We start from the raw sequence: 127312 nt of genomic DNA, 5'->3' as shown, positions 1-127312 counted from the left end.
CAGCAGCCATGGCGAAGAATCCTAAGTGAGGTAAATGTCACCAGAGACTTTGACTTAGGAGGGTTAGTTTTTGGCCAAAGCCCACATCTTCAGTGGGTCCCTTCAGTCTTCCTCTAACCTGCCTGCCCTCCGCTGCCATGAATGGCATTCCTTTTGCTCTCTGCTTTGCCTTACTCCCTTCTGCTTGTGTCTTTCAAAATTGGGTGCAGGCCACTGTCATTCTACAGTTCCCCTGCTCTCCTTCCAATTGGCTTGGAAGGAAAGATGGAGTAGTATGTTGCAATAGCAGTGTGTGCTGATTAGCTACCACAAATGAGAAATGAAAAGCATTCCATTCACCTATTCCTCCCATCCAGTGGACTTTTGTAGATGGGTCCCATGTTGCAAACTGAGGCTTGAGGTGAGTGCTGTCACCCGACAAGCTGAAGGTTGCAGGTCTGTACTCATTAACAGCTCTCCAAAACTTCAGGCAGGGGTCTTTCCCAGCCCTGCTCCAGAAGTACAACAGATATTGCATTTCAGGTCTTTGACATGCAAAGCTTGGGCTCTACCCTGAGCTATAGATCCTTACCTCAGCACATGGATAGAACTAGTTGCCTTAGTCGCACCACTGGTCTATCTTGCCCTCTATTCTCTCCTCTGACTGGAAGCAGCTTTCCAAAGATGAGATGAATATGCTAGAATCGTTGCCATGTGGGGCCTCATCTTGGTGTTTCTTTTTCATGGCACGTACAGTATGTCTGAAACCATCAAGAGCTGAGTCATCACTCCCCAGCCACAGCATAAACTTGGCACTGTGTCAAAAATGCCTAGGAGTTTTTCATTGCCCCATTCTGGCAGGAGACAATGTATACACACACAAAACAGAGTTTTGTTTTCTCTTGGAATGGTTTAGGCCACATGGGACCAAGCTGAAGACAAAGGCTGAGTGTGTAAATCTAGAGGAGTAGGCCAACTTGGAGTATGTATTTTCATTAACATTGTTAACAAGCACATGTACCCACCAATATTTTTAAAGGGGTAGATTTCTGGGCAGGATGGATAAAATTTGATTAAAATACAGTAAATCTATTGATCTGTTTTTATATTGACTTTAGTGCTGTTCCAGTTTATTAATTACAACATGATTCAAGGCACAGCTCCTTGGAAATAAGTTCCACTGAAATCAATTGTAGCAAGTTCTAAATATAAAGACCTCTAGGGTGCTCAAAGTCCTCCTCCTTAGATGTTCTTGACCTCTGATGCAGGGATGTAAAACACTCCCCAAGAGGACAGACATTTGATGCTGGAGTAATCAGACCCACCATCACTCTTGTTGAAAATTCAAACCAGCTGAATGACTTTAATAAGTATTCAGATCACATTCCTGAAGAGACACTTAAAACATTTGCCTTGGATCTGCTTTTAGATGAGAAAGCAGAGCAGGGCCCTTTTTTGCATGTTCCTGCTTTCACTCTTTTTCCAAGTTGCTATATGCTCCTAGTTGCTAGTTGCTCCATTAACATTTTTACATCAGACCTTGGGTTGTGCCAAGGAAGAGGGGGCTGTGCTGGTCTCTGCATGGTCTCCACTGGCTGTACAAACATGCAGAGTGGGAACTGATGCAATTCAGGATGATTTTGTTTTAGAGCAAGGGTGAACTGGTTTTACTCTTGTGGTTTTATTTGATTTCTTTTCTGGAACAGAATTTTCATGGTCCTCATCAATAATATGTTCCAAATTTACAAAGCAGAAGTGCATACCTACAACCTCTGAATTGTTAAGGCATTAACTAATTGTGTTAATACTCATCCTGAGTTTGCACTTGTGCTTAAGAATGTAAGACATTGCTTGCTGGATTAGACCAAGGGTGATCAAATCCAGCATTAATTGATAAAATCCCAGCAACCAGGAAGGGCCACATGAAAATTGGTCAGTGGTCCATTAGTGAACCACAATTAGCTTGCCCCTTTTTTATAAGCTTCTTGGGCTGGACATATCTATTTCCTTAAAAAGCTATATGCAGATGATTTTAAAGAACTCAATTTTCCAAAACAGAATGAGCTATATTCTTACTTATTCAAGCATTTGTTCTAAAAAATTTCTTCCCAGTAATTAATTTCTAACCTCAGCAATGAACTTTGCACATGTTCAAAGAAGCACTGTTACTTTGATTGTTGCTGAACTGACGGCCCAATCCTGAAAGTGCATTATGCCACCAGAACAAGTATACCAGTAGTGTAACATGCTTTCCATCTGTTGCGAAAGACATCACGCTGGAGCATACGTGCTGTCTGCTGCTGGAAACGGCCAGCAGTTGACTCCGCATGGCAGTAGACCAAACACCCACTGCCCCAGGTAGGATTATGCAAGGGGAAGGAGGAGGGGAATGGAGCAGGAGAGTGAGTGGAACAGGAAGACAACAGGAGCAGAGAGGAGGGCAGATCGGGCCTGGGAAGGGAGCAGATTTGATGGCAGCAGAACCCACCAAATTCTAACCCCCTTCCCAGACCCGATCCACCTTCATGGATCCATGTGGACTTGTGCCAGCGATATCGCTGGTGTAGGTCCTACTGGGCTGGCAGGGACTTTCCCCAAGGAGGGCCAGACATCCCCTGCAGGATGAAGTGGATGCCACATTGGCACCACTGCATCGCCACTTGGGGAGTTTGGTAGGATTGGGCTGTGCGTCTGGATGACTACTGGCTCAAATTAAGCCCCAAGTCAGATGTGGTATCACTTCAGGAGTCAGCCACCAGATCACCCATCAAAGGACCCACCCAGCTGGACCACCTTCTGAAGCCCCCAAACTGGTGGCAGTGGCAGCACCATCAGGGGGGCAGGCAAGCCCAGTACTTCCCCAAGGCCCTGTGCAACTGGAGCTGGCATGGGACCTAATTCTATCCAACTTTCCAATGCCAGTGCAGCTGCAATGCAGCCCCGAGAAAAGGAAACAAAATTACGCTTACTCTGAGGAGGCCTCTGTAACTGTCCTTCTACTGCAGGGTACAATGCATGCCTTGTGCATGACTATGCCTTAGAGCAGCTAGTCATGGAGCCCACCAGAGGACAGGTGACTCTGGATTTAATATTGTGCGGTACTCAGGACCTGGTTAGAGATGTAAATGTTACTGAGCTGTTGGGGAACAGTGATTATGCTGTGATCCGTTTCGACATGCACGTCGCGGGCAAATCTCTCACAAAAACCCTTGACTTCCAACAAGCGGACTTCCCTCAAATGAGGAGGCTGGTTAGAAGGAGGTTGAAAGGGAAGGTAAAAAAGAGTCCAATCTCTCCAGAGTGCATGGAGGCTGCTTAAAACAACTGTAATAGAGGCCCAGCGGAAGTGTATACCACAAAGGAAGAAGGGCTCCACTAAGTCCAGGAGGGTGCCCGCATGGCTAACCAGTCAAGTTAGAGAGGCCGAAAGGGCAAGGAAGCTTCCTTCCGTAAATGGAAGTCTTGCCCTAATGAAGAGAATAAAAAGGAACATAAACTGTGGCAAAAGATATGTATGAAGGTGATATGGGAGGCCAAGCGAGACTATGAGGAACGCATGGCCAGCAACATTAAGGGGAATAATAAAAGCTTATTCGAATATGTTAGAAGCAGGAAACCCGCCAGAGAAGCGGTTGGCCCTCTAGATGGTGAGGGAGGGAAAGGGGAGATAAAAGGAGACTTAGAGATGGCAGAGAAATGAGTTATTTGCATCTGTCTTCACGGCAGAAGACTCAGGCAAATACTGCTGCCCGAATGGCCCCTCCTGAGCAAAGAATTAAGTCAGATAGAGGTTGAAAGAGAAGATGTTTCAGACCTCATTAATAAATTAAAGATCAATAAGCCATTGGGCCCTGATGGCATCCACCCTAGAGTTATTAAGGAATTAAAGAATGAAGTTGCTGAGCTCTTGACTAAAATATGCAACTTGTCCCTCAAAACAGCCACAGTGCCAGAGGATTGGAGGATAGCAAATGTCATACTAATCTTTAAAAAGGGAAAGAGGGGGGACCCGGGAAACTATAGGCCGGTCAAGCTAACATCTATACCGGGTAAGATGGTGGAATGCCTCATCAAAGATAGAATCTCAAAACACATAGACGAACAGGCCTTGCTGAGGGAGAATCAGTGTGGCTTCTGTAAGGGTAAGCCTTGCCTCACAAACCTTTTAGAATTCTTTGAAAAGGTCAACAGGCATTTGGATGCGGGAGAACCTGTGGACATTATATATCTGGACTTTCAGAAGGCATTCGACACGGTCCCTCACCAAAGGCTACTGAAAAAAACTCCACAGTCAGGGAATTAGAGGGGAGGTCCTCTCCTGGATTGAGACCTGGTTGAAGACCAAGAAACAGGGAGTGGGTGTCAATGGGCAATTTTCACAATGGAGAGAGGTGAAAAGCGGTGTGTCCCAAAGATCTGTCCTGTGACCGGTGCTTTTCAACCTCTTCATAAATGACATGGAGACAGGGGTGAGCAGTGAGGTGGCAAAGTTTGCAGACAACACCAAACTTTTCCAAGTGATGAAGACCAGACGTGATTGTGAGGCGCTCCAGAAGGATCTCTCCAGAATGGGCAGCAAAATGGCAGATGCATTTCAATGTAAGTAAGTGTAAAGTCATGCACATTGGGGCAAAAAATCAAAACTTCACATATAGGCTAATGGGTTCTGAGCTGTCTGTGACAGATCAGGAGAGAGATCTTGGGGTGGTGGTGGACAGGTCGATGAAAGTGTCGACCCAATGTGCGGCGGCAGTGAAGAAGGCCAATTCTATGCTTGGGATCATTAGGAAGGGTATTGAGAACAAAACGGCTAGTATTATAATGCCGTTGTACAAATCTATGGTAAGGCCACATCTGGAGTATTGTGTCCAGTTCTGGTCGCCGCATCTTAAAAAAGACATAGTGGAAATGGAAAAGGTGCAAAAGAGAGCGACTAAGATGATTACTGGGCTGGGGCACCTTCCTTATGAGAAAAGGCTATGGCATTTGGGCCTCTTCAGCCTAGAAAAGAGATGCCTGAGGGGGGACATGATTGAGACATACAAAATTATGCATGGGAAGGATAAAGTGGATAGAGAGATGCTCTTTACACTCTCACATAACACCAGAACCAGGGGACATCCACTAAAATTGAGTGTTGGGAGGGTTAGGACAGACAAAAGAAAATATTTCTTTACTCAGCGTGTGGTCGGTCTGTGGAACTCCTTGCCGCAGGATGTGGTGACGGCATCTGGCCTGGATGCCTTTAAAAGGGGATTGGACAAGTTTCTGGAGGAAAAATCCATTACGGGTTACAAGCCATGATGTGTATGTGCAACCTCCTGATTTTAGAAATGGGCTATGTCAGAATACCAATGCAAGGGCACCAGGTTGCAGGTCTCTTGTTATCTGGTGTGCTCCCTGGGGCATTTGGTGGGCCGCTGTGAGATACAGGAAGCTGGACCAGATGGGCCTATGGCCTGATCCAGTGGGGCTGTTCTTATGTTCTTATGGCTGCACCAGAGCTGGAAAATTGGATAGGATTTGGCCAATGGTCCCTTATTTAAGGCCATCTTTTAAATCAGACAGATTAGGAAGCCAGATCAGAAAAGGGAAAACATTGGTTTGTAGGGCTGGTTTAGCCTAAGCTAGTCAGGATTGTCAGACAACAATCTGACAATCAAAGAAAAAATGAAGAAAGGAGAGCAGCTCCTCAAGTGCACTATGCCTTCAGTTGGGAGATACTGAACAGCTCTCTCTTTCTTGGGATTCTTTACAGTTCTTTGTCCTAAGAAGGCAGCTAAAAGCTGTTTCAATGCCAAGTACAATGGCACAATGCAGAAACTGCTGAAAAAATGAACCGGCTAAACCTGCTCATCTAAGTTAAATAATCACTGAACGTTTCATCACTTTGAACGTCAGCACCAGCACAGCAAGGTTAATTTATAGCTAGGGTGGCAAATATATTAAAATGGGGAAAAATTAAAATGGGATTGGGGAAAAATAAGGTGAAAGAGGTCTCCAGTCATTTAGTACATTGCAAAGTGCAGCAAGATTGGCCAGATCGGGCACTGGTTGAGGGCCATCAGAGGGTCCACTTGACCAGGTTGGCTTCTATATTCTCTGTATGGGTTGCAGCAGTAGCACCCAGTGCACCAACAGGGTATGGGCAGGAAGTAGTACTGGGGGGCGTAGTGGAGGGCTTTGCCCAGGGGCTCTATAAACTTGATACCAACATTAAAGTGCATTAAACGGCAAGAGTAATCAAAACACTATCTTCCCAAAGTGATCTGGTACAAGCAACCAGTGCACCAAAGGTTCAACAGAATGAAAATAAAACTGCATCATTTATGGTTCAGCATGTTGAAAACCCAACACCATTCATGGGGGCGGGGGGAATAATCAAGCATATGCTCAGAAAGAAAGAATTCTTTTTAATTAATAGAGCAATCCAAACACACTCTTCAGCCTGCATAAATCCCTTATGTTGGCTGGGAGTGTCACAAGAGTGCTGTAAGGCACTTTTGCGACGACTCAGGAGCAGGCTGCGCAAGGACGTGTGCTGGCCTGCTTCTGCCAGATCCAGATCAGCACAAGTTAAATTCATTCTGGCCTGCAGAGGTTAGTGCAGGGGGTTGAGGAGGGCGTGAGGAGGATGGAATGAGTGTGTTTTGGGGAGGGAGGACAATGGGTGGCGAGTGGGACGGTGGGCAGACCAGGCCCAGGAGGAGGGTGGGATCGGCTTCTGGCACTTAGGCTGGACCCTAACGCCTTTCCCAGGCGGCTTGGCCTAACCCCCCTCCCAAGCAGCCTGATTTTGCTGGTGCAGATCCAAGTAGCACCACTGAGGTGGCTGGGGCATTACATTCATACTTATATGAATGAATGAAGGTCTAGCAATAGCTCAAGACCCATAAAAGACATTGTGCAAAGCTGCTGTTGCTGCTTCACAGACGTGAAACAGCAAGTTGAGGAGGGAGCCCTCGGCCTGCAGCTCATGCAAGAAGTCAAACAGTTGGCCCTCATGCTGAGAGTAGTTGATTTGGACCAGTGTGGGCTCCAGCAAGTCTCTGGAGGGCCAGAGGCTCATTGGAGACTGGAGGTTCCCCCTGGGCCTGATTTGGGGTCCCCAAGGGCAGCAAATGGTCCCCAGGCCAGGGTGGGCACCCTGGGGTAAGGGGACAGAAGTTCTCTTACTTGGAGTTGCACTCCTTTCACCTTCAAACCTGTGCTAGATACACTGCAGGTCAGCCAGCTTGCCTGTTCCAGCACAGGTGAGGACTGGGCTGTAAGTTGGTTAGTGATTCTCTAGTCACAGATAGCATGTTGCTATTGGCTACTAGTGATATGCTTTCTCTTGCTAACTGCAGAGCAAGTTGGCAATGGGAATTGCTTGGTGGAGAGAAAATGGCCTGGAATGTTTTATTTACAGACTATCTCATCTTGGGACATGGGACTACACTAAATGGTCCATTGCTCAGCTAATTGATGGGAAAATGGACTCATTATTAACCTCAACACATGAATGATCATATTCCATTATGATGGACTGTTTTGAAGAGAAGTGTTTAGGCAAGCAGAACTGAGTCTCAACTCATTGGAGATAGAGCTCCTGCCCAAACGATCACACCACTGGCATCTGTTTGTTTTCATAATGTAATTGTGAATTGCAAACACAGAGCAGCATGGTGAACTTCCGTGTCCTTAATGTGGATTGACCCAACAAAAACAGAGATTAAATGGGATCAGCTAATCCTACATACTATCCCCTAGCCAAAAAGGAGGGGAAGAGATTAAGTGGAGAAAAAAACACCGAAAAATAAAATCACACAAAAAGCTGAGGAACAACTCTGCAGATTGAGAACAGCTAAGTCCTGCTCACAATGGACTTGTTGAATGACTGGCAGGAACTTAAAGAATGAAAGTGATCAACAAGGGAGGCAACGAGAAAAATTTCACTTTGTAATATGCTAGAGAGAGAGAGAGAACAGCCCAAACCCAAATGTATTTATTCAGAAGCAAGCCCTACTGCATTCAATGAGATATAGGACCCAATCCTATCGAACTTTCCAGCCCTGATGCAGCTGCAGTGCAGCCCCAAGGTAAGGGAACATTCCCTTACTGTGAGGAGGCCTCTGTGACTGTGCCACCACCACAGGATGCAGCACATGCCCCATTGGCATGGTTGCATCAGTGGTGGAAAGTTGGATAGGATTGGGCCCTTACTCCCCAGTAAGCATGATTAAGATTTCAATTCAAGGAATAACAGGATAAAAAGGGATGGCAGCTTGATCCTATAGAAGACATAGGACTTGAAAAATCCAGCTCAAGGGCCACTGAAGACCTGCTCCACTGGAATTTACGTCTGTGTAAAGTAGTCAGAACCAGCCAATATATTCTGTTTTGGGTTGTTGTTGCTGGCAACCTTCAGTCTCGAGAGACTATGGTATCGCGCTCTGAAAGGTGGTTTTGGAACAGCGTCTAGTGTGGCTGAAAAGGCCAATTCGGGATTGACAATCCCTTCCACAATGGGAGCAAGTGCAATCTGTCCCTAAAAGAGACATAATGGGCACAGCATAGGTCTGCATGTGGTTCTGCAGTGTCTAGTTTGGACAATACTGTAATTATTGCCCAACTTACCAAACACAACGGGCATGAATGAGTTGAGGGACTCTCACACACACACAGAAGTGCTTTGACCACAGTGGAAGGAAAGGATTGGCTAGGATGTACCATGAAATTGTGAATACCCATGTCCATTACCCAACCACTCCTCTGCACGCACTGCTAAACCACCTTCTTACTTAGGTTTAGCAGTGCATTTAGGGGGCAGTTTGGATATCTCTCCCACACAATTAAGGAAAGTGACCTGAACTCACCTGCAGGGGGCACTCCTGTGGAGGGATAGCAGGATGTGTATGCATTGTAAAGTATATATGTGCTATCTGCCTGTTATCGCATGGGGCTGATCAGGGAACAGAAAGATTAATCTGAACCAGCCCCATAAATGGAGGGCTGAGGGAATTTAAAAAAAAAAAAAAATTGTGTGTGTGTTATTTTTAAAAGTAGTTTTTAAAAAGTGGGTTATTTTTAAAGATTTCAAAGACATGTCACAGGCCTAAGATATTTTTAATGTATTTCTGTGGGTCATGAAGGTTGTCTCTAATACACTGAGCAGAGTCATTTTTTTTGATAGCCTATATTTGGTGGACTGTGCAATGGATCTCATAACCATGGATCTCATAACCATGTTGGGGGGCTAAGGAAAGTTTTTCCCTCCCCTGGGCTTTTTGGAATAGGGTCTGTAGGTTTTGCAGGTGGTGGTGGTGGAGAAGGATTTTCACAGTACTCAGGCAGGGCATAGCAATTCTGTGCTGTAAGTGCTACCATGTGCTGTCAAAGGGCCCATTCTGTATACTTTGTGAGATGGTTTTATGCAGATTCCTTGGCATGTGTTCTGCTGTAGGTCTCCATATATTTACTTACACAGCACAACCTATCCCTGTCTGCTCTCCCCCCCCCCCATTTGATTATTATAAACATGTGATTTTATTGGCTTTTCAATTGTTTTTCTTTTAGCTTGGATTCTGTTTTGAGCCACTTTGGCTCAACATTTTGCTAATTTTTTTATTATGCCTTATGACTTTGTTGATTGTTTTGAACTTGCTAGCCACCTTGGGTTGCTACAGCAAGAAAATAAGCAAGGTGGGATTGAAAATATTTAAAATAAACAAACATTTGGGACATGTGCACAAAGTGGCATCAAAATATATATACCTCTATGCACATTCCCTCAAAAGTAAGTCCCACTGAGTTCAATGGGACTAAGAGGCCAAGCCTATGCATGTCTACTCAGAAGTAAGTTGTATTATAGTCAATGGGGCTTACTCCCAGGTCAAAGTGGATAGGATTGCAGCCTTACTTCCAAGTTAAGCATAGTCAGGGTCATCCAAATGGGTTCTTCCAATTGACTCAGTATCACCATTGGGAGCTGTGAGTTTCTTTTTCGCCACAAAGTGCAGGTGCATGAGTACAAATTTAGATTGATTTGCCACTTTTTGCTGCATGGCCTCAAAGTGGTGTACAATAGCTGGAAAATAAAATTCAGTTAAAATACTGTCAAAACATACCAAGGACATGCAGTGAGTGGGGAGGCAGGTGAGGCAGAGCCTCCCTGCCGGATTCCTTCGAAAAGCACCACTGCCATGTGAGGCGCCCAAGCACCTACAACCCACGCATAGTTTGGTTGTGGCAGCAATGCTTTTTGAAGGACTCCAGCTGGAAGGCTCTGCCTCACCTGCCTCCCCACCCACTGCATGTCCTGAAACATATTCACACTAAATAGGAAGTATGAAAATTGCATTGTGTGTTGCTCTTACGTGTGCAAACCTAAAGATTGGGAGCTGATATAGACCAATAAATAAGTGACAAAACACAGATTGCTGTAAAAGTTTCAGTCAGGCGTTTTCACTTCTGCCTTCCTCAGCAAACTTATAGCTCCATATTGTTGAGGAAAGAGGAAGTTAAAAGGTCTGACTAAAAAAAGCTTTAAAATGATTTCTGTTTTGTCATTTGCTTGTTTACTGAATAATAAAATTATTATTTTATAAATAAAATAAAATAAATTCACATTTTGTGCTGACAGGTTCCTTCTGGGGCTCAGGGTTTATTTGTCTGCAGTACCATTTCGTGCTTTTTATAACTGAAGCACATATACTTAATTTGTATACGTTATCCTTATCCTTAGTCATTCTTAGAGGAACTAATAAGAAGTTGACCAAGAGTGTAGTTTATTATATCTAAATTATCCTGCAGAGACATTGTAAGTGGCTGTTATCTATTTCTTAGAGTGCAATCCTAATGGACTTTCCAGCACCGAGATAAAGGCAATGCAGCTTTTTGCAACATTTTGTCATGTTTTTGTTATGCTTTGCCATGTTTTTGCCATGTTCTTGTTATGTTTTTGCGATATTTTGCCATGTTTTTGTTATGCTTTGCCATGTTTTTGTCATGATTTGTTATGCTTTGCCATGTTATGTTATTTGCCAGCTACTGTTGGTTTAGCGAGTCACCTCTTGTGCCAACGAAGGCTTGTATTGTACTGTATTGACCGCTTAAGACTCGTGCCTGCGTGGAGGGCTGTTTTCTCCTCAGGAGACCCTGACGCCCTCCGCCAGACTGCCCTCAACGCGCTTTGCGCACGCGCAGCGTTCTTCAGGCGAGGCTTCTCAGCCCTTTCACTCCTGTCAAGGGAGGCTGACGGTTCCTCGGGCCCCGCTCGCTGCGCCAACGACAGACGCTCTCCTCCCCCGTTTCGACCCCGCCCTGAGCCCACCAGCTCCGCAGAGGTGCCAAACTGCACGCACACTCCTCCCCGCCTCCGCTCCTCAGCTAATCAGGAGAGCGCTCTGCCCTGGCAGGACGGGGGAGGGGAGGAAAAGACATTGTTTACCTCAGAGAACCAAGAGCCAAGAAGACCAAGTGGCGGAGGGGAGGAGGCGGAGCCTCGGATGCTATGGGAACGGCCTCGAGCCGTTATAGGCAGATGGGCGTGGCTTCATCCCATATGCCAAAAAGGACTCGCGCTCACAGGCCCGCATCAGAAAGAGGGCGTGGCCTTCCCCCTTATGAGCGCAGAATGGGTGTGGCCGTGCCAATCTATGCAAAGGAGGGGCGTGGCCTCCTCTCCGCGTTCCCTATAAAAGCGGCGGCCCTGCGCTCCGGGCCGCCATTTTGTGGAGCTGAAGGGAGAAGAAGGAGCGTTGCTGTGAGGAGAACGAGGAGGGGGCTGGGAGGGGGCGAAGACCCGGTCGGGGATTCGGTGACCAGGGGGCGGCCCGGATGGTGAAATCCTCCCTGCAGCGGATCCTCAATAGTCACTGCTTCGCCCGAGAGAAGGAAGGGAATAAAAAGACACACGTCGCCGCCGCCGCCATGCCCGCCCTGCCCGCCAGCGCCGCTTTGAGGAGGTGAGAGGAGCGACAGCGACAGCGGGGCGCTCCCTGAGAGGCCTTGTCCGGGGCCTGGTCGCGCGGCCTCGCCCCGCGAGCCCCGCCCCGCGCATAGGAGGCGGGGCCCCAAGAGCCACACCCGCCCCTCCCTCAGAAGCATGTGTGTGGGGGCTGCTGCTTCTGCGCTCCCCTCCTTGGCCTTTCCCTGGCGCTGGTCCAGGTCCTGCTTCAGCCACTGCTGCCCGACGGTGCATATACGCAACAGCGACCCCACACCTGTAGTCTGGGCAGGAATGGGTTAAAGTACTGCCTGTGGGGGAGGGGAGACAGAGGCACGTGTAAGGGATGCGTGTGGGCATTAATTATAGTGTGCAGGTATGTAAGTATGCGTAAAATCCAGCATCATACATGTTTACACGTGACACAGAACCTGAATCCCCCACATGGGAACTCATATTATTTTTTTATCTCAGGCATTTTTTCTTCTCTTTGTCAGCTCTCAAAACTGGGTGCTCACACCCCAAGTTTATATATTTGGAGGAGAATGGGAGGGGGGTTGAGATTCCCCTGTTCATTAGGAGGCAGTCTGAGTTGCCTCTTCTCACACTTCCTCCAGTCAAGCACCAGTTATGCACATTAAAGAAAATATTTCTTTACTCAGCGTGTAGTTAGTCTGTGCAACTCCTTGCCACAGGATGTGGTGACGGCATCTGACCTGGATGTCTTTAAAAAGGGATTGGACAAGTTTCTGGAGGAAAAGTTGGAGGAAAACAAGCCACGTTGGGTATGAGCAGCCTCCTGATTTTAGAGGTGGACTACCTCAGAATGCCACATGCAGGGCAGGGCACCAGGACTCAGGTTGTGTCTTGTGTGCTCTCTGAAGCATTTGGTGAGCCACTGTGAGATAAAGGAAGCCAGACTAGATGGGCCTATGGCCTGATTCAGAGAGGTTGTTCTTATTTTCTCATGTTATACTACTGTAAGGCTGTGTACCCACCTTCTAGGAGAGAACAGGCTGAGAAGGATGATAACAGAGAGTCTCTTCTCTCCTGTCTTGTTTGAAAAGGAAAATTCAAAGAAATCCATTAGGCACCACGAAAAAATGAGACTTTTTGTCATGCTTGTGTGACATCTGAGTAGAAGATCAGAGTATTACTATTTTACTAGTGAATCCCTTTCCCACTTGGAGTGTGACATGAGTATGGTAGGTACCCACCACAGCAGCTGGGAAAGAATAAGGTCTGTCTTGCGTGTGGGTGGACAGGTGAGGGAAAGAAAAAAGACCATCTCTGAGTTGGAAAATAAATCTCTTATCTTTCCATGGCTCCCCCCCCCCCAAAGGAAATGAGTGCATCAATCACCCAGGAAGGAATGGCATTTTGCTCAGTGTTGGGTGGGGGAAGAGAAGAACTCATTGTACAGGATTGCCTTTCTACCCTTAAGCTCAGTAACTTACTTTTATTCATTTATTTTTGCATTTGTATATTGGAGAGAGAGACAACACATTTATTCATGATGGAATATTGGCTGCTTGTTTATGTCCTATCCCCAAATCTGAGCATTTGTGTGTTGGGCTCCTAGGAAAAAATGAGGCCCTGTGTAGTATTGAGAGAGGCAATTCATTATGTCTGACTTGTCTTGAAATCCAAAAAAAAAATTGTTCTCCCTTTGATGGGAGATGTATGAATGGGGGCAGTGGTGGTAGTTGCTAGTCATCCTCTGAGAAGAGTGAGAATATGTTCATTATATCAGGATGACACTGGTAGCTATGCACTGTCTTTCTTATGTAACCTCCCTTCCACATTCTGAACATTTCATCTGATGGGTTCTTAAACATTGGATAAAAGCATTTATATTGGTTGAGCATGCCAACGCTTAATGCCCTTCCAATTACATTAAGCAATGTTTTATCTGACATTATTTAGATAAAGAATAAGACGCAGCTTAACATAATGTGAAGGGTATTAAACAATGTCTCACTCGTGTTTGCACGCTAAATTTCTACAAATAATTTCACATTAAATTTCACACCAAATTGTTCAGTGTCCTGCCTACAGGATAAAATTTGCACCCTTCTAAAACATTGGGCACATCCCCAAGACAGTATGAAACTGTTCAATATGTGGTCTTTGTTATTTTACAATATGTATTCTGCCTTTAATTAAATCCTAGCTGGCTAGCTAGACTATGTTGTCTAAACATAGAAGCTTGACAGAAAAGACCAGGCTGTGCACCTCCCTTTTCATCAGGTGGAGTCATGCAAGAAACTGCATTGGCCATGTAGGCTCTTACTGCATGCAGAGGGCAGAATTGGGGGGGGGGGCGGCGGCTGTATTTGGAGGAAAAATACTACCTACCTCCATTTGGCAGGTTTAAAGCTCTGACTTGCCCATCTTTCCTTTCTTCCCACACTTGACCTGCTAGGCAGATAAGAAAAATGTGTTGGGTGGGGTTGAGTTGTAGCTGTCCATCTTGGTGAGGGATAGAGCTTGTTGACAGTGGGGAAGGGGAAGGAGAGCATCTCCTTGACTGCCCTAAACTTCCTCCTCTTCCACTGAAATGATCTGTTGGGGAACTCCAGCCTTGCTAAACAAGATCATCACTCAGCAAACTGGGGCCTACTTCCCCTTTTCCGAAGCTGGAGCCTTACCTTTTACTGCTGATGTGTGCATGTATGCTCTGCCTTTATAGGTATATTGTAGTCAAGTGTTGCTCGTGGATGGGCTAGATTCTTGAAGGAAGATCTGCCAAGGATTGTGACATAGAAGCTGGAAACTCTTGATGTAGACATTATTTAAGAGATCCTAAGCTGGTGTCCCTGCGTATAGTATTTGTTTCCATTTATATATTCCCATGGATATACATCGTGTATGTGTGTGTGTGCATATATATGTATATACACATATATATGTACATATGTGTATGTACGTATATATACATATATACACACTATATATAAATTCCGTACAGTTTTGGTCTCGTGTATATGGGAAGGCCAATCTAACCTGGTTCTTCTTTGCCTCGGCATTCTTTATAAGCTTAGCTTTTTGCCACCTTACACAACATTCTTCACAAACACAGGGCTGAACTTGCATTTTATCTACAAGAATCTTTTGGCCTTTGTAGCACTGTATCTCCTTCAGTAAGGCCTAGGCAAGGAAATAACAATCCAGTCCTAAGCTTCCTGGCGCCCAGAGGAACAGCACTGCCAGAATGGCAACCACTTTATCCCATGGGTGTGGAGAAGCCACTGGAGGTCTCCTCAGGCAGTGTTTGTCCACTTCCCCCTAGTAAAGGTGTAGGCCACGCAATGGGGCTTCTAAGTCTACGCTGGCTATTTTGGCTGCACAGATTTGAGAACCTCCATGTTGGGCTTTTCAGCCTGACGTGGGGGATAGGATATGGCTCAGGAGGCCTCCATCAGTCCCACCCTCTCCAGGGCTGGTTCCCTCTCAGAAGATGCCCCCTGCCCCAAAAGCCCATTGCTTGGTGGTCTCCCTCACCTGCAGGCTACTGTGCAGTGTCCTCCATGCTTGGGTCCAGCACTCCCTCCTCCCACTGTGCTGTAAACATGCTTTACGGCATGTTTACAACATCTAGCGCCAGTGGTATGGCTCTTTAGGATTGGGCCCTAAGTCTCTGAAACAAAGCTAGTCCCATTCCTTGCCTAAACCTGTCTGAAAGTGTTGAAAAGAGGCCTGATTTTGTGTTGGAGCAGTGCTTCTTGTTAACATGTCAGTTTTTGCATAGTGATAAGGGATGCCAGGCTGTTTTCCCTTCCCTAAACATGGTTCTCTGGAACAGTGCATGAGGGAGTCAGTTTGATGTAGTAGTAAGTATCCAAGTAGGTTTTGGGGGGACCTGAGTTTAAATATGCTCAGCCAAGAACTCAGTGGGTGGCTTTGGCCAATCATAATTTCTCAAACTAACCCATCTCAGAGATTGAGTTTAAGGATAAATCATGAGTGGTGTGTATTCCACATCAGGTTGCCTTTTTCAGATCCATGTATAACCTCTCTTCTGACAACTTTCCAAGCTCTTATGGAAAGTAAACCAAGGGCCTCACAGAATGAGAACTATCAAGTATGATCCTCTTCTAGTAGCCTAACCTGGATTGTCCAACTCCGTTTGTGCTGTATCTTAGTCACATATCAGAGTAGGTGAGTGGACTGGATCAGGTTACTTCACCTGGGGTTAGTTTGAACTTGATACCCTGCAGACCTGGATTGTACCTTTTGAGCTAGGTTTTGGTAAGAGTAGAGAGGAGGATTGCTCTTGCAGTGGATAGTGAAATCCCAACTTTTCTTGACAAGGTGATGGATGAGGTCTAAATTCTCTAAGATTCACTATTACAGAGATGTTGGCCATCCTATACCTACTTCTGTGTATAAAAATGAATGAGGTGATTGATTCAGCTAAGCACATGGCATTGATGTGACACCTTAGTGAAATGACACCACATGCCTTGTGACAGGATTCATTTCATAGCTGCTGAAATTCTGTCATACTTGCATGGTGGTCTTCTCTCCATCAAATCCCAGGACTGCGTGTGAAGTGTACAAAGCAAGAACACCTATACAATTCCTCTTCAGCAGTTGAGGTCTACTCTGTGCCAAGTGAGTCTGAGATTGAATTCCTGCTCAGCAATGTAAGATGTGCCTTCCTGAATCAGTGCAAGGGCCTTATAATTCAGCATCCTTGGCAAGAGTTCTGTCAAAAAGTGGTCCACCAGGAATTGGTCCCCTGTCACTCAGTGGATTGAGAGCCTTCTTTTGTCCATCTTTTCTGATTTGCCCCTTACTGATAAACATTATTCTTAAATATGCAATTCAGGGTGTATTAACATATTCAGGGTATACTTAACAGGGCATGTAACTAGTGCAGACGGCATAGATAAGTGTTGAAGGTTGTATATGTGCCTCACACTACACAGTTGCTCATCAAGAGGAAAACATTAAGTCAATCTTAAATGCTTGGCTACTTAAAAAAACTCTGTACAGAAGAGCCCCACATCCCAAAAATTAACGCAACCTGTGTAGAGCTTTGTAAATCTTAAGGAGGTGTGAATAGCATTGGGGCAAGTTTACTCTTTACAGTGTTCAGAAAAAGTATTCAGGTGTGGTGGAGAAAAGCCCCCTAAAAACATTAAAAACACACAGAGACCAGTGAAACTGCAATCCAGTGTTCACGCACCTTGGTGCCTTATGAGCTTTGGAGAATAATATTGTGTTAGTAATATGCAGCAGGAAGAAATAAATCAGGTAGTTACACAATCATTCCGGGAATGCTAGGCTTGTTGATGCAGGGAGTTGAGGGATTAGTGTGCGTTGCTATTCAAAATGGTGGATGCTTTTTTTGCCTGTTTATACCATTTTGAAAATGGCTGCTGGCAGGATGGTTGTGAAAATTTCCCTGAGGGAGACCTTGGTCTGCTGCATCTGCTGAGGTGACGCAACCAGAGTGAGCCTGCAGGGTGAAGGATGGTGCAGAGGAAGGGAGGGGCTAAATGGGGCAGCCATCGTTGATGTTAAGGAGAATGCTTTCTTTCAGTTTTGCTGGCTTACTGTTGACATAAAACTGCTTCTGTGTACAGTATATGTGAATGCTGGTGTTTGTTTCAAGCGGGTGGAATTGTTGAAATGGGGTAATTGATGGTTAAGTTCACAGGAGCTATGGTATCTTAAATACGACATCTGTAAAGTCCTGTTCTTAAATATTAATGCATAATGTGTAAAATCAATATTCTCCAATCTTAATATTGGTTGCAACAGGTCTGCAAAAGTCTAAGCAATAGAGTATTCTGAACTGTGGAAAGGCATATCTTACCCCTGCTAGTAGCAATAGTGATGGCTTCCAGGACAAATACAGATACACTGTTGCGGGCGTGCACATACATGTGCTGGCTGGCTAGTGTGGTGATAGGGTGTATAATTTCCTGCCTAAAAAGAAGCTAGTTTCCTTCTGTTATCCTTGGTCTCCCCCCCCCCCCGCACTTTGAATAAACCACAAACCCCCTACTGGATCCTGGGTCCTGCTAGTACTGCACTGCAAAACAATGTTTTGTAGGTGATTTTGCTCAACAGGTGGGCTTGTCAGTTATGTGGTGGTTAGTCTTAATGTATGGGAGGGTGACACGCTTTTGATTTTTTGTTTTGTTTTGCTGTTCCAGGTATAAGATTTGATCTGACATTACCAGTCTATAAGATACAAATGTATTAATGTGCCATATAAAACAATCTGTATTTCCCTACATTTACCTGTGGTACAATACACTTGTAGTCCCTTTTTTTCCTCCTCCTTGGGTTGCAATGCTATGTATCTGGGAGTAAGCTCTGTTAAACACAGGATAAATTACTTCTGAGAAATCATTTATGGAATTGCACTGTTGGTCTGCTTCAGAAGATTCTATGTGAGAACGTGTTGCCTGCCTTTTTGTGGTATTGGTCCCACTAATGCTTTTCTTTTTCTCAGTTCCAGGATGTCCTTCAGTTGCTGTAGTAACCTGGGTCCGGGGCCTCGGTGGTGCTCCTGATGCCCCTCACCCACCCCTGAAGATCCCAGGTGGGCGAGGGAATAGTCAGAGGGATCACAATCTTTCAGCTAATTTATTTTATTCTGTAAGTATGTATGGTCACAAAATGGGTTATTAATGCAGGCTGGGGTTAGGCTGTAGGAGGAGAAAACTTCAGAGCTTCAGGTAACATCTGTTAATCTGGAGAGCATATAAATTTGGGAGCTACAAGTCCCAAATTTAGGGCCACATCTTAAATTAGGCCCAAATTTAGGGCCACATCTTAAATTAGCCCATCTTAATTTAGGGCTATATAGCTTGGAAAAATCATTTTTTGCTTTGCCAATAGGAAAAGTGAAATCATGAAATAATTAAAAATATTTAATATTTTTTTAAAAACTACATTCTTAGACCAATGAGTGCTTGTAATTTACTATAGCATGTGGTAGCACCCCCAATTGTGGAATTCACTCCCCTTGGAATTGAGAACAGCTCCCTCTCTGGAGACTTTTTGGCAAGTCCTTAAGACCTATCTATTTAGGATGGTGTTCAGTAGCTGACATGAAGGGCTGGTATGCTGTAACTGTTATGTGATATGATTTGCTTTCTGTTTTAATTGTTTTGTTTTAGTGTTATTTTTAATATTGGAAGCTTCCTTGATTGTCCTCTTTGGAGAAAGGAGAGAGATAAATTCTTTAAAGAAAGAAATGTAGCTGTCAGTGGAGCAAAATATGAAGCTGAGTGTTTGCTTTTGCTTTCTTAGGATAATCGGCTGAATGTAACAGAAGAAGTAACATCATCAAACAACAGGGCAAGAATCCTGAATGTCCAGTCCAGGCTAACGGAGGCCAAACACATTAGTTGGAGAACTGTGTTGAACAACAACAATCTGTACATTGAAATTCCCAATGGGGCCCTGCCTGAGGGAAGCAAAGACAGGTAGGCCAAAAGTGGTTAATGTGTCTTGATTACTATCTTAGTAGAGAGAACATCAGCAAGATTATAGTTCCTGCTGGATCCCGTGCTTGATTGTCCTGGGTGATTTTCTCTTTTTGTATCACTGTCTTGTTTGAAACCACTCTAAGGTGGATTCTTAACTATACTCTAGGTGTGATCTCATTGAGTAGGCGAGGCACTCAAGTTTTACCTAAAGACAGCAGTGGCAGATGGATTGGGTCTAAGGATATTTCACAGGATATCCTGCATCAGCAGGGGATAGGCAGCAGGACTGAGACTGACAACTTTAGAATAGATAAAATTTCACATAATACAATTTGAAGAAGCCTTCTACAAGCAGAAAAGATGACCACTAGATGACTTTCAAAGGGGGTTATACAAATTAAGGGTCTCATTGCCTTCTAACCATGACAGTTGCGTGGAACTCTTTGTTCAGTGGTGCCTGACTATAGGAAACTGAGAGTCAGTGTCTTATTCTGAGTCTTATTGACACTGACAGTAGCAATTCTCCAGGGTTTGATAGGAATTTTTCTCTGCTGTACTTGGAGGTGCCAGCAATTAACTTGAGACCTTCTGCATATTAAGTAGGTGTTCTGCCACTGAGCAGCAGCTCACTGAATACCTGTTATAAGTCACAAATAGTGTTGGGATTCATGCACATGCAGGATTCTTCTATGACCAGTTCAAGCCTAGAAGAATATTAAAGCACAAGTGGTGGTGATAATTTAAAGAGCACAACTTCCTTTCTGCTCAACTTGCAGTATTCCTGGGAGCTGCAGTTAGAGCTGTAACTTTTTTTTTTTTTACATTTCTTCCACCCCAATCCAAATTTCAGCTACTAAAGTGTTTCTGGGGTGGGGCAGGGATGCTCACTTGCTTCTGATTTTCAGTTTTGCAGTTCTTCTGGAATTTGCTGAAGAACAACTTCAAGTTGACCACGTCTTCATTTGCTTCCACAAGAACAGAGATGACAGAGGTGAGCAAGGCTGTACAAACTCTTGGTTTGGGCAGTGTACAAAGAGTGGCTCCCCTATAGAGATGTTTCGGGGGGGGGGTGAGCTGTATGCCTAATTGTTGGCACTGTGTCCTACATCTCAAGGAACTCTCACTAAACTTTTTTTTCCTCTCGGCAGCTGCGCTGCTCCGTACCTTCAGCTTCTTGGGCTTTGAGATTGTGAGACCAGGGCATCCCCTTGTCCCCAAGAGACCCGATGCTTGCTTTATGGCCTACACGTTTGAACGAGACTCTTCAGAAGAAGACTAGAAGTGCAGTGTTTGCATTGTAGAGCTTTCTTGTTTTCTGTCAAAGATGAATCTGTAGAAATTTTATCAACATCCTTAGGAAAACATGCATAAATGATGTGTTCTTTGTACGAATTATTTTGACAGGCTGCTCTGGTGGTGGTGGGAGATGTTGAAAATTTCCGACATTTTGTCATCTTTCTCTCCCCCACCCCGATTCGTCCGCATGTTGTGATTGTGCGAAAATAAATGCTCACTCTAAATTAGCAGTATATTTCTTGGAAGTTTAATATTGTGTGTTTGTGATACTGAAGTATTTGCTTTAATTCTAAATAAAAGTTTATATTTTACTTTATTGCTCGTTTGGATGTTTAACATGGTGGCTGTGCTTCAACAGAAAGGATTAACCTGTGCTGTAGAGATTGTTCATGCAGTCAATGTTCTTGAAGATTCCTTATTCCATAATGAATAGAGCCTTTAATCTCACCTTGCTCATGGGATTAGGGGCTCCAAGGATGACTCAGCAGAGAGCAGTCTCTGCCATGTGCACTCCTATATCTGGTTCAGGTCCAATTTAGATACGTATAGAACTGCTCACAGCTGTAATGGGGGAGTATCTGACATCAAAAGGAAGTTTAAGGGTAAAATGCAGAATCTGCCCCAGCTCCCAGACTACTCAGCAGAGTTCCAGTAGTGATGACTTCTGGGAGGTCAGGCTTTCAGCTGCCTTCACATCTAGTGACTCTCCATGAATGAAGGAGCCAGTCAAGTCCTTGCATGTCTGTATTGCAGACTATGATAGCTTCAAGACAGACTGATCTTAAAAATCAGTATGGGATTTTTGAGATACATTACAGGTAAAGATCTGGATTGTTCTAACCCATTGTTTCCGAAACAGTGGGTCACGGCCTGATTGTTGGTGGGTATTGAAGTTGAAACTGTAACACAGTGAGAGCTGACAAGAAGGTATTGAGCCCTATGAAAAGTGAAAGTGAACTGCATGTGTGTTTACTCATTACTGCATGTGTGTTTACTCATTAGTAGGGAAACATCACTCAGTCTACTTTGAAGGGCAGGCTGAGAGGAACCCAACACCACCAGAATGGTCCCAATCCAATGAATGTAGGCCAAAAAACACTTGAGAGAAGGAAGTCCCCCCCTCCCAGCTAACAAGGAAAAATGTATTGAGCCCTTTGGAAAGTGAAACAGCTGCATGTTTTTGTTTACTCATGAACAGGCAAATGTGCCTTGGCTCTTCTTGAAGGCCAGGCAAAGGGGAACAAGACTTATAAGAACAGTCCTGATCTGATGAATGTGGAGTTCAGCAAATGCTCCAGAAGCCAATCCCCACTACCAACCACAGTAAAACTTCAGCAATTTGTGAAGTGAAACTTTTTTAAGGGCGAAATCCTAACCCAGCACTGGCATAGTGTTGCCAATGGGTCGTGTGCAGCATCTTGCAGTTGGGTGTCACTCACAGAGGCCTCCTCAAAGTAAGGGAAGGTTTGTTCCCTCACCTCAGAGCTGCATTGCCCTTATGTCAGTGCTGGAAAGGACTGACAAGGGGTTAGGATTGCACCCTTAGTCTCATAAAGCTAGGTGGGTCCTGATAGTTCATTTAAAAAAATTGATCCCAATGCTAAAAAGTTCAGGAACCACAGTCCTAACCCATTTGTGTGGTATTCAAAATTGAGGTGCCTAGTTGTCTGTGGCACCTTAAACATGGGAGGAGGTCCATCATGGGGGTGATGCAGTGGCCTGCACTAGGTGATGCAAACCCTAGTAATGCCACTGGACTGAGGCTAAAGTAAGGGTGCACCAAAGTTTACTGAAATAGCTCAAGAACCAAATAGAGGAGGTTTCAATTGGTATTTGGGACATGCTATTTTTGCACACACAATCTGAAACTATATGGGGGGGGGAGTCTACCACTAACAGGCACACACAATTGTTCAATGAGCGATTTAATTATTTGACTTGCCTGTAAACTGCTTTGTGAACATTTCTTCTAAAAAGTGGTATAGATAATAATTGGGACTGGTGCTTGGCATGTGTTAGCAGTGAAGGAAGCAGGTTTTTCTTATGTTGGCTTAGGCTCTTGAAATGTTAGGGTGTGTTCCTCAAAAGATAATTTATCAATGTGATTCTCTTATTGACAGTCAGTTTATTTTGCTTTTGTCTCCATGATGTTGTCGTTCAACTTCTCTCAACTTTTGCATATTCCCAATCCAGAGCTGTCCCTAGAACAGCAATTCCCAAACTCCTCTGAGGGAGCTGGGACTGCTGTGAGTTGTTGTGGGGGTGTGGCCCCACTGGCATTGCAGTGATTGTGGTGCTGTGGGGACCCAAGGGCAGTTTACCATAACTGGGGCCATCCTGAAGCCTTGCAGCCCCCTCTGTGACCTTATGTGCGGCTGCACTGAGGTTCAGTCTGCTGTAGGAGCTAGCTTCTGCTTTGCACAATCGCAAAACGGAAGTGAGGTCAGATAGCAGATTGGAGTTTGTTGCAGCCATGTAGAGGGTTGCGGTGAGCCTCCAGGAGACAAGAATGCCCCCATGTTTGGCAAACTGCTCCTAGATCCCTGCGACACTACAATTGCTATAAGTCAGTGAATATATTCTGTTGAGAGGGTGGTGTGGATGACCTCTTCTCCCCTTGCAATTAGGCAGTGGTATCCAGTACAATAGGAGGAAGATGGAATATGTATAATCAAAACACTCAGCAAAGGGGGACAAACTGGAAAAGGGTAGTCCGAACCTGAACACTGTCTCTCAAGACCATTCTTGAGATGTTGTGTCCTTGGAGTAAACAGTGTGCCTTTGAGATGCAGGAAAGATATGGGGAGGAGCCAAAAAGCATCTACAACTGGGCATGTTTCATCTAAGTAAAAGGTGATTTCTACAAAAACACCCTCTCTGTTGCCTGTGATCCAACCCTTCCCTCCTCCAATACTTAACTCCCCACTGTAACCAAAGCTGGTTCTTACACATGCAGAGTAGAACAAGATACTGAATTGGTATAAGCTGCTACTGTTGGCAGGGAGACTGCTTGGATTGCTTCCCAGAAATTAAAAACTAGCACATCAGAGAGAGAGAGAGATCTGGGTTTGAATGGTCTTCCTTGATGGAAGCTTCTGTTTCTGCTTCCAAAGCTAAACCATGAGCAGGTGTTCCTACCTTGGAAGCAATACCACTTTTTAAACTTTTACAGCCTCATTCTGTTCAATGAGTTGCTTAGCCCAAAGTTTTGAGTGCACGTCACTCTACTCCACTTCTTCCTCCTTGTTTTCCTTTGTCAATTTAGGTTGGAGGCTACTTGTGAGCATGGACCTGCATTTTTCTTTCAAAACTTTATAATGTGCCATTTTTACAGATAGTGTGCTAATACAGGAAGGGACAACCAAACTTGTATAAGTGGGTATTTTAAGGTGACAATATGTGGGAATGATGGCTTCCAGCACCAAGTAGGTAAACGTGGGCTAGTATTGCCTCCCAGTTTGTTTTGTGCTGGTTGGCTGTAATTTTTTGACCTTTGATTTCATTACCCACAGTCTAAAAGGGTATGAACTTAAAAATCTACAAAGGAAGACTTTCCAGACCGTTATTGCTGGAGTTTCATGTATCCATTTTGAAACACTTGTGTTTTAAAATTTCATCTTTTAATTCCTTCCCATGCACACACACAAATGCATTGCAACATGTTCAAGGAACATCCAGATAGTGGAGAACTGCCTTTGGCATGCACCAATGATCCTCTGCTTTAAAATATTTTCCTATTGCAGCCCTCAGGGTTGCCAGATAACAATCAGAGCTGCTCTCCAGTGAATAAAATACCATGAGCTATGGTTAACTTTGTGCTCCCCTGCATTTCTCTTTGTGATCTGACAAATTGCAAGCAGCAGGGGGAGAGAAGCAGGCTGTTGGCCAAACCTTTTTCTGCTCAAAAATGACTGTTGAAAAGATTGTCCTTGCACAGCCTTTCCTGCAAGTCTTGTAAACAAAGTTCTTGTGTCTTGCACAAGCATGCTCAGTTATGGGGGGCAATGCATAGGTCTTCATTGACCCTGTGCTTTTGCTCCATTGAGGCTGCTGACTGGTTTCCTTCATATCTTCTGGACATAATTCCCAGGAAAAAGACCTTCTTGACCATGGAGGCGGCCTTTCCACCATCCAGAGGGATCTGTGGAAAAGGACAATTATGTAGTGCTTGCAACATCTGTGGCCCTTTACAAACTACAAGATAGCAGGCCTTTGCCCTGAGAAGAGTACAGTCTAAAATATTTGTCATGGGCAACAGTAAAATAAGGGAAGGTTAGATAGTTGGAGCACACCCAAAGCATTGCAAATGCTTTCCCCAATTTATACCTCTCCCTTTAAGCTTCATTTGGCCTCATTTACATGATGATTGAAGGCTGTGCTTCTAACCCAGCCTACAAAGCTTTTTGCAGCCCAACCATCACACAAAAATGCTCTCAAATAATATAACAGAACTAGCTCTACAGCCTTCTTACCTTGCATCAAGATGTCTATCACATCACCCACATTGAAGCTGAGCTCATCCACATCTTGCCCAATATACTGGTACAGAGCACGGCAGCGTGGTCCTGAGGACTTTGGCTGTGGCTTGGGCCTTCCCACAGCTGGAAGTGGTCGCTGGCTGATGCTTCTCTTCCTTTGTGCCCTACCATGTCAAAGACAAAGGGGGGGGGGTTGTCAGTGTGATGTCTGAGAAATATTGATTCAAATTATGCAAAAGAGCAATCAAGTATTCTGGAAACATTTTACACAATCCTCAAAGCTGCATGTATGCTGTGGTTTTGCCCACCTACAAAAAAAGTAGAATGTGACAGTAAGTGCAATATGTCCCTTCTTGGAAATTAGTGTTCTAGCCTTTATGCTAGCAAAAAATCAAGGTTCTAGCCTTTGTGATAGCAAAGATATCCTTGAATCTAGAAAGGGTTTGGATCATGCCAACTGGAATCACAAAAGTCAGAGGCAGGTAATAAAATTTCCATCAGTTGGGGCAGGGCAGGGAGGTCCTCACTCTACCACAGAACTCCATGCTTCTTCCCAGGAAACCAGATTAATTTAAGCAAACTTGCCCACATGGGTGAATAATGTTTTCATTTTCAATATTTATATCCTGCGTGTTAGTTAAACATAGCAAAACAGTTTACAAAAGATAACCAATACAAAACAAATTTTAATATTAGCCAGTAAAAGACTGAGGAAACATCAGAACGAAGTTGATTCTGCATCTTATTAAATGCTTTTTGAAACAAGAAAGCCTTTGGTTAAAAACAGAAATTGAGGGAGCTACTCTAATCTCCAGATGTGGCCAAAAGGATCTTTTCCCCTCTGTTGGCAAGTGGTGTCTCAAAAGAGGAAGGAATCCCTAGTTCCCTGAAATGTCACTTTTTGTTGCGAAAAATAATCACAAAAATTTGGCAACATGGAGCCCTGATCATCCTTAGTTTCTTTGTGTGAAACAGCCTCCCACAAATCTTACAATCTTTCCAAAGACTCTCATACCCTGCCATCCCCTGGTCGGGGACATTGAGGAACTCCAGGTTGTGATCCGATGGTGTCCTTGCCCTCGCCCGGCGGCTCATGTTTTGTCTGGGGAGAGCAGTAGCTGGTGGTCCTTGCCCAGGTCTTCGGGGGACAGAGTATGCCTCCTGAGATCTACTATTCTGAGGAAACTGTGGAGCCCCATTCCTGTAGGGTCCTGAAGGCGCTTCCCCTAAAAGGAAGCATTATAAAAACCTTACAAATAAGTCCACCACATTTTAGACTCTTGCTCTGCACACATATGATTATGTTACTGCCTGGTTGCCTGGAGTAGATTCCTGACTTGCCAGGCACATGAAACATATAAGCCTTCCTTACAGCAATACTCAGAAGACAAACAGCTCAATATCACAGTTCATCTTTGTTTTGTTCTCAGCCCTTCCCTACTCCAAAGAAAGATTAAGGAATTTATGTCCTAAGATTTATGTAACAACAACCATGAAATAGTTCAATTTTCTTTTGGCAGAAGTTGTTGGAGTTTTGCTGTTGACTTTTTACAAAGAGGTTTCTGCTCTATTCTCTTATCCTTTCATTTAAATCTAAGCTCCCTTTTGTAAAAAGAAAGCAAGGTTCTAGACCCTATGGGAACAAAGGTATGCTGCAAAATGTGTAGGCAGTGCCTGCTGAAATCTTCCAGCAACAGACATGGAATTATCCTCATCAACAACCCTGCAAGGTGGGTTAGATTAAGAGATCAGGACAAGGATAAGATTGCCCAGTGATCAAGTGTGGATTTGATCTCAAGGCTTCCTGAACTGTGTTGGACACACTCTGCAACATCACACTTAGAATGTAGCAACACACTTTTTCATTCATTCTTTGCACAGGTCTCTACTCCTTTAATTTGCTCACTAGAACATTATAGGAGCTCTGTTGGATCAGGTTAATGGTCCATCTTTTCCAGCATCCTGTATCCCAGATGCTTTTAAAAAGCCCCCCAATAAGGTGTAACTGTAACAGTGCCGTCTTGTTTGTAGACTGTCTCTGCACATGGAGAATTCATATAGCCATCATAAATCACAGCTGTTGATAAGAGAGAGGTCTCTTACATGAATTAAATCCCTTTTAAAGTCATCTAAGTCAGAGGTCACCATAACGTGATAGTGAACACCATGAGTTAATTATGCATTGTGTGAAGAAGGATTCTGGTTGCCCTCAATCTTTGGTCAGTCAGGTTTATTGGGTGCCTCTGAGTTCTAGCATCGTTGGAGAGGGAGGAAAACAAGAAACTCTATCCATGTTCTCCACACCATGCATACTTTTTATAAACTTCAATCATGCCCACCTTTACCTCTCTTTTTTTCCTAAACTCAAAAGCTCAAAATTTTTTGCCTTTCCTTGTAGGGAACTTGCTCCAACTGATAATTTTGGTTGCCCTTAAAATGCATCAGGTTTAAAAATGAAGAAGAGATCCACAGTTCAGGATAAAATTAGAGGCAGTCCCCGAGTCTTGACAAGACTGATGCCATAGAATTTTCCCCAGAATCCTTTGCAGTTGGCTGGAGTTTTCTGATCAACCTGGACATACTGAAACAAAGGGTCCAGCTAAAACACCCTTTAGTCTTTCCTTGTAGGAAAGGTGCTCCAACCCCCCACATCATTTGTGCTACCCTCCTTTGCACCCTTTTAAACTCTTTCCCTCTCCAGTTTGCACTGATCCTCTCAAACCTGTGGCTACCCTCCTACCTCTTGGAATTGGTGGGGCACTTCTTGTAGGAGCTGGTTGCCTGCGGTAGCCTTTATTCTGCTGGATCTCTTTCCTGGTGGGCTCTGTGGACAGAGAAGAAACCATGATGGTTGGGATGGGGAAAGACAAGCATCATTATGTGGGGTCTGGACACTTTACACTGGAAACCACTCCCAAACTTACAGGGGTACATTTAAAAGCACCCATTGGTGCATTTGGGGCAAAGCCGAGGTTTATGAGAATCTAACCTGTTTTATTTTTCAGTTTTTAGTGCATTTTTCAGTTTTTGGTGCATCTCTCCCCCCCCCCCCCCAGTTTTCGTGCACTGGGTCTTCTGATCAGCCTCTAGACCTTGTTAGGCCTATTCAATGGAGCAGGGGAGACTAGGGGAGAGTTCATAGCTCAGTTGTTGAACTGCCTGCAGAAGATCCCAGGTTCAGTCCCCATCACCTCCTGAAAGGAGCTCAGATAGCAGAACTGAGGAAGGTCCTGGAGATTTGCTGCCAGAGTAGACAATGCTGGGCTCCATAGATAATGGCTTGACTTCATATAATGCAGTTGAGTATGTCTGTGTTGAGCACAGGCTTTGTAGAAGGTGTCATGTTCAATATCAGGTACAGGGTTAGCAAAGAGTTATCATCTGGCATCCTGGTTAGGCGTTGACAGTTGGAGTAGACAAATACGGTAAATAGGTCAATGGTCTAATGCAGGACATGACAGACTTATAGGGGATGGCTCGTAGCTTAATGCACCCACATTGCCTGCTGAAGCTCCCAGCTTCAATCCCCACCACATCACCAGAAAGGCTCCCTGGAAAGCTACTGTCCAAGTCTCTTGGCCCAGAATGATGCAAAATATTAACATCTGCAGGATAAATGGGATTGTGCCAGGTTTGTTTGCATGGCATCATGCACACAGGCTGCAGAATTTAGCCTTTCTGTGGTCTGGGATTTGTACAACATTGGGACACAAAACCCTCTTAGGTTTTTAGGTCACATGGCACAGTATATGGTAACCCTCACTCCAAATAGTGCTTGCTCTGGCCCTACAGCTTTCAATACCTCCAGTGGGGCAATGGGTGGTGCTGGTGGCTGCTCCTTTTATGCTCCCCATTGGCAAATGGAAAGAATCTATGGTGGCTGACTGGGTTCAGGGAGTCGGCTTGGTCAGGTGAGTCTCTGATGGGTGTGGGCCCTTGACTGGTGCTTGACCTGGCTGACTCCTGACGTCACCTCCATTCATGCTCTCTTTTCCTCTGGCCTTCCCAACCAGGTACCGAAACGTCCAAAGCTTACTTGAGTTTTTGGGTAGGCCGCTCCCAATGCTGATGGAAAGTGTCTTCCCTCCTGCTTTCAGGATAGCTACATTGCCTTGCCCACTTAGAAAAGTCACTGTCCGGGTGCCTCCTCCACCCCAGCCTTCCTTCTTCACACGGAATTGTAGTCTGAAACAATGGAGGAGGAAGACATTTAAGTTCTGGGTGTAGAAAAGGCTACAAGTTCAGAACTAGTTCAACAGATACCAGTAAAAAACATGAATGTGCTTACAAGGAAAGGGGAAAGAGGAAGGTGGTAGCTGGGAATGGTGCTTAGATCTGCAGTTCAGTGGAGGAGAAGCACCATCTTTCTACAATGGTTATTTGTGATCTAGTTTTTCTAGAGGCCCTTTCCTCTGTGTGTGGGTATGTGGTTTTGGGTGTTGTGGAGGATACTGGATGGAAACTGGAGGCCGCACATGGAGGGGTTTACAGGAAGTAGGAGGGCTAATTTATGTTATGGTTTCAATTATTTCTTGTATACCATGTGGGAGATGCATAAAATAGGGTACAAATTAAGAAAAAAGCAGAAAGGATGGATGTGTGTGTGTGTGTGTGTGTGTGTGTGTGAGAGAGAGAGAGAGAGAGAGAGAGAGATTGGGCATTTATATATTAGGAAAAAGGATAACAAAAAGGGATATATTCAAAATTTGTAAAATTATGCATGGTTTGCTTGTTTGTCTCTCTCTCATAATACCAGTATTTGGTGTCATCCAATGAAATTGTTTCGACACAACACATAATTCATTTATGGAATCTGCTGTCAGAAGTCATGATGGAGACCACTACCTTAGATGGATTTAAAAGGGGACTGAAGACAATTCATGGAAGAGAGGCCAGCAGCTATCACATAAAAGCTTCATGGAACCTCTAGGTTCAGTGGCAATCTGTCTGAATACTAGTTGCTTAGGATTGGCATCAGGGGAGGACCTGCTGTCTTCAGGCCCTGCTCGCAGGCATCCTGGAAGTATCTGACTGGCCACTGTGAGAAACAGGATGCTTAACTGGATGGCTCTTCATACAGTCCTAGGATGTCAGTACTTCCCAAACAGATTGGATCTGTGTGACTGTTGTACCCCCTTAACAGGGACGGTGGCTTCTAATATGGCTTTAAGGAATAGACTTGGGCCTTATAGACGGGCCTTATGGCTGTCAAGGAAAACAGACTGGCAATCACAAGGTCCAGAGAGGGAATTGGGGGTTGAGATTGCCCCTGCTCATCACATGCATCATGCAGTCACTCCTCTGGGGTGCCACAGGAGGTGCCCAACTGTGGCTTCTGGTAAACCATCATTCTCCACTTACGTGTCATTGAAATTGAGATGGAGTTTGTTCCGGGTCAGCTCTTCATAGCGCTTGCAGAGTAGGCTGATGAGTTCTGTCTTGAATATGGACTCTAGGAAGGTGTCTGCCTCTGCTTCGTGGAGAATGAAGAAGTCATCCTGTCTTGTGCTGTGGTGCCCAGAGGGGTGTGCAGACCCAGAAAATCAGAGAACCAGACAAGGGATGACATAAGCGCAAGGAAAGACGAGAACATATATGGGAGGGCCATTGCGTGCAGAAGATCCCAGGTTTAATTCCCAGTGTCTCCAAAGATCTCAAGGAGCCCAGCTGGGAAAAGACTGAAACCGTTGTCAGAGTGGACAATAGTAAGCTAGATGGGGCAATGGTCTGATTCAGTACAAGGCAGCTTTGTACATTTAGGAGGAGAAACAGGCAGAGTAATAGGGGTTCCCCACAATTCCTGGGATTACAGCATATCTTTTGAACTCAGCAGCCTAAGAATCTCAGGACTCATATAAGACCCTTGTTAATTGGGCAAAGAGGCAACTTTTAAAGTGGTGCTCCTCTTTTATTTAGCAAGGGAAGAGCAACTGACCCTCTTCACCCCAGCATGAAGTCTTTTCCAGTGGCTGTTGTTGGTGTCTCTTTGTAGACTGTGAGCCCTTTGGGGACAGGGAACCATTGATTGATTTATCTTACTATGTAAACCGCTTTAAGAACTACTCTGGTTGAAAATAATAATAATAATAATTCTCAGTGATGTGCTTGGAATGAGATGGTTTCAGGCTGAAGCTCCTGTTAAAGAATCTCAGGTAGCAGTGTTGGGAAAGAACAACTCTCTTTGCTTGAGACCCAGGGCAGCTGTACCCAATCAGAGTGAACTATGCTGGGTTAGATGGACCAATGGCCTGCCTGGCTGCGTATAACGCAGCTTTGTGTGCTCCACTACTCGATCTAGGAGAACAGGTACAGCACATAGATCTGGCAAAGATGATGGAGCCCAGGAATAAATTTGGCAAAACTGAATCAGATTGAAGACAACTGAGAAATATAGAAATGGGCCTCACCTAAGGGAAACCCTGTTGACAGCCTGGACCTCTACTTTCTTCTTCAGCACTTCCCGGATCTGGCCCTTCTCTGGTCCTTTTTTCACCTTCTCGCGGCCAATCAGGTAGAAGTATTTGGGGGTTAAGATGAAGTCACGCTTGATAGGCTGAAGAAGAGATGAGAATGTTTTTGAGAAACAATGGGAGGGGGGGGTGGCCAATAGCACTGCAACATCTAGAGCAGAGGAGTCAAACTCATTTCATACAGAGGGCCAAATAGCATTCATGATGCCTGCTGAGGGCCGGAGGTGATGTCATCAGGCATCAGAAGTTATGTTGTTAAACAGATCATAACCAAAAATAAGAACCTTTTCTCAGTTAGGAAATCATTGGCTTCAAATGACAGAAGAGGAATTACGCAAATCTTGATTATATTTCAAGAGATAGGAGAGCAAAATTTTCATGTGGGCTGCCCTTTCAGCAGTAACATCTCAGCACTGATCAGCAGCTGAGAGCCTGAGGGCTGGATAAAAAGCAACTGCGGGCCACATCCAGCCCCTGGGCCATATGTTTGACTCCCCTGATCTAGAGGGTCCCAGTGTGCCTCCCTTGAGATTTTAGCTTGTCTATCAATAGAGTATTTTGGATTTTGGATACATTTTTCTATACCTTGGTATGTTTTCTTAGTTCTTTATAATAATAAAATACTGTATTATTGAACAAGAATACAAAATTATCAATTACTACATGGGAGAGAAAGTGGAAGAGATTTGGTCATGTCCCAGGGAGCAGCTCTGGGATATGCTCTAGCTATCATTTCCAGGATTTACCTTAAACCGTCGGTCATATTTAGTGACAGAATCGGCAAAATCAATACGTTCTCTTTTGGTTAGAAATTGGCGCAGCTCTGGCTTGTCTTCCATGCCCAGATAATCGCCCACAAAATTCCGGTTGATGCTATTTCGCCGTCGTTCTTTGAAGTTGAGCAGGATGTGGGATGCTACACATGGAAGGGAGAAAAGTGCTTCCAGTATGAGAACGGACTAAGGTCCAAGCTGTGTTAATTCCACAAAAGCACCGGACTAGATGCTGGGCACAAAATTCACCATCTTAGGGGAGAAAAAATCTTTTGACATTCAGTAAACAAAAAATATAGAGTTGCTGACCCATATGATTCCAGCGCTTGTTTCTGATCAGCTTGGAAGTAGGAGGGCAAGGTAATCTCAGGAAGCAGAAAGTTTCCATTTAAAAAAGGAAAACACTCCAAAAGAATGGACCCTCCATTCACTGCTATTTCTTCCATTCATTTTGGATCCCATTTGCTGTGATTTATTTCATTCACTTTGGGGCATGTTTCCTTTGGAGCAAATGGAAATGGATACAAACGGGGACCATTTGTATGCATTTCCATTTGTTCTGGAAAAAATGCAGATACCTGGGGGAGCGAAATATTAGTGTCATGCTTTGCTCCTTATCCCTTCCCAAGAGCAAAAACAGAAATAGGGAAAAATAAATTTGAATTTAGCAAATACAAATACTGTTAGCACAGCCAGGAGGTGCATATTATACACTAAGGGCACAATCCTAACCAGGTCTACTCAGAAGTAAGTCCTATTTTGTTCAATGGGGCTTACTCTCAGGAAAGTGCGGTTAGTATTGCAGTCTAAGGGAGCAATCCTAACTTTTGTGTAGGCTGGCACAAGTCCCTTGCGCTGGCCCAGGAGGGTCACAAACATGCCATAAAGCATGTTTGCGCCTCCTTTGGAGTCGACTGGACTGGTGCAGGGATGTGTGCTGGCCCACAGAAGTTGCATCCAGCCTCTGTGACGACTTGGGGAGGGAGGGTTGTGTCAGCCAAGCTTGGCCAATGCAGGAGTCTGGGGAGGGCAGGGAGAAGGTGGGAGGGAGGCGCTCCGGGATGGGTGGAGGGTGGTCCGGGAGGGGCGGGCAGGGAGCAGGAGGCAGGGCTTTGACCCTGCTGTTTTGCAGGATCCCAACCCTGTTCCCCAAGCAGCATGGAGCGGCTTGAAGCTGCTCCATTCTCCTTGGACCCAAGGAGACCCATTGGGGTCGTGGCGGCTTACCTGAGGGTAAGAGGAAGAGTTTCCCCCTGCCTGGTTGAACCACTTCTGTCCCCAATCTTGCGCTGGAAACAGTGCAGACCTCCTGGCCTGCCTGTTCCAGCACAAGATAGGATTGCACTTTCAATATCTGAAATTTGGGACAAAGAGATGCTGAATTCTGCAAACCAAAAAAATATTTCAAAATTAACCTAATTTGCCTATATGTGCACAACTCCTAACCATTGGGAGGGCCAAGGAGTTATTCAGAGCACAAAAGTTGAACCATCTGACCACAGCTCACCCCACTTCTGGGATTTCACTGAGCTGGATTCCCATGTGTGCTTTTGTTTTTAAATGAAACGTGTGCTAAAAATCATGTTCTTTTGTTTTAAAATGAAAGCTGGGATTCACTAGAGGGGATCCTCTGCATCTAGTAAACCTTAGGTTTGTTTGGTGCAGCCTGTCACATTACATAGCCAACCAGTTCTCTGGAGCCCTTATTCAATATCCAAAACTTTGTTTTATAAGGCCAGGAAACAGATGAAACGGATGCAGGCTCACTGTTTTCTCACCTTCTGTAGAAAGTCTCTCTAGCCTACCTAGAACACTGGTGGACTCCTTACCTTCTTCTCTCATCTGTTCATATTTCCGAATAGCGATGTGTCGGCGCCAGGCTTTCTGGATGATCCGGGCATATCCGTCAAACTTCCGTTCCCGCATCTCCTCCAGAAGGAAGAGCTGGCAGGGACAAAAGGGATGAAATGAAAGTAGGAAAGGAGACCTCAGTGAATGGTTTGGAAAGAAAAGAAAGTTGGGTCTTTTTAAAGTCATGAATCTTTTCCTGTAAAGTATAAATAAGACAAAGAAAAACCACAAAAGTGCCACAAAATATAACTACAAATTAAAAGAATTACTAGGTTGTACATTGATCCTATGCATTGATTACATCACTGGAATGCGTATTCCTGTGGTTTAATATGCTTTCTGGTTTTTACAAGCGTACCAACATCAGAGAGCACAACCTGGCTACTTCGGGAAGTGGCAAGTGGCTTGCTCTGCTTGGTGATGGATCAGGGATGCCTGCCGCTGCAGGTAAAACCATGCAGGAGTTGGGGGTGGTAGGGGACAGAATGGGGTGGGGTGGGTGGAATGGGGAGTCAATAAGGATAGGGAGGAGGGTAGATTGGGTCCGGGAAGCGGGTAGTTCAACGGCAGCATCATCTGCCAAATTCTCACCCCCTTCCTGGGCTCAATCCACCTGAATGAATCCACATGGACTTGAGCCAGCAGTATTGCTGGCTTAGGTTCATGTAGATCCAGTGGGGTACCATGGGCTGTATTGGAATCGTGGAAGATATTGCAAGGAGATAGGATGTGGTGTCTGCAGTGGCCCTTTGCTCTGGTGAATCTGGGAGACATGGACTTAAAGCCTGGGCTTTCAGCAGTGGGTGTGCTGCACAGCTGCAGCCACTAGAGGCAAAGTGGTCTTCAGGGATATAAGCAGCACCTGCAGTAAGGAGAGTTTGTAGGTTGAAGTTGGAGACAGGGGAGACTTGCCAGCTTATTGGACTGACTTTCTGGCTTACTGACCTACTGACTAACAGATTGGCTCATGGACCTGTGAACAAACTGCCTAACTGTTTAATGAACCTGTGGATTGATTGACTGGCGGTTGACCAATGGGCTGATGGGCATACAATGAACCAGTAGACTGACTCATGGACTAGCTAACGGACTACCCAATGAACGGAATGCATGGCAAACTAGCTAAACAGAGACTGCCAGGTGGTGGAGGTGGTGCTACTGCACCTGGAATTGCTGCTGGTTTAGGAAGGCGGGACCCTGCAGACCCACAGGCAAGCTACCTTTTTTACTGGTGCTGGGGTACAGTGGTAGTTTTTGCATACTGCTAGAGCTAGCTGTGGTTAAGCTGGGGAACTAAGCTTTAAAGTGGGCATAAGTTCTCTAGGCCAAGTTTAGAACAGGAATTTGGCAAGACATGGGCTTCCAGAGTAAGGGGATAAATGTTAAGAGTAAGGGGATAAACAAGGGGATAAATGTTACCCATGAGGAGGCCTCTGGAGGTTGAAACACCCCTGCAGGATACAGCGGATGCCATGTTGGCGCTGCTGCATCACTGCACAGGGAGTTAGGTGGGATTAGGATGCTAGTGAGTGTGGCCAGTGGAGTTAATCAGTGACACGACCTTGTTTGACCAGGGGGTGAAACCTCGCTTCTTTTTCTGAATCTTTTGGGGTGGAGCCTGGTAGATGTTGTTGAAATGGTGTGGAGCCCAGTGGATCATACTGTGACAGCCTAGAAAAATACTAGAAAAAAGATTGTACTTGAAAAAATATCCTCCTTCAATCTACCTAGCTTCTTCAATTAAATGGCAAACCTGAGGCAAAAATCATGATGTAGAACTCTGGTCCCTGTCCGAGTTAAGTACATTTGGCTTACCGATTCAGGGTTTTTGACGAAAATTTTTGTGCGTCCCATCTGATATTGGTCTGTGTCCATGTTTACGGACCTCAGCAAGTGTTGGACCCCTTGACGTTCATCTGCACGCCATCTTGGCCATGTTTCTGGGGTCAGGATAGCATACCTGAGGGCAGAGGCACACACTCAAGAAGCCCCAGGGTGAAGTTGAAATTTGGAGAATCACCAAGGCATAAGAGGGAAGTTTAAAAAAACAAACAAACCAGAGGTGAATAAGACTCAAAACATAACCCTTTTCACGCAAGTGTCCCCTCAGTTTTAATCCATGAAGAAAAGTATCTCTGCAGCCCCATTAAAACATACCACTTTTGAAGAGAGGATTATATGCCATGGGGGCATATGCCTTTTACCTTTGTAGGAATTTTTGGAAAAGTCTGCGATAGGCAAAGCCAGCTCGACGGACTCGGATGTTTTCCTTCAATCCCAGATACTCTACTTGATGCTTCACCCTGTCAGAAGCACACAATGCAGCAGAAACACTGAGCACTGATTTACACAACAAGCTCACATCACTTTCATATCATACTTGCTCACCCCAAAGGATCCTGGGTTTGGTGGGGTCTCTCAAGATTCACAGAGACATCTCATTTTCTCTTCCCTGCCCTCCCAGAACAACACAAATGATTCATTTTTCTGCGCTGAATTACTGATGCGAAGGAGCACATGTGCATGTCACTGAAATGCTGCACTAAAAGAATCCTGATGCAACCATTCCTGTGGTTGAGATGGCTTTTGGGGGAGGGACAGTGTTTTATCCCTACACATATGCACATCAGTAAAGCTGAGGAAAGAAAAAAGCTGCCAAGACCCCGAAGCAACTGAAAGTGGCAATGCATTTGCACCTTCGCTCCAGTTCTGGAATGAGTTTGAGAAATCCTCCAAATCTGGAATTTTGGAGGTGTGGAACATGGGGCAGAGCAACTCAAAGAGACGAAAAAGGAATGGAATGAGATAAATCCAATTATTACTACCAGGTATACTATCTATTCAGAGATCCCTTTTTTTCCAGAACTTACCTGCTCTCCTCCCAGTCACGAGGTCTCTTGGTCTCATTGGGCTTAATGCAGCGGATGTAGTGGGGTGTACACTTCATCAGCGTATTCACGAGATCATTGGCTTGCCTCTGTTTGGGAAGACCCAAGAATCTCTACATTACTCAATATTCTAATCAAATTCCACATGCCAGTAGCTTCTAGGCTGTCATGGCACTCAAAGATGCATTAGTGAAACCCTTTCAAAAAATTCAGACCAATGATCTTTCACATAGTGTATCGGGGGTTCCTCAGAAGCTTCCTGAGAGTTCCTCAATGTGAAAATGAGTAATGGTGGACAAGCTTCCCTGAAAGACTGCTTCATGACTGCCATCACTGGCCTTCTCTTGCAATATACCTCCAAGAAAAGCATTGGGAGCCTCACAATTCATCCTCTCAATTCACAGGGGTCAAGGTGCAGTCAGTTGTAATCTACGTTCAAATTAGCTCTTCAGTGCTGTAATACTTAATCTGTATTTCCCTTAGCAATGTCCTAGCTTTCAGAGCAGGTTGGAAATAAATTCAATCTGATCCAACAGGGACTCACCTTGATTTTGGATCCGGCAGTGGTGGGCCGTCCTTTTTTGTCTGCATCAAGTTTTTCTGGGAATAGTGCTCGGATGAAGGCACTGAAAAGCAGAGAGGAGAGCGCTGGCTTGTTGAGAAACATCCAGGCTGAGAAACATCCCCTCCCTAAGAGAGGGCTCTTATCTGGAGCTCCAGAAAAGAATATAAGACAAAACCTGCTGGATCAGATCAAATGTCCATCTAGTCCAGCAACCCGTTTCCAACAGTAGCCAATCAGATGCTTCTAATGAAGCCACAAGAGAGGCATGATATTAACAGCCTTCCTTTATTGATTGCCTTTGGCACCTGGTATTCCGAGGTAGACTGCCTGATTACATGGAGGTTCCAATTAACTATGACTCTTAGCCACTCATGAAACCACCCCCAACTCTGCCCTGACCTATTGTCCCAGTTCTCCCCTAACCTGCCAGATGATGCTCCCACAATGTGTGCCTTAACTTTACCCTTTAACCCTGACTGGGGGGGCATGGGGAGATGACTCACAATTCACTACTTTGCATCAGCTCTATGAGGTCGGTGAAGAGGACGTCCCGATTCCTTTCACAAAAGCCACTCACATCATAGGATACCTGAACATAAGAGGGATCAACAGTTAGCATGTTATTGGCCCGTATTTTGTTTGGTAACCAGCTCTTGTGACTGCAAAGGCATGAAACCACAGATTGTTGGAGGAGGAGGAGCCAATAGTGGATGAACAGACATGTCTCCAGGGGCTCCTGAGATACAGTCTGTTTCCCCCCCCAAAAACTGCAGAGGATCTGAAGATCTTTATCAGGAGAGATATATCCACGATGCAGGTACCAGAGATTTTGAAAGCCTGACCAGGGTGACTTTCTTCTCGGAAACCTAATCATCAGTGACAGTATTGGGGGAGGTGCAGTGTCTGCAATCAAACTGCTGGCTCCGTGCAAAGATACCATATGGAAGAAAAAGCATGAAGCGTAAAGTTTAAGTTGGAAATTTAAGATATGTGTTAATATTGTCCCCGGCTTTGATTGACTGATTTGGCTAAAAGCCCTGGATACACTGAAGGCGTTAATGAGAGACTGTTTAAGGATATTGAAAGTGCTCTTTATCTTTGTAGTGAAATAAATCAGTTGTAGATTATAATTATAAATATAATTTGGTGTGTGGACTGAAATCCAGAATTACTTGTGGATTTTTATTAGACTTTATTGAATTTTTATTAGACTTGAAAGAGTTTTGTCTCCTTGAGACTGTTTCTTTCGTTTTGTTTTTCTCCATTAATCACACTGTTTTCTGTAAGAAAAATTCAAAAAATGCCTGACTGAAAAAACATGTGGTAGAAGTAAGGAGAATAATATGCTGTGAACATCTTGGGGATTAGAGAGAAATTGCAAGATGGAGCCTGTTCCAGATATTTGGACTCAAATGATCCTCAAAAATTTGGAAAAATTGCTCACAATGAGAAGGCAGCAGTTGAGTTGGTCCTTACAGATTCAAACCAGTTTAAAGACTCTCTCTCAACAGATAGATGTGTGCAAGGAGCAATTGGAAGATGTGAAGAAAACAGAAGATAAACAGAAGGAGAAAGCGGAAAAGATGATGGTGAGGGATGAAATCATCATCCGAAGAGTGGATACAGAAATTAGAAGAGTGGAAAACCAACAGGATCTAGAGGGGGTGCTGATGGAGATGGAAACAGAGAAGATGGACAGAGTAACATGGGTGCACAAAATACAAAATTTGTTGGAACAACAAGAAGAAAACATATCCCAGTGAATTGGAAGAATGAACATATCTTATACAAGAAAGTGTGGGCTTATTGGATTCTGTTATGGAGATAAATATTAAAGATATTTAATGGGAAAAATGGAAAGAAAGAAAGAAAAAGAAACCTGAGGGTTAACCTGAGGGTTAAAGAAAATTGGAGGATTTTATTTAGTTAATAACTGGTTTAAATTTACTTAAAAAATAAATATATACAAAATTGATATATATGAATTAGAATGAATTAGAAAAAATAGCTGGAAATGTTAGTTTGTGGATGAATTGTTTTATAGGTGGCTATTATGTTAAAGAAAAAAATTAATCAGATTGGAGAATTAGATTGGAGAATGGTAAAGAACATATTAGATTGTTGTTTTTATTATAATTTGGAAATTAGATTATTATTATTTGACATTAATGAGTAGTTGAACTAGTTGAGATGATAAAAAGTGAATATTTAGAAAAGATATTATAGGGAATTAGGAAAAATCTATTATATTTGATATAAGAAATATACTATAAATGAGTAGAAGAGTTAGAAGTAGATGGAAGAATTGCTTTATATGTTGTTATACTTTGGTAATTAGATTATTTTGTTTTAATAGTAATGAGTAATTGAAGCAAGTTTATGTTTGATAGAAAGTGAAAATTTAGAAAATATAGTACAGGGCAGGAAAAATTTAGTATATATTATATAAATAAATGGATAAACTAATGAGAGGCAGAAGTAGATGAGTAGTAAATTAGGAGATATAGTATGATTAATGAGTAATGGTATATGGTATTTAGCACTCCTAAATGTATATGTTCATATATCTGTGTGTGTTAATTAAAAATAAATAAAAAAACAAAAAACCACAGATTGTTGCTGGTCCAAGCCCTGAATTGTTCCAGCTGCCCCAACCTGCTGGAATCTGCCCTGGTTCCACCACTGAACTGCCAGAATCTGTTCCTCTTGGTCTTTGTTCACTCCATTAGTAAATGGAGTAAAAGGAACAGTTTGTCCCAATCTGCTAGATCCTGCTCTGACTCTATCCCAGCTTGCCAGGTAGTGGCCTGGTTTGATCTGGCCTCCCAGATTCTTTCCTGGCTATGGCCTAGGCTGCTGGAGTTGGTCCTGATTCTGTCCCACCTTTTCAGAACCTGTCTCAGCCTATCCATGATTGTCCTTGCTCTAACTTCACTGTTTGACCCTGGTTAAGGGTTCTGTATTTTTCAATCAAAAGTTGGAAACCCAGTTGAAAAGCAGGCAATGGAGGAAGAGAAAGGGAAGGCAAATAAGATGCTCTATGTCACCAGAGACCTTGCCAGCATAATGGTGAATGACAAATCCTGAACTGGAGCCATTGAAATGCTCGTGAGTTCCCACTGCCGACTGGAGTTTCTGTAGCAATGTCTGGTCTGCTCCATCCCCCTTTGCGTAGACCGTGGCACAGACATCGTCCAAGACACTCATGATTCCAGGAGGATTCTGGAATTCAGAAGGAAAGACAAGAGGGGAGAGTAAAAATGTGGTGCAACAATTTTGACAGCTGGATTCTATGGACATGAAACCATATCCATGTGGAGAAGTCCTGGCTCCCTTGAGGAACTTGTAAAACTTCTACCACAGTTTTTACTAGATTGAATCCACAAAGCCTAGATTAAACTCAACACAGATGAAACCATAGTCGAATCCCTAGACTAGGATTAAACATTAGAATAATGCCTAAATTTGGACTAAATTTTAGATTACACAGACTATAGACTGGATTATATCTAGAGTAAACTCACTATGTACTAATCACCAACTATTCATTAGATTAGGATTAATGTGTACTGCTGAAATCTCATTTGGAATTTGGCCTATGCTCTTCAAACCTTTAGAAAGTTTTCAAGTAACCTCCTACATATTGGTATATTTGGTCTCCCAAGGTCCTATGCTGAACTTCTGTGGACCTTTGACCCTTTGGTCAGAATACACTCTTGTTGTCTGGATGTAATTACTCTGGAATAACTAACACCTCCCAACCGCCTGCACAATTATAGAGGTTTCCCCCAATGCTATCTTCAGTCTTGCTCTTACCAGTTTATTTTCGATGAGATCACACACCACCTTGTTGTTGAAATATTGAATGGGGGTCCATTTAATACCTTCTTGTACATACTCTTCCTAAGGCCAAAGACAAAAAGATGAAATTGACAATGTTTTTATGCTTGAAAAACAACAATAAACAGAGAGGATGAAGAACAGCTGATCACACTGTCCATAGTAGCTACACAGAGCCAGTATAAATACAACGCATCTACATATGAAGCTACTGGACATTGAGTCAGATCCTTAGCTCGCCTAGCCCACTATTGTCTACTCTGACTGGCAGCAGCTCTCTAAGATCTCAGACAGAGAGGCTTTCCTACTCCTGCTACATGAGAACCTTCTCACTCAAGACTGAACTTGAGGCTTTCTGCCTGAAAACAGGTGCCCTTCCATTCAGCTACGGGCCATCTTCTGAGCATATGCGAAGTCACCTTATAGTCTGAGCACTGGTTAATTCTACCTACTCTGAATGTCAGCAGGTCTCCAGGGATCTTTCCCAGCTTTTCAGCCCAATCTTACCTAATTCCATATGTGGCGATGCAGTGGCACCAATGTGGTGTCCACTGGAATTTTGGCCTCCTCGCTGCCCTGTTGCCTCCCCATTCCACCAACCCCTTCTCCATTCCACCCCTCCCCTCCTCCCTTCTGCCCCCTGCATGGTCCAATCTGGGGTGAGGGGCATCTGGTGTTCATCACCATATAAGGCTGGCCACTTGCTGTTTCCAGCAGTGGCCAGGCCATGTGCTCCAGCATGTTACATCTGCGACTGCTGGAAAGTGTACTATGCTGGCAGAATACTCTTTCTTGCAATATAACTGACTCATATGATTGGGCCCTTTGCTACCCAAAGTGGCACTGAAAATTTTTTAAAGTGACAATGTCAGGAATTGAAGCTAGCACCTTCAGTGTAGAAGCATATGTTTCTCTAATGAGCTAAGAGCATCATTCAAGCAGCCAGAGTCCACTCAGCACATGGAATCACTTTTATTGCAGTAAAATGACTGACTGTGCTGCTTTTGAGCACTGAGGAAAATTCAAATGCAATCCCAGAACTCAATCCTGAATGCAAACATTTGACATTATAGCCATGGGCTCACCTGCTCTGCTTTGAGGGTCAACTCAATGAAGATCTGCTGAAGCTTTTCATTCACAAAGTTAATGCAGAATTGTTCAAAGCCATTTCTCTACAGGTTGGAGAAAGAGAAGTAATGGAGATGTGTGTGTGTTTTTTTAGATCAATTCTCAAACTTCAGTGCTCAGAGTGGACAGGGATGGATTTGATTTGAGTCGCCCAGTGCCACAGAAGAGAATGGAGCCCTTTATGGGCAAGGTCACAGTCCTGGGATTTGGGATCAGAGTTTCCAGTCAGCCAGAGGGGGTGACTAAAATCAGTGAATTCCAACATCTGACTGACCAACCAAGCAAAAGCAAAAACCAGCCTACCTGAAATATTTCAAAGCCATAAATATCCAGCACACCAACACTGTACTCTTCATGTGGCTTTTGCATGGCCCTGTTGATCGACTGGTGGTGAAGGAGAAGAGATTGTTTAACAACAAGGAGCAACAAGGTTTATTTTCAAGTGCCACATGATTACAGAGTCAGCGTTCAAAAAGTCATAAGGTTGGAAGTGACAAATAGTCTATTGCAGTGGTTCCCAAACTGTGAGCCATGGCTCCCAGGGAGCCATGGAAACTAGTCAGGGGAGCTGTGGAAATCCTTGTGAAAAACCTGCAACCCTATACAATGTGTAGGATTGTAGTCCTAATGGGGAGCTGCAGCCAATAGCCCTGTAGGTCAAGTGAGCCACCAGTTGAAAAAGTTTGGAAACCACTGGGCTATTGTGTTGTCCAACATTATCATAACAGTCTCATGCTCTATTCCCACAGAGGGCATCCCAAAAACCATAGAATGGAAGTGATCAATAGGTCACTATGCTGTCCAACACTCTCAAATGAACCTCATGCTTGTCCTCATACAGTTAGCCTTGAAATAACTACAGAATCAGAAGGGATAAACAGGGAACCATCTTGTCCAATGCACACAAAAGAATTCCATGCTCACAGAGTTGGAGGCAATAAGAAAGGCCTTATTCTGTCCAGTTGTTTAATATTCTCATGTCCCATTCCCATAGAATTGGCAATGAAACAACCACAGGGTTAGTTGGAGATGATTCCCTGAAGAATCCCGCATCTCCCCTAGAGCTGGGAACCAAAGAAACAGAGCTGGAAGCAATAACATGGTGATGTCTTCATATCATCCCCTACATCATTGCGGCACCCTTCTGCGTTGGCATGTCATCCCCTACATCTCAAATGACTCAGATTTGGAGCCAAATGGACATGGGGCATTTGGGATGGCCCATCTGCTCTCTGCTCTGAATACTCAGGCAGAAAGCACAGTGCAGCCCCCCCCCCCATGGAGGCACAAGGCGTGCCCCCCATCAGGCTTGCTGCACTACTATCCCTAAAGTATGCCCCATTCAGGGTTGGCATTCACATGACCATGGAATTTTTCACATTTTTATTGAAAATGTGGTGGGTGGTGTTTATGGATCCTCCTCTCCTTTTGTCCTCACAACAGCCCTGTGAGGTAGGGTTAGAGAGACAGTGAATGACCCAAGGTCACCCAGGAAACTTCATGGCTAAGTGGGAATTTGAACCTAGATTTTCCAGGTCTTCCAAACCACTACACCATCCTGGCTCTCTGGACCTGGAGCTGGACTTGATAAACAGACTGTCCGCTTCTCCCACATTCTCCTGAAAGACACATCATATACCCCCCAAAAGGGGGCCTAGAACAGAACAAGGTCACTCACCTCTACAAGGAAGTCAAAGACACGAGAATACAGACCCTTGGCAAGGGCGTCGCGGGTATAGGAAGCTTGCTCTACATTGAGGGTCACATTGATAGACTCTGTCCGGCCACCCCATTTGCTGTCCATCTTCCTGCTGGTGAGCTTCTCTTTAAGGCGATTCCCGTCAATCCCCAAGAGGTAAGCAGGAAAAGCGAGCACTGGAGTGGAAAAGGGGAAAGAGGAACAATTGGGGTCCAGACGGAATGGTGGGAGGTTGGACATTGTGGAGGTTCTTATCAATAACATTTGCACGCAACCTGCCATTTCCCCAAGAAGATGAGTGGTGTATATGGGGTAATCTCACAAAGACCTTGTTAGAGCAGTTAGGTCGACTCCAAGGTAAGTGGCTACCCAATCTCCAGGGCTCTCTGTATGGGTTTATGAGCTGAAGGGCTCATTTTGGCAAATGCAAAGTCTAAGTGGCCACTATATTTGGGGAAGGAATATTATTCATGTTTAGATTAGCCCACCAGGATGACTCACAATCTGGACTCTCCACCTGGGCGTAGTTGCCCTGTTCCTGGAAACCAATGTTGCCCAGATGAAGGATGCCAGCAATGATCTGTAGGACAATTTGCTTGTCTTGACCTGTGATGCCAATCACGTCCATGGCATTCTGGGGGCACCGCCCAGAAGAGAGAGAGAGAGAGACAGAGGGAAAATGTACTGAGACATGAATTTTAGGAGCAAAGCCTGTTTGTTCTCACAGTCAACTATGATTGCTCACCATGGTTTCGTGGAAGTCACTCCGGTCATCAGTCCCATCGACTTTGTATGTTTCCGACTGATTCAGATAATAGTAATATTCTGGGGTCATAATCCCCAGATTATGTTTCTGATCTGGTGAACCACCTTCAATAAGCTGTTAAGAAGGGAAAGCAGAAGGAAAGAAAACTACACAACAAGGTAAGAGGCAGGCCCCTTGATGCACCCGAAATAGGGGTGGCTCTAAACGTTTTCCTCTGCTGAATTACTCCCTGAATTTTGGAGTTCACAGTGATATGACCTTGTTTTTGAAGTGGAACCAATGCATTCAGACTCCTCTGCCGCTCTGTTTTTACATTTCCAAATTTTATATACAGCACTGTCTATGAGCACTTCCTTTGTGTCTCTCCCCTTAAGCTACCTATCTGTTTATATTATTATTATTATTATTATTATTATTATTATTATTAGTAGTAGTAGTAGTAGTAGTAGTAGTAGTAGTAACAGTATTTATATACCGCTTTTCAACTAAAAGTTCACTATATATATATATATATATATATATATATATATATATATATATATTGCATAAACTGCTGTAAAAAAGCAATCCTGATACGATTGCACAAGTATCAAGACTCTTTTTGTGTGGTGTTTTACTGATGTGCAGGAAAGTATGTGCACATTGGTAAAACGCCACCAAAAAAGATGTGCAGTCACATTAGGATTGCTTTTTTTAAAAAACAGTATTTTATCAGTAATCCAGCACATATGTGTGACATCGGGAGGTGAAGATACAAATGAACTGAAGGCAGTGGCATACCTGGGAGGGGTCCAGGGGAACATGTGTTCCTGGGCAGTAGAGGGGTAGGGACAGCATTTGCCGCCTCCCACACCCACTGCCTCCCACCTGGCGGTATACTGAAGGCTGGAAAGGCTGTGCGTGGACTTCCCAGCTCCCAAAAGCCCTTCTTAGGCTTCCAAAGGGTCTTTAAACCACTTCTGGTATTTGGTCCTTTCTTAAAGGCCCTCAGAGGACTTAAAAGGCCTTTGAGGGCTGGGAAGGCCTCATGTGTCTCTCTGGCCCTCAGAACGCCTCTAGGGGAGGCAGTGGGCATGGGGGGGGCAGTACCTCCAGATGGGGGCTGCACCCCTCAAGGTGGCATTCCAGGCACCACAGTGGCTAGAACTGCCGCTGACTGAAGGAACTGAAAGCTGAGGTAAATTGTGCCTGCTCCAGTTCTGAAATTATAAATTTTCCTAGTTAAATTAGAATTAAGGAGAAGTGGAATTAAGCACAGGGTGAACATCTGGAACAATAACAAAACTGAACGAGGGAAATGTGCTCACTCCTAATCAAGGTTCCTAGCTACATGACTGAGAGATCATTGCCTACGTGTGTAAGCTAGTGATGACGATGGCAGCACTCCATGAGAGTGCCTGGGAATTGGTATGGAAACCTTTGACAGCCACTAGACCTTGGAAAATGCTCAACAGCACCTACTGTGGGTGCCTGCCATGGAGTCAGTGCATAGTGGCATATGTCATGCTCTTATCCATGCAACTCCCTCACACAACCACTCTCATAATCATGCTACCTGTGGCACGAGTTCCATTACCTGGTAATAGATGTGGAAGTTCCTCTCACTTTCGTTCTGGCTCACCACCCGGGATTTTTCCAGTAGGAAGTTGGAGATCTTCCCTCCATCCGGTTCACCTCCCCGACTGAACTGGATCTCAAAGTATTTCCCCTGGTGTGTGATACAGGGAATCAGGCAGGCAGGTAGTAAAGCTGGCCTCCACAAGGCCTTTTGGTAGCCAAAATCTTTACAATGGAGGAATTGGGAATGTACATCCTGGTAGCTCCTGTGCAAAGGAGAGGTTCAGGTGGCATATGGTAGGGCCCTCTCAGCCCCAGGTTTAGTATTCCTTCCCCCCCATGAAGTTTGGATGATCTCAACTCTCCCAGCCTTCAGATAGCTACTTAAGATCTCTTTGGTACAAGAGGACGTCAGCATGAACTGAACTAGGACTCCATTGTTCGCTGTGATTTATGGTCCTTGGCATATTTTCACAGATCCTTTTAACTACATTATTAGCTGTGTTGGGGCCCTGCAGGTAAAAAGCAGCATCTAAATCTAAAAATAATTTTAAAAGTGCTCTCTTTTCAGCAAAAAAACCTGGGAGGATGTGAGAATCTGTTCCCAAAATGTGAACCTTAAGACTACTCTGCAAAGACTTACAAATCGGCTGGAGTTGTTGTTCCTGACTGTCTTGGCATTGCCGAAAGCTTCTAGCAGCGGGTTGGACTGGAGAATGATGTCTTTGACATGCTGAAATGAAGGGAGCCCCAGGTATGTTAGCAAAATGCAGCCAGGTGGAATTACATCAGGACAATGTGGATTGGGGTACTCCGTCTTGCTCCGACAAGGTCTGAGAGCTTTATTTCACTGGTAACCCTGAATCTTGCTTCTGAAAGCTCTCATTTGTTTTACAATATCTCTGATTTTCAGAAAACCACATGAAGTTAAATGGAACCTCCATATACAGAGGTTTATATATACTTGTGAATATTAGAAACTAGGGAGACAAACAACAGGGATGGCTTCTTCAGCCCTTACTTGTGGGCTTCCTAGAGGTCTCTGGCTGGTCCCTGTTGGAGACAGGATACTGGACTAGATGGCTTTTTCATACTTTTAAATTATTTTTATTTTTATTAGACTATAACTGTGAAATGAGTTAAGTTGCACTCACAACAACGTACTGATGACTTTTCAAAGTCAACCCTTTGGAGACTACTAGTTTCATACTCTGATGCAGGGGTGTTCAAAGTTTTTGGCAGGAGGGCCACATCATCTTTCTGACACTGTGACGGGGGCCAGTGAAAAAAAGAATTAATTTACATTTAAAATTTGAATGAATTTACATAAGTTTACATAAATGAATATATTAAAGATGAACTTATAGGAATGAATGAAGGTCTTGCAATAATTCAAGTCCTATGAAAGGCCTGGCACAAAGCAAGGCCGGCCTTTCCTTCGCTGCCACTGTTGCATCACAGACGTGAAACAGCAAGCAGTGGAGGGACCCCTCATCCCACAGCTCACACAAGAGGTCAAACAGTCACCCTCACCCTGAAAGCAGTTGCGTCGAGCCAGTGTGGGCTCCAACAAATCTCTGGAGGCCCAGAGGTTCATTGGGGACTGGGAGCTCCCTGAGGGCCACATTGGGAGTCCTCGAGGGCCACAAGTGGGGCCAGGGTTTGGGCACTCCTGCTCTGACGCTATCAGTTTCTACCTTTCTTGAGCATCAGAAGAATGACATAATCAGCTGAAATTGAGAAGCGTTAGGGAAGAAGGTGAGGAAACAGGCACTTTGCCAGCAAGACGTACCTGCACTTTTCCTCCACCCCCTGACACTTTGGAAATGTAGCCCATGATGTATTTTGCTGCCACTGTTTTCCCAGCTCCGCTCTCGCCACTAGAAACAAAGCACCACAAAACTGTGAAACAGGATGAATATACAAAGCAGGGAGTCAGGGATGTAAAGCTATTTTTGGTGCCGCTGTCTAGTGTGAAAGGGCCTCCGCCTTTAGAGGTTCACATCAAAGACAGACAGATGCAGGGCATTCTAGAACATTCTGGTTCATCTGAAGGCAGCAGGAAGCAGGAGAAGGAGCTCGCCATGTCTTCTGTTCCCTTGATGAATCTTTCTCCTTTGCTACCTCCTCTTCCTGAAACCAGATGCTATATTTGCAGTCTTCTCTTTCAGAGAGCACATGATTTTTCCTTGTAATTGTACAGAAGTCGTTTTGTTTTCCTTTTCAATTTTATAACACGTTTACCCGAAATAAGGTGAATGCTTTGTTATATGGCAGCCCACGATTTTCAGTAAAGAATGGAACCAAACTTCTTTCCATTTATTCTGCAATAGCCATATTCCTTACTGATTCAGAAACTCAGACAGTGAGTCTGAGTTTGGGGGGAGGGGACGGGACTACAAAAACAATCAACATCCTAGACCAGTGGTTCCCAAACTGTGGGTTGAAACCTACTGGTGGGTCCTGACCTGATTTTTTGGTGGGTTGCCAACGGGTGATGGATGATCAGATAACTAATTACCTCAATCCCTGATGCTATTTAAAAATCAGATACTGCAGCTGCTAAATACCCTGTAAAGAGGGTAACTGCTCCTGCAGTTTGCAAGCATGTGTAAATATAGGGAGATAAATGTTTGAGGGTCTTTTTCTGGTTATCTTTTACAAACAAACAAACAAGACATTATTTCTTTCTAGATCTCCTTTTTTAAAGGTCTGGTAAACCTAGGTGGGTCCCGAAAGAGTGTCATTGGAAAAAGTGGGTCCCGGTGCTTAAAAGTTTGAGAACCACTGTCCTACACTATGCTACCAACTGTTTGAAACAGACTACAGCAGCTGCAGCACATGTCAAATGGCAGGCAGGGCACCACATGATACCTTAGTGCTTCTCTGCTTGCACAGATTTACATATCTGTTTCCGAGAGGTGCAACTAGTTCATGTCTAGAGATTTTGGGAAGGAGGTTGAACCTCGAAGAATGGCAAGGCTAGCAGCGCCATTTCAACAAGCCATCCCCCAAAGGCAGAGACAGAAGATAGGGATAATAAGTAATTTAGGAGGGCCTGAGTCAAGGAAATAGCAACTTCTGCAGTTGCTGGTGGGTATCTCATTCAAAAAAAAAAAAATACAGAGAGAGACCTGGCTATCAGGAGACCCTCTCTGAATCATTCGCTCCCATTGCCAAAACATCCACAGACAAATCCCAACTATTAACTTGCTAGAAACTCAAAGTGACATTTATGCCTTCCTCCTGTTTTCCCCCTAACAGAAGTTCTGCAGCTCACAACAGGGAGGATGACTAGGGCCTTTGCTGTCTAGAAGCAGCAGCACAGAGACTGTTGCTACAGTTTTGCCTTGTGGAAGTTCCAGGAGAAAAAGAAGAAAATGGCCACCCCATGCAACCCCAAATCCAAACTTGGTTCGCTTTTCAAAGGTTTTGTTTCTTGATGAGATCATTGCAACAGATTTGGTGGCAGGATATGGGGCAACTTCCCTCTTTATGTTTGTTGTGCTTCAGTAAGTTTTGCACTATCTTAGATTAAAGGACTACAGTTCAAGAGGCAAATGCCTGCATCTCAGAATAACAGTGGGATCATTCAAACTCCTATTAACCTTTGGGCTTTTATACACTCCAACTGCCCTCTTTACCTAGAGAAGATGACATCTCTCCTACTAAAGAGAGAGGCAGAGTGGGTGTGTGTGGTGCACAGGGGTGTGTGTGCATCCATGCATGTCACAGAGAGAGAGAGAGAGAGAGAGAGAGAGAGAGAGAGTGCACGGTTAGTCTTCAGTTCTTCAATTTTGCTATGATTGGTTCAGGGCAGGGATGGGACCAGGATTTTCTTATCTGCATAGCAGACTTCAGAAGTTAGGATGAAAAAAAGGAATAGCTTTTTGTCCTCATTTTCCTAAATGGGGCAGCCCTCAAAGGAGCATGCTCCAACTTACCAAGGCCTGTTCCTATTTTGATTTGTGGGGGGGGGGGGGGGGATGTCAGAAATGTCAGCTGTTTTTGTCCGTTCTTGACACTGCTTTGCTACTTCACAGGGTTGTTCTAAAGCTGGAAGGTGTGTACAGAAGTCCTTCAGGTCTTAGCCCCTCTAGATGTTACATATAACATGTAGGTAGGGCTCTGTTCTGACCTGATCAAACATGTATGTACACTCGTATATATGGGCATGTTTTTGTTTTCACCAGTGAACTGTTGGAGGTTATGTCCAGGGTTGTCCTCTCACGCCCTCCTCTGCAGCCCTCCCAGCTGTTTAGAACTAAATTCCAGTTTACCTGATGATGACACACTGGTTTTCACCATCAATGAGCATGTTGCGGTACATGTTGTCTGTCAGCGCATAGATGTGGGGTGGATTTTCATACTGAGCCTAGAACGCAACCAGTGGCATATAATCAGGCTAGAACAAAATAAAGTTGAAATTCTGAATGACTGAATAGAGGTTGCAAATGGGCATCACTGTTCTTATCTGGCAGAATTTGTTTTGTAATTTGTGCGGATTTGCATAATTTATTTCAATTTCACTAGTCACAGGACCGTGCAAGAAAGCAAGGAGCTTTCCCCCCTCTTCCAAATGACAAGAAAAAGTTATTCAGCCACTCCTCTGATTTCCAACATCTCAACCGTTGCCTAAAATATTTTTGAGTGTCTCTGTACATCATGAGGATTAGAAATTTGTTCTTTATTTTTTTTTAAACATAAGAACATAAGAACAGCCCCACTGGATCTGGCCATAGGCCCATCTAATCCAGCTTCCTGTATTTCACAGCGGCCCACCAAATGCCCCAGGGAGCACACCAGATAACAAGAGACCTCATCCTGGTGCCCTCCCTTTCATCTGGCCTTCTGACATAGCCCATTTCTAAAATCAGGAGGTTGCGCATACACATCATGGCTTATACACCATAATGGATTTTTCCTCCAGAAACTTGTCCAATCCCCTTTTAAAGGCGTCCTGGCCAGATGCCGTCACCACATCCTGTGGCAAGGAGTTCCACAGACCAACCACACGCCGAGTAAAGAAATATTTTCTCTTGTCTGTTCTAACTCTCCCAACACTCAATAGCTAATGTTTTTCAAGGAGCTGAATACTGCACCACCTGTCACACTTCGTAGCTTTCTGGGTTCCTGCAACATTGTCGCATACATGGAAGCTTGGACAGAGTGCATGCACACTCAAGCACACCTAGGCAGTCATGAGGTCTGGAAATGGTTTTTGAAAAAGGAAAGAAAGTCTCAGAATCCAAATTCTACACGTCCTGACGTATTCTGCACTTTTTCTGAGTGTTGCTTCCAAGCTGTGGCATACACACACAGACCTGCAGTTATGAGACATTTTCCCCACCCGCCTGCCATCCCAGAAAAGAACAACGTTCACAATAAGGCTGAAATGAGGAGTTCATTCCTACAGCTTGGGCATGGGGCCATGGCTTTGTGGGAGAGCAACTGTTTTGCATTCAGAGTCCCGGATTCAGTCCCTAGAAGTATCTCCAGGTAGGACTAAGAAAGACCCTCTCCCCTTCTGAAAGCCTGGAGATGGCTATCCACCAGTGGAAACAATACTGGGCTAGACAGAAGAATAACCTGACTCAATAAAATGGCAACTCCTTGCATAGGGCTCATAATTCAGTAGTAAAGCATGCTTTGCACATTCATTTCCTGCCATCTCCAGCTAGGAGGTAGTAGGACTGGGCAAGGCCCCTCTGTGGCTTAGGCTAACGCTGTAGCTCAGTGAGAGACTGCTGGTCTTGTATGCAGAAGGTCCCAGGTTCAACCTCTGGCAGCATCTGTAGGTAGGGCTAGGAAAGACCCTTGTCTGTCACCCTAGAAAGATGCTGCATGTCAGCGCAGACTACACCAAGCTAGATCAATGTGTTGACTAATGTGTTCAAAAATGAATCATCCACCCCCCAAGTTTTTCCTGTCCCACCTCACCTACCCACTCAAGCTTTCCTTACCGCTCCTTGGTACAGCTCAACTTCCCGGTCTGTGAAGTAGGGCATTTGCTTGAAGGGGTTGACGGAAATGAGGACTGGTCCAATATAAGTCTGAGCCAGGCTTGTTAAGGTCCAGAGAACAGTCACATTTGTTTCTCTTGGCTGAAATGCATGCATAGACTCTAAAGATGAAAATGCACACGCACTCACATACATACATCTCAAAACTGGACATCTACTGCCCAAGTAGATTCTTCAGATTTGGGGGGAACTCTTACATGTTGCAAAAAAACAAACAAACAAAAAACAAACCAAACAAATCATACACACCCCAACTTTGCACTTGTGGTTGGTAATACTGTATAATGATAATAATATTTATATGCCACTTTTCATCTAAGTAGTTCCTAAAGTGGTTGTGTACCAAAATGTCAGTCCGTGGTTCCCTGTCCCAAAAGGGCTCACAATCTGAAAAAGAGATGCAGAAGAGACAGCAGAACAGTCAGTGGAAAAGATGCCTTGTGGGGTGGAGAGGGGCAGTTGCTCTTCCCCTGCTAAATATAAGAGGACACTGATGGAAGGCCTGCACAGACACCACTTGAAAAGATGCCTCTTTGCCCAGTCAGCAGGAACCAGCTTGTTAAGAAATTTCCATTGTTCCAGGGTGAGTCAGACATCATCACCTAACCCTCTCTTGTTTGAAGAAATGAGGCTGTGCCTGGATAGGCATATGCCTATCATGCCTGGATGGGTAAAGTGCAGCTGCTAGGGCTTTTGCAAAAATATGGGTGAAGGGAACTCATGTTCACTGGTGCACAAATACAGAAGTATTTACACAGCAACAGGAGAGGAAAAACACACACACAAGGGTTTCTTTTAATAATTTTGTTAAGGGAAGAGGAGTTTCTGGTTTGCATGCTGTGTCTGTGTGTGTATGTGGTTTTTTTTCTCCTCCATAAAGCAAAAGAGTCAGAGAGATCTGAGAAAGGCAACTCCATTGGAGTTCAATTTCCTCTGAACTCAAAATATAACTATGCAAGACTGTCAGTCTCACAAATGACCTGTGCAGTGTGGTAAAAGAAATATTTTCACCATCCTTGGTACACAACAGCGCAAGCAATGCATTCTCATGCTCAGTTTTGCTTTGCTACTCTGTCTTTAAAAGCACAGGAACAGGGCCAGTGGGTAATCCAGCTGGCCCTGAAGGAGGAACATGATCCCACCTCACTTTTTGGACTCAGCACTCCAATTGCTTTGTCTTGGCCTCTCAACTTTGCCCATCCTGTCTTTCTGCCTTTATTTTCCAATCAGTTCCTGACTTGTATTCCTTCAGCTCTGGCACTCTCTTGGAGTGTTTTGCAAACTCAGCCCATTCTGCCTTGGTGCTCCTTACCCTTAGAACTCCCACCCAGAACATCTACACAGCACCACCTTAAGACCGTTTCTCTCTGGCTCAGGCTGCCCTTTATTCATAGAACTCCCACGCAAGGTATACAAAGTATAAAGGTATACTTTAACCACTGTATAGAAGAGGGTATTTTTGCAGGATCAGCTCTACATGAAAGGGTTTAGAAAGCTGCACCTGCCAAAATTCCCTCTTCTATACAGTGGTTAAATGTATAAGCACAGTGTCCTCCATTGTATCTGGTCACTCTGCGCAAGAACCCTACATGGTGCTGTCTTAAACACACACACCCCCACACCTACCTGATATGGCTTTAATACTCTGCTAAACATAGGGGTAGCCTGCAGGCCAAATAGCCATCCCATAGCTGGTCATGTGTGTGATTTCAATCAGGAAAACTGCATGAGGAGAACAAGTTAAACTCCCCCATCAGTATGCCCTTAATCTGAATCAGGCCCCTTGTGCAATGCCTAAACCAAGGGAAAAGGTTAAGGAGGCCCTTAATGAAATCCACAAGCCCCACTCCCTGAATTTTAGACAAACCTCCATGCCTCCTCCTTGTAGCCTTCTAAAAACTATAGCTAAGGAGGCTGTCGCTGCAGAGCTGACTTTAATATTTCAGGAAATAATAAGGGATCTCATTCATGGGTCTTTTGTGTTGTGTCAGGTTTCAGCCTCAAGCTTGGGAAATGGGCATAAAAAGAAAATTAGGGGGGGGGGTGGACTCCTGAAACTGATTCAGGATGGCATAAGAATTCAGCACTTAGACAGGACTTCCAAATTTGGAAAGGATGAAGTCAGAGGAAAAAGGAAGACGCACCTTGCCACAAACCACAAAGAACATCTCAACGGAAGCATACAAGGTCTAGTGACATGTTCAGAGAATGATGCTATTAATGTGCAGCTGTCAGCTTGTTACCATTGCAGCTATCTGCAAAAAGAGAGACAACTTGACAAGTCTATCAGACACAACTGCAGTTGGGATTACAGCATCAGTTTAAAAAAAAGTGTCTTCCCAAAACTGAAGATCATGAGAAGAACCCTCCCTGTGCTGAATATATCTCTCTTCGTATGGGTCATCATTTTGTAAATGTTTGGTTCATAAAACCAAAAATGTTCTTTTTTTCTTCGCTGTCTAGCCTTGTCCTGACCTTGCTGTCCTGAATTCAGGGGCAGGAGATAAAGGGGCTAAGAGCCCAATCCTATCCTTACCTCTGTCCTTAGCATCTATCTGGCCCACAGCCAGGCTCTTGTCCCCTGAAAGCCTCTGGCCCACTCAACTGAACAGGACCAGAGCTGTTCTCTGGTTGTGTCTGGAAGGTGTTCTGAGGGCCAGAGAGGTTGAATGAATGAGCCCATTCATTCATTTATTCACTCATCTAAGTTCCATCTCTAATTTATTTATTTAAATGTTTTTTCTGGCCCTCAGCACCATGCCAAATATTTGATGTGGCCCTCTGGCTAAAAAGTTTGGAGACCCCTGCTCTATGCAGTGGTTCTCACACATTTAGCACCGGGATCCACTTTTTAGAATGAGAATCTGTCATGATCCACCGGAAGTGATGTCGTGACCGGAAGTGACATCATCAAGCAGGAAAATTTTTAACCATCCTAGGCTGCAATCCTACCCACTCTTGCCCAGGAGTGGGCCTGTTCTGGCCTGTTAAAGGTCGATGCCAGGATTGCCTTAGCATCCATTTATTTGTGGCTCAATCTAAATTTTAACACCCAAGGCCTAACATCTTTGGTTTTAATTGATAATTTTCAATCTACCTGGCTCAAGGCAGTACACACGAAGCTGAGACACTTGGGGTTTTCACCAGAGATTGTTCTGGAAATGGATTTGATTCAGGCAAGAGTGACTATAAAACAGACTGAGCAACATCGAACGACAAGAGGATGTCAGCAGATCTCCAGATTTTCTTGCCTTATATAACACAAGGTATATAGCTGCCTTGGCCACTTATCTTTCACTGTTAGAGCTTCCTGGGCAGAGGAGAGCTTTCTTCCTAGCTAGGTGGAGAGCTCTTCCTTTGGCATTTGTTGAGGGCTGTTTTAGAAAGATCCCCATTCCGAAAGACTGTGTCCCTGTGGTTCAGGGGAGGTTGAGATACTTGAGCATGTCATGTTCTGTTGCCCATTTTATCAGGGGATCCGAGCTAAGTTTATTATTCCCCTGAGCAGAAAATCCTTGGGCTTGTCACAAACAGAAATGGCCAAGAAACTTCTTTCAGGTGCTAATTCTCAGCTTACAAGACTGATTGTAAGTTTTTTGGCTGCTGCTTACAAAACCCGAACTGGCATTATTAATAATGAGAGGAAATTTTAATAGCTACTCCTTCTTATTTGTTCATAATAGTATGATGGCTATTTTATTGTATTTTAATGTTGCATTTTAATGTTGTATGTATTTTAGTGTTGACATTTTAAATTCTGCCTGCTGTAGGGCAGTATTATGTGTTTGTTTTTGCTGGTCTTTGACCGTAACAATAAATACATACATACTCAGGAGTAACGACCATTGACTGTCATTGTTAAAAGAATATACATAGTAGCTTATTAAAAGTACATTTCCCCAAGTGCAGGCACATACCATGGGCGCATCAAGTCTACTATATTAAAGATAAAATATTGAAACGAATGGGGACCCACCTGAAATTGGCTTGCAACCCAACCCACCTAGTGGGTCCTGACCCACAGTTTGAGAAACACTGCTCTATGGATACCGAAGGCCTCTGTACTGCTTTTGCTGTTGCACTTGCACCCAGAGTGACCCTGAAAAGTGTTACTTGTCCTATCATCAGTGATTAACCCCAACAGACAATTAGCTTACATATGTACACCAAGGAGTTTGCATTTCTAAGCCTCAGAGGGTTTGTGCCAAGTTTACAAAGATAAGGTGATGGGTCAAATTCATGTTTCCAAGGTCAGTAAGTTAGCAGCCAGCCTGCAAAAAGATTCAATCTACATTGCTAGCAAAGAAGGTGTTCCTGAGAGAGAGAGAGAGAGAGAGAAGAGAGAGAGTATTGCTCTTAGTATTCCTGTCATGCCTGTCAGTTGCAGAGCTGGGAGGGCTTTTGCTAGGAGAAGGTGGGGAAAAGGATGAGGTTTAATTACTGCAATACTTAGTAGTTTAAAATTTTTTTTTCAAGAGATTGACTTTATCTCTTTTGTGGGTGTGGCTGGGTGTATAGTTTGTTCAAGCAATAGATGAAATTTTATTCTATCCTTATTTTCTACAAAAAAGTAAACCAAAAAAACCAACCATTTGGCTTGGGGTTAAATTTCCACAGCCCAATTGTATGGGGAAAATCTACTGCAGACTTGCTTTAGTAAAGTGACTGCTTGAAGACTTTTTGTTGTTTTCTCTGGGCAATGATACACTCACACTGAAGGGCATGCCATTCAATTCTTTTCCATCTCCAGCATCAGTCCCACTGTGTTTCCATGCTCTGAAATCTGATTGGCACACAACACACTATCCCTGTAATGTTGTATACAAAGCTTGCCCTAGAAGCAACATAGATGTACCTTACAGTCCTGTTCTATAGATTGACAAGATATTGTACAGTATATGAAGGGGGCTTGGTCCAGATTTTTGAATGTTTCCCCCGCTGACAACATCAGAAAATGAAAAGGATACAAAGATGTAATCATCCATGAAACGCTTCTTGAGGTTCTCCACGATGGCATCCTCATTGATCTTGGAGAGGAGGACCATGTCATCCACACCACTCTGCTTGACATTGTGGCTCTGCCAATGGAATCGCTCCTTGCTGCCCTGTATGGGGCAGGTGGAAGAGAGAAAATTGGTCCATCAGCAGTGCATAAAAGACTCTACCTTCTAGTCCGTTCCTTAACTGGCATTCAGAGGTACACTGCCTGTCTGTCTACAGACACAGAGGTTCTTTTTTACTATCATGGATAAGAACATAAGAACACACTTGGAGGACCACAGCAGATGTAGACCTTGTCCTGCATCCTTTTCCTCTCTGTGACCAGCCAGCTGCTTTTGGCAAGCTGGCATGCAAGGAAAGTAGGTAATAGCCCTACAGTCTTATTTGTCCCATGTTTGTAGAGGTGCACATTGCCCCTGATCATGGAGGTTCTATTTCACAATAATGGCTAATAGGTATTGATAGACCTTTACACAAAGATCACATAGATCACACCGATCTTTAAAAAGGGAAGGAGAGAGGACCTGGGTAATTATAGGCCAGTTAGCCTAATGTCTGTTCCAGGTAAGATGGTGGAATGAAACACATCATAAAACACATAGGGAGCAATCCTAACCGGCACTTCTGCCAGCATAGGAGCCCTGGGAGGGTCGCAAATGTACCGTAAAGCAGGTTTGCACCTCCGTGGGAGGAAGCTGCGTTGGCACATCTAGATGCACCAATGCATGGAGGCCGGCAGAAGCCTCCGCGGCGGCTTCCTCCCTGCCGCTTGTGCCAGTGCACCCGCGTTGACACAAGCGGCGAAGGTAGGCATGGGGGTTGGGGAAGAGGCGGGAGGGGGGTGTTTCTGTGTGGGGGGAGGGCGGGTGATGGGTGGCCCCGGGGGCGGGCGCACAGGGAGCCAGGGGTGGGGCTGGGACCCAGAGGTTATGCCGGATCCCAACCTCTGTCCCTGGGGAGAACGGAGCGGCTTCAAGCTGCTCCACTCTCTTTGGACTTGCGCCACCTCCAGAGGTGGCGCAGGTCCAAGGAGACCCATTGGGGCCCACAGCCCTTACCCAGGGGTAAGGGGAAGAGTTTCCCCTTGCCTCTGGCTGAGCCGCTGCTGGCTAGTGACCCGCGTTGGATGCAGCGCAAGCCTCCTGGCTTGCCTGCTCCAGCACGGGTTTGAATTGCGCCCATAGAGAAACAAACCTTGCTAAGGGAGAATCAGCATGGCTTCTGTAAGGGTAAGTCTTGCCTCACGAACCTTTTAGAATTCTTTGAAAGGGCCAACAGGCATGTGGATGATGAAGAACCTGTGGACATTATATATCTGGACTTTCAGAAGGTGTTTGACACAGTCCCTTACCAAAGGCTGCCGAGGAAACTCCACAGTCAGGGAATTAGAGGCAGGTCCTCTCCTGTATTAGGAACTGGTTGAGGTCCAGGAAGCAGAGAGTGGGTGTCAATGGGCAATTTTCATGGTGAAGAGAGGTGGAAAGTAGAGTGCCCCAAGGATCTGTTCTGGGACTGGTACTTTTCAATCTGTTCATAAATGACCTGGAGGCAGGGCTAAGCAGTGAGGTGGCCAAGTTTGCAGAGGACACCAAACTTTTCTGAGTGGTGAAGACCATAAGTGATTGTGAGGAGCTCCAGAAGGATCTCTCCAAACTGGGAGTCTGGGCAGCAAAATGGCAGGTGCATTTCAATGTAAGTGTAAAGTCATGCACATTGGGGCAAAGAATCAAAACTTTACATATAGGCTAATGGGTTCTGAGCTGTCTGAGACAGATCAGGAGAGAGATCTTGGGGTCCTTTTGGACAGCGGGATGAAAAGGTTTTTTTGTCCTTGTGGACAGCTCGATGAAAGTGTTGACCCAATGTGAGGCGGCAGTGAAGAGGGCTAATTCCATGCTTGGGATAATTAGGAAAGTCATTGAGAATAAGACAGCTAATATTGTAATGCTGTTGTAAATATAAATTGATGGTAAGGCCAAACCTGGAGCATTGTGTCCAGTTCTGGTCACCACATCTCAAAAAGGATATAGTGGAGATGGAAAAGGTGCAAAAGAGGGCAACCAAAATGATTACTGGCCTGGGGCCCTTTCCCTATGAGGAAAGGCTACAGTGTTTGGGCCTCTTCAGTCTAGAAAAGAGGCGCCTGAGGGTGGGGACATGATTGAGACATACAAAATCATGCACGGGATGGGCAGAAAGTGGATAGAGAGATGCTCTTTTCCCTCTCACATAACACCAGAACCAGGGGATATCCACGAAAGTTGAGTGTTGGGAGAGTTAGGACAGATAAAAGAAAATATTTCTTTACCTAGCGTGTAATTAGTTTGTGGAACTCTTTGCCACAGGAAGTAGTGATGGCATCTTGCCTGGATGCCTTTAAGAGGGGATTGGACAAATTTCTGGAGGAAAAGTTCATTATGGGTTACAAGTCATAGTAGGTATGTGCAAGCTCTTTGTTTCAGAGGCAGGCTGCCTCTGATTGCCAGATGCAGGGGAGGGCACCGGGATGCAGGTTATGTCTATTGTCTTGTGGGGCATTTGGTGGGCCACTGTGAGATACAGGAAGCGGGACTAGATGGGACTATGGCCTGATCCAGCAGGGCTCTTCTTATGTTCTTATGACCATTCTTCTTTGGATGTGTTTAACAATGCAATCTGATGCATGGTCTCATTGTGGCCAATGGGGCTTGCTCCCAGGAACCTATGCATAGGGTTGCAGCCTAATTCTTTGTTTAGAAAAAGCAGACATAAGCCAGTGGCCTCCACTACTTCATGGGGTAGTGAGCTCCAGTAGCAGATAATGCATTGCAATTAGTGTGTTGGGTTAGGGGACCTGAATTCAAATCCTCAATCAGTCAAGAGGCTCACTGGGTGACCTTGGGCTAGTCTTCCTCTCTTTCTCAGGGTCTGGTGTATGGATAAAATGGGAGGGGGGAAGAAGAGTAACGTGTGCAGCCCTGAGTTCAATAGAGAAAGGGTGGGATAGAATTGTGATTAATAATAATAGTGTGCCAAAGTAGTTTTGGTGTTACGTGTTGGGCAGCCCAATTCTACCTAAATTCCTGTGTGGCGATGCAGCGGCACTAGCGTGGCTTCCACTGCATCCCGCAGAGGATTTTTGGCTCTGGAGGTCTCCTTTGTCGCATTGGCCTAGGGCAGGGGTCGGCAACCTTAAACATTCAAAGAGCCATTTGGACCCGTTTTCATAAGGGTCAAAAGGGTTTGGAGCCACAAAACCCTTTTGACATCTAAAATGAAGATAACACTGCATATATAGTTTTTTTTACCTTTATGATCTGCTGCAAGCTCCCCTTCCTGTGCTAACCAGACAATTTACTTATTGTCAAGATAGGTATATCTTGACTGAGGGCCCAATTCTATCTAACTTTCCAGCACTGATGCAGCCCAGACGTAAGGAAACAAATGTTCCCATACCTTGAGGAGGCCTCTGTGACTGACTCCCCACTACAAGATGCAGTGCATGCCCCATTAGAATGGCTGCACCGACACTGGAAAACCGGATAGGATTGGGCCCTGTGACGGCACTCTGAGGCACACACAGGGTGACCAGATGTCATAACAATAAAAGAGGACAAGTCACCCCAAAATGTAGAATATTGAAGAAAAATGTAAGACCACAAAATAAAAGCTAAAAACACTCATCTATATTGATTATATATTGATTATATATTGATCAATATATAGATTATATATTTATTATATATTGTATTATTGATCTCATGTGCCTAATTTAAAATTACTTATTGTTGAATTTAAAACTGTATTACATATAATTTATTAATTACAAGAGGGGATGCGTTGCCTGCTCACAGGGAAAAGCAGGACATTTAAGTTCTTTTCCAGGACATGGGGCTAAAAAATAGGACATGTCCTGGAAAAAGAGGACCTCTGGTCACCCTGGGCACACACTGGGACGCTGCATGCTAAGACGGCACCCTTGAATTTAGCACTCTTCATTTTCCCCAGGTCAACCCCCATCTTTCTTGCTCCTGAAAGAGCACCCCTTTCTAAGGCTCCCACAGCCCCATCTCTGCCCTCCTGCTCCCCATGGCACCCCAGAAAAGCAAGCTAAAGATGGAGTTACACAGGCAGCCCTTCCACAGCCTCCCTCTTCCCCACCCACCCACCCTTGCAAAGTCAACACTCCCCCCCTCTCCCAATGCTCTGCCTCACCTATTGCCCTACAAGACAAAAGTGAGGTCATCCCCATTGCCTCACTGTGCCAAGCCCCACCCCACAGCTGTGTGCACAGGAGATGCCCACAAGGGGACTGCAAGCGCCTTCTGCCCTCTCCTGGGAGCTGCCCCTGCCTCCCCCCACCCAGGCAGCCCTGCCTGGGCTCCCCTTCCTGCCTCTGCACCCCCCACCGACCCCCCACTGGAAGCCCACCCGCCTGGCGCCCCCACCCCTTGCCAGCCACACTCAGGGTGGCAGGAAGCCAGGAGGGGAGCCTGGCTGCTGTCAGCCACACTCACCATATACACGACGTAGAGGGCGCACAGCGCATTACGGGAGCAGGCAAAGCCCCAGCACACCATCTTCCCAGGCAGGAGCAGCCAAGCCCCCCTTTCCCTCCCCCGCAGCACAAAACAATCTCCCGCTCCCCCCAAGGGGAAAGCAGCAGCCGCCCGTCCTCCCCCTTTAAATCCCAGCCTGCAGGAGCCAGAGCAGATGGCTGAAAGAGCCGCATGTGGCTCTAAAAACACAGGTTGCCGATCCCAGGCCTAGGGTAAGCCCCAGAAACTGCTATGGGGCAACTTGGATGTGTGCCAGCTCAACTGTTGGTACAAGCCCTTGTTGCTCTATGCGGGTGGATCAGGCCTGGGAAGGGGCTTGGGATTCAACATGCAGCGCTGACCCCCCCCCCCCGATAATCTGCCCTCCTCTCTGACCCATCTCCATATTGTTCCATGCACCTCCTGCTCTGTTCAACCCCCTCCCCACCTCCTTCCAACTCCCTGTGTGAGCTTATTTGCTGTGTGGCCTCCCTGCTGGTGAGCCCAGTGTACTCATTGGCAGAGTCTGCTTTATGACAGCAGTGAAGTGGCCTCTGCCGGTGCAATGCTAGTTGTGCCAGTGGGGGAGGGGATAGGATTGGGTTATGAGTTTATGAGAGTGGGAGATAAAAACCAAAACAGTTCTCTCCACTGCAGTCATAATTTTATACTTTTCTAGATCAGCCCTCTCTCCAGCTCAGTATACCGTATTGGGCAGTAGGCTCACTTGGCCTTCATTTCTATCATTTCTGTGCCTTTGCCACAAACGTTTCTGATGAGGAAGTTTTACTGCTGGTAACAAATAGAAGATGTTCCGCCTTGCCTAAGAGGTGGTTTCTACCTGGTGTTGCAATCTTTCTGTTCTCTCCCTTTGGATTGTTTGGGTTCTTTTAAAGTGGCTTTTTAAAAAGCCTGATTGAATGTTATATGCAGAGGAGAAGTGTTTACGCTACAAAGTATTTCTTTTCACAATTTCATCTCATCATCATATAACTGGGAAGTTTTGATGCCTGATTTGTAAAATTGCACAAAGAGGTACTGGTAGCATTATGTATATTCTCAACAGACACTGTAAGGATTAGATTGCTTGACTGTAGAATTCTGAAGCGTGTCAGAAGAGTTTCAGTCTGGCTTGTTGACCTTTTCCTCTCATACCATGTTTATGAAACTGAAAACCTCAGGTCAAGGGCTATGCCTGTTACAGTCTGTTTTCAAACGGTGTGTAACATCTCAAAAATGTTAGGCACTTTACAATTAAGGGTGCGATCCTGACCCTCACTTGGGCCGACGCAGAGTGTTGTAAAAGTGCTGTAAAGCACTTTTGCAGCACTCAAAGGGGAGATAGGCCAGCGCACGAACATGAACCTGCCTCCCTGTGATGCTGCGGGCCCTGGGGATAAGGTGAATTGCATCAGCCGAGCTTGGCCAATGCAGGGGTCTGGGGGGGGCATGGGGAGAGTGGGGAGGCGGCGGGAGGGAGGCGTTTCAGGGCAGGGCAAGGGAAAAGGTTACAGTGTGACACGGGGTAAGGGAAAAGGTTTCCCCTTGCCTTGGGCTGCACCACTTTTGACCCCAAACTTGTGCTGGATGCAGCGCAGGCCCACTGGCCTGCCTGTTTCAAGCGCAAGTTAGGATTGCACCCTAAGTGATTTATTGATCAATACCTGAGAATAGTATTGATTGCTTAGAAATATAAGTGCCATTTCAACAAGCAAGGCTTTCCACCCCAGTCAAGGTTAACCAGCCACACCACAAACGGTAGAAAATCAGCCTAATCTCCTGTCTTTCATACTAGTTAGTCTTGGACCATAATCCTAAGTGAATTTGCTAGATTTGTTCAATCTTTTTGAACTCAGAGGGGCTTACTTTTGAATAAATGTCCTTATGATAGTGCTGTATGAGATTTGGTTTATTCCCCAGTCTCTAGGACTTAAATGTTTTACTGGGTTTTATTATCTATTTATTACATCTCTGAGTGAAATAGGAGTATTATTTTATTCTTTATTTTTGAGACATGTATATGAATAGATGTATATGTAGTATTGAATGTGGGATGGATATGAATGTGTTATATGATTGTTGTATAAATGTTTTATGTCCATGTCTTGGAGTGCATTGAAATTTCGTTGTACTTTGTACAATGACAATAAAGCATTAAAACTTGCTTCAAGTTCACATGCCATCCTACAATCTGCACAGGTCTGTTCTGAACTGTCAATAAACTATTGTAGGACTAATATGTTTTCCTGGCACCCACTTTCTGGGCTTTTAAAGTGGTAGAACAGGCCGCTGCGGGGTAAACAAGCACAGAACAATTAGGGAACTTTGTGTGCAAGTTGTGTGTACTCGGATTAGAAAGGGCTACGTTCAGGCCCAGTGCCAGGCTAATTTGTGTTGTAGGCAAGGTTAACTACTTGCACTCCTCAAAAAATGCTTTTCATGAGACTTTATAATCAATTATATTCCATAGCATTGTCGTGGTATTTATCTTAAAATTATATCTATATGATTTTATATACATGGTTGCACCTGGTCGCACCCCCCCCCCCCGATGCTTTTGGAGGCTTCGCATTACATCAAGCCCCACTTGATGACAGGGATGCCGGTTTGTAAAATTTCTCACAGGTTTGTCGCGAGGATGAGAGGAGGAGGAATCATGTACAATGTCTTGAGTTCAGGGCTGGCTCATCCTAGGCAGTGGATTGATGGGGGGCACCCACCTCTTGCCTCTGCTGCTCTGCCTTCTTAGTCCACTCCATGGATTGGAAAAGGAAGAGGGGGACAAAGAGATAAAGGAAGTGTGGGCGGGGGGGGGGGGGAGAGTGCTGAGCTAGAACACAACAGAGTGGGAGAAGCAGAGGAGGGCACATCGTTAGGTATGGGGGGTAGCATTTGGCATGCTAAATGCTTGGAGTTCAGGAGTTCTTGGGCCAGTCCTATCTGTGCTCAACTAAGAGAAGAGGCAGAGTAATATGTAACACATGCACTCTGGAGAGGGTGTGCTTGGAACCATGATGTTGTAAGCACATCCCTTGAGCATCCCACAGTGGGACGGAAAGGCAAAAGGTACTTTTTAAAATTAATGCCTCCATTTCCATCTGCACAATGTCAGAGGGCACGAAGTGGAACATGTAATGTTTTAAAAAATCCTTACTGGTGCTTTTAAACTGTGCGTTGATTATGAAAGCCTGAAAGCTCAATCCACTGAATGTTCTGCTAAATGGGACAGAAAGGCAGGATTGTCAATATTTTATAGGAAGAGATAAAGCGTGATTTGCCAGTTGCTGGGACTTTGTGGGAAAGTCTGACTTGCCTCCTCCCATGGCTCCTCACCACTGCCTGATAGTGTTTGGGTATCGCTGCCACTAGTCCTGAGTGCTTAGGAGTTGGCTTGCCTGGTTGGGGTGCTTTGATGGGGGCCTGACCTGCCCAAACCCTGACCACCTGCCAAAAATAGACTTCTGAAACACTGAAATTTTGCTTCGACCGGTTCCATGCCCTTTCAGTGGGCACCACCTGTAAAGTGTTACCCGCATCTTTTGATGCTTGCACAGTGCAAGAAGCTGCTTCCTTTGTGGTTTTGGTAGTGCTGCCTGGAACACGTCAGTTAAAAGGAAGGAGGAAAGGGGAACTGGGGGAGGTAGGGTTGAGGCCATTGTGAAAGTGGGCTGGGCACTTCCCGGGACTTAGTTTCAAAAGGCTGCACGGAAGAGACAGCCTGACTGCTCAGCCTCAAGCTGTAGATTGCCCTGTAAATTAAAGAATCAAAGCTGTGACACTCCCACCCCCATGTCCAAAGAGCCCATCTACAAAACAGGCCTTCTGTTGCATCTCTTTGGTCACAATCCTAACCCACCTTCCAGCACCGACATAAGGGCAATGCAGCTCGGAGGTAAGGGAACAAACATTCCCTTACTTTGAGGAGGCATCCGTAAGTGCCACCCAACTGCAGCATGCTGCAAATGTCCTACTGGCACAGCTATGCCAGTGCTGAAAAGTTGGTTAGGACTAGGACCTTTGTGAGTTGCTGCTCTGGCATTCTTGCTGCCTTTGAATCAGGGGGTACACCCCAGTGCCAGCTCTGCTCTTGGGTTTGATGGTATTTCTCATCTCATACATGAGTTTCTGAGTCAGGAAGCGATACCCCTTGTTGTGGTTCAGACACATCGATATGGCATCGATATGGCAAATTGCTCTAGTACCTGGTTCTCATTGAAGTGGCAAGCTTGTGTTTGGGCTGTGCCAATTCGAACTGAAAGTGAGGTACCTGAAAGCAGTGCTCAAGTGTAGCATAATGGCAATTGTTATTGCAGATCTAACTTTTGGGATAACCCCTTAGTTAATATTTCCAGAAGGATATTTGAAGGGGCCATTATTTGACTAAAACTGGGAGGGGTCAGAGGGGTGGGGCTTGTGGAGGATTTCATTAAGAATTATTCTACTTCTCCTCCCTGTCGTTCAAGCACAGAACACACACAAATGGATGCTCCATGCAGAGTTGTCCCAAGATCACCTGACATGCGAGACAGCACATCAAATGCTATGCTTACCTGGAAACGCACCAGCTACACCCACACCTATTGTGGGCTAGATTGGCAACCAGCAATCTGAAGTTGCATAGTCAAGACATAGGTGGACACATCAGTGAGAACGAGGCCTAACCATTCCCAGTTCAATCTTTAGAAAGTATGAAAACTATTTTTTCTTTTAGTATTCCTTGGTTCTATTATTCCTCGACTTTCATCTGAGTGCTTTATACCAAACTGAATTAAATACTTCACTTATGGGTAGAAATTCATCTAGAAGAGGTGAGAGTGCAAACATGTCTGTTTTCAGTTTTGCTTTTGGATGCTGGGTGGGGAGGGGAAATGTAGCCCTCACCTCATCAGTACAGTGCCAGTTCCCCCCTCCTAGCAAATAACAGAAGATTGGTTGCACTTTCTGAAGTTCTATTTACATTGCAGAATATTTTTCCTAGAATGGGGGAGGGGAGAGCCATAGCAGTCAATTTGGAAAAATGCTGAGAATTTGGCTTAGAGATTACAAAGCTGACATTCCCAGGGTTCCCTGGGAAGAGGGAATGGTCCTTAAATAAATTTAACATGTGACCTGCCAGATCAGACCAAAGGTCAGCAGAGTTCAGTATTCTGAGTCCAGCATAGTCCAGCGGCCAGCAAAATAGTTGTGGAAGCACACAAGCAGAGCATGAAAGCCCTTCCCTGCTGTTTGTCCTCAGGATTATCTGAAGGTAGTCTGCTTTGTGGTTGTTATCAAAGCTCCCTGAATCCCCTTTTACAGTCATCTAAGCTAGTCACTATCACCACATCTTGCAGCAATTAGATCCATAAATTAAATTACACATTGAGGGAAGAACTTTCTTCTGAACGTCCTGAATCAGTGTTATTAGGTGAATCCGGTTCTAGTATTGTAAGAGGGGGAGAAAAACTTATCTTTACACACTTTTCCCATATCATGCATAATTTGAATTCAATAATGTGAATATACCCAGAGATATAGACGGGATTCCCTAATTTTAACAGACAGGCTTTCTTGTTCTAATCTAGATGAATGAGAAAAAGCAGGATACAAACAAATAAAATCAATGAATCAAGATCGGGCAGATATTGCATTTGAACATAGAATTCTTTTCTGCACTTATGCACACCTTTTTAGTGGGCAGCTAACAGTAAGAACTGGACAGATTCATTAGCACATAGAGCCTCCATGTTAAAAGATAATCTACTGTGGAGTGCATAGTAATGCAGCGGGGGGAGGGGAGGGTGGAAAGATTGAAAAACAGTAAGCAATTGTTGTTTTTCCTTGATGGGTTGTGAACCTGCTTTGTGGCTGAGCATTGTTGAAGATAAGAATCAGATACTAAACATAAAGTCCATGTTAGTCCAGCCAAAGTCTATTTAGTCCAGCATTAGTGAACACTCAGATGCTTTTGAGAAACCTCCAAGTGAGGCATGATGGTGATTGGCCATCTCTTGCTGCTTGCCCAGCATCTGCTCTTCCGAGGTATACCGTCTCCCAACATGGAGGCTCTGTTTTTCAGCTCTTCAACTGAGATGGCCACAGGCAGCCATGCACATTTACCTGCCCTAAACTCTACATAGGAAAAGAACCAAAATCTTGGATTGAAATTGGAGATTTTTTTGCAGTCTGTCACATTTGGTTCAAATCAAGGCCCTCTGCCTCCATCTATTTCTTTTCAAGCGGTATGAGTCAGGTGTAATCTCTTACCAAAACAGGATGCAAAGCTTCTATGCACCCCTACCTCTCGCCCTACATCCTGCACCAGGTTTTACTTTTCTGCTCCATCAGGTCTTACCATGATCTTCCTGCTACCTGCTCTCCAGCTTGGCCAACTTCACCCCCACCACTGAGATAGGTCAGGGACTAGCTTGAGTCACCGATTTTCTCCGGGGGACATGGCCACGTCCCTATGTCGGGGGAGACTTCTGTCTGTTACACCAGCAGCAGCAGCAGCAGCAGCAGCAACGACAGACAGAAGTGCAACCACACACAACTTTTGGTGAGTTCCTCTATCCAGCCCCCTCCGACTGGCTGTCCCTCACTTCCTCCTTCAGGGCTGAGAGTAGATGGGGATGGGTAGGTAAAGAGAAGAGGACCGGGGAGCGGCCTGTGAGAATCAAGCTAAGAGTCTCAGCCTATTAGGAAGTCTTTGCTCAGCAGGAACAGACTCTCTAAAAAAATAATCAAGTTACCAGTTCAGAATAAGTCTGACAAGAAACAACAACTCACTGATGTGGTGGTGGAACTCAGTGGTTCTGACCACAATGAATCATGAGCACATCTACCTAAAATTGGGGAGGGATTTTTATTTTTCTTAACACATTTTGGACATGTCAACTTCTTTTTCCTTAAAGAAATAGGAAGTAAGTCAGTGCAAAGAGCCCCAACGCTTGTAAAAGTGAACTGCTTTGTGAATGTCTTTTTTTGGAAAGGGAATATATAGTTGTAATAATATGTTATAATTAATAAATTGCACATATTGAAATAAAAAACACACTATACATTTCTCCTAAGTCACCCTTGTAACAGTGAAGCCCCCAGCACCAATTGGCTGGGCTGGTGTGGTTTCCAGAACTGTATGGTTGCAGTCCAGTTTTTGGGAAGGAAAGTTTTCAGTTCTGAGCTCTGAGCTGTCTGTGACAGATCAGGAGAGAGATCTTCGGGTGGTGGTGGACAGCTCGATGAAAGTGTCTACCCAATGTGCAGCGGCAGTGAAGAAGGCTGATTCTATGTTTGGGATCATTAGAAAAGGTATTGAGAACAAAACAAAAATATAATATTTTAATGCTGTTGTACAAATCAATGGTAAGGCCACACTGGAGTATTGCGTCCACTTCTGGTCGCCACATCTCAAAAAAGACATAGTGGAAAAGGAAAAGGTGCAAAAGAGAGTGACTAAGATGATTACTGGGCTGGGGCACCTTCCTTTTGAGGAAAGGTTACGGAGTTTGGGCCTCTTCAGCCTAGAAAAGAGGCACCTGAGGGGGGACATGATTCAGACATACAAAATTATGCAGAGGATGGACAGGGTGGATAGAGAGATGCTCTTTATACTCTCACATAACAACAGAACCAGGGGACATCCACTAAAATTGAGTGTTGGGAGAGTTAGGACAGACAAAAGAAAATATTTCTTTACTCAGCGTGTGTTTAGTCTGTGGAACTCCTTGCCACAGGATGTGGTGATGGCATCGGGTCTAGATGCTTTTAAAAAGGGATTGGACAAATTTATGGAGGAAAAATCCATTACAGGTTACAAGCCATGATGCATATGTACAACCTCCTGATTCTAGAAACGGGCTATGTCAGAATGCCAATGGAAGGGAGGGCACCAGGATGAGGTCTCTTGTTATCTGGTGTGCTCCCTGGGGCATTTGGTGGGCCGCTGTGAGATACAGGAAGCTGGAGTAGATGGGCTTATGGCCTAATCCAGTGGGGCTGTTTTTATGTTCAGTTTGGATGCAATTACAATCTCACAGAAAGACAGGCCAAGGACCAGGAAAAGGTCCAAAGATATAGAGAAGCTTAGGGGGCTCAAAGGCAAGAGTGCGAAACAATGGATTGCAAGGTGTCTAAATAAAATAAGTGATCTAGAATGTAGACCCTGAAAGGGAAATTTGTTCCATAGTGACTTTGACTGTCATTCCAGCAGCTGCATAACTAAACAGTTTGTCATTCAACTTCTGTGAGGAATGGAAAAGGGATTATATCTCAAAGAGGCAGGTCAAGTACTCAAAAGCTGCCCTTGATGATAACTTCATTTATTCCACAGTTTATAGCAGTTTCAGATATTTTCCCCCCTAAGAATTATTCTTATTTCTTTAGTGCACAGAACTAAGGATGTACATAGGGTAGCATTAAAGAGATATGATGCTTTTGGCTTTGGTGATGGTGATTCTTTTTTCCCAAATGGTAGCAGGTTTACAGTCCTCCCAAGTTCACCAAACAATGATGTAAACTCATGTGGTGTAGTGGTTAGTATGTCAGACTAGGAGTTGAAAAATCCAGGTTCAAATCTCCACTCAGCCATGAAGCTCTCTGGATTACCCTGGCCCACTCACTATCAGCCTCACCTACCTCAAAGGTCTGTTGTGAGTATAAAATGGAGTGGATACTTCTGTATGCCATCTTAACCTTATTAGAGGAAGGGCTGGGTAAAAATGGAACTAAAATAATAATGAAATTTCATGTTGAAACTGGGATGGTAGGTAATCCTTTATTGTAAAATCATGCTGTACTTTTCTCTCTCTGTCTCTTTCTCATCTTGGAAATAGGATTTTAAACACATTTCTATAATAACAATATTAATATTAATACAATATATCTGTATATATTTATATATGAAATTGTGAAAACCAGCCCCATCTGCTATCCAGAAGCTTTTGAAACGGGATGCTCTGTCAAAGCAGGAAAAATAAATTGAACTAAATCATCTCTTGCTAGCCAATCAGGAAGATTCCATTGGGAGGTGATTTGGGAAGCTTCATCAGCTCATCCAGCAACAAACCCATAGAGCTGTGTCAAAAGGAGCACAGCCACTGAAATTTTGCCTAAAGCAAAATCCGAAATGGAGTTGAGGGTTTACTATTTGGGCAAAAGATCTGAAGAAATACAAGAGTGGTCAAATACTTGTTGATGAGTAATAGATACATTGGGGGAGGGTCTTACACATTTCTAGATTTGTCACTATGCATCACCTAAAGTGAAATTGGAACTGGATTTGGGGCTTCCTCTTCAAGCAAAATCTCAAGAGCAATGGAAAGTGTTCCCACAAGACTAGCAAAATTCTACATGTCCCTTAGAGCGGTTTGCAGGGCTTTCTGGGGTGAGGGGCTGATCTCTATCTGCTCATCTTCAATAAAGTTTTTCCAGGTAGATCCAGGGAACTGGATCCAACCCCAAATCCTCTTGGTAGGATACTACCAGGAAAAGTAACATGGATAACAATAATTCATAGTTTTGTTTTTTACATGTACATGCTTCAAGACCACTCTGAAAATTAATCTCTGTAATTTTTAAAAGCACCAAGTGTTCAAATAAACAAGGCAGGCAAAACTCCACCTTATTAAACTGAAATTTAAAAAAGCAAGAGCTGTAACCATGAAAGAATAGCACCAGATGATTACTTATACCCACAAATCCAACTGTTGCAGGTTAACCTCCAGGGGCAGATGAGACATGACAACAGGGAGCCATAAAGAAGAATATTGAAATGGGCATCTCAACACAAGGCCCAACGTCCAGCAGACACATTGGAAAAATATCTGAGTTCTTCTCCACAGATTTAATTCGCCCACTGACATTCATGTCCTGCAAAAATGACTTGTCTGGAGAATTTTCTTTTAAATTTGGCACTGAACAGATTGGAAGGAAATTGCTAGAATTTCCTTTTGCTTTTCGAACTAAAACCCTGTTCCTCAAAATACAAGAAGATCCACTGGTCTCCTGTCTATGCTGAAAAGCCTAAAAAAAATGCAAAAGACAAATAGATTTTCTAGATTAAAAATGCTGAAAAATCTGTGATTTCTATTCTATTATCTTTCTTCTGCTTTTGTGTTGCCACTTGGAATATTCCATCCCATTTCCCACGATTAAATCCAAATTCCCTTACTTTGTCAACTCCATGGCTTTCCCAGTGCAGGCCTGGAACCCAATGAATACAGGGAGATTTCTGGAATGGAAATAGCATTCCCATTAGGAGAGGGTATGGAGAATGATTATGGGGTGCTGACAACTTGGGGAGGGTACTACTTTGGCAGCCTGGTGGCCAGCCATCGCAGTAACCCAACTGTGCTACTAAATAAATAATGTCAGAGTTTCAAGTAATGCACTCCACTGCACCTTGACCAACTCCCCTGCCTCTGCCTGTGGCACAGCGTTCCTTTTCACTGTGCCCAGTCAACCTACCCCCCACCATGGTACACACTTCTCCAGTGTTTTAATGGTGTTTCCTAAGGAACAGGGAGACTACAGGAGAGGCATGGCCCACAATGCTTGTTTTGAATTTGTTGACGACTCCAGGGGAGGGGACAGGTGGCAGCAATGGGGAAACGGTGCTGCTGCCCCCAAAGGCCTTTCCAGTTTTCTCACCGCACTGCCCCAGTTTAACGCCCCTGGCAGGTTTTGCAACACATCTGTCGGAAGTATGGGCGGCTACAGAACTTAAACTTCAGCACCAAGGGGCAGTAGGCGACCTTGTTCACATCTTTGCATTCTGGAAGAAGTAGTAAAAGAAGAAGAAAAACAAGGCAGAATGAGATAGTGTGACCTTCTGTTGGGCTGGCAGCAGCCCTGCATTCTAATTTGTTCTCTGAGTCAGATGAAGAGTACTCAGGGGCCAACAGGGAAAAGTAGGTATGACAATTACAAGCGTGCCCCCGTATTCACAGGTGATCTGTTCCACAGACCCTTCACGATATGGAAACTATGGATACAGGGTCTGCTATAAAAATAAAGTTAGAGATAGTTTCATCAAGCTTTCAGGCCGCTGGCAGTCTGCTGTGTAGTGCTATAAGCTTAAATGTTTATAGCGACCTGTTAAAACAACAACACTTGCCCCAGTAAGCTTTTTAACAGTGTTAATGGATGCACTGGGGGACGACGACAGGGGACTCTGTAGATAACTGAATCAGTGGATATGGGATTCATGGATACAGAGGTCCACTTGTATGGACCTGTAAGTCTATTTAGCCTTAGGGTGCTCAGCTTTGAACCTGTTACAGGAGGCTACCTTCCCCACATCTGTCTAAGGCAGCCTCAGTTGGAGGCTTTCAGTCACCCTCCTGGAGAGAGGAGGAATTGCAGAGAGGAGGAACTGGCGGGGGCAGTACCAGGTTAATGGAGGTCCTTAGCAGGGTGGCCCCTGTGGGCCCTTCTCACCTGCACAAGCCCCCTCTCTTTCCTATATGAGTGGTGCTGAGACAATGCTGGCAACACAGACACCCTGGCTGTGTGCAGGCACCTAAGTGGGCCCTTGTGCCTTCTTGTGGGGTTGCTTTCATTCACTGCTCTATTTGAAAAGAGAGGTGGCAAAGTGAGGAGACGAGGTGTCTCATATCACAATACTTGCTGGAGCCATGCTAAGGAGGCCCACTCAGCTAGCTGGGCCCAAATATTGACTCAGGGACCCCATGGTAGGGTGCTGGTTTCTCAGCAACTACTTGCAGGAAGGTATAGTTGACTTGGAATTATTTATAGGGGTCAGTGATCACCGCCTGACCTACTCTAGCCTATGGCCCTTAACACTTCTTGCCAGCCTGGCTAGTTTTCCTAGACTGCCTCCTTTTGGCCAAAGGTTGGAGGGAAAACACAGAACAATCTACCTGATCCCCCTTGGAATCAGGGTTTTGGGCCTGCCATGGTCCTGAGGACCAACAGTTTCTCTACTGTTCCCTCTCCCTCCTCTCCCCATTAGTGGCTTCTCTCCTCTCTATTTTGCAGCTCCCCCCCCTCCCTGCCCACTCACTTAGGGCCCAATCCTATCCAACTTTCCAGCACTGGTGCAGCTGCAATGCAGCCCCGAGGTAAGGGAACAAATGTTGCTATACCTTGAGAAGGCCTCTGACTGCCTCCCAAATGCAGGAAGAAGTGCATACCCCATTGGCACAGCAGCACAGGCACTGGAAAATTGGATAGGATTGGACCCTTAGGCTGCAATCCTATGCATACTTTCCTGGGAGTAAGCCCCATTGAACGCAATCAGACTTACTTCTTAGTAAATGTGCTGCCTGCTGTGTGCAGAGGGGCCTTCGGACCAAGCTGATTGACTGGGGGGTGGGGGTGGTGGTTAAGAGGCAGAAGGAAGTGCCTGTAGAAATCTTACATGGGCACTTCTTCCTCCCTGATCTTCCCTGGTCAATTTGCGTACCTTCCAGGGATCCTCTGTGTGACAAATGCTCCTGAGAAGAAGCCAGAAAATCTAGAGTCATACTGTGATTCTAGAGATTTTTAATACTCTGTGCGACTTGCACATTGAGTTAAGAAAATGTAGAGTCCCCATGTGTTCCTAGCATGCAGGACCCACTGGGTGCTGTGGACCTCTACCACGTGCCCTGGCAGAGCTGCCCTCTGGCATTGCCACTGCATCTTACTTTTCTGAGTGATTGCATGGGACATTTTCAGAAGGGGAGAGCATTTTGGTTTCCTCACATTAAGTTTGAAAACGGTCCCATGGTTTGTGTACCTTCAGAGTTCTCTGTTGGTCCAGAGTCACACTTGTTCTCACACTGTTGTGCTGTTGCAGGCCTCAAGGCCTCTATGCACTCGCCAGATGGCTGCCCTGTGTGGGTCATGCATTGGACTGACCGCCTTTGTTGACCAAAGCTGCACTGCCCAGAGCACTGTGGGAGAAAAAAAAAGGAAGATGCATGTGGGTTGGGCTGGGCCACATGGTGGTATAAGTAAAAAATAAAACTTCCTCCTGTTTTGGTCTTATATTCCTACCCTTTCTCCCTTAACCACACCCACTGAGCCTCATTTCCCTCCAGTCTTTGACCGCATCACTTCTCTAGCATGACTTCAGAGCTGTTTCTTGAAAGAAGGATGCAGACAGAGACGGCCAGGGGATGAAACTATTTTAAATAAAATGGAATCTAGTCATGTAACAGAGCACCTTGCAACCAGCATCTGCTGCCTGTCACACTTGGAATTAAGGAGGCAGGCTGTCCTCCAGGGTAGATGGCATGGCCCACCCAAATTGCCTTAAAAAGAGTAAACACTGTCCTCAACCATGCCTGCTGGGATAGCATTGTGGACACAGTGACAAAGACTTTTGGAAACTTTTGAAACTTACTATCTTTGGCTGGCAATTCTGTATACCAAAAAGCCTTAAGCTGGCACGTGTACCTGGCTATCCCCAGAAAATCACCTGGAAACTTTTCTGTTGGCTTTCCTCAGTTTATTTTCCTCCCACTATTAGATAAAACAAAACCAACATGGTGGACCATTGTCTTTGTCCTTGGGTGCAGCTCCCCCTACTGGATTGTATTGGAACAGTTCTTAGGTTAAGAATGTAAGAGCCCTTTTAGATGAGTTCATCTGGTCCAGCATCCTGCTTCCAGCAGCAGCCAGCCAGATGCCTCTGGAAAGCACACAGCCAGCAACAACCAAGCCCTCCTCTACTATTGCTGTCTATGGCATTCAGAGATACATTGCCTCTGAATATGGATGGAGGCATCTTTCCACCATTGTAGCTAATAGTCATTGATAGACCTCCCTATGAATTTCTCTCCCTTTTAAAGACAACTAAGCTAGCAGCTATCAACGTATATTGTGATAGGGAGTTCCACAAGTCAATTAAGTATTGCACAAAGAGGAACTTTCTTTTGCCTGTTCTGAATCTGTTACCAGCCAATGTCACTGGATAAGCCCAATTTTTTATATTATGAGAGCTGGAGAAAAACTCTCTCTAGCATGCAGGAAGAAACTAGTCTGCAGCTACAGGATAAAAGTAGAGATGGGATCTTGTACCTCTCCCCATTTGCCTGTGACCCACCGTGGAGGCGGACAGCGCCGGAGGCTGCACCTCATGCTGGTGGGGGGTTTGGAGTTCTCAGGGCACTGGGAGGTCGGCACTGTGGAGCTGTGGTCACCGCTTTTGCACAGGACAATTCGGTGGCGGAACCCAGGTCCACAATTTGGGGTGCACTGCGAGGAAGAGATGCATTAAACCAGGACATCATTCCAGAGAGAGAGAGAGAGAGAGAGAGAGAGAGACAGACAGACAGACAGACAGACAGACAGACAGCTTGAACAGAAGGAAGCCATTCTGTCAACACACACCAAGAGACCCTAGGGGCTGATGGAACAAAATTGGGCACTGTGTATTGGGTTGACTCAGGCAAAATTGGTTAAGAATATTAGAACTCTATGCCTAATAAAGGTTTATTCATTCATTCATTCATATTAGAACAATCCTGTTGGATCAGACCAAAGGCCCAGCTAGTCAACATCCTGTTTCCCAAGACAGCTTATGACTCCAGGAAACCCACAAGTAGGGCATGAAGGCAACATAATTCCCCTGTTGCTTGGCTTTTAGTAATCATAGGTAGACTGGCCCTGAATGCAGAGGTTCAGGTCAGCAATCCTGCCTGATATGAACATAGGAGGCTGCCTCAATGCTAAGCCAAACCATTGGTTCACTGTGCTCAGGAATTTTCAGGATTTCAGACAAGGGTATTTCCCAGTTCTACCTGGGACTTTCTGCTTGCAAAGTAGATACTCTACTACTGAACTAGGACCCTTCTTCTAATGCCCACTGATAGACCACTGCCATGAAGCCATACAAGAACAGAAGATGAGCTTTTCGGATTAGATCAAGGTCTTCTAATCCAGCAGCACCCATTTTCCAATAGCAGCCATTTAAGCTTACAAGTTTACAGTGATGGACTTATTCCCTGGCATCTGGGTTTCATAGGTAGACTGCCTCTAAACAAGGATGTTCCAATGTTATTTATCATGGGCAGTAGTAGCTACTGGTAGTTGATCATAATAACCAAGGAATTCTTATGCATCTAGTCCAGTATTTGAATTCCAAAAATGGTTAGGCAGATACCTCCAGAAAGTTTGCATGAAGGCAATAGCCCTCCCCATTGTTTGTTCCTAGCATCAGGTAAAGTATACTGCCTCTGAACAAGGAAGTTTTATTAGCTATAACAACAACTGGCAATACTGGAGCAGCTCTAGATCAGGATGCTTACCTCAGACCAATCCAAGGCAGCCCATTCTGGGGGGCATGTCTGATTATTACAGGGTTCCAGCACATGGGGGCGTGGGAGGCTGCAGAAAGAGTCATCTAGGGTTTTCTCTTCAGTGCTGGAGACTTTTCGTCGACAAGTCACACTTCGGGTGCGCACACCCTGGTTACAACTGCGGCTGCATTCAGACCAGTTCCCAATCACCCAGCTGAGGCACAAGACAGGAGCCAGAAAGGAAAAGGGGCAACAGTGAACAACACTGTTGAAGTGGTGACCCTCTGTCTAGGATGAGAGTCAGAAGTTTTGTCTAAACTTGTCACTCATTGAGTTTGTTCCATGGAACTTAAGGAGAGCCACTGAGTTGACCCAAAAGTTGACCCCAGCTGTGCAGCCTCAAACCCTTAGGTTTGAGCCATGCTCAAAGTCATGCTAGAATGTGAAGGAAACTTGAGAATTTTCTTTCTCTTTCTCCATCCATCCATCCATCCATCCATCCATCCATCCATCCATCCAAATAACAAAGGCATTAACTCAGATCATTTTCTGCATTTCAGTTTGAAACATGACAGTGGGCCAGTTGGAAGATACATTAACCATGGAACCAGACCATGCAATAGATGTGCAATAGATGTGCATGCACATGATACCCCTTCCCTTGTATAAGGGGAAATTGGGTTCAGTTCTCTTATTTGTGTTGGGCAGGTGGTAGGTTTATCAGCCCATGTAGAGGGGTGGCTAAGAAGTCACCCTTCATATGATTGCAGGAACTGGCCCAAATACCCTCAAGCATACTATGACGCATCTATCTCTTATCTCATGGGGTGGGGCCAGGCAGCAAAATATCCTCCAGACTGGCCCAGTGTGTAATGCCTTCACTTGCCAAACTGTGCCTGGCTGTACCCAGTGTCAACCTTGCAACTCTTTTATGGATTGGTTCTTGCACTGGCCCAACATCCCCACCCCTGCATCTCCACCTTCTTGCATGGACGCTGGAAAGGGTCTCACGTTGGTGGGCACGGCTCGGTGTTACACAGCCTCTGTCTCTCTGGGAGCTTGGTTTCAGGGCTGCAGAAATGGTTGAAAACCGTGGAGCTGTCTGCTTGGTTCTTGCACACGACCGACTGAAACTGGCTGCCTGTGGAACATCAGGGTTCTGAGGGAGGCTGTTGAGGCTCAAACAGTAAAAAGGAGAGCTGTGTCCACTCCCAAACCTTCCAAACCCAAAATTCAAGCTGCACCAGCAGGAACTACCACCCTTAACCACCAAGAAAATTTATATTAACTCTATTCTTTCTTCTCCTGTGACTCCCCCCCTCCCTGCTTTGGATGAAACTCCTTACCTCCAGCACAAATGGCTGAACATTTGGTCCATGAGACATAGTGCCACAAATACTGGCTCACAGAGCTGCGGGTGATAGGTGCGTTGAACTTGTACCGAATCCTTTGCAGCTCTTCCCTCACGAGAACCTGCAGAGAGTGAGGCAACTTTGCATCTGGGTGGGGAAGGAAGGGCTGAAATCCAGGGCTGGGGAGTTTTCTGTGCCCCAAGAACTGAACTGTCTCCTTCAAAGAGGATTGTTAGTAATATTCACTGCTGTGGGAAGCTCCTTGCTGGGGGAAATACTTGAGGTATACATATATGTTTAAGCTTCGATACTTGGCTTAAGAGAATACAAATCTCTGGGGCAAACTTCCTTTCCTTGCTTGAAATGAATCTCCAATATAAAGTTCATTATATTGGTCACATCTTAAGCCAATCAGGGATCCCCTTAAGAATCAAATGGTCGATTTACCCTTTTATAAAATTGTGTCTTCCCAGTTTCATTCAGTACTATTACCAACCATAACAATGAGGGTGACGTTGGTTGGACCAAGGGCCTCCAGTGACTCCGGCTCATTCTGAGAGCGCCTGTAGTGGAATGTGGTCCCAGCAATGTCAAAGCGCCGTGGAGGGTCAATGGAGAGTTTCCCATTAATAAAATACTCATCATTCTCCCCTCTTAGAGCTGGAAGGACAAGCCAAGAAAGAATGTCTAAGGACAGAGGGTTCTTCCTGGATATTTTGAGATTGAAGAGAGACGGCCAAGAGGCTGGCCACTTTTTTGCAAGCAGGGTACTCAATGGCCAAGGTTAGCAAGGTACAATACCTTCCAGGGAGTTCCATGTCCCCTGTCTAGGCCTTTCTAAGATGACAGAACATGTAGTAGACACAACCAAATAAGACATAGAAGAAACACCTCAGGCTCATGAGGTCCAGGGGGAAACACAAGAAAAGTCAGAGGTGGGAGGAGCCAGTGGGAGAGGGCATCTCAAGGACATCAAGTTTAGTATCTAGGGCCTTTCCCTCCTCTCCCAAATGTTCTAAACTTCTCACCAAGATAGTTCAGAGAAAGGTTGAGCTCTCGGATGTCAATATGCACTGATCCTTTCGGGATCCATATCACCTCTTCATAGCCTGGAAAACAAATGAATAGCAAGGAAGTTGGCTGGGAATCAGTCCTTGCACACTCTATTGTGTTTGTGTGTGTGTGTGTGTGTGTGTTTATGTTACTTGGCATAGAGAGCAAGGTTGGAGTAGTGGTTGAACATTAACTGGGAAGACTTGTGTTCAAGTCCCTATTCAGCCTTGAAGCTCACTGAGTGACCTTGAGTCAGTCACTCATCTACTAATCTAGTTAATAGGGTTGTTATGAGAATAAAACCAGTGGGAGGAGCCACAAACACTTCTCTTGACCCAACTATTTTTGACTGACAGCGGCTTTCCAGGCCTTTCCTAGATCCTTTTGCATTGGTGATGGTGGAGATAGAAACTGGGACCAGCTTAAGCATCTGAAGTTGCCTTGTACTGATTCAGACTATCTCTTTAAACCAATGCAGTTTAAGTGCGACGATAGTTGCTTACACATGATGTGACTTCAGTTTACAGTGCGTGCACAGCTGTGAACTGAAAGTTGGTTTAACCCTCAGTCTTGTTTCTTCCTAGTGCTTCAGCAAAGTTCCCTGTCTGTTTTAAAACTACCATATTGGCATCAATTTGGTTATCAATTTGTCCCTCACCTTAAAAACAAACCCATTTGAAATGTTGTAGAACTGTTCTTGGAATGAACAGTGGATATATTTCTGTCATTCAAGGTACTGGACAATAGGTGCCTCCCACAAATAGGAAGTCTTGCATCAAACTACACCTGCACAACAATTGCTTTCAAAACTCTCTTTAGTCACTCTCACAGTGGTACCTCTGGATGCAAGTTATTAGCTCATCCTCACCCCCGGCAGGCAATGAGTGATTGAAGATTCCCTCAATTGTTTCGCAGGTGCTCCCATCTCCTCCGCATACCCGACACTTGTCTTCCTTGGTGTCCGAGCCCAGGATGCGGTCACAGCCCACGTGCTTAAGGGAAGTAAATGAGAAGGGTGTATATGGAGGAGGCTCTATCATTCTCAGATCCTGAGAATCCTGAGCATGGAAGGGATGATTAAACCCTAGCATAATCTTCCTGAAACACTGTTAGAAAATGGTGCCTCTGAGAATCTAGGAATAGCTGCTGGGTCAAAAAAAGGTCCATTTAGACCAGCACCCTAGACCACCTCACAGTGGTCATCCAGTTGCCCAAGAAGCCCACATGCCTCTCATGTGGCTTGTTTCCAGAATATCCAGAGGTAGACTGTCACTGAACACAGAAGTTCCGCAGTGCTAGCATGGCAAGAAAATGGGTCAAGAATTCTGCTCTCACACACCCAAATTGGTTCAATCCCGGAAAGCTTCACTCCAAATCCAAATCACAACTGCCTCAGTCAGAGACATAAGGGCAGTGATGCACAGTGGTCACAGTGACAGTCACCTTGCATTCTCCACTGACGCAGATGTCGTTGGAATCTTGGCGGCAGGGTGTGCCGTCCACTACGGCTGCAGCCCTCTCTGTGTAGAAATTAAAACCTTCGGCCAGGCAGTTGAGTGAGCAGGACTTGACACCTCCTAGTGTGAGAGGGGAGAGCAAATGGCTCAGTTAGAAGCTGAATCCAGACTGCAAACCTCTCTTTAGCACAAAAGCAATATCTCTTAAAGTTGGAAAGGGGCTTTCCAAAGGACTGGTTGCATACACAATAAAAGTGCATTTGTGGGTAATATGGGCACCCCAGATCCTGTGCTCTGGCACTGACTGAGATCCAATTGGCTGAAGATAGAGGCTTCATGGTAGTGTCACCACAGTTGTGGAGATCTTTGCAGAGTTGACCCGTCCATGAGGCTGACAGAGGCAGTTGCCTTAGATAGAGAATTGCTGGCAGGAGCCTCCCATCTCCATCCACCTGCCCACCATCTTCATAATTCTTGGATTTGGAAAAGCAGTTGGGGAATGAAATGCAGAGGAAACATCTGGATTTCCTCTTTCTTTTCTATTCTGTTCCCTCCATCTTTGTGAGGGAATGGGAGGAGGAGTGACAGTGGCTGGGGCATGCTAGGTAAGGGAATGTGATATGCTGCCTCAAGCATTGAGAGATATTGGCAGTAGTGTAGCTATGGGGGGCAGCATGGTAAGTACTGCAGATGCAGCAAGACACCATGTAAGCAGCCCCTTCCACTCACCAATGGTCAGTGGGAGGGGCCGCTTACACAATGTGTTGCCGTGCCTGCAACACTTACCACGCTGCCCTCCTGTAGCTATGCTACTGGATCTTGGGCCAACCCTGATAGCCTGTGCCAGAGTTTGGTCCAGGTCTGAGAGTAATTCATAGTCCTACACTCTTTAAAAGGCCACTCTTTTGAATCATGCTTCAATTGTGATAAAGTTATTGTTAAAAAAAAAACCCTATATTTTTAAAATTGGGGGAATAGAAACATGAAATTCTGCAAGCAAATCTGAGCCGAGAGAATTGGTTTGAGATTATTTCTGCGCCCCCTCCCCACCCTTGCTTTCCATCTCTGATGGCTAGAAGCGCTGTGCTACTCGGCTCTACCGAGACAGCAGAGGCTGAAAAACCTGTAGGTCATTAGCAGACATCAAAGAGGGGGTGTCAGGATGGGAGCAACCCTGAGCTGCAGCATGGCCTGGGTGCTCAGTGGAAGCAGATGTAGAGAGAAAAGGAGAACCATGTGTGGGCCGTAATTGGAGCCAGGCTGATTTCCTTTTCTAGGCCTTAACTCTGTGAATTGCAAAGCCAGAACAAAAATAAGGGGGACTCAGGGAGGAATGACACGTTATGAAAAGAATTGCAAGGCCCCTGACTCTGTATGTGCCTCGTAAGGCAAAACCCTTCAACTGCACGTGTTCCAGTTGTCCTGATTTACCTGAGACAGTCTCAGTTTTCTGGTTTGTGCCCCCCCAAAATCCGGGTCATTATTGAGTGTACAGCTGTCCTTCCCCCAAGTTTCTAGAATGTTGATTTCCATCTAGACGGGTGCATGTTAATTTAATTTTAATTTATTTGTGTTTTCAGGAAATGCAGGTTTAGAAACATTCACTCACTAAGTTAGCATGTTAGCACTCACAGTGCTTTGCCTCTGAGGATGCATTTTCTCTCCTCTCCTCTTTTCCATTCCAAACTCTTGCCCCAGAGGAATTAATTGAGATTATAGCTGAGAAGAGGAACCTCCCCCCTTCGTTCCTGGCAGCCTTTACAGCCTCTCCTCCACTCTGGAGCTCCTGCTGCATCTCTCTCTTTCCCTCAGCTCTCTCCCTTGCCAAGAGGCAAAAATTTATAACTAGGAGAGGCAACCAAAATAAGCAAACAAGGGGACGCCACATTCCACACAAGGTTGTTGGTTAATCTCTGAAAAAGGCTGAGCTCAGCGGTTCTCTGCTGCATCTTCTTAAATGTGAATTGCAAATGGGTGAAGACCTGGGTAAGGAGAAACAAAGTGGGTTGTCCTGTAATACTTCCCATTTCTCACTGTGAAAGACACCTGCTGTTCCAGGCCACTTGTCTGTTTTACAGAGGGAAGCCATTCTCTGTTGCCTAGCAACCACCGGGTATCAGTTTTACCTGGAGAAAAAGCTACCTGTTGCCTAGCAGCTTCCAGCCCAAAATGTGCGTTAATACAATTCAAATGTCCAGTTGCCGGTGCATGTACAATCATGACTATGTCATCTTCTGGAAAGTACAGGATTATTAATCACTTCCCAATATGAATTCCACTGGGATAGGGATGGCAACTGGGTTGAAGTGATCTATAGAGAAAGCACCACTCACCACCTCTGTATGTCTTCCAGGTATAATATTTGCCTCGGAAAGGGATGTTATCAAATTCAGCACACTGAAGCTCTCTGAAGTCCCGTGAGCCAGGAGGGCAGTCCTGAAACAATGAGTGGGGACAGAAAGATTTTAAGGTGAAAAGTGGTTTTCTCTCAGCATGGTGAGAGCCCTTCACACAATAAGGGCGCAATCCTAACCGGATTATGATGTTATGCTGGTATAGGTGGCCCTGGAGGGTCACAAATGTACTGTAAAGCACGTTTGCACCTCCTTAGGCGGGAGCTGTGTCGGCACATTCAGATGCGCCGACACGCAGACGGAGGCAGTAGCCTCTGCTGCGGCTCCCGCGCCACTGCTTGTGTTGGCATGAGTGTGCCAACATAAGCGACCAAGGTAGGTGTGGGGGGACGTGGGGAGGGGTGTTTCTGGGGGGGAGAGGGTGGGGGAGGGCGGGCCCAGGGGTGGGTTCGTGGGGAGCAGGGGGCGGGGCTGGGACCCGGTGGTTATGCCGGATCCCAACCCCTGTCCCCGGGGCGAGCGGAGCCGCTTCAAGTTGCTCCGCTGTCCTTGGACTTCTGCCACCTCCGGAGGTGGCATAGGTCTGAGGAGACCCATATTGGCACACAGCCCTTACCCACGGGTAAGGGGAAGAGCTTCCCCTTGCCTGTGGCTGAGCCGCTGCTCGCTGCAATCCCACGTTGGATGCAGTGCAAGCCTCCTGGCTTGCCTGCTCCAGCGGGTTAGGATTGCGCCCTAAGGTTACTCATCATCCATTATAGAATCTTTTTAAGATAATTTGGCTACTCACGTCAGTGTTGCAAGACCTATATCGCTTTCGTTCTCCGAGACAGTATTTTCCTCCAATGGTTGGCCTTAGAGAAGGAAACAAGAAATAAGCAACATGCCACCAGCAACACTGCAGAGAGGGCACCGAACATTGGTAACTGGTATGCTTACCGTGGGCTGTCACAGTGGCGGATGGATGAGGAGACGCCTCCCCCACATGTTCGGCTGCACTCTCCCCATGATGACCAGGCCCCCCATGCTCCATCTACACCCTCTGGTCGAGTTCCAAAGGGCACACACTCCCGTTTGTAGCACCACTGAGTGGGGAAGAACAGAGACCAAGTTTCAGGAAGTTAAATTAGTCTACAATTCCATTCCTTTGCACACATTTTGTACTTGCCATGCAGCTTCTCTCCCAGTGAGCTCAGTGTAATTGCAGAATTGTCACAAAATAATTGGTGGTGTGTAACAGCTATTCAACTCTAGCGAAGACAGTTCTAAGTCTTGGGCTTCCATCTCTTTACTCACTCTGCCATATTGATCACGTGTGGAGAGCCTTCCAGGATTGGTTGACTCATCAGGCACTCCAGTGCCCAGGGTTCAATCACATTTTACTATCTCACTGACAATGCAATCAAGGGCAGAGTGATGCAAATAAGGAGTAGGAGGTAGGGATGCTTCTGAAATTCTCCTCATCAAAATTTCTCTCAAGATTGTTGAGTTCTAAACAGCATGAAGCCGAATCCTATTAGGCTGCTCTGCCAGCAGAATATGCATTCTGCCAGCACCGGCTGTTGCAAAGTAGCCATAAAGCATGTTCTAGCAATGCTGGCTGCCAGAGTGCCAACAGGAAGGCTGGAACCTTCCTTCTTGAGTCAGCGGAGGACCTGCTGACGCAGGTAAGTTGGCACTGGAGGCAGGAAGAAGTGCAGAGAGGACAGAATGGGGGCAGGGCAAGGATGGAACGGGGGGGACAATGGGAGTTGGGAATGGGCAGATTGGGGCTTGGAGAGGGGCTGATTTGGTGGCAGCATTACCTGCTGAATCCTAGCCCCTTTTATAGGCCTGATCTGCATTCACAGATCAATGTGGCCTTGTGCCAGCAATATTGTTGGCACAGGTCTCAGTTGACCCACTGAGACCGCTGGGACTTACCCCAGGACTTACTCCATGGCTTACCCCTTCCCCAAGGAGACCTCCAGCAGTCAAAGCTTCCCTATGGGATACAGCAGAGACTGCACTGCTGTCATTGCATCACTGCACAGGGGGTTAGGATTGTGCTGCTAGACTTGTTAACAAAATGAAACCAATGTATGAGGGATCCTCCTTGGGTTCCATTTTTAAATTTCTGACTGTTGTACAGTGTGCTGTGCATGTGCTATTTGCCACCATTTTCAGTTCTTTCCATTTGTTTGTGTCTTTTCCTCCCTTTCACGTTACCAATGTGCACGCTTCTGATAAAAAACTGCCCCAAAGCAATGTTGATGTGATTGTGCTTTACAAAATTCCCTAAACAATGGAGGAGTCCTAATGATTTGTTCCACTTTAGAAATAAAGCCAGGTAATGAAAAACCCAGATAGAAATTTGGAAGAGGAGAATTTTGGAAGTGTCCTGATGTTTTTTGGAAAGTTAGCATTAGGAAACTAGTTCCTCATGTAGCTTTGCTGTCATGGCCTCTTACCCCCTTCTCAATGGTGTTAGTTTGACAGATGGTCCCTTCTGCAGCTGGGATGCTGTTGGTGATGCACCGATTGCTCTTGCTAAGACACCACAGCTCATTGCAGACTTCCTGGAGGGAAAAGAGGCAACAGTTGGTGGGAACAATTGAGTTAATTGTGCAACAGAATGCACAGTTGTGCTGTCACATGCACATTTAAGTGACCATACTCCCCCCTCCCGAATTCAGCAAGAATATTCGCAAATAAACTGTCAGTGGGACACAATGAAATGAAAACAATGAATATGTGAGTTTTGTGTAAGGCACAGAAAGATCCTGAATATTAACAGCCTTTATGGTATGGAAAGATGGCAGCCTGTGATTGGTGGAAGGATGGCTTATATGGGTCAATATCCTTGTTTGATGGGGAGCCTAGCCCTCCACCCCTTTTAGAACAAAGAGTAAAAGCAGGAAGGCTCTCTACCCCATATTTACACTGGCGAGATTTAACTCCATGTTGAAAGCGGCACTGTTCATCTGCATCATAAGCCTGTCCTGGAGCCACTGTTGGGTAGATGAAATCTTGCTTGGGTGGAACATTGTTCAGACACATCCCCATTCCAGAGCTAGAGGTAAAAACAGAAAGTGAAGAAACCAAATATTATATGTCGGAAGGTCATATTGCAGGGTGGTAGGTGACAGACCAGGGGAGGAAAGGAGAACCTTACTCCAGGAAGCTGGTTATATAATCTCTACTGCATGTTGACCACACAAATGGGTTGGTTTTCATAGTGATATGTGCTGCCATGAGCTTGGCTGTCTCCTGCCCCCGAGAACCGCAGCTGTTTCCAATCCCGTCGTGGTTCATGCCAAACCTGGAAGGAGCAACGTGGGTCAAGAGACTGAGGCATAAACCAAACTGATTTTGCTGCTAGAAATGGCAGCCGGGATGCTCACTCAGGTGTAAATCGACTTGGAAGTCAAGGGGAGGAGCTCACTGCTTCCGAAGTCCCATTGGTGCACCTACTGACAAGTAAAGTTGCTGGTGGTAGAGATGTCCATGAGCCTTAAGGACAGAAAGACAGGGGAACAAAGGTCTCTTGTGAGAGCTGCTAACACGTGGTGAGGTGTGTCGAGGAGAAGTTACTGCCAGTTTTATGAAGCACTGACTTTGCCATGCCAACATCTGAAAGTGGCAGCCTAGGAGGGGGGCATGACCCTGTCTGCAAAATGCAGACTATGCCAGTGTTCAGTTTCATGGCATTCTATGCCCCCCAAATAAAAGCGGACTCACGTGTGGCCAATTTCATGGGCAATGGTGAAAGCTGTGGCCAAGCCAAGGTCTTCGTTAATGCTGCAGCTTCTTTCACGCTCACACATTCCACCTACAGGCGCCAACCCTGGGAAAGGCAAAGCATTGTCCGGGGTGTTAGGTTTATGCAAGAAAACAATTCTCAAACACATTTTGTTCAATGTTATTCCATTTTCATTCATTCTGTTTCCTGATCAATATTTTGTTTTGTTTTGTTCTTTTAAATTTTTTTATCTTTCCTATTCATTTTCAATTTGAAATTGCTTTTTGTTTCTTGTTTAAAATGCAGTCTTGTAAAGTTGTTCCCTGCAGGCAGTCTCACCACACACATATATTCCAGGATGCAGCATTTTTGTGGGATTAGAGTGGGTTAAAACATAGCCACCATAAGATGCCTGCAACCAGTTGCCATTTGTTCCTCAGCACATTTGTTTCAGAATGGCTGGAATCTGATACGGATGGGGTCCATTTGTATCTGGTTCCATTCATTCAGAAAGTCAGTGCAGATGTCTGGTTGAATATGCCTGCAGAAAGGCAGATGATATCCTCCCTAATTAACAGACCATCTAAGCTGCACAGCAATCAGCTTTGGAAACTTCCTCCACCAAGTTGAAGCAGTAAAAAAAAAGTTTGTAATCAGCATGCAGTTTTAAACCTACCTAATGTGCCGCATGGTTTATTTTTGTAGATGCAGATATCGTACCTAAAAGGAACAGGGAAGAGAGAGGGAGTGAGAGGAAGAGAAAATACATAATTAAATTAGATTTGCCATACTGGAGTAGGGCTGCTTTTGAAATTCTTATTCAAATTTCTCTCTCGAGTTCGGAGTTCTAATTCTGTAGTGTGAATTGTGTTCAGAGCACTGTGCTTCTGTGGTTTGACTCAACTTTCAATCCTTTTAATTTCTTTGTGTTTTTTTTTCCTTCCTCTGTATTGAGATGCACATGTGCACACTGATAAAACACTGCTAAACAGGAATTTTGATGTGATTGTATGAACATATCAAGATTCTTTTGGTGTGGTGCTTTGCTGACATACACGTATGTATTGGTAAAACACAGTACAAAAGAATCTTGCTGCAATCACATCATAATGGCTTTTATGCAATGTTTTATCAATGTACATGTGAGCATAGATAACACAATGGGGAAAAAATTGCCAGTGACCTGAAATCTGTGGCAAACCGTGCGTGGCCCAATCTCATAATTATTTCTGGAAATTCTTCTAATTAAGGTAGAATTCATGAGATGTGAAATGCAACACAGAGTGAAGTTCTGTTAAAAAAAGGAACAGAATGTAGGAAATCTACCACCCCTAAGCAGGAGATGTTCAAGTGATTCCCCCCCCCGCCGCCGCCGCCCAAGGAAAAGGGCAAACGGACAACTAAGACCGCAGTCCTAACCTGCGCTAGAACAGGCAGGCAGACTGGCCTGCGCAGTATCCAGCATGGGTTTGGTGCAGGCTGGGGCACAAATCAGAGTAAGGAGATTTCCTTTCTCTTGTCCCAAAAAATGCCCCAGGCACTCCTATGGGGCTACTCATAACTACACCCACAATTTCGCAGATGCAAATCACAGCAGCCTGAGTAATACTGCCCAGGCCGGAGGCTGAGATCCGGCCTGGGCTGCTGCGACTCCCACCTCCCTCCTGGGCCCAATTGGCACTCTGGCCACTCTCCCCCTGCCCAGAAATGCCCTCTCCCCACCTCCGTTCCTCCCTTCCTCCACCCTGTTTCACTCCCTGTGCTAGTCTGCCTGGCCCGGCACAAATCTATCGCCTCCAGGCATGAGGCCGGCTCCACAAAGCCACTGCACATCAATGTGCGGGCCTATCCTACTCCCAAGTCATTGCAAACTTGCTTTGCCGCAAAATCACAATGGTTGGGAGCCGGCATAGGGGACTTTTGCCGGTTCGGGTGGAGGATAGGGGTTGGATTGTGCTGCTTGGGTCTATCTTTCCCTTAAACTGTCATATAGAATCCAGTAAGTCTGAGGAAGTGAAACTCCGAATGCCAGATCCCAGGGAGTACAGGATACTACTGTACTGATACTTATAGTTGTCTTCTGTACTCCCTGAGGCATGTGGTGGGCACTGTGAGAGACAGTGCAGGAAGCAGGACTAGATGGGCCCTCGGCCTGATCCAGCAGGGCTCTTCTTCTTATGTTCTACTGTGCCAAAAAGGGGGGGGGGTTACAACACCTTGTTCCTCTTCCAGAGGCAAGAGGCACTCCAATAATCTATTTTTCGCCCCATTGAAAAAAACAGGATTCCAAACAGTGCAAATGAAAACTGACTGTTCTCAACTGCTACGATTTGAGTGTACCCTTCTGCTTGAACTCTCACTCATTTCCAGTAAAAAGAACAAGATAAATCCTTATTTTTCTTTATGGTCTATAAAAATGCACCCTGCAATACAGCAGGATGTTATCAGGACATTAGGAATTTACGAGACATGGGGAGAGTAAGCACACTGTGTCTCTTCCAAGGCCTGACTTGGAGAGGAGGCCTTGGGGGCCAAAGGAACAATGGCTCAAACAGTTGTGGGGGGGGGGGGTGAAGCCTGAGGAATTCCACCTCAGCATCACTATTCCCTTCCAGATCCTGCAAGTGAGGAGAAAGAAAGGGCAAAAAATGAAGGCAGAAATCCCCTAGAGAGGCAAGCGAGAGTGAGAGAGACGTGAGCTCTCGTCTCATGGTATTTTACAACTTTCTCCTGACACTAATCAGCCTATATACACCACTAGAGAGAAGGGGAGCAAACAGGGAAAGAGACTGTGCTACAATGAGACTACAATGGTTGCTATTTACCCAGAAAAGTCCCTATTTTCTGGAACAATTGTCCATATTTTCTAGGACTGAGACAAAATTCCCTTACCCAATTCATTGCTGTATTTGCAGGTGATTATGTTAAGAAGGTTGTTTTGGGGCTTTTCTGGGAAGTGGGGGACCTGGTCAAACTTTCTAATGGCAGCTTTCTTTCTCAGTCATCATTTTTCTAACCCAGATGATGTGCCATTTTGAGGGGGCTTCTGGGTTTAAAAGGGGGTGCCAACCACCAGGGAAAATGCTGTCACTACTGGCAAAAGTGTTGTAGGTGCAAGAGAGTTGGCAACAGTGAACAAAGCTGAGCCAAAGGGTGGGTTGGGGGTACCTTTCTCTCCCCCCCACCCCTTAAATTTTGAGCCAAAAGTTCTCTGTAGAGAATTTTCAGCTCAGTCTTACCATTTTGTCCCTAGTTTTGCCTTTGGGGGTGAGATTGTGGATGCATAATAATAAAACTAAAATTGAAAAAGAAAACACCTGGGAATGGTTGCAGAATGGACACTTGAAGAAAGAAACAGAAGGCCTCATCCTAGCTGTACAGACACAGGCGCTTGCAACAAATAATAATCAAAGCAAAGATTCAGAAGACCAGTGACAACAGCAAATGTCGACTTCGAAAGATGAAACAGTCAACCACCTCGTCAATGCCTCTAGTAAGATTGCACTAATTGACTATAAAGAATGTCATGATAGAGTTGCAGCTATGGTTCACTGCAAAAATATGTGCAAACAATATATCGGCTCAAGCCGCTTAACAACCTTCTGCTTAATGACGGACCACATATACTACAGTGGTCAAAGTGCAACAAAGATGTTCTTAATGAGGCAGTCAGGACTCCCATAACCTGCAGCTGATTGTCTGTTTACACAACAAAGAGGTCCTTACGCAAAGAAGAGGCAATCTATCTCCAGTAGCCTGTATAGTACAGTAGCCTGTACAGTTTCTGGCAGGGAGTGTCTACACAAAAAAGACACTAGATTGGGCTGAATGTTCGCTTAACAACCTAATCGCATAACAGTAGGGATTGGAGAACGTATTCCTGTTGTTAAGTGTCACACACCTGTAATTTACCTTCACAATGAAATTCCTATGATCATAAACCTGAAAAAAATCACTGAGAACAACCAAGCAAATATTCTTTGGGACTTTAGATGACTTTAGATGACAGGTAGACTTTAGATGACAGGTAGATAAACATCTACACGCAATACTCCAGATAAAACAGTAGTTGACAAAAAAAACCAAGTTTGGATCATTGATATTGCAACCCCAGGTGACAGTAGAATTGAAGATGAAGAACAGTGTCTAGAAGTCTGAAGAAACACCTTGACATTTTTGTGCTTGGGCAAATTGAACAAACCCAGAAAACAGCATGGCTTGGTACAGCAAGAATCCTTTAATGATATCTCTGTGATTCCCAGGATCTTGGCTAGATCCCAAATTGTAGAATATAACCAACCCAGCATAGGCTATGATGAAGTAGTATCACAAAAACAGCAACAACAACATGTTCATATGACTTGCTAGAATTTATTCTATCCCCAGAATCTCTAAAATCTATGTTTGTTAGATGTTAGCCCAGGGTACGTGGTAGTAGATGAACCTTATCTGTGCTGTACATGGATGTAAATGCTTGTGCATGAATTTGTCTGTAATTTCATCTCTGAAATGATGGAGGATAAGATCATCTGCAGTTGTTCTTATATTAAGATTTTGACTCAGGATAAAACCAGCAGTGGAGTAACAGGGCACACTATTTCAGTTGGTAGGGTAAGGTGTTTCTTGCCCTGTATTTCTGATTTACCTGGTGATCAAAACAGCGGTATCGTGGTTGGCTATGCCATTTTCTGGAATGGCATTCCCATTGCCATTTCGGTTGATGATGGATTTCTGCCATTTGCAAAAGCTGTCAAGGGACTTCCCAGCATGGTGGTTGATCTCCAGTGTAGGCTGCAGAAGATGAGAGAACATACATGAAGCCTACTTATGTAGCCTACTTATGCCAACTCAAAACAATTGGGAATTGTGTTTTTTTTAAATTAATGTTGGCATTTTTTTTCTCTCTCCCCATTAAGGGTTCATGCACCAAATCTGTGTTGACACTCCAACATCTGGAATTCCTGCTGGAATTCAATTGGGGTGAGACTAGAGCAGTGTTCAGTTTCAGAAAGATCACAAAACGGAACTGTGAGGATATGCATGATCAGAGCTGGCCTGTCCATGACACGGACAGCTGAGGTGGTCATCTCAGGTGGTGGATGAGTGAGAAGAACACGCCTTCATTTGCTCCTCTACTGGCCTTCCCTTTCAAACCCAGGAGGAGGAGGAGGAGGAGGGGAAAAGAGCAGAAGTCTGGAAGGGGTGTGGGCTAGAGTGTATTTGTGACTACACTTCCTCTTCTGCTTCACTTCCTCTTTCCTTTTTGAATTCAGGGAGCAAGACGCAAGGAGAGAGCAGTGGAGGTGGTTGCTGCATTGTCAGGTAAGTGGATGGCATTCGGCACTCTGCTTCAGATGTTGGGCACAGAGGTAGACCGTTTCAGATGTAGCCTTGGACTGGCTCTACTAAGTATATGTTTGTGGAGCATGCAGGTAAGGCCTTAATGTGAAGGATGGCACTATAGAGCATGGGATGACTTGAAGAGCACTTGGACCAGTGCAATAAACTTGTGCCAGCCCAGGAGTGTCGCAAATGTGCTTTATGGCACATTAGCACCTCTTTTCAAGTCAGCTGAGCCAGTGCACGGATATGTGCTGGGTCAGGGAGGCCGAATCCAGGCCCCGCATTGCTGGAACCAGGTACGTTTGTGCCGGCTGAGGGCAGCTGTCACGGGGGTTTGGAGGGGGTGGCAGGAAGGTGGAACCAGGGCGTTTTGGGGCAGGGAGAAGATGGGGGATGGTGGGCTGACCAGAGCCGGGAGGGGCATGGGATCAGTTTGAACAACTTCCTAACCCCCTCCCGACCAGACTGGCATCACACTGGCAGTTTCGCTGGTGCAGATTCAAGTATCCCCATAGGGGTGGCTGGCACACAACAAGGGGTAAGGCAATAAATATCCCTTTACTCCGAAGTATGTGGCTGCCACCTCCTAACCTATGCTGGATATAGCGCAAGCCAGTTGGTCTGCCTATTCCAGCACAGGTTACGATTGGGATGCCAAAGAGGTTATCTTTTTTTTAGTACAGGTTGAGCCTCATTATTTGTGTGGGTTCCGTTCCCAGAACTCACATGGATGGCAAAAAATGCACTATGGTAAATCCATTTAAAAAACAAAATTACTTTGCTCCTGTGATTTAAAAACAGCCTTGCTGACCTTTGTGATGTAAGATAAGAGTCATTAAGAAGACAATCATCAATCAGTCCTCCTCCAAGGCCTTAGAAAGGCGCTTCACTCAGCCCCTCCCTTCACCAATGCAAAGTGATCACCTTTCAAGTGCTCAGGGGGAAGGGAGCGGTCCACTGGGGAGAGAAGGATTGATGGATTGTCAGCTAGCTGCCCCCCCCCTCTCTCTCAAGGAGGCTATTGTTAAAGGACTGTTCAGTTTTTTAAACTGATTTTAAAGGGATGCATTTTTCCCCTTCTCCAGCGATCAGCACATTCCTTCTCATTTGCAGGGGCCATTCGCGTTGAGTCAAATCTGTGTATAAAAAATCCGTGTATAAATAGGATGGACCTGTAATACCTTTCTTCCTTTCAGGTACCTGTCCTCACCTGGTCTTCTGTCAGCAGGATGAGACGGGTTACAAGGATGTTCACAATATTGCCCAGACTGGAGTCTTGGAAAAGTTTAGCAACCTGACCTCCAGGAAACAAGGAAAGACCAGTCTTAAAAAATGATGGGTTTCACTTAAGATTGGCACATTTGACTTGAAGTTATAAGGTTTTTCAACTTCCTCCTCTGAGGGTAAACATCTCAGGGTAAGGGACTAGAATGAAGAGGGAAGACTATTCTACTTGGCTTGAGAGTTCTTGTTATTAGCTGTGCCTTGTATACATCAGAGCACAAATTGGAGACACCACACAGAGGCAGTCTTCACTCCCTTGACCTGTCATGTGCCTGTGTCTACCTAGCACTACCAGTCTTTGCCCCTATCCTACAAGGCTTCTCACCCCCCCCCCTTAACTTGCAGGCTTTGCTCCCAACATCTGAAGAGCTGAATCACAGAATACCAGTAACCAATCTCTAACTGATCTGCCAGATACCATCATGCTCTGCCCTTATTCCACTCATATACAAGACACCATCTGTTAGCTCAGTGGTTCTCACACATTTAGCACCCACTTTTTAGAATGAGAATCTGTCAGGACCCACTGGAAGTGATGTCATGACCAGAAGTGACATCATCAAGCAGGAAAATTTTTCACAATCCTAAGCTGCAATCCTACCCTCACTTACCCAGAATTAAGTCCCATTGTTAAAAGAATATTCATAGTAACTTGTTAAAAGTACAGACCTGTAACATTTCCCCAAATGCATTCACATACCATGGTAGAATCAAGTCTAATATATTAAAAAATAAAATATTGGAATGCATAGGGACCCACCTGAAATTGGCTCATGACCCACCTAGTGGGTCCCGACGCACAGTTTGAGAAACACTGTTAGCTGACAGACTCTTCTCCAAGCACTTGAGGGTTTAAGTCCCCAGAGGCTTGGCACATCCAGTCTCTATCCTTAATGTCAAAATATGACAAAACACACTTTGGTGGAAACCCAAGTTGGCCTCCCTGTAACATTAAAAAAGGTCCTATCTCAAGGAACAGTCAAGAACAAACCTGTCTTTAGCTGGAAACTGAGACCAAGGGGACTGCAAGGCCCCTCTGGGGAATTTCAAGTCTTTGTGGCAGGGTGGGGTAGGGAATGATGTCTTGGTTATAAATACTTACAATATTCATAATGGCCAGGATATATTGCTCTATGTCTCGCCGGCCATGGTAGCCCACCATCATCTTGTCGGCCACCACAAGGGTTTCCACGTAACGCTCAGTGCTGACCGACCTCTTCAACGGTAGCTGCCCACGTTGAGTGAGATTTCCCAGGGTCTTCAGAGGAAAGGGTTTTAGCGTCTGCAGCCACCACGGCCTGCCTTTCCAGGGTTTTTCATCTGAGGGAAGATGGCTATGAGGCATGCTAGTCTTTTTTCTTGTACATTGCATACACAGAAACAACTTACACTCCTTCAACACAAATAGTCCCTGCAACTGCTAGAAGGCTCACAAAGCAGACCATAAAACTTCTGACCAGGGAATTCAGGTAGTATGGGGAGGAATGTACACTTTCTATTTTATCATTTTATATGCTGCATTTTGCATTTCTGTTATGGCCTCACTGCCTTTGACCTCATTCTCTGTTACTTAACCTTACTGGCTGATTTTGTTTACAAGCAGCCACAGTTGTCATTCCATGACGTCATGCACAAAAATCATGTGGGTCATCACAGCCAATGGGATTACACAACACTGAGGGCAAATGATAGCCAAGGCAGTTAGGGCAAAGGAGGAGGAAACCAATATGGAAATAAAATAGAATTGCCTGGGGAAAGTCAGTCTAGTGCTACTACCGTGTTTCCCTGAAAATAAGACCTACCCCGAAAATAAGACCTAGTGTGTTTTTTGAGAATTGCTGAAATATAAGACCTACCCCCAAAATAAGACCTAGTTGTGATCAGGGCAAGGATGGGGGGCCGGAAGGGTGGGGGGGGCGGGTGGAAAACGTGACCAGGAACACTCTGTGCCCGCCACCTAGAAAGCGCCTGCTGTGCTGCCTTGGGAAGAGGATGCTGAGGAGGAGCTGAGGCGGGAAGCAGTAAGCGAAGCAAAAAAAAAAATCAGTTTTATATAGGGGAAGGGTGAGTGACAGACTACACACTGTCTCTGGCCAATCCATTGAGAAACCCAGTTTGTTATATGTTCATGATAAGTATGATATGTTCATGCATGTCCAAAAATGGCACTATTTCGTCACTGAGATTGTTTTATGATATTGTTGAAAAGTCAACATTCAGAATTCAGATTTGTTTTATAGGCAGAGGTGAGGTTAACACTCAGTAATTATCGTTTGAGGGTCTTAAAGCATATGGCTGGATGACTGAAAATGAGGGTTAGCCAGGCTGATACCACTCTGGCCATATGTAAAGGAGTGTGGTGGACAGAACTGCACATGTTAACTGTCTGACTGTGTAGTTGGGAAAAAATATTTTAAGTTGCAGAGAGCTGGATAAAATCTTGTGGGGGCCAGATGTGGCCTCTGGTCCATAGTTTGGAGACCCCTGGTCTAGGTAGTTTTTTGCTGACGAGAAGCAACCTGACTTGTCCTGTAAGCACCAGACTACTAACTTTTAGCCAAACCATGTCCAGTCCATCTGTCTGTAGCCCAGTCTAGACCCCAGTCTAGAACTGGAGGGTATCTTCTCAAGAGGCCCCAAGGTCAGGAATAAAACTGTTCATGCAGCCCCAGCTCACCAAAGCCTGATCAAGCAATAAAAAAAGCAGGTTCCTGTGCTCACCAGGCCTGGTCAACAGCTCTGGCTAAGGAGTTTTGTTTTTACTGGTAACATCTGTGGTAGGACCAGTCAGGAAGGACTGGGAGGTGGTGTGGGAGGCCTGAATGTGGAGTGTCTGCTGCTTGTTCTGGGTTGTATTTGTCTGGTAGTTCTTGTTTTCCAAGAAACAGATTGGAAACAGATTGGCTCTCTCTCTCTCTCTCTCTCTCTCTCTCTCTCTGGCCTCAACTGGGGAGTGTATCATTAGCGGGGGGTGGTGGTGGTGGTGAGTGAGCGAGAACTGCTTTGCAGATTTCTGTAAAATGGATTGTGAGTCTAGGTCAAGTGGGTTATTTTCCTCTCCTCCTTCTGGAATCCAGGAATCTGATCCTCTGAATTCCAGCATCGACACTCAGAAGAGCTGCATGCATTTCCTCACAAACTTTGCCATCTTGATCCTACATTCTCCGGTTCTTCAAACAAAAGTTTGCTAAATCAAAACATTATTTTGTTTAGACTTCCGGATCACTTTTGAAATTGCTGGCTTAAATTCCTGTTGAGAATTCAAAATGCACGCTGCTAACAACTTGGCATCATTTGGGACAGTTCTAATCAAAATATTACTAGATTGTGGCTTTTGGCTTTTTCCCCCTAAAGGACCAACATGGCTACCTGTGATATTGGCCTGCCTTAAATTTGTTATATGTGACAGGGTTTTCTTTTTGATTGTACCTTTAAAGTCTATGAATATACAGCTATTTGTAAGTGGCTATGCGCTGAACTCAAAGTGAGGTGGTCTCAGGGTTGACAACTTTTTAAACAGACCTGCTCCTTTGGATTTTAATGCCTGACATGTAGGAATGAATTCGGCAAAGCTTTCTCCACCAGTCCAGGTTAGGGAATGCTTCCCTAGCTTAATTTCTGCACATATGGGCTCTATTAAAGATGCAGGAGCAGGGCCTGTGCAAAAGCTGGCAGTCCCAGGTAAGTACAAAATAGTTTGGTTGGCAAGGTAAGGCAAAGTAAAGCAGAGCAGAACTGAAAAATTGCTCAAGGACCTGTATTTGCTGTTTGCACGGTAGAGGTCTGAACTATTAGTAAGCGGATAGTTAGTGGACCTGTATATACTGTTTAAAAAACTTAAATGTTGCATAAATCTCTCATATTTTATATAATTCATTCTGGTTTTGCTAATCCCAGGGAGATGCAAGAAGCTAGGTGAATCCCTGAATGAACCCTCTTCAGGGCCTTCCTCAATTAATGGAAATCTGATTATACCACCCTTTGAATTTCAAAGTTTTCAGCAGATGCTGTTGCCAACACATGTTCAAATGCTACTTCCTGGTTGTAAGAACTAGAAACTTGATTTTTTAAAAAAATTGAAACTGAGGTTCTCAGGAAGCTGGATTCTATAACTGGTAGTACATCTCATGCTTGTGAGAAGTTGGCCAGCCTCAGCTGGGTTCAGGGACAAGACCCTGGGGCTACAGATCAGATTTCAGAGCAGGCAGACAGAGTTGGGATGGGTCAGAGAGTCAGATCAGGCAAGTGATCCATTTCCCAAAGAGGACTTCTGGCTGAAGAGAGAGGAAAGAACAGAAGGCAAAGTCTGTGTGGCTACTCTTGGAGACAAGTTTGCCTAAACTGAGGAATCAAGTCTGAGGTCACAGTTATATGGGGCCAGTCAGGCCCCTATTTGTTCAGTAGATCTCCTGGTCTGACTGGACTGCAATACCCTTTCTGGCCATTATCTAGGTGGTGCTACAGCACAGCAACAACAACCCAAAAAACAAGTAAATAACTGTCCCATAGGAAGTAAACACTTGGGTCTGGCTGTTGGAATCCCTGGTTGAATCCCTGCCCTCTAGCATGCAACACTGCCCTGGTCATACCTAACACGCCACAGGCAGCGTCCATGTGTGGATGCTGGAGTGAGGATCGCTTATATACGACATGCGGGCTCCCCTTGCTCTCCCCACCGCCACTGATATTGACACTGGGGCTCAGTGGTTCAATGAAGTACTCCTCGTCATCGGCTATGATCACACCATGCTGGAAAAGAAGATGAAGAAAATTGTGAATGTTTGTGTGTATTTTAGAAAACCTCAATAGATACGGTTATTCCCCTCCTCATTTTTTTTCAAGCAGTGAGAAGTTCCTGAGGCAGGGCTGGAACGGAACTTTCTTTGGTTGAGAATGTACTGGAGATGCATGATGTCTTTGGAGTGTTCGCTTTTTAAAGCAAATCTACAAATAGAGACTGATGGAAGCAGCAACTGAACTCCTAAAAACAGACACAGGATCCCCAGGAGAAACTTATTCATGCCCTCCTCAGTCTTCAGTCCCAGTTTCAGCTAACACAATGCTCTTTCTTTACTTCAAACTGCTAACTGTTCTCTCTCTCTCTCTCTCTCTCTCTCTCACACACACACACACACACACACACACACACACACAGAGCTGGGCTATATAGCTTTTGAAGAAGTTTTCATCCCATGCTCCGTGAAGTTTGCAACTCCTGCCAATTGGTGTCTCCCCAAAAATGTACCTCTCATACAATGAATGGAATGATTTGAACATATGGGAAACTGTCAAAACTGTGAAGCTAACAGGGTCTCTGGTAAATATCTGCATGGGAGTGTCTTGAAAAAAGAGCAGCTTGTACTTGTAATGTAATTTAAGTTAAAATGGAAAGAAGAGGAAAAGAGCACCCTATTCAAAACTGAGGTCTGCTATAGTCCTGCAAGTCAAGAATGGGTTGCCAAAGAGACAAAGACCGAATGCAAAGCAGCAGTTTGTATTGTCCGATTCTTGTTACATTTTAAAATGTGTGTGTGTACATACACACTGCAGAGCATGCTTTCAGGATCATATATTTCTTACTCAAAAACCATCAACAGTCCTTAAAAGAACACTTAGATTCTTTTCTCAGAGCTTCATCTGGTGACAATGTGGGCAAAAATCACAGTGATTGGCTGCTAGAGGTGAGATTTTTCCCTGTTCTGTTCCTTCGTTGTTTTCCTTGTTTATTCTACACTGTGTCCTACTCCTTTTTCATTTTTAGCGGAACACAGAGAATTTCTAAAATTAATTTTGAAATTAGAGCTTGTGCAGGTTGCCTTAGCACACAATTCTTGGGCAGCTCAATCCTAACATGACCTGGAGCAGGCAGCAGGCTGGCCTATGCTGCATCTAGAGCAGCGCTGGGCCAGGTTGCAACTCAGAGTAAGGGGAATTCATTCCCTATGGGGCTACTCGATTTGCGCCACCTAAAGTGGTGCCGCAGATCTGAGCAGCCCATTGTAAGGCCAGGCTGCTCTTGAGAGGGGTTAGGATCTGACCTAAAGTGCCAAATCCTGGTTCTGCCCTCCTACCAGGCCCAGCCCTTCAACTGGCCTGTCTGCCGCCCTCTCTACCCCTGGCAATATTTGAGCAAAACCTGAGCAAAATTTAAACAAAGGAGAAGCTACAATCTTCAAATTACCCCACAGTTGGACTGTTTTTCAAGTTAAGGATAATTTTCATGTAATATTTTCCTCCTTGAAGGAAAGAAGGAAAGAATTAGACTCAGGTTGAGTATTGGGAAGAATTGTTCTAACCAGACAGTGGAAGAAGTTATCCACGGAAGGTCTGGAGTACCTGTTTTTGGGGAAAACTTTCTCATGAAAAAAGGTTATGTAAACATTTTGTAGGATGTGGGATGATTGAGGTATATAATCCACTCTTATTCCTTCCAGCAGACTAGGGGGAAAGCCTGGAATGTTTAGATAATTAGAGGTTATCTGAGGATATGAGCTTGGCTTAAGGTTTTCTGGCTGCAGAGAAAGACAAAGCCATCCTTTATAGCACTGAGAGGATCCCATGGACACTGAATTGTACCAAGTCAACCTATTGGTCCATCAAGTCCACTTTTGTTTATTCTGACTGAAACGGTATCTCCAGTCCTGCAGAGGATCCTGGCTATCAGCTATAGAGGAAGCCAGCTATGACCCAAGTTACAGAAGGTATGGAACGTATGGAAAAGTTATGGAAGAACCCACTCTCACAAGCTACCTTTTTAATGATCAGATCCTATGATTCAATAATGGAACCTCATAGTTGGCATGCAGAAAGTCCCAAGTTCAATACCTGGCATCTCCAGTTGAACATAGATATTAGCTAGATGGGCAAAAACCTCTCTCTGCTGGAGCACCACTGACCACAATAGTACATACATAGACTCTTAAGTTGGAGGCAGGTGGAGCAGGGCCTACAATGACCACCTGGGATTGGCAGGTCCTCCACCCATTCATGTCCCAGACCATTTAGAATGTACAGTATGGGTGGAAACCAGAACTTTTAATGATGCCCAGAAATAAATGGAATTGTGCCTGGAAACCAGTGCTAATCTTCCCATCTCCAATGAGATACATTTGAAACAGAGTTCCTTTTTAATGACATGATTTCACTTTCAAGCCCATTTTTGGCACCGAAGGGCTAGAAACTTTAAAAAGCAGAAAGGTTCAGGATACTACATTCTACATGGAATTTAATGATTTAAACACAGTTGGAGACAGCTACCAGTTTCTTCCGAGAGGTGAAGAAGTTCTGAAGGCGGAATTGTTGTATGTGGCATGTAAGCTCATCCCACTTTCACTTCTGGTATAATAGCTTTGACAAGTTTTTGTGCCTTTCAAAAACCAGCAACACCTGTCTGACCAAAGGAGAAAGTGGAACAAGAGCAAGGTGTGGGTATACCTTGGGAAATGAAGACCCTCTCAGGTGAATCCCACCAATATTTTTTTTAATAAATTAGTATTTTCCTGAAGTCTTGGAAAAATTGTGTTTAAGAACTTTAACATGCTGATTTGATGGCTCTATCTGCCTGTCATGTGGGTTCCTGCAACTTTTCTTCTTCCCGACAACAAGAGATGAATTGGCTCTGTGTGCCTGCAGTGAAACATCCCATGGTTCCATGGCCCTGGAAGGGGCGGCTCTGATGGCCCTGCGGTGGATTTCCTCTCTGCATGAAAATCCTGTTGCTCTTGGTTGGATGCCAGGGTTCCAAACACAAGTGAGGTAGTGTGAGGTTAGCTTGGCGGGAAGTCTGACTGAAAGCCAAGTGTCCACTGATTAAGCCAGTTTGGAGGATAGAAGTAGCCTCTTGGCTTGTGTATGTGTACAAACACAGCCTCCTCCCCTGTTTCTCGCCCCCCCCCCCAACTTAGCTTTTACTTTGTCTCATAATACTAGAATGAGGTGGAGTGGGATACATGATAGAGGTTTGCAATATTTTGAACAGTGCAGAGAAGGTAACACTTTTCTCCATCTTTCATAACAGTAGATAATGTGGTTGTCCGTAAAACGGATTAGTAATAGATTCAGGAGGAACACAAAGCCTCTGACTCATATAACTCATTGCCACAAGACATGCGGATGTTCATGGCTTAGCTGATATGAAAGTTATTTTTTGGAATGAAAAGAGTCAGCTCCAAAAGGAGATGAGAAAAACGTACGGAGAAGAGATAGCCTAGTGGAGCCTCCACAGTCAGAGGCACTTTACACCTGGATTCCAAATGCTGGGGATAAATAATGGGAAGAGCTGCTGCCTTGGGAGACACTTGATCCCTGAAATTGAGCAGTAACACTGAATTATAAGGTTCAAGCATTCTGAAAAATATCTGAGGGCGCGCATTCAGTGCAAATTCCAATTGCCACGAATCATTCAGGAACAGCCAATTACTTTAGCAAATTTCTACCACGTCATTTCTCAACCTTCCCATAACAAACGGGGAGAAATCCACCAGGCACTTACCAGTCCATTGCAGTTACTGATGGCAACTTTGGAGCTCAGGTACTGGTCTTGCAAGTGGCCCGCGTAGTGGCAATCTTCGTGGAAGTCATGCTGCTGATCGAGGCCGTCCCGTTTCCAGTACTCCACCTGGAAATGCTCTGCCAGAAGGTTCTCATGCAGTGTCAGATTGAGGAGAAACTGAGTACGGTGGGCAGAGACTTTGTAGAAGACCTGTTGCTCTGGTGGCTCGTAGGGCAGGGGCCCTGCGCTGCGCCGTGACCTCCGTTTCCATTGACTTTTTGTGTCAAAGGTGAGAAAGTCGCCGTTCTGATCAACTTGGATGGGGAAGGCAATTTCATAGTGGTCCAGGCTGGAGAGGAATTCTTCTGCGGGATAAAAAGAAACATACAAAGGTGACATACAAAGAAACATACAAAGGCATATGCAAAGCAACATGCAATACCTCTAGCTTTGAGCTGATGCCTTGCACTTCTATTACATTTATATGATCCCTTTCTCCAAGGAGCTCATAAGAAGAGCTCCGCTGGATCAGGCCAAAGGCCCATCTAGTCCAGCTTCCTGTATCTTCAGGGATATGCTTCAGGGAGTACACAAGACAACAAGACACAACCTGCGTCCTGGTACTGTTCCCTGCATCTGGCTCAATACATGACTCTCCCTCTCAACACAACAGTCCAACCCTGTAAGTTAGGCTGAGAGACTGTTTTAGGCCCAAGGATATTCAGCTGGTTTCATGTCTGAATAAGGTTTTGAACCCAGCTCTGATAAGTCCTAGTTCTGCTCTCTATCCACTACATCACAGTATGTAGCACTACACTTTAGTCTCCATTCTGTACTGCAACAAAGTTTACATACATGTAACTAATGGCCCAATCCTATCCAACTCCCTGTGTAGTGATGCAGTGGCACTGGTGCAAGCTTCCACTGCATCTTGTTGGGGAGTTTTGGCTGCTGGAGGTCTCCTTAGGGCAAGTGCTGCCGGAGCATGCTTTACAGCTGCTTTACAGTAGCTGGCACCAGTGGAACTCATGTTCCACCAGTGCAGCAGCTCAACAGAACTGGGCTGTAAAACAATAGCATATTGTTGACATGCTTATTCCTGTTTCCATTCCTGTTTCCCTCTTTCTGTTGTCTCCCTTGCATCAGTATCTAAATTGGAAGCCCCTTGGGAAAGGGACCAAGTGTGACTGCTCTGGTTACTAGTGTAATTACTATCCTGAACATTACAACAACTTCTGGGGGTCCCAGAAACCTTGGTATAGGTATACCTGATCTATATTTTTACACACCCTGGTGCATGTGTGTGTGTAATTGTTTTCCACCTTTCTTCTTCAATTGGTTTCTGTTCCTCAGATGCTTCCAGAATGGCTTTCCTTATCTTGGGGTCGTGTCAGACTTTCCCAAATCACACACACTTCTTACACCAGTGCTGTGACCTCACACATCATTTTGTCTTTCCTCTTCTGTTGATGCATTTCAGCGTCCTTTGTGTTTTTCCACACTGTGGAAACTCAAGCCTTCCTTGGATATTCCAATTTAATGCCACCACACCTATTTCCTTAGGATGCTGGCTGCTGGGTGTACAGAAATATGTTTTACTGATTATGTCATCTGGGGGTGAGCAGATTTCCTCTGTTCCTTGATTGCTCTGCTCAGTGTTCTAGTCCTTTATTCCATTGTAACAAAGAGGATTGCTAAGATTAATTCTGGAACTGGAGTATGTACAGGTTGCCACAAATTTCAGTTCCTTCTGTTTATTTGTGTGTGTGTGTGTGTGTGTGTGTGTAAGCATCCCCTACATTATCAATGCACACATAAAACACAACAAAAAAGCAATTTTGATATGACAATATGATTGTATCAAGATTCTTTTTTTGTAGTGTTGAACAAGAGAAAGAACAAATACATAAACAAGAAAAAGGACAAATTAGCAAATGAGAGAGAGAGAGAGAGAGAGAGAGAGAGAGAGAGAGAGAGAGAGAGAATTTATGTACAAATGCTTGTTGATTTACCAACTGTACCTTGTGATTGGAAAGTGTACCCAGGAAGGTTGCCCATAGCCACAACGGAGACCAAAGTGCAGGTCAAAAGTCTCCAGGTTGTTGCCATAATGCGCGGCAATGCTCCTTGCAGTGTGGGCTGTGTTGGACCAGGCTAGCAGGGTCTGCCCCAACATTTCTCTCTCTGAGCCTCCACCTATGCTAAGAGAGGTGTCTCCAGTTTCCAGATGGCCATGCTCAGCCACTGGGCACGTTCCAGAAGGCAGCAAGGATGATATAGACAATGTGGCGCGTTGAAGCAGGCTCTCGTTCCTCAGCATGTGCTGGTGCTCAGTAAGGTTGCTGTCAGAGAAATGAAAAAGGGCAGAGTTAAGGGGGAAGTTAAGTATGGGAAGTTAAGTATGGGGAAGGAAGAAAAAGAGAAGATCTCAGGAATACGCTCTGTGTTTCAGTGGGGCCAGACTTGGTGATGCAGCCAGTAGAGGAAGAATTCAGCTTCCAGCACCCTTCCTCACAGGTGTGTGCACCAACCTCCTCCAGCAGTGGCATGATGGCACGGGCAATGACGACAACATGGGCCACATGTACCCAGCAAAGCATTCATATGGTGCCATCTTGGACACTTCTTGGTACACCTTCAAGAGACTCCTTTAGCATGTATTACAATGTGTCATGCATATGTGTGGAGTATGCTATGTTAGGCATATCATCAACCCCCACCCCTGCTTTAGGAGGAGGGGGTTGCGACATGCCAGGGGCAGACTGATGCTATAACCAGTTTGGAAACTTGACAAAAAGACAAAAAAGTTTGTTTGGAATGTCTTGTTTGTTTTCCCTTCAAACCAAAGAAATACAGAAGAAAGAACTTAAGAGAGGGGTGATGGGTCAGAAGAACAACAGGGAGAGGAAGGAAGGAAACAATAGAATGGACCACTAGAGGTGTAAGGAAGGAAAAGAAATTCAGCTGATAATGGAGAGACAAAAGGAATGAACAAACAAATGAATGAACTGATGGAATGAAGAAAGAAAGAAAGAAAGAAAGAAAGAAAGAAAGAAAGAAAGAAAGAAAGAAAGAAAGAAAGAAAGAAAGAAAGAAATGGAATTGATAAGGAAAGGAAGGAAGTGTGGTGAATCAGATTACCAGATGAACAAGAAAGAAAGACTCCTCCACATGGACGGCTTTCAGGGGTCAGCATTCTTCTGCCTCTCTCTCCCTTTGCAACCCAGCAGTGCTGTTTTGTCAGCATTCCAAAGTGGCCCAGCTGAGGTCTGGTTCTCCTCTGGGCTTAAGCCTCATAATTGGCTGCGTTTTTGGTCCTTGAAGTGGCTTCCTTCAGGCCCTGCTTATTACTTCCCGTCTCCTTTTGCCAAACCCCAAGATTCTCCAGCCATCAGGGCTCATGCCCCCTCAGCCCCAGTCTGCCTTCCTGTGCCCCTCTCCCAAATGCCTCCTTGTGCAGATTTCAAATTGCATGTCGCAGTTCTGACAACTCAGGAGGCTCCTGGCATTTCTTAAAAACAAAGCAAAGGGAGGAAGGGGGGAATGTGTTTCAAAGCAGCTTTCAAACAGAAAATGGTGGTGGTAGGGTGGGGAGGAAGAGAGGCTGTTCTTAATTTTGCCACTGGAGCTGAAGGCTGTTCAGTCCTTTGGCTTCACATCCAGCTGGACTCAAGAGAAGGGTAATACAAAGCAGATGGACCTTTGTCATCGCCTCCCCCCCCCCACTTCATTCACTGCAAAGGACATTTTTTTCAGGGGGAGTCCTGGGTTTCATGTTTCTGGGCTGACATTTGCAGTTTGGAAGCTCTGATCAGTGTTTTTTTAATTATTATTATTGCCACATAATGAAGATCAATTGTATCTGTTATCTTTTTAAGGTCTGAAGTAGAATGATGGAAATCCAAAGAGGTTCTCATTCTGAATGGGATTGCTATCTTCAATCTTTGACAGGGCCTCTGTACCTTTAAGAGTCTCACAGAAGGCAGACATTCAATTGGCAGGACTTTCCTGGATTTGGGAAGGTCCTTGCTTGAATCTTATCCCTACCATGAACTCGCTGAACAGTCATAGGCCAGCTGCTAGAGCTCAGTCTTCCTCATCTGCAATACTGGGGTAATAACCTTGGCATTCTTTAGGAGGGTACTGTAAGGATTACAGCAAGATAATGGATGTGGAGTGCTTTGGACCCTCGAATGCAGTTATATAAAATGTGAGGCATTTTATATAACATATATAACGGAAAAACAGTCATCTGTCTCACAAATGGGGCATGATGGAAATTGTCACCCCTTGCTGTCTGCTTCTCAGAAGACAACATCAGAGGGGGTACATCAGAGATTCTCAAACTGAGGTTTCGTGACTCCCCAGCCTGAGAACCTCTGCCTTCGCCCCTTTAAGGGTCAGGGAGGGGGGAATGCAGCGATGTGACCCCCCAGGATTGTGCCACTGTCTGGGACATCAGGGGCTGTCTTTTATTTACAAGAAGCTGCAGCAGGCCCCCAGGGGTGCAGGGAGCCCCTCAGAAGCCTCTGCAGGGCTCCCCAAAGTGCGGAGACTGTGAAAATAACAATTGCAACCCACTTTTGGTTTGCAATTGTGAAACCAGAAGTGGGTCGTGATTATTATTTTTACAGTCTCTGTGCTTTGGGGAGCCCTGCAGAGGCTTCTGCGGAACTCCCCGCACCCCCAGGGGCCTGCTGCAGCTTCTTGTAAGTAAAAGACAGTCCTTGACACCCCAGGCAGCGATCCTGGGGATTGTGTCGCTGCATTCCCCACTCCCCCACAAGAACTTATCTTGGGAGTTTTACTCCTGAGAAGTTTGAGAATCCTTGGGGTACTTGATTGAGACAAATCACATAGTGCATGAGATGGATTGAGTGGATAGAGGGAAGTTCTTTTCTCTCTTACAACATCAGAAGCTGCATGGGACATCCACAAAAACTGGGAGAATTAGAACTGGCAAAAGAAATATTTCTTTACCCAACGTGTAATTAGTCTGCGGAACTCCATGCCACAGGATGTTGTGATAGCACCTGGCCTGGATGCTTTTAAAAGGGGGATTGGATAGATATACGGAGAAAACGTTCATCTCAGATTACGTGATGACTGTGTGCAGCCTCTGGGTTTTTAAAGGTAGCCTAACTCTGAATATCAGATGCAAGGGAGTGGCAACAGGATATAGGTATCTTGTTGTCTTGTGTGCTCCCAGAGGCATCTAGTGGGCCACAGGAAGCTAGACTAGATGGACCCTTGGCCTGATCCAGCATGGAGGTTCAGTTTTAAGTTATTGTGAGCTAGTAGCATTTAAATTGTTCAGTATGAAATGTTTTGGATCTTTCTTTTGAATACTGAAAATAAAATAAGGAGAGGAAGCGGGTGGGTAAGATGATCCCAGACCCTTTTCTCTTTATCTATAATAGGGAGACAGCACATGGCCTACCTCACAGGGCTCTTGTAAAGGTTACAGAGCTAATGTGCAGTAAGTTGTTTTGAACACATGAAATGTGCTATATAAATACAAAATGTGTTTGTTATTATTATTTCATTACAAGATTAGCAGCCCAATCATAACCAACTTTCCAGCGCCGATGCAGCCATGCCAACAGGGCATATACTGCATTCTGTGGTTGAGAGGCCATTACAGAGTCCTCTTCAAGGTAACAGACTGTTTGCTCTCTTACCTCAGGGCAGCACTATGGTAGCACTGGTGCAACCTGGAAAGTGGTGAGCTTATAGTCCAATCCTAACCCAGATATCCTTCGCCAAGCTGCTGTCTTTGAGCCTCAGTTGTTCCACCTGCTGAGTAGAGATTTGTGCCCAGTTCTTTCCAGTCCTAGAGCAACACACTAACCACTACATCACACTGACCACTACCCTGCCTATGAGATAGAGTAGACAGAACTGAAAAGACACCTTTGGGGAAACATGATTGAGACATACAAAATTATGCAGGGAATAGATAGAGTGGATGGAGGAATGTTCTTTTCCCCTCTCACACAATACCAGGATGAGGGGACATCCACTAAAATTGAGTGCAGGGAGAGTTAGAACCGACAAAAGAAAACATTTCCTTACCCGGTGTGTAATTAGTCATTGGAACTCATTGCCACAGGATGCGGTGATGGCATTTGGCCTAGATGCCTTTAAAAGGGGACTGGACACATTTCTAGAAGAAAAGTCCATCACAGGTTACAAACTATGATGGATATGTGCAGCCTCTTGAAGTAGGTAGGAGTAGGCTACCTCAGAATGCCAGGCGCAAAGGAGTGGCAATAGGATGTAGGTATCTTGTTGTCTTGTGTGTTCCTGGAGGCATCTGGTGAGCCACTGTGAGATATAGGATGCTGGACTAGATGGGCCTTTGGCCTGATCCAGCAGGACTCTTCTTATATTGTTAATTGTATGGTCTTCCAAGTGTTGCTGCACCAGAGATTTGTAGAAGAGCATAATAATACTGGGCCTTCTCATTTATCCAGTTTCACCTGTGTATTTATGCTCTCAGTCCATCAGATTTTAACGAATATCTAATCTGGCATTTCTCTTTTACTAACAGTTGCTTGGATGATTAAAATAATGTGTTCCAAGGGATTAATTAAACTGTGGAAAGGGGGGAAAAGTTAAGGGGGGAAATGACTTTTGAACATCTAATCAGAGGTGCATATGACTCAAAGCGCGAGGCCAAAAATCCACAGACTCTTGCAGAATTAGTACCAAATTTAGCTTAATTTTTTTTTTTCAAGGAGAGACACTTCGAAAGCCTCCAATCACGCAGTGTGGCCATGGGGAAAAACACAGACACAGAGATCCAAAACAGGAAAGAAAGTTTGTGTTTAGCTTCAGGAAAAAGAGAAACATATAATTCCACAGTGCCATGGACAGCAGGTAATTAAAAGCTTGCTGAGAGGAAAAATAAATGCAAATCACCATCTCAAGAGAGAGAGAGGGATGTTGGGATGGCAGCTGTACAGCCAGGTGTCTGAGGCCAAGTATCGGCAGAGAAGAGGCAAGCAGAGGGCCCGGCGGGCCGCGGGAACACGGCCCCTGGCGTTTCTGCATACGTGTGGAATTCTCGGAACGCCTGCTGAACATAGCTTGCGTTCCCAGGAACGCTGCCCCACCCAGAAGGCATCGCGTCCCTCCCATTTGCTGGAACGTCGCCAATTTACAACCGTAACACTGTTTGGTGGAAGACTGTCTCACCGATCAGAGCCCAGATGGGATTTGTAGCCTGTAAACCTAACCTTTACCGTCCTGTCTTCTTCAGGTTTTGTGAACTTAAGAGAGGCTGGAGGGGAAAAAAAAAATCAAACAGTTTTTGCTCACCTTTTCTAAATCTTTTTTCGTGTTCCTGGCTCTTCTTGACTGCAGCTGAAACTCACTTTCCTCTTGTCAGGAAGTTGTCCAAGCTCAGGGCAAAAAAATTTTCAAGCAACAGCTGGAAGGGGGAGAGAGAGAGAGAACGAATAATCTTTGGGCAAGATGAGGGTATCTCCTGAGCTAACGGATTCCTTGCAAAAGGTCTCCTTTCAGGAAGCAAACAGAACTACCAGCGAGGTTATGAGACAGCGTGGAGAGACAGACTGCTTAAAAAACTTGGGAATTTTGCCAGGGTAATTAAAAAAAAAACAACCACACACACACACACACTCTCTCTCACACACACAGCTTTTTCTCCCTCCCAGAAATAGCTCCTCCTCTTCTGATGACGCCATCTCAAGGCAGGTCTGTTGCTGTTATAGGATCAAAACCTCTCCTTGGTTTTCCTAAGCGTAGCAAAAGGAAAAGTGGTCTGAAGACAGTGATGAGACAGTGATGAGAGAGACACTGAGAGGTGGTTGGGTGGTTGGTGGTTGGGTGTCTCAGGGAAAAACAAGGAAACATCCTTTTGAAACAAGACTTCATACTCCTTTAAAATGAAGTTTAGTCAGCATTGGAATGGGTCATTCCTGAACTCATGGATTTTCACAGTGTGCAGAAAAAATGCATGCTTGAAAGGAGATTAAGGGTGCAATCTAGCTTTAGGCTTGGGTTTGTGCCAGCCCAGGAGGGTTGCAAACGTGCCATAAGGCATGTTTGCGCCTCCTTGGGAGGAAGCCCGGATGGCGCTCAGAGAAGCAACGGCCCACGGAGGCTGACACAAGCCTGGTTGGGCCGACGCAAGGCTCTGAGATAGGCGGGGGGCGGGGAGGAGGTGGGAGGGAGGTGTTCCTGGGCGGGGGAGGGCGGGCAATGGGCGGTCCCAGGAACGGGTGGGTGGGAAGCGGGAAGTGGGCCTGGGATCTGGCTGTTGTGCTGGATCCCAACCCCCATTCCCGGGGAGAAAGTAGTGGCTTTAAGCCACTCTGCTCTCCTCAGACTTGCACTGCCTCAAGAGGTGGCGCAAGTTTGATGAGACCTATAGGGGAAAGGCTACCTTTCCCAGAGGTAAGGGGGAAAGTTTTCCTTTCCCTCTGGCTGAGCCGCTTTTGGCTCCTATCCTGCACTGGATACAGAGCAAGCCTCTTGGCTTGCCTGTTCCAACGCAGGATAGGATTGCAACCCAAGGCCAGGTACCTGCCAGGAGAGGCCAGGGAGGCCCCAGATGGGCAGGGCATGGGGTACAGCCAGTTGAGCTGATTGCACCAGCCCACACTGCAAGTACCTGCAGGAGCCTACCTATCCCACAGCAAGTACCTACAGGAGCCCTCCCATTCCCTGGGAGCTCCAGCTCTGGGATCTTATCAGCTCCAGCTCATTCCCAGAGGGTGAGTAGGAAGGGAAGGGGAGCAGGAACCAGGTAAAGCCAGGAGAATATGAAGAGTGGGCTGTGAATGAGAAGGGGCTGGCTGAGTGCTGGAGGCTGATTGAGAGGGAGGCTAGAGAAAGACCTGAGACTGAGGAGGGGTAGGGTGCTGCAAACCCCCTCCTTGCCTTTTGCTTTGAGGCCCAGGGGAGGAAGAGGGAAGACAAGCTGCTTGGGCATGGCCTGGAAAGCCCTACGTGGACTGCTGAGCCTAGACTGGCGGGGACCCCAGTGGCAGATAGGAACCCCCCCCCCCCCACTTGTTGGGGCCCCTGACATGCAGTTATTCCATGGAAAAATGCATCTGTGAGCACATCCATGAGTTTCAACTCATGTGGGGTTTGCAACCACTCCATTCCAGGGGTCTGTTGAGAAAGCCCATGTAGCTCCACCTCCAGCACTGTTCATTGGAAGACTTCCTGTGGCTGCATATATCACAGCATCCCTTGCCATCTGAAAGGGGTGAGGGTTTGCCCTTTTAAGGGCAGTACACTTCTTAGTCTTGCTGATTTCCATATAGGTTTTTGCAGATTGGGTCTGGGCCTAAGAAGTTAAATTTTGAAGCAGGGAATGGACGTATCATGTTTGTAGTGCAAAATGCTAGATGCCCATGAACTATGTACTAGATGCCCATGAACTATGCAGCACTATGTACTATGCAGTATGGCATTTTGCACACTTTTGAAGCTCACTTTGAACTACTGATAGGACAACTATATGTAGGACGACTATATTTTTCTAGTATGTTTTCATTTTTAAGGACAGCATAAGAACAAAACCTATCACCACTGAATCACACTGGAGATCCATCAGCTCTTATATCCTATTTCCAACAGTTGTTGGCCAGATGTTCCATAGGCCATAAGTCTCCCCCAGTTTGCTCCCTAGCAACTGGCATTTATTATTATCATTATTATACTTTATACCCTGCTTTTCCACCCATGTGAGAGATCCCGGGGTCCAAGGAAGACTGCCTCTGAGCTTGGAGGTTCCATTGTTGGCTATTATATATGGTGGTTACTAATACACTGAACATAAGAACTGCCCTGCTGGAACAGCCTAGCAATTCACCTAGTCCAGCATCCTGCTTATAACAGTGGCTAACCAGGTGCCCAACAAATCATGAAATCAACAGCCCTTCGCTAGAGTTGCTGCTCTCTCCCCAGTAATGATATTCAGAGGCACACTAACTATAAACACACAGGCTCCCCACATAGCCATCATGGTGAACAGCCCTCGACAGACCACTTCTTCACCATGAATTTATCTAATCCCATTTAAAGCCTCTCAAGCCAGCAGCCCTTGCCATCTTGGAGCAAAGAATTCCTATTGTACAAAGAAGGGCATCTCCATTTAGCCTGGTTCATATATAAAAACACTGATGTTGCCCTTTGCAAATGGATAAAAAGTCCCAAAGAATCCAATTTCAGTGTGTGTGGAGGGGGGAACACCCCCAAAGAGTGACAGCCATGATGTAAGCATGGAAAGTCTTGGATTCTGCTGAGAACTCACGTATGTTTGCTAAAAGTGGAAAGTTTCCCTACTGAGAATGCACGGATGGACTGATTGATGTGAGGAAACAATGTCAGCTTTAAACCAGAGGGTGGAGGACCTTTTGTAACACAATTTTCCGATAAGAAACCTCTGAACTTATGGCTACATTTCCAGTCTCTGTTTCAGAGATATTTTCCATTGAAGTTTCTGCTAAGAATGACACTTTCGTTTCAGAATAAAAACAAGGACCACTTTAAAAAAAAACAAAAAAACCCAACCTATCAACATATCTATAAGCCATGATAGCAACGTGGAACCTCCAAGTTCACAAGCAGTCTACCTTGGAATACTATGTTCTCAGAACAGAACAGACCACAAGGAAAGGTCTATCACCTTCCTGCCCTGCTTGTGCTTCCCAGATGAAACTGGCTCACCTCTGTGAGAAACAGGATGCTAGATTAGTTGGAAGCATGGTCTGATCCAGCAGAGCTACAAAAAGGGAGAATCAAAAATGAGGGGATAGGACCTGGCGTGCACCATTGCTGCTGGATCCACCCCTTCTCATTGCCTCTCTGCCCCTGTTCCTCCCCCTCCCCACCCGGTTTTGCTCCCAGTCCACCCAATCCCTGCTCGTCCCCTGCCCCCACTGCTGCCTAACCTGGTCTGGTGGGCATGATGGGGTCTGCACCCAACCTGGTGTGCTGCTGTGCCTTGAATAACATCACATGACACATGGAGAGAAGCATTACTCTATCTCAGTGATTTTCAACCTTTCTCATCTCATGGCACAGTGGCAAGGCACTAAAATTGTCAAGGCATACCATCAATTTTTTTTGCAATTGACAAGGCACACCCATTGACCAGAGGGGCTCACATCCCCAAGAAGCCCTACTAACAAATGACCCTCCCCCGACTCTCGCAGCACACCTGCAGACCACCTGCGGCACACCAGTGTGCCACGGCACAGTGGTTGACAATGGCTGCTCTATCTTAATGTCTGTGGCTTTAGCTGCTGCAAAAAGTATGGCATTGCCACAGGGCAAACGTTCTTTATAGATACGGAAACAGTGGAACAGATCAGTGGATCAGCAAAAACAGAAACAGGATTATTCACTGAAGCCATTTTTGCCCAACATTGCATATATGCAACAGTGATAAAATGTGTACACCTGTGGGCTGGGCAGAAATGGGTTAACACAAGAAAAATCCCCCAATCAGGCAGAATACAGGTTTCTTACATCTCCAAAAATGGAAATGACACCTGCTTCTACTCGTATGTGTTCCTCTTGTGGATGAATTGGGTAGCATGTCTACAGTCACCTATGCTGATGCCAGATGCATATTTGATGAGCACTCCCAAACCCCTTTTACACAAAAAGCTTATGATGCAAGTCCCTGAAATATGGCCTGATCCAGGTGTTTGGCCTTGGGCTGGTACCAAAATGCTTACTAAGCATGACTTAGCAGTCCTACTCAGAGAATAACCAAGCCATGAAAGAATGGACTGGCCATCTGGAAGAACTTGTGCAGACCAGTGACTCCTCGAAATAGAAAGGTCTTCCGCAGTACTCCACTAAAGGTACACAGAAAGCCATATTGATTTAAAAAGTTGGTAACCTTAGCATGACTTACCCCCAGACTACACAGTGCATCTGCAAGTGACAATTTCACTGATGTGTTTCATGCCCAGGGGGTCAAGGTAGACAAACTGGAACACAATGAACATTAGACACTTGGTTTTTAAGCAATAAAATAAAGATCTGGGAAGTTTCAAACATCAGATGTTTTGAGTACTGTACTTCAGTTAGTTTGAAGCCTGAGACCTGAATCAAGAACTAGAAACTGCTTGTTATCCAGTAGCGTTACTAGGCTGGCGCGGGGCTAATGAGTTGCCCCTGGCATGAGGCTTGAGGGAGCACATCACCACATAGCCTGAGCAATCTTCAGTGAGCATCGGGCCACCTTGGGCCCAGCTTCTGCACATTCTTGCTGTTGATCATGTTTTTTCTGCTTGCCGGCAAGAGCGCATGGTGGCTGGGCCCAAAGAGGTCTGAAGATCACAGAAGGGAGCCAGGCTTTTGGCATTTAAATCAATGAGAGAGCCTGGAAGGTCGGGGACAACATGATTACTTCATTACTTCACCCCCAAACTTCTGGAACGCCAAGCTCCAGGTTAGCACCACTGCCCTGGATGCAATTTGTGGTAGGGACACCTCTGTTGTTACCAGGATCAGCCCCAAATTTCCCACTGACTGAGGCAGCATATCCAATGCCACCTTCCCCCTTACCTGTTGAAACACCAGCACTCCTCCTAAACCTGCTCCCTGGATTTGAAAAGAAAAAAGGGAATAGTGGGGACACTGTAGCCCATCACTCTCCTCTCAATGACACTTCTGCTCCATTCCCTTGTTTCTTTTTGAACCCGAGAAGCAGGGTGGCAGAAAAGCAGTGGAGGTGAGCGGGTGACTGATGGCAGGTGCCTCCCACTAATCTGCTGCTTGAGGTGACTCTTTAGTTGGCTTCATGGATGGGCCAGCCCTATTTGGAACAATGGTTCAAAAAAACGAATGGACATGCGCAACTGAAGCACTGAAATGTGGCTGAATCAAGTGGGAGATCCTTCAGCAGGAAATGCATGGGTGTGAGGCTGTGTTTCCTCTGAAATGAATGCATAACAAGGGAGGGCCACGAGTTTGGCTGGTCAGGCTCTGAGCCAAGATCCTGTTCTAGGATAACCCCTGGGCCAGAAAGCAGGCTTGATTGGATGGTCAAGTGCTTGCTACTTTTGTTCAAGGCTCCCTTTGTGTGTGCGTATCGGAGAGGCCATGCACCGTGGCCAACCCAGCATGAACTCTAGCAGAGGAGGGAAAACAATTCTTCCCACCCAGTATGAGAGCTGGCCAAGAACCTCTCTACCACACTCATCAACCTTAGAACAGTTGTTAGGCACAGTGAGACAAAGACCTGTGACCTTGCCTAACACTGCTAAATGTCTTGTTATTGAAGGAATCAATAATTTATCAAATGTTTTAATTCAGATGTCTGAACTTTATTTCTTCCATGCTTGTTTTATATTGCTACAGTCAGTTCCCTCTACCTGCAGATTTCCTACCTACAGATTTGCTTATCTGTAGGGAGCAGGATTGTCACCTAACCCTCTGTATTCATTTGATCTCATAGGATCAACGTCTCCCTATCTGTGGATTTGGTATCCACTGGGGTTTCCAGGAACCTAACCCAGTGAATAATGAGAATGGACTTTATTTATTACCAGGGCTGGCCCAGCCATGAGGCAAGCTGAATCGGTCATGTCAGGCGGCAGGCTGGAGCAGGCGACTAACTGACTAGGAGTGCTCCACACTCTGTGTTTACCTGACACACACCTCCAGCCCATCTTCCATCCAGCCACTGTGGTGTGCTTTCAGAGTTGAGGTTCAGGGCAGTGCAAATCTACCTCTTCTACCAGCACCACTGCCACAAGCAATCGTACTGGCAGTTGCAGAGAAAAGAGATGGCTCAATCCTGTTCTGATGACTCACTTCCAGGAGTGTGATCAAAACAGAATCACTCCCACACGGACACGAAGGAAAACAGCACCCCCCTCCATCTCCTTACCTTTACTTTTCCCCCCTAATAGGTCCCACTTGGCTGCATCTTCAAATACCGTCTCTAGGAGTATCACACTCCTTTTCTGCTCTCATGTATCTCTACTGGCTGGTAAGTTTGAAGACACGGCCAGAAAGGAACCATGCAGGCAGCTGAGCATGCAGCAGACTCTCCCTTGACCTTGCTCAGCCTGCTTTAAATGGCCAGGTAGGCAAGGAGGAAGAGGAGACAGCTGATGCCCATGTGAACAATCCCCTCAAAAAGGGGGACAGGACAAAGTGGGGATGGGTAGGAAATTAGGATACCACTTGAGGCATAATTTCATCTTGGGCCAGGCCTGATGTTTATGTGCATCTATTACAGTGACATGGGTAGAAGGAACATGGGTAATGAGAGAGCCAAGGCGGTGTGAAATTTGGGAGATGCTTAGATATGGAAGAAATCCCCACTCAGCCATGAAGCTTTTGGGTGAACTTGGGCCAGTCACTATCTCTCAGCCTCACCTACCTCACAGGGTTGTTGTGAGGATAAAAGGAGGGAAGGAACTATGTACACCAGTGGTTCCCAACTTTTACCTAAAAGTAAAGTTATCCATAAGTGCTCACGGGGCCGATTGGGGTGGCAACTCGGCAGCTACAGCACTTCCGGGTTCATGGTGCTGCCAACTCAATAAAAAAGGGTGTTTTAGACTTACCTGTGTTTGGCAGTGGTGGTGAGAACCTGAGTGTTGCAGTGACTCCAGTCAACACTTCAAATGAGTACATCTTAAACACCCTTTTTTACTTAGGCAGATTGTGAACCCAGAAGTGCCATCACTGCCAACTTGCCATCACACCAGGTTGCCACTCCCCTTAAGGGGGAAAAACGTGGTTTCCTGCTGCCTCCAGAGGTCGCAACCCCCAGGTCGCCTCCTCCCCAGATGTTGAAGTTCTGAATTCCCTGGTCTTGCTTCCTGAGTGAATTCCATGCGTTAGGAATTCTACCTTTTCCCCATTTTTGCACAATGTCTTCCATATGTATGCTTTGTCCCAGTTCCTGCTTCCTTTATGCCCCACTGCCACCGTCACCTCTATCCCTCTATTGCTGCACATTGATAAAATACAACAAAAACAGAATCGATGTGATTGTACACATGGTGCATATGCTATATCAAGGATTTGTGTGTGTGTGTGTGTGTGTGTTTGTGACTGACTGACTGCAGAAGTAGATGTTCACATCAGCAGTAGAACAGCATCAAACCAATCAGCAAAGATACTTCAAAAGACTCTCTTTTCCCTCTCAGCTTAAAGGAAGGTGAAAATATACAATAGCGGGAAGGGGGAGTAATGAATAAATTATGACAAGAGAGTCTTCTAGTGAGGAAAAGCATGTGGCAGCATTAAGTTTTAAAGTACCCTCTTGTGGCCAGAGGAGGGAAGCGTTTTTGTCTGATTTCTGGCTCCAATTATTAGTTCCCATGTACCAAATATTTCTCATATTTTCCTCCCAATGCATAAGATTGTCTTTGGCTTGAGTGATGATTTCTTGGTTGTGAGCTTAGCTGTCTCAGCTGGTTAGATTGGAAGGCATTCACTTTTGGTTCCTGACCTACAACTGGCTGCACTAAGTACACTTTAGCGACTACAATAAAGAGTGGAAGAGATTTGGGGTGGGTTCCTCTCATGGACATAGGTTTAGCAACACTGCTGGAATTCTCTTCATCCAATTTTCTCCTTCAGTTTTGGAGTTCCAAATGATCTGGGCTTGTTTCCAACACGGAACTGTTGTATTAGGAATTCTTCATGGTTTTTTATTTAAAAACTTGGTATAGCGCACCAAGCATTTGCTACATCTTTCAGTTCTTTCATGTCTTATCCTCTATTTACTCACACATACATAGACAGACACTATAACACAGCAATCATGATGTCCTTATGTGCATAAACAAGGTTATTTTTGTCCAGTGGCTCAGCCAAAACTCAGGAGCCCAGATACTCATCAATAAACACTGCACAAAAATAACCTTGATGCAATCATGCATGTGGTCACCTCCGGGCTCCTTTTGTAGTGTTTTAATCAATGTGTACAAGTACAAAGTGAAAGCAAGGGAGGTCAAAATGCAAATTAAGAGAAAACTGTGGCAAATTGCACTTGCTCCAATTCTGCAGTTTAATTCTAGAAATTCTCCTAATCAAAGTGGTAGTGATAACTGGTGACTGATGCCCTGCAATTAGAATATCGGATTAAGGCTGAGGAGATCTGAGGAGCTCTGAGGAGTCCCCACTCAGGATTGATACTTGCTGGGTGGTTGGGGGCCAGTCATGTTCTTTCTCAGCTTAATCTACTTCACAGGGTTGTTGTGAGGATAACATGGGGACAAAGAACTGGTTATACTACCCTAAGTTCTTTGAAGAAAGGTTAGGATATAAAAATTACCTCAGAATGCATACAGAGCGATTTTTCCTTTCCACAGAGCAGCGGTAGGCATTCCTGAGTGCTCCCAGTACCCAAAATGGGGGGAGGGCCCTCTGTGCAAACTTGTTTTACTTCTTTATTTCCATTCCCAAATTCAACCTAAAATAAATAATGAACTGCACTAATATAATGTAACAATGCATGCAAAAATAAATATATTACATAATTTATTTAAATTAGGGGATGGGTTTTTTGGTACCCAGTTTACTTGGAAACGTCAGTTTGGGCAGAATTCTAACTCCTAGACTGAGTTACCACCTATTTTTCCAGGCAGGGCTCCTGTACTTTCAAAAAGCATGACATGCTCGGATTCGTCAACTGCTTTTTGCAATACAGAGATGCAGCAGTGGGGAAGAGAAAAACCTGTTGAATGTTGTGCCATCTCACTATTGATTAAAACACAGTAGCCCTGCTGGAGAGAAAAAAGGTGGCAACCATGCTCTGAGGTTCAGCCCTCTCGCCACTGCCTTCAACACCAGTTTTTCTTTGCCTTCGTGAAACCATCCGCACACGTCTCTTTCAGCTCACTCTTTCTACTTTCCTGTCTTTGCGATGAGGAAATAAGGTCACAACTTCAAAGTCACAGCATCTGCACAGAGCAAATTTAGTCAGCTTCTTGCAGGCACAAGGCCGCATTCCTCCCACTTGTGCCCCAACTGCTTATTATCCAGATTGAGCGTTTGGCTTTTGGAACTGTGGACAATTGCAATTTTTTTTTCTTGGAAAAAGTAGAGATCTGACCGTTTCAAGAAAGACGGGCTCCTGCTATCTGATTCAGGTAAGCCTCAGTTGCTCTTGCCTATTTGGGCGTGGGTACATCCAGAGAGTTGTGCCTTTTACTGAGCTGGACCATTGACTTCCAATGACCCTCCAAGGTTACAGACGGGTCTTGCCCAGCTTAGGGTTGGCAACCAAACTTTTCCTGGACATGTCTGCCCCCCTGTCAATATGATGTAATATCATGAAACTGAAGAGGACCACCTAAAATCTTCATAATTACTTTCATCACTCACCTAGAGCCAGTTGAAGATCCTGGGAACCTCCAGGCCAATCCCAGAGGGTTGGCAACCCTAGTCCTACCTGGAGATGCTACCAGATCTCTGATGTGGCTTCTAAGTCTCCTTCCCTGAAGTATCCCACTCTCTTGCGATGGGGTGATCGCTGAGTGATAGAGTACCTGCACTGCAAGAGAAGTCTCCAGATTCAGTCCCTGTCAGATGGGGCTGGCAAAGACCTGTGCGAAACCTCAGAGAGTCACTACCAGTCAGTGTAGGCAGTAATTAACTAGATGGACCAAGGGTCAGGCTCAGGGAGGTGGTTTGTGTCTGTGCCTGCAGATGCCTCAATCCATTCCCCTCCCCCCACAGCAGGGTTTCAAAACTGGACTTTCAATATCAAACTCCAAGATATCTGTCCCAATTTATTTGATTTTCATCTTTTAATACTGCCCTTCCTCCAAGCAGCTCAGAGTGGTGTACATAGTTCCTTCCCCTTCCTTTTGTCCTCACAACAACCCTGTGAGGTACGTGAGGCTGGGAAAGAGTGACATGGGTGAGTAGGGATTTGAACCTGGATGTTCCAGGTCGAAGTCCAACTCCTGAAGCACTATATCATCCTGGCTCTCAATCTCAGTTAACCTTGCACAATCCTTGTTTCTGGTCCCTGATAAATCTCTGTGCTAATTGTTTTGCCTTTGGGGAGATGCCTTGTACAAATGTGATTAGTGGGAGTTGCTACAGCTGCTGTTCTTTGGGGGTTCAAGTCTCTCTCCAGCATCTCTAGAACTTCAACTTCTGCATGGAGGGTAAATACAACTTGACTACTGGGCACATGTATGTACATGGGTGCCTACAAACACCAAAGCACTTTTCAGTGCGCAGACTGCCATTGTATACCCTGCAGCTGCCAAGGTCTACTGTGTGTTTTTCCAGATCTCTGGATCTCTGTGTGATCTCTAGAATTTCCAAACAACTATCACAATCTGATCATTTCTCAGTGGAGGACAGGCCATTGCAGAGTAAATGAACACCACGTCCAGGGTGAAAGAACCATTGTGTCCTAGACAACTGTGCCCTGGTCAAATGTGTCCCGGTATTGGACATTTGCATCCATTCTTTTTGCATCCCGGACATGTGTGTCCGTATAAGAAGCTTAGGGCCCAATCCTATCCAACTTCCCAGCGTCGATGCAGCCGTGCCAGTGGGGCATGCACTGCATCCGCTGGTGGGGGGGCAGTCAAGGAGGCCCCCTCACTAGCTGCACTGCAACTGTATCAGTGCTGGAAAGTTGGATAGAATTGGGCCTTAGGTTACATAATGTGGGGTTTGTTGCCCAGTTTTAGTTTGTTGCACAGTTATAGTGGGATGCAAATAACTGGGACATTAAAAAAAACTTTTTTTAAAAAAAAAAAAAGCAGATGCAAGTGTTCAGGCATGCTGATGACCAGGGCACATTTAACCAGGACACTATCATTCAGGCCTTAAATATCCTAGTACGCCATGTCCTGTAAGCAGCACAATCAGGAAGCCTGAACAGTCATCCTTGGGATGCAAATGGAAGATGTTACAAGTGTGTCTTCCTGTGAAATGTCAGACGTGATGTGACTTCTATACTTGGAGAGTTGCCCCACCTAGAATGAAAGGGGAAAGCCCATCTGGGGCAGCTTGTCCTGTCCATGCAGCACTTGTGATGGTGGCTTCCTCCTCTTTGCTCCAGAGCACCTCCTTCCTACAGAGGAAGTTACCAGATTGCAACCTGAAGACCCCCTTCCAGCTAGCTTTGTTTGACACTTTGAGTTCTGGAGATGATACAGATGCTGTATTAACCACCCCATTACTCCATTTTCCTCTTTGCTGTCTTCTGCTGTGATAGGGGTGCAACTGTAAGCCTTGCTAAGGAAGCAGCAAAAGGGTGAATGAAGGGCTGTGGGTCAGTGGGGTACTGGGGTGCAGTGTTTACTTTACACCTGCTTCCACTGTCTAGGAATGATATTGAGTGTGCTGGGTGAAAGGAGACCAGACGTTCGCCTAAATCGGCATGAGCATTCTCACATCAAAAACCTCAGACGTGCCTTCCTGGATCAGATCCATAGTTCATCAGGTCCAGTCTTGTGTCTCCAGCAGTGGACAGCCAGATGCTTCCAGGCAGGAACAACTGCAGCTGTCACCCCCATTCACCCTCCCCAACCTGCATTTGTAGAGAGACTGCTTGGAACATGGAGGCTCTGTTCAGCTGTTATGAGAACAAATGTTCCCTTAACCTTGAGGAGGCTTCTGGGACCTGATACTCCCTTGCAGAATACTAAATCAGGCCAAAGGTTTTTTGGTCCAGTCTTCAGTCTCCAACAGTGGACAGCCAGGTGTTGGTGGTAATTTCACAATTTGGACATGATGGAGAAAGTCGATGTCTATGCCTCTGGAGATTTTGCCTTGAAATGCCATGGTTCCTTCATGTAGAAAGGCCTCTTCTCATTCATTAATCATTTTCTCCCTTTAAAAAGTTAGCAGACACATATCTAATTTCTTAGCAGTTTCTTAGACTGACCCTGAATTTGTTTGAGTAGAGAGAACACACTCCGGCTCAATTCACTCTCTAAACACAACATAATATAATGCACCATATACTAAATGCAACATAATTCAGCATAAACCTTAACAATGCCGTTCAATCCTGTATTTTCCAAATTACAAATTTCCTTACAGTAGATCTCTTTTAAAAAATATTCTCATTAGGGTTTTGTTTGTTTTTTGCAAACTGTGGTTATTAACCATTATTAGTTAATTTCACATTTTATTGACTCTGTAAGCTTAAACACACGTAACTGGAATAATCACATAGGCTAGCCCATCCATGAAGCAACTGTTTGCTTTGGATTGCTGATTGGTGGGGAGTGCCAATCTCTGTCTTTCTTCTCTTCTGTAAGTAGTGGACTAGAAAGTCTCCAATGGTCTAGCCCAGGGGTGTCCAAAGTTTTTGACAGGAGGGCCACATAATCTCTCTGACACTGTGTCGAGGGCCGGGGAAATAAAGAATTAATTTACATTTAAAATTTGAATAAATTTACATAAGTTTACATAAATGAATATATTAAAGATGAACTTATATGAATGAATGAAGGTCTTGCAATAGCTCAATACCTATAAGAGGCCTTGCAAAAAGCAAGGCTGGCCTTTCCTTTGCTGCCGCTGCTGCATCACAGATGTGAAAGAGCAAGCAGTGGAGGAAGCTCTCATCCCACAGCTCACTCAAGAGGTCAAACAGTCGCCCTCATGCTGAGAGAAGTTGTGTTGAGCCAGTGTGGGCTTCAACAAATCTCCGGAGGGCCAGAGGCTCATTGGAGACTGAGGGCTCCCTGAGGGCCGCATTGAGAGGCCTTGAGGGCCGCAAGTGGCCCCCGGGCCGGGGTTTGGGCACCCCTGGTCTAGCCCACCACTTTTCTCCTCTACATTTCCTCTTCCATTCTGTCTCTTTCCCAATCCAGGGAATGGGAAGAGGAAAAGGAAGAGCAGTGGAGGCCAGTGGCCAAACCTGGGTGCCCTGCAACCATCTGCTGCCTGACCAACTGCCTCAATTGGCCTCACAGATGGGCCGGCCCTGATCTGTTGTCTGCCATCAAGTGTCAAAAATTATGACTAGAAAGAAAGGGAACAAAACTAGACACAACACATGCGTGTGAAACAAAACTATTTTTCATCATGAAAAGCAACCTTGGAATCTCCTTTTTTGCTCTGTGCTTCTCTTCCTTTCCAGTCTAGGGAGTGAGAGGAGCATGCAGGTACCAGGAGGTCTATGGCCATCTCTGGACAGGATCACACTGAATGCCCTTGAATGTTGCTGTCCCAAGGAACTGGAATGCTCGTCATACTTTGCCTGCATTTGTAGGGATTTAAAGTAATTGTGTAGTATTTGCAATCAGAACATGGGCAGATGAAGTAAATTGACCTGGAGCCTGGAGCTTGCTAGATATGATTCCTGAAAGGTTTCTGGCTGGTTGGCTGAAGCAGCTTGTAGGCTACTGTGAGTGATGCTAGGCCGATATTGCTTGGAGACTATAAGAACAAAATGAAAACGCCAAAGGAATGGAAAATGAATGCAAATAAAAACAATCAAAAACCAGAAAGAAAAATATGCCCCCCCATATCCTCTTCTTTCACATTCCTGCAGTCTGCTGATTTCCAATCTGCACACCTTTTTGAATGCAGTTTATTGCAAATGGTGCCGTGAGCTTTGGGACATGTGGCAGAGGGGAATCCAAGAACGTAGACAACATCAATGTCAGTTTCAGTGCATGAGTCTTTTTGCGCAATTGTTTCCAATGAACTCCAAACTGCTTTTTCTCCTCCTTTCTGCCTACTTTCCAAATTTATCCACACACCCCCACCCTGGCTGAGTTTGCACATTTAGCAAACTCTTCCTCCTACTAGTTAAAAACACTAAGCAGCCCAGCAAGCAGGCAATGACAACCTCTTCAGTTTGTGGCACCCACACCTATGACGCTGCTCAGAAATTTCCAACCACAAAAGTGAGCCTCTCAGGAACTAGACGGGTCTTAGAATCTTGCGCCTTTTAAAAAAGAGATGTTTGTTGACTTCTGTTGTTGGCTGGTCACTGTGGGAAACAGGATGCCGGCCTAGGTGGGCTTGTTCATCTGATCCAGCATAGGGATGTATTCCAGAATGGTGATCACCACTAGCTTAGAGAGACCAATCTTCCATCAGTAAGCAGTCTATTAATGGATACTATTGTGGCCATAAATGGAACTTCTAGTTCAGAGGCAGTCTGCCTTTGAATAACCATGATGGGGGAAAACAGAATGGGGAACTTTTTACTTTCATGCCCTGCTTCTCAGAGGCATCGGGCTGGTTGCTCTGAAAATCAGAATGCTTTCAGATCGAAAGAATTCCAGCCTGCCCCCATTCATTTCCACTCTAGTTCATAAGAACACGTCCAATGATCTTTTTTCAGCCAGCCAACTTCTCTCAGGCAGTACCTGACACATTCAAAAGGAGAGTCTGCCTGTTTTGAGTCTCAGCCTTTGCCTGCTTTGCTTCCTGCCACAGCTTCCTGCCACAGCTTCAAAAGGACCCCCGCTTTCTCTCTCCAAGATTGTCCTCCAGGCTTTTGCCTTCTGAGACTGGCAGCTGATCGCAAACACATGGACCCTGAAAATAGACCAGTCTGGCGGATTTCATGCTGTGGATGGCAGATTGCTTGTCCTTGAGTAGGCAGAGGCCACCTGGCCTGGGTTGCAGCTCCTCCACACTAAGTCAGAAACAGTGCAGGAAGCCTACAGATACATAGCACATTGGCTCATCCCAGAAGCCTCCCAACTTCATAATTGGGGCTGCACTCTTTGACCAGTTATGCAAATCAGTGCAAAGACCTTTTAATTAGGCAGTACCTTTTGATTTTTTAAAAAATATTTATTTTTTAAGCAAAGTCCTTGTAATAATGGCTGATGGCAGGCACCAGTTGAGAAAAGGCATTCCTGAATTATTCTTCCCAGATTACAAATATTTGGGGGGGGGGGGCAAACGGGACCTGAGGCTGAGAAAGAATGTCCTGCCTAAAGTCCCTGATGGTTCATTCCTGGGGAGGCAGAGTCTATGACAGCCATTTTCAACCACCATGCTGTGGCACACTGGTGTGCCACGGATGGTCTGCAGGTGTGCCGTGAGAGTTTGGGGGAGGGACGTTTGTTAGTAGGGCCACTGGGGGTTGCGAGCCCCTGCTGTCAATTGTCAAAAAACGGGTGGTGTGTCTTGACAATTTTAGTGACTTGTCAGTGTGCCATGAGATGGAAAAGGTAGAAAATCACTGGTCTATGAAGTGAAAACACGTCCACTGCGCAGTATAAGGCTGATGGAAAGAGCAAATATGGGCTAGAGTCAAATCCTCAATAACAGTCTAAGAGGGCAAGGGCGGTGGGTGGCGCCATGTGCGCACACACAAGCATGCACACTGGGGCAGCAGAATGCAAACTGACATCAGAATATGGGAGAACTTGTATCTAATGTCATAGCAATTTAACTGTCATACTTCCCACAAAGAATCCTGGGAATTGTAAAGTCTAGCTTTGTTCAGAGATAAGTCTTTCAGGACCTTTGACAATTTAATAGGAGCTGCCTCCTTCCTCCAGTGGTATCTTGGCTCCACCTGAGCCCTAACCTACTCTCTGGCCTTGCCTATGCCATCCACGTGTTCCCCTTTTGCAGAGAACTGGAGAGCCTTAAAGGCTTGAGCCAAAGGCTTGAGGCTTGTGTCACCTCACTGTCAATTCCTGACTGGTGCGTTGTCTGTGCTGGAGAGGGCGCTGAGGACCACAAGGCCCTCTCCCCATCACTGTTAAAGATATATTGAGTCATGATTTCAGAAGTAACTCATGGAATTCATGCTCATGAGCTCTTAAGAGATGCGGTGATGAGAAAAGGTTTCCTAGCTAGTAACAGAAACCCCACAGTCATTCATTTTTTTTCCTGGCATTGTTTTGTGTCTCAGTTTGCACGCTAGATCTTCTTAAGCACTCTATGAGCGTCATCCTGGTGGATCTAGTTACCTTCGCGAGATGCCCAATCCAGCCGCCCACCTGCCTTTCTACTTTGGCAGCATCTCCCGTTCAGATGCAGAAGAACACCTCAAGCTGGCTGGGATGTCTGATGGGCTCTTCTTGCTGCGTCAGTGCCTCCGGAACCTGGGGGGTTATGTCCTCTCCATGGTACACAAGCTCCAGTTCTACCACTACCCCATTGAGCGCCAGCTGAACGGTACCTATGCCATCGCTGGGGCCAAAGCACACTGCGGCCCTGAAGAACTCTGTGAATTTTATTCCAAAGATGCGGATGGGCTTTGCTGTACGCTCCGGAAGCCTTGCAACCGCCCCAGCGGCATGGAGCCTCAGCTGGGGATTATCGACAACATCCGGGACAACATGGTGCGTGAGTACATCCGGCAGACGTGGAAGCTGGAGGTAAGGATTTGGGCCAAGAACTCGTCAGGGATCTGACTTCTGCAGAGTCAGGCATTTCATCTGTCTCGCTCAGGATTGTCTGCCCTGACTAGCAGAAGTTCTCCAGGGTTTTAGACTGTGCTCTTTCCCAGCCTCACCTGGGATCCCAGGGATTATTTTATCTAACATTTTTGCATCCTGCCTTTTCTGTGTAAACTGGCTGAAGAAGACAGACAATAATATAATAAAACAAGCGAGTCCCACCAGAGGCATGCATTGTGACGTCACTTCTGGTCTTTCCCCGGAGGAGAGGGCATTCACTACTGCAGCCTTGTGCCCACTGTTTTTTCTCCTGTGGTGGCTTCCCTTCAAGAGTGCAAAACCACCAGCACTTCTTCTGTAAGTAGGGGGCAGAGCCTGAAGGGCAGTCATACTCCCTGATGCTTAGCACTCAGGGCTGGTGCCCCTCAGCCTCCGCCCTAGTTACACTTCTGGATCCAATGACAAAATGTAGCAGTGGATCCTAGGGAGTTGT

At 45.3% G+C, this 127312-nt stretch overlaps 4 protein-coding genes across 4 annotated transcripts in view; 2 read left to right on the top strand and 2 right to left on the bottom strand.

Annotated features, from left to right (window-relative positions):
- The first annotated feature begins 11701 nt into the window (after positions 1-11701).
- Positions 11702-20974, top strand: OAZ1 (ornithine decarboxylase antizyme 1). Its single transcript, XM_066636024.1, is given in 6 exon segments — positions 11702-11927; positions 18381-18438; positions 18440-18526; positions 19184-19359; positions 20268-20353; positions 20511-20974. Coding segments are annotated over 6 exon segments (666 nt in total). The 5' UTR covers positions 11702-11799; the 3' UTR covers positions 20642-20974.
- Positions 20975-24256: 3282 nt separating this feature from the next.
- On the bottom strand, positions 24257-68709 carry MYO1F (myosin IF). Its single transcript, XM_066635709.1, has 28 exons — positions 68549-68709; positions 57664-57801; positions 52637-52726; positions 50954-51048; positions 48466-48553; positions 47317-47406; positions 46693-46824; positions 45096-45230; positions 44852-44984; positions 44330-44526; positions 42955-43035; positions 42609-42695; positions 41500-41586; positions 40738-40905; positions 38187-38272; positions 37663-37744; positions 37101-37207; positions 36435-36533; positions 36046-36190; positions 34209-34323; positions 32353-32522; positions 31544-31689; positions 30498-30644; positions 29173-29321; positions 27877-27960; positions 26152-26362; positions 25131-25300; positions 24257-24799 (listed from the first exon to the last, which is right to left on the bottom strand). The coding sequence occupies exons 1-28, from the start codon at positions 68549-68551 to the stop codon at positions 24723-24725; spliced, it is 3312 nt and encodes a 1103-aa protein (XP_066491806.1). The 5' UTR covers positions 68552-68709; the 3' UTR covers positions 24257-24722.
- Positions 68710-70920: 2211 nt separating this feature from the next.
- On the bottom strand, positions 70921-110039 carry ADAMTS10 (ADAM metallopeptidase with thrombospondin type 1 motif 10). Its single transcript, XM_066635596.1, has 25 exons — positions 109820-110039; positions 104518-104838; positions 102497-102861; positions 98595-98754; positions 95108-95325; positions 93932-94015; positions 92024-92169; positions 88055-88098; positions 87378-87483; positions 86812-86958; positions 86568-86709; positions 86108-86215; positions 84597-84742; positions 84448-84511; positions 83637-83739; positions 81290-81423; positions 80715-80838; positions 79822-79902; positions 79290-79453; positions 78788-78914; positions 78453-78582; positions 77451-77655; positions 76222-76398; positions 74936-75092; positions 70921-72967 (listed from the first exon to the last, which is right to left on the bottom strand). The coding sequence occupies exons 2-25, from the start codon at positions 104603-104605 to the stop codon at positions 72858-72860; spliced, it is 3330 nt and encodes a 1109-aa protein (XP_066491693.1). The 5' UTR covers positions 104606-104838; positions 109820-110039; the 3' UTR covers positions 70921-72857.
- A 16357-nt stretch (positions 110040-126396) lies between these two features.
- Positions 126397-127312, top strand: part of ZAP70 (zeta chain of T cell receptor associated protein kinase 70) — a 19870-nt gene continuing 18954 nt past the window's right edge. Inside the window, exon 1 of the mRNA XM_066635588.1 lies at positions 126397-126798. Coding sequence (XP_066491685.1) covers positions 126397-126798 — 402 coding nt within the window. The remainder of the gene's footprint in view (positions 126799-127312) is intronic.

Source organism: Tiliqua scincoides, chromosome 8 (genome assembly GCF_035046505.1).
Source record: "Tiliqua scincoides isolate rTilSci1 chromosome 8, rTilSci1.hap2, whole genome shotgun sequence".
Taxonomy (NCBI): Eukaryota; Metazoa; Chordata; class Lepidosauria; order Squamata; family Scincidae; genus Tiliqua; species Tiliqua scincoides.
This window is presented reverse-complemented; position numbering and strand designations above follow the sequence as displayed.

What these genes read in the sequence shown, in the direction of transcription:
- MYO1F (XM_066635709.1), bottom strand. An exon ending in GTGACTTCCACGAAACCATG is followed by an intron (nt 44,985 to 45,095) that starts GTGAGCAATCAT and finishes CGGTGCCCCCAG; the next exon opens with AATGCCATGGACGTGATTGG. An exon ending in AATATGACCGACGGTTTAAG is followed by an intron (nt 31,690 to 32,352) that starts GTAAATCCTGGA and finishes TCTCTTCTTCAG; the next exon opens with CCTATCAAGCGTGACTTCAT.
- ADAMTS10 (XM_066635596.1), bottom strand. Translation starts at nt 104,605, where the DNA reads ATGGCAACAACCTGGAGACTTTTGACCTGCACTTTGGTCTCCGTTGTG. An exon ending in CCTTTCTCTGAACTATCTTG is followed by an intron (nt 79,454 to 79,821) that starts GTGAGAAGTTTA and finishes TTGTCCTTCCAG; the next exon opens with CTCTAAGAGGGGAGAATGAT. An exon ending in ACCGAGCCGTGCCCACCAAC is followed by an intron (nt 77,656 to 78,452) that starts GTGAGACCCTTT and finishes CTTGTGCCTCAG; the next exon opens with CTGGGTGATTGGGAACTGGT.